This window comes from Chiloscyllium plagiosum, unplaced genomic scaffold, assembly GCF_037043375.1.
Source record: "Chiloscyllium plagiosum isolate Xiang-an unplaced genomic scaffold, Cpla_swu_hap1 HiC_scaffold_6, whole genome shotgun sequence".
Classification (NCBI taxonomy): Eukaryota; Metazoa; Chordata; class Chondrichthyes; order Orectolobiformes; family Hemiscylliidae; genus Chiloscyllium; species Chiloscyllium plagiosum.
Window position 1 is genome coordinate 65,324,572 of NW_028270144.1, and position 144,179 is coordinate 65,468,750.

The 144,179-nt window shown below is 40.3% G+C and overlaps 2 protein-coding genes and 1 long non-coding RNA gene across 4 annotated transcripts; 2 read left to right on the forward strand and 1 right to left on the reverse strand.

Annotated features, from left to right (window-relative positions):
* Positions 1–10,266: 10,266 nt before the first annotated feature.
* ddias (DNA damage-induced apoptosis suppressor) lies at positions 10,267–61,814 on the reverse strand. Its single transcript, XM_087988068.1, has 8 exons — positions 61,768–61,814; positions 55,121–55,222; positions 53,505–53,614; positions 48,336–48,735; positions 34,263–34,383; positions 26,166–26,327; positions 14,939–15,056; positions 10,267–13,362 (listed from the first exon to the last, which is right to left on the reverse strand). Exons 4-8 carry the CDS (start codon positions 48,349–48,351, stop codon positions 10,813–10,815), a joined length of 2,967 nt encoding a protein of 988 aa, XP_087844194.1. The 5' UTR covers positions 48,352–48,735; positions 53,505–53,614; positions 55,121–55,222; positions 61,768–61,814; the 3' UTR covers positions 10,267–10,812.
* On the forward strand, positions 48,618–52,206 carry LOC148149772 (uncharacterized). The gene is made up of 3 exons (XR_015757424.1): positions 48,618–48,665; positions 49,875–49,947; positions 50,732–52,206. It is a non-coding gene; the product is annotated as an uncharacterized LOC148149772 (long non-coding RNA).
* prcp (prolylcarboxypeptidase (angiotensinase C)) lies at positions 61,717–114,537 on the forward strand. 2 transcript variants are annotated; one of them, XM_043691650.2, is made up of 9 exons: positions 61,717–61,935; positions 71,487–71,627; positions 93,303–93,404; positions 97,179–97,360; positions 99,008–99,165; positions 106,163–106,332; positions 110,729–110,893; positions 112,261–112,448; positions 113,683–114,537. In XM_043691650.2, exons 1-9 carry the CDS (start codon positions 61,786–61,788, stop codon positions 113,879–113,881), a joined length of 1,455 nt encoding a protein of 484 aa, XP_043547585.1. In that variant the 5' UTR covers positions 61,717–61,785; the 3' UTR covers positions 113,882–114,537. The 2 variants fall into 2 exon arrangements, with proteins under 2 accessions (XP_043547585.1, XP_087844195.1); XM_087988069.1 differs by having other exon boundaries at positions 106,166–106,332.
* Positions 114,538–144,179: the final 29,642 nt, after the last annotated feature.

A 144,179-nucleotide genomic window follows, 5' to 3' on the forward strand; every position in this document is an offset into this window, starting at 1 on the left:
GAAGGTTACAGACATAGTGGATGTGAAAGGGATTTTGAAACAAGAATAAGTTCTATAGAACTGAGATATTTTCAGACCTGGAGTCAATTTATCAGCAAGCACAGAGTAATGTTCTACATCCAAACAGGGATCAGGCTTGTTAGCTCTGGAAATGTGTAAAAAGGAGGGTTTAATAAGTGATTATAGAGTAAAACCAAATCTTCCAGTGAAATTACTAAATTAAGGGGCAAAACAAAGATGTAATAAATAAATCTAACAATTATCAATAGAAAAAAAGTTCTAAAGAGACCAATAAGACTGAAAATTGGGTCCCTGGACCTTGAGGGACACGGATAGGGTAAATAGACCAGGTATTTTACCTGGGGTGGGGGAGCCCAGAACTAGAAGGCATAGATTTAGAGTGAGAAGAGAAAATAAAATAAAAGGGACCTAACGGACAACCTCTTTTTTTTTCATGTGTGTGTAAGGGTGGTGTGTAAGGAATGAATTGCCAGAATAAGTGGTGGAGGCTGGCACAATTATGATATTTAAAAGGTATCCTGATGGGTATACGAATAGGAAGGACTTAGAGGGATGTGGGCTAAGTGCTGGCAAATGGGACTAGATTAGGTTAGCATAGACGAGTTGGACGAAAAGATCTGTTTCCATGCTGTACGTCTCTATAACTCTATAATGGGATGCATCCTAGGTTATTGAAGGAAGTAGCTGCAACGATAGTCGTTGCACTGATAGTAATCTTCCAGGAATCCTGGAATTAGATTGAAAAACTGCCAAAGTAACATGTTTATTTTGAAAATTGAGTCATAAAATAGGTAGCAAGGAGTACTTCATGTCTTTTATTGGGAAATTAAATGTTAGTCTGTTTAAAAAGGATGTAATAGCAGAGTCAATATGGCTGAATGAGGGGGAAATCTTGTATGACAAATTTATTGGGATTCTTTAAGGTGGTAACAAGCAGGAGAGATAAAGGGGAAGCAGAGGATTTAATATATTTAGAACACGTTTGATATACTACAAGACTACTTCAGTTAAAAGTTTGAAGCCAGTATCACAGCACAGAATCAGATAAGTTAATTGTTTTAAGTCTGTCCAAGAGAAAGGCCGCAGTAGTGGGTACAGTGGATTCTTTCTTGATGATATGTTCTTGGATTCTGGATCAATGGTGCTGGAAGAGCACAGCAATTCAGGCAGCATCCGACGAGCTGTGCTCTTCCAGCACCACTGATCCAGAATCTGGTTTCCAGCATCTGCAATCATTGTTTTTAACCTATATGTTTTTGGAGATAAGTCTCTTGATTAAACTAAAATTAATAGCTATGGCTTATATTTTAACCTGGGGCAGTGTTTGTAGAGGAATAAGACAGTGTTATTTTCTGGGTCTGTAGATTATGAAGGAGCAAAAATGGTCTTTGCAGTGATATGTACTACTTGTCAGATATGGGAGTTTAAAGAGAGTTTAATGGTTACTGCGGATTATATCTGCCATAAATGCTGTTGGATGCAAATCTTATCAGATTAAGTGGATCTGTTGGAGAGACAAATAGAAGCGATGAGGAATTTGCAACAGTATGTGATGGATGGCAGTTATAGAAAGGGGAGAAAGTCTCAGTCACATAGATGGGTTAACTCCAGGAAAGATAAGAGAGGTAGGCAGCTAGTGCAGGAGTCTTTTGTGGATATACCCATTTCAAACAGGTATGCTGTTTTGGAAAATATAGGGGGTGATGGATTCTCAGGGGAACATAGCACGAACAGCCAAGTTTCTGGTATTGAGGAGTACGTCGGCTTCCAAGAGATCAATTGTGTTAGGGGATTCTGTAGTCCGAGGTACAGACAGACGTTTCTGTGGCCAGCAGAGAAAAAGCAGAATGGCGTGTTGTTTCCCTGGTGCCAAGATCAAGGATGGCTTGGAGAGGGTGCAGAATGTTCTCACGGGGGAGAGGGGCCAGCAGGAGGTCATGTTCCACATTGGAACCAACGACATTGGAAGGGAAAAGATTGAGACTCTGAAGGGAGATTAGAGAGTTAGGTAGAATTTTAAAAAGGAGGTCCTCAAGGGTAGTAATATCTGGATTACTCCCAGTGCTACGAGCTAGTGAGGGCAGGAATAGGAGGATAGAGCAGATGAATGTATGGCTGAGGACCTGGTGTAAGGGAGAAGGATTCACATTTTTGGATCATTGGAATCTCTTTTGGGGTAGAAATGACCTGTACAAGAAGGATGGATTGCACCTAAATTGGAAGGGGACTAATATACTAGTAGGGAAATTTGCTAGAACTGCTTGGGAGGATTTAAACTAGTAAGGTGGGGGTGGGTGGGACCGAGGGAGATAGTGAGGAAAGAGATCAATCTGAGACGGGTACAGCTGAGAACAGAGGTGAGTCAAACAGTTAGGGCAGGCAGGGACAAGGTAGGACTAATAAATTAAACTGCATTTATTTCAATGCAAGGGGCCTAACAGGGAAGGCAGATGAACTCAGGGCATGGTTAGGAACATGGGACTGGGATATCATAGCAATTACGGAAACATGGCTCAGGAATGGGCAGGACTGACAGCTGAATGTTCCAGGATACAAATGCTACAGGAAGGATAGAAAGGGAGGCAAAAGAGGAGGGGGAGTGGCATTTTTGATAAGGGATAGCATTATAGCTGTGCTAAGGGAGGATATTCCTGGAAATACATCCAGGGAAGTTATTTGGGTGGAACTGAGAAATAAGAAAGGGATGATCACCTTATTGGGATTGTATTATAGACGTCCCAATAGTCAGAGGGAAATTGAGAAACTATTTACCTGGGTGGCAACTTTCAAAGATTTGTGTACATGGACACCAAGATCCCTCTGCTCATCCACACTACCAAGTATCCGACCGTTAGCCCAGTACCCCATCTTTTTATTACTCTTACCAAAGTGAATCACCTCACACTTAGCTACATTGAACTCCATTTGCCACCTTTCTGCCCAGTTCTGCAACTTATCTATATCCCGCTGTAACCTGCCACATCCTTCCTCACTGTCTACAACTCCTCTGACTTTCGTATCATCCGCAAACTTACTCACCCAACCTTCTAACCCCTCCTCCAGGTCATTTATAAAAATGACAAACAGCAATGGTCCCAAAACAGATCCTTGCGGAACACCGCTAGTGACGGCACTCCAAGATGAACCTTTACCCTCTATCTTCTTCCAGCCAGCCAACTCCTAATCCAAACCTCCAACTCACCCTCAATGCCATACCTCCATATGTTTTGCAGTAGTCTACCATGGGGAACCTTATCAAACGCCTTACTAAAATCCATATACACCACATCTACTGCTTTCCCCTCGTCCACCTCCTTTAGTCACCTTCTCAAAGAATTCAATAAGGTTTGTGAGGCACGACCTGCCCTTCACAAAACCATGCTGACTATCCTTGATCACATTATTCCTATCCAGATGTTCATAAATCCTATCCCTTACAATTCTCTCTTGGGAAATAAGGCAGGGCAGGTGACTGAGGTGTCAGTGGGGGAGCACTTTGAGGCCAGTGACCATAATTCTATTCGTTTTAAAACAGTGATAGAAAAGGATAGACCAGATCTAAAAGTTGAAGTTCCAAATTGGAGAAAGGCCAATTTTGACGGAATTAGGCAAGAACTTTCAAAAGCTGATTGGAGGCAGATGTTCGCAAGTAAAGGGACGGCTGGAAAATGGGAAGCCTTCAGAAATGAGATAACAAGAATCCAGAGAAAGTATATTTGCGTCAGGGTGAAAGGGAAGGCTGGTAGGTATAGGGAATGCTGGATGACTAAAGAAATTGAGGGTTTGGTTAAGAAAAAGGAAGCATACGTCAGCTACAGACAGAATAGATCGAGTGAATCCGTAGAGTATAAAGAAAGTAGAAGTATACTTAAAAGGGAAATCAGGAGGGCAAAACGGGGACATGAGATAGCTTTGGCAAATAGAATTAAGGAGAATCCAAAGGGGTTTTACAAATATATTAAGGACAAAAGGGTAACTAGGGAGGCGGCCTTTGTTTGGAGCCCCAGGAAATGGGGGAGATACTAAATGAATATTTTGCATGAGTATGTACTGTGGAAAAGCATATGGAAGATCTAGACTGTAGGGAAATAGATGATGACATCTTGCAAAATGTCCAAATTATAGAGGAGGAATTGCTGGATGTCTTGAAACGGTTAAAGGTGAATAAATCCCCAGGACCTGATCAGGTGTACCTGAGAACTCTGTGGGAAGCTAGAGAAGTGATTGCTGGGCTTCTTGCTGAGATATTTGTTCATCAAAAGTCCCAGGTGAGATGCTGGAAGACTGGAGGTTGGCAAACGTGGTGCCACTACTTAAAGGTGGTAAGGACAAGCCAGGGAGCTATAGACCAGTGAGCCTGACCTTGGTGGTGGGCATGTTGTTGGAGGAAATCCTGAGGGACAGGATGTACATGTATTTGGAAAGATTAGATTACTTACAATGTGGAAACAGGCCCTTCGGCCAAACAAGTCCACACCGCCCCGCCGAAGCGCAACCCACCCATACCCCTAAATTTACCCCTTACCTAACACTACGGGCAATTTAGCATAGCCAATTCACCTGACCTGCACATCTTTTAGACTGTGGGATGAAACCGGAGCATCCAGAGGAAACCCACGCAGACACGGGGAGAATGTGTGGAGTTTGCACAGTCAGTTGCCTGAGGCGGGAATTGAACCCAGGTCTCTGGCGCTGTGAGGCAGCAGTGCTAGCCACCGTGCCGCCCACCAGACAAGGACTGATTTGGGATAGTCAACATGGCTTTGTGCATGGGAAATTATGTCTCACAAACGTGATTGAGTTTTTTGATGAAGTAACAAAGATTGATGAGGGCAGAGCAGTAGATGTGATCTATATGGACTTCAGTAAGGCGTTCGACAAGGTTGTCCGAGGGTGACTGATTAGCAAGGTTAGATCTCATGGAATACAGGGAGAACTAGCCCTTTGGATACAGAACTGGCTCAAAGGTAGAAGACATAGGGTGGTGGTGGAGGGTTGTTTCTCTGACTGGAGGCCTGTGACCACTGGAGTGCCACAAGGATCGGGGCCGGGCCCTCTACCTTTTGTCGTTTACATAAATGATTTGGATGCGAGCATAAGAGGTACAGTTAGTAAGTTTGCAGATGACACGAAAATTGGAGGTGTAGTGGACAGTGAAGAGGGTTACCTCAGATTACAACAGGATCTTGACCAGATGGGCCAATAGGCTGAGTTTAATTCAGATAAATGTGAGGTGCTGCATTTTGGGAAAGCAAATCTTAGCAGTACTTATACACTTAATGGTAAGGTCCTAAGAAGTGTTGCTGAACAAAGAGACCTTGGAGTGCATGTTCATAGCTCCTTGAACGTGGAGCCGCAGGTAGATAGGATAGTGAAGAAGGCGTTTGGTATGCTTTCCTTTATTGGTCAGAGTATTGAGTACAGGAGTTGGGAGGTCATGTTGCGGCTGTACAGGTCATTGGTTAGGCCACTGTTGGAATATTGCATGCAATTCTGGTCTCCTTCCTATCGGAAAGACGTTGTGAAACTTTGAAAGGGTTCAGAAAAGATTTACAAGGATGTTGCCAGGGTTGGAGGATCTGAGCTACAGGGAGAGGCTGAACAAGCTGGTGCGTCGGAGGCTGAGGGGTGACGTGATAGAGGTTTACAAAATTATGAGGGGCATGGATAGGATAAATAGGCAAAGTCTTTTCCCTGGGGTTGGGGAGTCCAGAACTAGAGGGCATAGGTTTAGGGTGAGAGGGGAAAGATATAAAAGAGACCTAAGGGGCAACCTTTTCACGCAGAGGGTGGTACGTGTATTGAATGAGCTGCCAGATGATGTGATGGAGGCTGCTATAATTGCAACATTTAAGAGGCATTTGGGTGGGTATATGAATGGGAAGGGTTTGGAGGTATATGGGCCAGGTGCTGGCAGGTGGGACTAGATTGGGTTGGGATATGTGGTCGGCCTGGACGGGTTAGTCCGAAGGGTCTGTTTCCATGCTGTACATCTCTATGCCTCTATTAGCATGAATAGAGGATTGTCTAATTTATTGAAAACAGTTGGCATAGAATCACAGAATCCCTACATCGTGGAACTGGTCTTTCGGCTCATCAAGTCCCTTCCACCCTTCTGAAGGGTGACCCATTCAGATCCACCCACCCAATCCTATGCCTGTCACCCTACATTTCACATAGGTATTCTGCCAAATGTACATATGCCTGGACCCTATGGGCAATTTAGCATAGCCAATCCACCCAACCTGTATATCTTTGGACTGGGAGAAAGTGACGATTGCACATACTGGAGATCAGAGTCAAAACGTGTGGTACTGGAAAAGCACAAGATTATAGCATCCAAGGAGCAGGTGAATCGACATTTTGAGCATAAGCTCTTTGTCAGGAATGTATGTTTGGACTGTGGGAGAAAACTGAAGCACCCGGAGGAAAGCCATGCAGATGTAGAGAGAATGTGTAGACTCCACACCAATGGTCACCTGAGGCTAGAATCAAGTCTGAGTCTCTGGCACTGTGAGGCAACAGTGCTAACCACTGTGCTGCCTGTAAATAAGGGATAAGTGGGGCATTTTCAGGATGGCATCCTGTAACTTGTTGAGTGTTATGGGGATCAAGGCAGGGTCACAATTATTTACAATAAATCGTGACTTGAGGAAATTGAAAGTACTATAATTAAGTTTGCATGAATCTCAAAAAGTCGGCATCTAAGTTCAGCAGGTAATAGGAAAGGTAAATGGAATGTCGTATAAGGTACGAGTCAGACTACAGATGGAATATTGCGAACCATATCAAAGAATAGAATTTTCCAAGGAAGATTCACTAGGCTGATACGAAGTATGGACAGAACACTTTATGAAGGGAGGTTAAGTGAGTTGGGCCAGTATTTACTGGAATTTACAAAAGTGGCAGACAATCTTGTTGACACGCACCAGATTCTGAAGGGATTGACAGGCTAGAAGCCGAGATTGTTTCTCCCAGTGGCAATACCTAGGACGAGAGAGCATGATTTCAAAATTAGTAGTGACACATAAGATAGTAGTGAGGAGGAACTTATTCCTGAAGATAGTGAATTTGTGAAATTCTGTAGAGGACTGCTAAGGCTGGGTCATTAAATATACTCAAGGTTGAAACAGCCAAGTTTTTAATCAGTATAAGAATCAAGGGTTATTAGGTAAAGGTTAGCAGGAGAGTGAAGTTGAGGGTTATCAGGTTAATCATGATCTCACTGAATTGCAGAGCAGACTTGATAGGTTGAATGGCCTGCTTCTGATCCTTTGTTTTATGGTCTAAGATTACAGCATGGGTGATGGCCATTGAGCCTGTATTGTCCATACAGGAGTTTCGCAGCACTGTGGCTTAGTTGGTTAAGGCACCTGTCTTGGAAACAGGAGGTCCCGGGTGGTCTCTCATTTTTTCCCTTCATTATAACACGATAGTTCTGTTCTTGTGTGATCTTGCATTATAAGAAAATTGTGCAACAGCCACACCATTCACCAAATGGGGCCGGAATCACGTTACAACCAATACCAGGAAGGAAAGTTCATATTCTACAGATAATGGTCTAAATTCTTCAATCACACTAAAGCCAATTTGTGTTGAAGAAACATGTGTTTCAGCAAAACCAACTGTATTTTAAAGATCCATGTTGGAGTTCTGTAAAAGTAATCCATTCCTTGCAGTCCTACAATTCTTTTCCTGTTCTATCCAAAATATGAAGATGTGTATTAGCTGCAAGAGCTATAATTTGAACTGAAGATCATCTTTGCAAGGTCGGTACTTGACTATTAAGCTTTGAGTGTTGTAAAGTTGATACCAGATTGTTCTGCCTTTAATTCCTTTTTTGTGATATAAAACTACCAATTAAGTGGCAATTATGTGACTCACATACCAGATCTCGTATCTTTGTATTCTTTAAACTGAATGATAGGTTTCTGCTACTACCTTATTGGAAATATTTAAACATAATTTGAAGAACACTAATTCTACAACACTGTGCATCATGATACATGTGACAACAATAAATTACACTCAAACTCAAGTTAGTTTCAGTATTACTGATAGAACTTTGAGTTTTTTTGATTAGATTAGATTCTCTACAGTGTGGAAACAGGCCCTTCGGCCCAACAAGTCCACACCGCCCCTCCGAAGAGATACCCACCAAATCCCATTCCCCTACCTTATATTTACTCCTGACTAACACACCTAACACTGGGCAATTTAGCATGGCCAATTCACCTGACCTGCACATCTTTGGATTGTGGGAGGAAACCCCACACAGACACAGGGAGAATGTACAAACTCCACACAGACGGGCAGGAATCGAACCCAGGCCCCTGGTGCTGTGGAGCAGCAGTGCTAACCACTGAGCCACTGTGCCGCCCTAGAAACCGGAGCACCCGGAAGAAACCTATGCAGACACTGGGAGAATGCGCAAACTCTACACAGACCCAGAGGCCAGAATCGAACTCAAGTCCCTGGCGCTGTGAGGCAGCAGTGCTAACTGCTGAGCCACCGTGCCACCCTAGAGTTCTGTACATCATGTCATCATCCTAATTTTCAAGTGGAAAAAAATTTGTAACATGGAAATAATTGGCTAAGACTGGTATTTATTACCACTTCTTTTGACCGTGAGAAGCTCGGCCCATTTACTGCACCTCTGTAGTCCCAGTTCTGTTAGTTAGGCAGGGTTTTCAGGATTTTGATGTAGTGATCATGAAGAACTAATAACATGCATCAAAGTCATACTGGTGGATGATTTGCAAATGTTGATTTTCTAAGCATTCACCGCTCTTGTCCTTCTAAATGGTGGAGGCTACTGTTTTGGAACAAACTAAAGAGGCCAGGAATTAATTAGAATCACTTGGTCCACTGCCTGATGCAAATATTACATGGTGAGTTTCGAAAAGACTTGTAGTTTGGGTTAAGGTTCTGGATGTAAGTTTGCGAGCTGAGCTGGAAGGTTTGTTTTCAGACATTTCGTCACCATTCTAGGTTAACATCATCAATGAGCCTCTGGATGAAGCACTGGTGGTACGGCCCACTTTTTATTTATTGTTTAGGTTTTCTTGGGCTAGTAATGCCATTTCCTGCAGTGCCGTCATTTCCTGTTCTTTTTCTCAGAGGGTGGTAAATGGGATCCAAGTCAATGTGTTTGTTGATAGAGTTCGAATTGGAATGCCATGGTTCTAGGAATTCTTGCATGTGTCTCTGTTTGGCTTGTACTAGGACGGATGTATTGTCCCAGTCAAAGTGGTGTCCTTCCTCATCTGTACGTAAAGATACTAGTGAGAGTGGATCATTGCAAGAACTGTAACAAAGACTACATTGGACAAATAGGCAGAAAATGAGCCACCAGGATACATGAACATCAACTAGCCACAGAAAGACATGACCCACTCTCACTTCAACTGGGACAACACATCCATCCTAGTACAAACCAAAACAGAGACATGTGCAAGAATTCAGAGAAGCATGGCATTCCAACTGGAACTCTATCAACAAACACATTGACTTGGATCTCATTTACCACTCCTTGAGAAAAAGAATAGGAATTGGCATCACCAATCCAAGGAAACCTAAACACAAACAAAAAGTGGGCCAGACCACCAGTGCTTCACTGGAGGCTCACTGATGATGTTGCCTAGTATGGTGATGAATTGTCTGAAGATGATTCTTCCAGCTCAGCGAGCAAACTTACATCCGTAAATATTACTTGTCACTTAACAGCTCTCAAAAGACTCAATTCTTTATCTATCTGGCTGACTAAGATGTTCTAAATTGGAAATTAATTTATGAAGCTCTTATGTACCATTTGAATTTCATCTTGGTAGTTGGATGTTCTAGAGGACAGTCTGCCTAAAAAAAACCCAACACCCATTAGCTAAACCATATGTACAGAATTCCATGGCAGTGGTGTTAATAGATTGCCGCACAAAAATGTCATGCTCTGTTTTTTGCATGTTTTTTTGTTAAATGTGCCCACATGCATACTACTGCACTCTTCCAGATTAAGTTTTAATGCTTTGATAAAATTCTCATCCCTGTTTACAAATCCCTTCATGGTCTCATCCTTCCCTATCCTGTAGTCTCCTCAGCAAATGCTCTTTCCAAAAAGGACCTTGTGTATTAGCCTTTTAAATTTGTCACCATTAATGACCACACCTACAGATACCAAGTGTCTGAGCTCTGGCTTTCATTCCCCTCTCTTCCTTTACAGTCCACCTTAAAATTAACTTTGACAAAGCTTTTGTGCATTTGCCCTAACATCTTGTTATGTGGCTCAGGGTCAAACTGAGTTTAACAATGCTGTTCGGGAATATTGAAACAATAAAGGCACAATATAAATGCAAGTTATCATTCACAGTTCCAAGCCTCAGATATCAAGATCTGACAAAAAAAAAATCACCCTATTTCAAACCAACGAATTCCAAACAATTTGGAAGGGAATCAAGAAACACTACTAAAAGAGACAGACAGCTTTTTTTAAAAAAAGCTTGTGAAAAATTCCTTTTCAAGTATTCGCTTTTAATATAAAGAATTCACAGACTGATCTGAAATCACAGCCCTGCTTGGTTGGTTATCAGACACTTTACTACTCTTCTGCCACAGTTATGTGGGGGGGTGGGGATGATCGAAGAACATAGAGAAATTCCCATCCTTCATTTGTATTACAAAAGGTACAAAATAATTCATTGTGCCTTACTAAAAGAAAAACATTGTAGTTCTTTGTTTTACCCTGACAAGAAATTTTTGTCAAGCGACTTGCCTATCTTCAAAAATATCTGTATTTGTTTAAAATAGTTCTGGTGAGCAACAACTTGGTGCCTCACTCTTCATATAAAATGAATGAAAAGCAGCTGGGGAGCAGTCATTCACTTTTAAACCTTTATGAATCTGAGGTTCACTAGAAATAAGTGGCCCAAACATTTCTGCTTTGTTTGGAAGAACCTTTGTTGAGTTGAATACTTTATTCTGTAACGATGGTGCGGTATGCTTTCCAGCAGGCGGCCTTTTCATGTATAGGTTGCCCCTGCAGTGGTTGTCACTTTCATTCTCTTTGTTGCCCATTATTGCAGCTTTCAAATCAGCAGTTTCTATAGCAGCATTGGCATATGACATGTGTCTAAATAGTTTAACACCTTGCGATTTGTTTATTTTAGAAACACAGGATAAATGAGACGTCAATACTCGAGTTTTAGCTGTTGAAGGTGGAATCCATTCATCAGAGTCACTGTCATAAGACGTGCTAATTGGACTGTTGCTTAACAAAGAGGAATTTAATGAAACCGAGGCAGGATTGCTCCCAAATTGCCACTGAGACACTTTTTGCATTTGAGACAATTGGTGTTTAAGATGACCATTTTGCCTTTGTCTGAAACCAGTTGACCTTGGACTTGGCCCAACACAGGGTGACATTTTGAGAGGTATAATTTCTCTTCCTCTGAAGGATTTTAAACTTCGCAATCTTGAAACTGGTGTAGACTGAGAAAATGGAACAAAGTCCTGTGAATCTGAAAAGTCATGTTCAGACACGTTTGGTACATCACTCTCTGGAGGATCATTATTATTTTGGATTTTCACAGCTGCATCTGAACTACACAGCAAAATACTACACTGCTGCTCATTGAGCTTATCATTAATCTTATAGAATGATTTCGATAAAATGGATAGGTTTGTTCTGAGACAAGTTGATGGTTCATCTTTATCGCTTCCTGTATCATTGAAGAGATCACCAGAAACATTGTATTCTTGCTCAGTACAGTGAGTTGACATATTCTGGAAAGAGGTGTTTTTATAGAAGGTAGAACCAGATGACAATTGAGATATGCTTACAGGTTTAATATCACATTTACCCATGTAGTGTCCTTTAATGCACATTGAATCTTGAAACTCATGGTCAATGCTTTTCTTCATTTTTAGTATTTGTTTTCCAGAAGGCAAATGAGTTTGTAAACCAATATTATTCAGTAAATCAGATTCATTTGCAATGTAAAAGGAATCTGCCAGCTTGTTAACTTCTGTAGCTTTACGCTCAGACAGAAACTTTGAGTATTCGTCCAGTGGCTCCTTCTCAAGGTTGTGCAGCTTTGGTTCACATGTTCGAACACATTTGGTGCTACAATTGCCTACGTTTACTGGGTTCATAAATGTACTGTAAATCTGCAGAACTGCATTCTGAGTGGGAGGGCACGTATCATTGGGAATAGAGCCATCAACTGGTAGCACTGGTGGTGCAGTTGTTAGAGAGTTCTCCTTGCGTGTGATATCATTTTTGAAGACATCTACAACTCTATTTAGAAGACCCTTTGGATTCTTTGAGTCAACACAAGGGCTTTCTTCGGTTCCAAATTCCCTAGGTCTTTTTAAATTACAGTTAGTAGAATTTGTACACACTTCCTTGCATCTTGGACTTTGCCCTCGAGTTCTATTCAGAAGGTTATCAGTTTTCAATTTTTTCAAACTGCAGGAATATATGGAATTGTCAACAGTAACTTCTTCATCGCATCTCTGCTGATTAGCTTCTACCTTTGCTATAAATTCATCGAGACTTTCAGAAAACAGCAAGTCATCCCACAACATGGGATCAATGTGATCCATGCTGTCCTCTGATAAATTATAAGATTTATCAATAGACTGGTTCTCATCACAATCTTTGCCATTTGACAAAGAGTCTCCAGAGTTTTGCAGACAATACCTTTGCTTATTAAAGCTCGAGTTGACGCAGTCTTTCTGTAACTCAAAGATTGTATGACAATATTGATGCATACAATCATCATTAGGCAATGGGAGACTCACCATTGCAGGTGGGCTATATCGATTGATATCACTACTTTGAAAATCTGAAGTAGGAAAATGCAACAAAGTACTTGTATTACATTTTCTATTCTGGCATTTTTCTGCTGCATGGTAGGAGGGGCTGTACTTTGAAAGAACCCTTCTAGTGTCTGCTGTTGAAAGATCTTCAACTGCAACACAGTCACCAGAGGATAAAACAAGGGCAAAATCCTGTTGCCAAGGATTCGATAATCGGTTAGCATCATTTAACTCGGTGAAGGACTGAGCGTTACCTGACAACAAGCTTGTGGAGCTCTTGATCATGGCACTGGATTGATCAACAGTATTGAAAGGACTATCAGATAGCATTGAGCTGGGAGAACAATCTTGGAGATTGTCTAAATCTAAGAGCTTCTTATAATAATTGATAACAGTACATCCATAGATTGCAGTGTTTGGCACTGCAATCTGGCAGGCCACTAGGTGTGTTTCATATTTTTTCATGCTGATGGGAGCTTGTAAGGGACTCAAAGATGGTGACCATGTGCTCGGCAGAAATTCAGATGCCTGTGAATAAAACAAAAATAATTTCAAACGGTGCCCGAAAATGGGATTACAATGTTAAAATGTGATTAAATAAATATTGCAATTATACCTATTAAATGTAATATTAGATTACACATGAAGTTTAATGACTATTCTAAAATTTAAATTTATATTTACCAAGTTTTTTGTTGAAAATTTGATTGAATTCAAATATTATTTGTGACTATACAATTATATTCCAGCTCAAAAATTATTTTAGGGCAGTCACTTCTCTTATTCAAATTCCTTTCAAATTCCTCGCTGTAAAACTAACTAGCCTACAAAGAAAAGCTGCATCTGTAAATTTCATGTAGGAACAAACTACTGCAGATGCTGGAATCTGTACGGAAAACAATAAATGCTGGAGATCACAGTAGGTCAGACTGCACCCATTGAGAGAGAGCATCTCAAAACGTTAGCTTGCGCTCTCTCCATGGATGCTGTCAAATGGCACTGTGATGTCCAGCATTTGTTATTTTCTGTAAATTTCACCTATGGTATAGCTAATTTAGCTCATCAAGTCATTGTCAGCAGTCTCCTGGACTGGTTTCAATCTCCTGGAGAGAATGGAGAGAAATTTTCCAAAGCTAAATAATGGGGGGAAAATATCTGGGTTTTTGATTTTTTTTTGGTCTCCCTGAGTAGACTACATGATATCTACGGAGTCGATGTAATGCATAAAACATTGTTGCTATAGATTAGATGAAGAATCAAGACTTTTTCTATCGTATGTCCTTTGTATGTATGCATGGGCATTTATGTAGCCTCAAATGGATTCATTTTATACTAAGCATGCATCATAATCTTGATGATCATAACAAAAAATAGAGTGAAGTTGACACTTTCAAATACTGGTTGATGCTAAATTTATAACTTATTTTGACACTTTAGTATCATTATGTACAACTGGGAAAAATGCTGATCTGTACCCCCACGATCAGAGAAGCTCATTGATGTCTTTGGAACATAGCCAAACTGTGTAGAGCTGCATGGGACTAATAATGACTGAAGGCAGGCAAAATAATTGAATTGGGAACCTCCTTCCAAAATAAGTTTTAACATTTTAATTAGTTGGGGGTTTTCACCAATAGCTAAGTAAAGGCAGTAAATTATAAAATAATGAATGGCAAGTCAACACAATGTTAATATAAAAGCTGTTGCTCAATATTATAAAAGCCTTTTCTTTCAAAGTTAAATGCAGGAGAACATGCAACTTTGGTCTCCATTCATCAAAGAGTTTCCTAAAAATTGTATTTCATATTATTCTATGGACAGTTTAGTTCAATGGGAGTTTTTTTTACCATTTTGTGGCACTTGAATGACTAACATTTACTTACAAAAATAATTAAACTCATCATAAGTGTAAAACAAATGAACAGATTTTAAGAATGAATGCTCATTTAAGCTGTAACAATTGATCTACGTTGAAACAGACATTGGCTTAATCACAACTATTAATCACCATCTAGTTATTTGATGGAAAGAATTAGTTTGTAACATGATGTAGGAAAGATTTTTAAACTTTTCATTTTTCATTTCAGAAGAAAGCATAAAATACCTTCACTCCAAAGATAAAGCTCCTTCCAATAAAACAGTGTTTCACAGCTTGGACAAGCAAATCCTGATTTTTTTTTTCTTTCTGCTCTTGTAATTTCTTCTTCAAACCTTCACAGTATCTATTTGGAATAAAATATGCTACTTGATTAGGTGGAAGGAGAGTAGGTAATGAGTATAACCTGACTACTGGCATCTGATCTATGTGTGGAAAGACATGTTGGAGGAATTAGGCCTTTTACTAGAGTGTCACTACTATCAAAGCCACATATTCATATCTACCTAACTTGAAGTTAGATGTTTCCCAGGGCACACTACATACAATCAGTGAGATTACAAATCACAAACTTCAGAGGACACTGTAATCTGTAAGGATGAGGGTCACAATTACTAAGACAAAACTATATCTGTTAGAAAGGATGTTTACTGATAATCACACAAAGTTTACCACTACTTGTTACTCCTCAGATATGGAAGCAGTCTATGTCCATATGGAGCATGACAACATTCAGGCTTGAGCTGACAAGCAGCAAGTAACATGTGAGTCACTCAACTGCCAGGCAATCCTCAACACGAGAAAATTTAATCATTGCTCCCTGACATTCAGTGGCATTTTCATGGCTGAATATTTCCATTATCAATATCCTGGGGGTTACCATTATCCAGAAACTGAAGAGGATAAACCAACTGGAGGTCTTAGAAAAGATAAAGGTGGTTAAGTCTCCAGGACCAAATCATGTGTATCCCAGGATGTTGTGGGAGGTTAGGGAAGAAATTGTGGGGCCCCAGCAGAAACGTGTGCATCATCGATTAACCACAGGTGAGGTCCCAGAGGATGGCTAATGTTGTGCCTTTAGATAAGAAAGGTTCTAAGAGAAGACCGGGAACTATAGACCTGAAAGCCTGACATTGGTGGTGGTACGTTGTTGGAAATTACTCTGGAAAGATAGGATTGCCATAAATTTGAGTGGCAAGGACTGATTAGGGATAGTCAGTATGGTTTTGCGTGAGGAAATTATGTCTCTCAAACTTGATTGAGTTTTTTAGGAAGTAAACAAAAAGATTGATGAGAGCAGTGTGGTAGACATTGTTTACATGGACTTTAGTAAAGCCTTTGACAAGGTTCTGCATGGTCGGCCGATTAATAAATTTAAATCACATGGGTTTCGGGGTGAACTTGTCAATTGAGTACAAAATTGGCTTGATAATTGGAGACAAAGGATGGTGGTGGGGTGTTGTTTTTTGGACTGGAAACCTGTGATAGGTGGATTGCTACTAGGTCCACTTTTGTTTGTCATTTATATAAACGATTTGGATGAGAATATAGGAGGCATGGTTAGTAAGTTTACAGATGACACCAAAATTGGTGGAATAATTGTCACTAAAGAAGATTATCTAAAGATTACAAAGAGATCTTGATCAATTGAGTCAATGGGCTGAGGAATGGCAGATGAAGTTTAATTTGGAAAAATGCGAGGTATTGAATGTTAGTAAAACAAACAAGGGCATGACTTATACAATAAATGGTAGGGCCCTAGGTAGCGTTATAGAACAGGGAGACCTAGGGGTTCAAGTACATAATTCTTTGAAATTTGCATCACAGGTAGACAGAATGGTTAAGGCGGCGTTTAGCATGCTTGCCTTTATTACTCAGAACTTTGAGCATAGGAATTGAAATGTCATGTTGGGGTGTACAGGACATTGGTGAGACCTCTTCTGGAGTACAATGTGTAGTTCTGGTTGCCCTTCTAAGGATACTATTAAAGTGAAGAGTGTTCAGAAAAGATTTACCAGGATGTTGCTGGGAATGGACAGTTTAAGTTGTAGAAGTCAGCTGGAAAGGCTGGGACCTTTTACGCTGGAACATAGGAGGTGGAGGGTGACCTTATGGACCGTTTTATAAAATCATGAGGACTATAGATAAGGTGAATGGCAAGTTTCTTTTCGTAGGCTGGGGATTTTCAAGATTAGGGGGCATATTTTTAAGGTGAGAGGAGAAAGTTTTAAAAAGGACTAAAGGGGAATTTTTTTTTAAACAGAGTGGTTCATGCATGAAACGAACTGCCAGAGGACGTGAGGAATACAAGTACAGCCACAACATTTAAAAAGACATTTGGGATAAGTATATGCACAGGAAAGGTTTGGAGGGTTATGGGCCTAATGTAGGCAAGTGGGATAAGGTTGGTGCGGGAAAATTGTTTGTCATAGACTATTTGGATTGAAAGGTCTGTTTCTATGCTATATGACTCTATGTAAATGTTGTGTTTACAAGAGCAGGTCAAGGCTGGGAATTTTTCAGAGTAATTCAAAGCCTGTCCACCAACAACAAAGTGCAAGGCAGGAGTGTGATGGTATACTCTTCAACTGCCTGGATCAGTCCAGCTCCAACAACATCATCCATGACAAGGCAGCCTGCTGGTTTGGAATCCCATTGAATACCAACAACCTTTATTCCCTGCAAAAAAGCAGTGTGAAACATGTACAAGATGTATTGCAGCAACTCTGCAGCTTGGACAGCACTTTCCATCCCAAGGTCTCTACCAGATAAAAGGACAGGATAGCAAATACATGTGACCATAGGAAACTGCAAGTTCTTCTTCAAATCATACAACTCACCCTGACTTAGAACCAATGACCTCTAGTTCTAGATTCTTACATAAGAGGAAACATGTACTCCATATCTAACATCGGTCAATACCCCTCAGGATTTTATACCTTTCAATTAAGTCACCTCTTACTTATCTGAAATCCACTGGATACAAGTCTAGTCTGTCTAACCTTTCTACATCATAGAGTCACAGAGATGTACAGCATGGAAACATAACTTTCGGTCCAACCCGTCCATGCCGATCAGATATCCCAACCCAATCTAGTCCCACCTGCCAATACCCAGCCCATATCCCTCCAAACCCTTCCTATTCATATACCCATCCAATTGCTTCTTAAATCTTGAAATTGTACCAGCCTCCACATTAGACAACCTTCCCTGCACTGCTCCATTGTATTTATATCTTTCATTAAATAAGGTAATTCAGTTGAGATTCCATCAATGTTTGCATAAGTAAAGCATACTTTTGCATTCTAATCCCCTCACAATAAACAATAACACGGGGAAATAAAGTGGTATTATTGCTGGACTAGTACAACCAGGTAATGCTCTGGCAACATGGGTTCGAATCTCACTATGGCAGATGATGGATTCCGAATATTTTTAAAACTGGAATTAAAAAGATTTACATTAAAAAAATCATGAAACCATTGTGATTGTCATAAAACATATCATTTATACAGAAATTACATAAAGTAAGTGGTCATCTGGTGAAAATAGTGAGATCTACAGAACCAGGCCCAAATGGTCACTCGACAGAGAAGGACATAATGAATAGTGGTGAAAACATATTAAATGAAAATTAATCTTAAAAAGGAAAGCTATAGATTTGAAGAACTAATGGAGAAGTCAAGATAAGTGACAGCTGGAACAGGGACCATAATTTAACACAGGAGTATGGCATGCTCAATTGTAGAAGGAGCTTGCTATAGAACTCTCAACGAATGGATCCAATCAAAGTTTTGTGGTCCTCCCACAAGCAGTTATCTTTAAGTTTGGGAAGTCCAGCACAAATGCAAAACACATCTGAAGCATTTGCATCCATCTTTTTGCATCCATCTCCACTCAAGTATTGTATCAACTTCTTTCCAAGATTCCCATCACAGAATTAATTTAACTAACCAGTTTAATTCTCAACATATGGCTGATTGTACTAGATATGTCAACAGTGATGGGCCCTGACAACATCTTGGCTCTAGTCCTGAAAATGCCTGCTTCAGAACCACTTGTGAGACTAGCTAAACTATTCTAATGTAACAACAACACACCATTCACACAAATTGGAAAATTGCTCAGGTGTGCCATGTCCACAAAAGCAGGACAAACCAATGCTACCAACTATTGCCCTTTCATCTACCCTCAATCATCAGAAAAGTATTGATAGCACTGCCAATGACACTCTCCAAGTGGTACTTACCAACAACCCACAAAGGCAAAGTTTGAATTCAGCTAGGGCCAGTTGGTCCAGGCTTCAGAAACTATCACTCCTTAATCCAAACATTAACATCAAGGTAGCATCTGAGCAAATGTTGCATCAAGGAGGCCTGGCAAAACTGAAGTCAATGCAAACTGGTGAAAACAGCACGAGATGGAGTTCTACTTAGCACAACAAAGTGGTAGCTGGCTGTTGGAGGTCATTCATCCTAGCTCCAAGATATCACTGCAGGAATTCTCAGTTGTTTCCTAAGCTCAATTATCATCAGCTGATTCAGGATAAACTTATAGCAACATATGGACACTGTTCAGGACAACTGACATTTGCATCACACATAGTGGGCAATGACCATTTCCAACAAAATAAAATCTAAATACTTTCCCTTGATTGACTATTGAATCTTAGCATTTACCAATCGCCTCATTGGAACAATAATCTCCAAAAAGGGAGAATCTAACCATCACCCCTTCATAATCACTAACTGCTAAATCTACTGCTAACATTAGATCCTGAAGGTCACCATTGATCGGAAACTGAACTGGACCAGCTACATAATCATTATGGCTACAATGTGCAATTTACTTCCTAACTGCTCAAAGCTTCTCTACCACTCACAAGGTACAGGTCAGGAGTGTGATGGAACAGTTTCCACCTGCCTGAAACAGCACAGATTCACATTAAGCTTGACATCATTCAGCTCAAAGCACCCACTTGACTCGCACCCAATTCATCATTCATTCCCTCCAATATCAATACACCAGTATGTACTATCCAAATGGTGAAGCAACTCACCAAGGCTTCTCAGACATCACCTATGAAACCCATGACCCCTACAATCTAGAATGGGGCCAACAATCTATGGTTCCAGAGCAGAATGCTGCTCTTTAACATTTCATTTGTAGCTCCCACTTAACGGTATTCATTTCACCAATTCATAATTTCGCAATAATATTTAATGATCCAGGTTTCTACTCGGATTGGTTATTGAATGGTTATATTCTGCAATTGCACTTTAATATGGAAAAAGTGAGCAGTATTTTGTAGGACTGATTTTCATAAGTGGGCATGGAATTCAAATTGACCCCAGCAGCTAAAGGAATACTTTCGAATGGCATACGCCATCAATGTACTAATTATTTCAAGATCTGGGTGAACTGAAATCTAGACATTTAGCACATTTTCCTCTAATCATATAAACCTGATTATTTTTAAAATTTAACATAGTCAAATAATAGTGCAGATAAACGCACTGCAGTGTTAACGAAGTTCTAGACCTTAGACAAAAAATATCCACCTAGAAGTGACAGATATCATGAGGTTTTAATTTTACAGAAATAAAGACAAAAACAAACTTAAGTGCATAATGTTCCTTAGATTCTCGATAAACAATGTTTTCCCTCTTACTCATGCCTTTACTCATTCTACAATCTTGCTTTATCGCATGGCTCTCAAGTTTTAGAAAATATTTTAATAAAAAGCTAAGTTAAAAAAGGGACAAGGGCAGGAAGTGCAGTTAAATACCATCATCTGCACATTCATCTTCAATTTACAGACAATCCTAACATTGAAATAATCACCATTCATTCATTTTTGCTGCAGTCAAAATCCTGGAACTCCTTAACAATTGTAAGTGAATGCCTTTACCACATAACTGCAACAGCATTTGACAGCTGCTCACATTCACTTGCTGAAGGGCAATAAGGAATGAACAATATAAGCAACTCCTGCTAGGGATATCTGCATTTGGTGAATGAACAACAAAAAAAAAGGGTCGCTGTGCAATGTGTACTGACTGCATGAATAGAGCCCCAAGCTGATCTCAATTATTGAATCACCTAATTCCTGTATTCAATATGAATTTCCAACCGGAAAGGAACATTATTTAAAGGGATTTTGGTCACCTAAATTTATGGTTCCTCAAAGAGAAGAAATATTAACTAAAGGAGATAGCTAAATTCAACAGTCATTGAAGTAATGCAGGGAGAAATCCTAGAGAAAAAGATTGTCTCACTTAGAGGGATGCATCAAATTGCAAGAGTACAATTTCTACATTGCTTTACATACTGTTGTGCTGACCATGCCATCCATTGATTGTAGCAAGTGGCAAGCACTAACTACTATGCCAGCAAAAAGATCCTTAATGCTACATGTTCACACATTCACTTAAGTTCTTTGGTTGTATTTGAGCAGTCATCTCTCAAACTCCTTTTCCTGACATGCATTCCTCTTCTAGTTCCTCACAGAACAAGGCTACAGATCAAAGAAAGAAGCATGTCAATAGGCCTTGAGGAGTGTACCATCAGGCTCTGGGCATAGAGGCATGAAGTAACATGAAGTCAAAGACCTCTTCAAGCTCATGATTCATGTTACAAGAATATACAAATTAAGAGCAGGAGTAGGTCACTCAGCTCCTTGAGCCTGCTCTGTCATTTATTAAGATCATGGCTGATCTGATTACTTTTCTGCGTACTCCAGGAAGCTTTCACACCCTTGCTCATCTGTAGTTTATCCACCTCTGCCTTAAATACATTCAAAGACTCTGCTTCAATCACCTTTTGAGAAAGAGAGTTCCAAAGAATCATGAGCCTGTGTCGAAAAAAAACTCATCCATTTTAAATAGGCAATGGCTGACTTTGAAATAGTTACCACTAATTTGAGAGGCTCCACAAGAGGAACAACCCTTTTCTTGATATATCCTTTCAAAATCCCTCAGAATCAGATACCTTTCAGTTAAATCACCTCTTACTTTAAATTCCAAAAGGTATAAGCCTATTGTCCAAACTTTTCTCAAGAGACAACCCAGTCATTCCAGGGATTAGTTTAGTAAATATTCTCTGAACGGTATCCAGTGCATATACATCCTTCCTTAAATAAGGAGAACAAAACTCTACACAGTATTCTACATGTAATTGTATGAGCACCCTGCATAACTAAATCACAACAACCAACCCCCCCCCTACCTCCACCACCTGTGCATTCAATTCCCCTTGCAATAAATGATAACATTCAGTGTATTAAATTTCCTAATTACTTCCTGTCCCCACGATTCATGCACTAGGGCACTATCTGCATGTCACAGCATTGCTAGCACTCAGTATTTAAATTCTAAAACAATGATTCCTTCTGGCAAAATGGACAATGGGATACTGATCCACAATATACTCGATTTGCCATACCTTTGCTCATGCAGTGAGTCAATTTACCTGAGTTAAGGCATATGCAAGTTTCCATCCCTCAGAAGAGTTATTTATATAATTTGCAAGAATTCATGACCCCAGCAATGATTCCTGTGGCATTTCACTCATTACATTATGCCAACCATAAAAGTATACATTTATGGCTATTCTGTTTCGTACTAGCCAGCTAATACCTAATCAAATGTCTCACAGAAATTGAGTATGGTGCATCCACCACACGTTACACCTCAAAGCATCCCAATAAATCGGTTAAATAATTTCCCTTTCATAAAACCATGTTGACTGCCTGATTGTCTTTAACTTATCTATATGTCCTGCTATAATACCTTTAATAATAGCTTCTAACACTTCCCCAATTACAGATGTTAGGTTAATTGGCCTTCTGCATTTCATTGATCTTTTTCCCAACTGGACAGGTTGAAACATTACTATCTTTCATGGATGGTTGATTACAAACATCAAAACATCATTTTACCACTTCATGGGCCAAAAATGAGGAAAAGGAAAGCTGAATAAAACTGAGTGTTATCACTGCACACGTGGCAGCTCTTGCAATGTCTACACATGATAATGTATACTGGATTAAAGTACATTGATATGTACAGTTCACGTGTGCAAAAATGATATGAAGTTCTGTTGCCGAAGAACTATTCACTGACATTGATGTATTATACTGCAGGTATAAAGAGTTAATGATAATACACTAGTTTTGATATCTTGATGATAGTAAGGGACTTTGTTAGTCATTACATTTTGAGTTGCCATTTGGATTACTGAGGTTTTACATATTAATTCCATTGAACTTGTATACACATAATCATTGACTTTGTGCAAAACTAATAAAGATGGTTCAGAGCATTATTTAAACCTGCATTAGATGGGTACTACATGGGTACTCAAAGAAATTCTGAACGATCAAGGCCATTGTTGTTTTTGAAAACAAGGAATACAGTTTCACTTTGGGTGAAATAGTTGGAAATTGTGCTTCTTTTGAAAGGTTTTTTTTTCATCATAGGTCACTGCTCAAACTCATTCACAATTGTAAATGCAAAATCTGGCATGAACCACAATTTTTAAAAGCTACTTAAACAAAACTTCTTGATACATTTAAGGGCGGTAAGCTGGTAAAGTGAGCATATTAGCATTTTGAAACCACAGCATCAAATGACCAATGCACAAACGTTTTCACTGAACCATGTGTTGACATCGTCAGTGGTCAGTATAGCAGCAGTTAGTTGCTACTTATTCCAAATATAAGTTACAAGTTAACTCTAAAGTGTTGGTGAGCTTAGGTAAAATAATTGCAGATTGATAAAGGCAACATATCATTACAAAAAACACATTTTGGGGAGCTAGAATCAATCATTTTCAAAGGATTTTTTTCTATTTTACAATGTGCTGAAATCCCACAGTTTACTTGCCAAATATTATTGTGTTGCCTTCACATGTTTAAATAAATTTTCACTTGATTAATATGGCTAAGTACAATATGAAATAAATACTATTTTAAAATGTTCCTGATCAAGGAGGTTTAAATGACTAACTTCATAGTTTTCAATATGAAAGCTAAAACTTAATCTTTATGACTCCAGCTTCAACTATGGTTAATATTAAGGCATTTGTATTGTTATTTAGGAAGACAAATGGTATGTTTAACTTCATTGCAAGGGGGTTTCTGCTTAATATTAATGAGGTCATGCTCTAGCTGTATAAAGCCTGGTGAGACTTCAACTGGAGTACTGAGAACAATTTTGAACCAGTTATTTAAAGAGGAATAAATTGCCATTGAACGAGACTGACAAAAGGTTCACCAGATTAATCCCCGGGGTGGTGGGATAGTCTAATGAGGAGACTGGCCCTGCATTCCCTAGAGTTATGAAGAATGAAGAGTGATTAAACTGAAACTTATTAAGTTTGTACAGAGTGTGACAGAGTGAAAGTAGTTTGGATAGTTCCCCTGGCTAATGATTCTGGAATCAGAAGATATACCCTCAGGAAAAGTGACAGGGCATTGAAAGCTGAGATGAGGAGGAATTTCTTCAGAGGTGAATCATTGGAAATCTCTACTACATGGGGCTGCGGAAGTGCAATCATTGAGAATGCTCAAGACAGAAATGACGACATTTATGGATATTGCTGGCATTAAGGGATATGCAGATAGCACAGGAAAGAGGCATTGAAGGAGATGACTAACTATGATCTAACTTAGTAGCTCAGCAGGTTCAATGAGCTTAATGATCTACTCCCACATAAGCTTTCTGTTTCTGTAAATGGAATAGAAAGATAACCACTAATTATTCCGTGTATCAGGATTCATCTAGTTTCTTGGTTATGAATCTAACACATATTTCAAAAAATGATGTTGTAATTTCCCCTCTACCAGGTCCCAGGGAAGGGGTAGAAGATACAGTTATATTTTAGATTTCAGCATTCATAATAGAGTCAAAGAGATGTACAGCACGGAAGCAGACCCTTCGGTTCAACTCGTCCATGCTGACCAGATATCCCAACCCAATCTAGTCCCACCTGCCAGCACCTGGACCATGTCCCTCCAAACCCTTCCCATTCATACACACATCCAGATGCCTTTTAAATGTTGCAATTGTACCAGCCTCCACCACTTCTTCTGGCAGCTCATTCCATATATGTGCCACTTTCTGCATGAAATAGTTGCCTTTAGGTCTCTTTTATATCTTTCCTCTCTCACCCTAAACCTACACCCTCTAGTACTGGACTCCCCCACCCCAGGGAAAAGACTTTGTCTATTTATCCCTCATGATTTTGTAAACCTCTATAAGGTCACCCCTCAGCCGCCGACGCACCAGGAAAAACAGCCTGTTTTTCAATGTCTCCCTATAGCTCAAATCCTCCAACCCTGGCAACATCCTTGTAAATCTTTTCTGAACCCTTTCAAGTTTCACAACATCTTTCCGATAGGAAAATCGGGATTGCATGCAATATTCCAACAGTGGCCTAACCAATGTCCTGTACAGCCGCAACATGACCTCCTAACTCCTATACTCAATACTCTGACCAATAAAGGAAAGCATACCAAACGCCTTCTTCACTATCCTATCTACCTGCGACTCCACTTTCAAGGAGCTATGAACCTGCACTCCAAGGTCTCTTTGTTCAGCAACACTCCCTAGGACCTTACCATTAAGTGTATAAGTCCTGCTAAGATTTGCTTTTCCAAAATGCAGCACCTCACATTTATCTAAATTAAACTCCATCTACCACTTCTCAGCCCATTGGCCCATCTGGTCAAGATCCCGTTGTAATCTGAGGTAACCCTCTTCGCTGTCCACTACACCTCCAATTTTCGTGTCATCTGCAAACTTATTAACTATACCTCTTATGCTCCCATCCAAATCATTTATATAAATAATGAAAAGTAGTGGACCTAGCACTGATCCTTGTGGTACTCCACTAGTCACAGGCCTCTAGTCTGAAAACAGCCCTCCACCACCATCCTCTGTCTTCTACCTTTGAGACAGTTCTGTATCCAAATGGCTAGTTCTCCCTGTATTCCACGAGATCTAACCTTGCTAACCAGTCTCCCATGGGGAACCTTGTTGAATGCCTTTCTTAAGTCCATATAGATCACGTCCACCGCTCTGCCCTCATCAAATCTCTTCAAAAAACTCAATCAAGTTTGTGAGACATGATTTCCCACGCACAAAGCCATGTTGACTATCCCTAATCAGTCCTTACCTTTCTAAATACATGTACATCCTGTCCCTCGGGATTCCCACCAACAATTTGCCCACTACCAATGTAAGGCTCACTGGTCTATAGTTCCCTGGTTTGTCCTTGCCACCTTTCTTAAACAGTGGCATCACGTACTTTCGGCTGTGTTTTTATTTAAAGAAAAAAACTGCAGAATATCATCACTATACTTCAATAATAGTGTATTCTTTAATGAATTGTTAAACCTTATTAGCAGGGCTGATGGGGTTACCAAGCCATCTAAAATTTTATAAATTTTTACCTCTGTAGGCATCCTGCTGTTTCTCCAAAATAGGGTTCAAGGCAGCTCCCAAAGACAGTAATATTAAATAGGTCATTTTTTCTGGCAACTTTGACAGAAAGCCTGTATCTGTAATGCATATCCTGTGCTGTGGACACGTAACCATGTTTTAGGCAATGGTACCTAGAGAAAGAAAATTGTTGAGAGACGATCATGACAGGTATAACTCAGATTCCAAAAGAGACACCTTTTTGTGCCTCAAGCAGCAAATGTGTACACATTCACCTATGATTAAGACCATAAAAGAACATCTAAATCAGTGAGTAAATCTGCTATCTTACAAATTAACAAAAGTAAGCTATTGTCAAAGTGCTTGTTGACAATTCACTTGGAAGTTTCTTCGGCAAAGAATTAAAATGAAAACAATTCAGCCCATCTTTGATATGGGAAATATAAATTCAAACTGAGAACTTTACAGAAAGTTACACTGAAATATTCTTTTTTAAAAAGTTGTTCTTGGAATATATGTATTGCAATTTATTGGTCTTCAAAGAAAGTGGTGAACCATTTTCTTGAACTGCTGTAGTCAAAGAAGTGTAGCTACATACACTGCTGCTAGGAAGTGAGCTCCAGGATTTTGTCCTGGTGACAGAGGAGGAATAGTACGTACCTAGGAGGGGAACTTGGAGGTGGTGTTCCAAACCACCTTCTGTCTCCTCCTTCTGGATACAAAGCAGCTTCAGGATATTGAGGCTGAGTATGAGTGGGCAAGAGCATGGCCAATAGAGTATAATGTGGACGAGTGACAACAAAGCCGCATTGGATTGAGTGTGGAATTAGGAGCCCTACCAAAACTGGAATCAATGAGAATCAGGGGTGGGGAGGTCTGCAGTGGGGGAGACTCCTTCTGGTGGCATGGTGGTTCACTGGTTAGCACTGCTGCCTTATAGTACCAGGGGACCTGGGTTTGATTCCACCTTGAGCGATTGGCTGTATGGTGTTTGCACATTCTCCCCATGTCTGCTTGGGTTTCCTCTGGGTGTTCCAGTTTCCTCGCTTAATCCAAAGATGTGCAGGTTAGGTGAATTGGCCATGCTAAATTGCCTATAGTGTCCAGAGATGAGCTGGTTAGGTGGATTAGACATGGGAAATGCTTGGTTACAGGGACGGCACACAGAGGCTGGGCCTGCGTCTGGGTAGGATGGTGGGTTAGTGGGGATTTGATGAGCAGATGGCCTGCTTCCACTCTGTTGGGATTCTATGATTCTTTTCAGCTATTTCAACATTGATTATCACTCCATCATAAAGTTAGAAGTGGGGATGTTCACTGATAATTACACAATGTTCAGCACCATTCACAACGCCTCATTTCCTGAAGATGTAGCTAATAGAGTTAAAGGTAGACAAGTCTCCTGGCTCTGATGAAATGCATTCCAGAGATGGTGATAGAAATAGCTAATGCACTTGTGGTAATTTTCCAAAATTCACTGGACTCCAGCAGATTGGAAAATAGCAAGTGACACCATGAGGTGAAAATGAGGTAAACAGAAGGTGAGGATTATAGACCGGTTAGCTTAACCTCTGTAGTGGGGAAAATGCTTGAAGAAATAGCAACATGTCTAGATAGAAATTGTCCTGTTGGGCACATGCAGCATGGGTTCCTGAAAGGCAGGTCATGCTTAACTAATCTTTTGCAATTCCATGAAGACGTTACGAGCACGGTAGATTTCTAAAAGGCATTCGACAAGGTACCACACAAAAGGCTGCTGCATAAGATGAAGATGCAAGGCATTACAGGTAATATATTAGCATGGATAGAGGATTGGTTAACTAATAGGAAGCAAAGAGTGGGGATAAATGAGTGCTTTTCTGGTTGTCGATCAGTGACGAGTTGTGTGCCTCAGGGATCAATGTTGGGATTGCAATTATTCACAATTTACATAGATGATTTGAAGTTGGGGACCACGTGTAGTGTGTCAAAGTTTGCAGATGACACTAAGATGAGCGGTAGAGCAAAGTGTGCAGATGACTGTGAAACTTTGCAGAAGGACATTTAAGTGAGTGGGCAAAGGTCTGGCAGATGTTAACAAATGTGAAATCATCCATTTTGGTAGGAATACCAATAAAAAGGACTATTATTCGAATAGTAAAACATTGCAGCATGCTGCTGTGCACAGGGACCTGTGCATTATTCACAGAAGGTTGGTCTGTAGGTGCAACAGGTAATTAAAAAGGTAAATGGAATTTTGTCCTTCATTGTTAAAGGGATTGAATTTAAAAGCAAGGAGGTTATGTTGCAGCTGTATAGGGTGCTGGTGAAACCACACCTTAAGTACTACATACAGTTTTGGTCCCCTTACTTGAGAAAGGATATTGGCACTATAGGGGGTGCAGAAAAGATTCATTAAGTTGATTCCGTAGTTGAGGGGGTGGGCTTATGAGGAGAGACTGAATAGACTGGGATTACATTCATTGAAATTTAGAAGAATGAGGGGGGATCTTATAGAAACATATAAAATTATGAAGGGAATAGATAAGATAGAAGTAGAGAGGATGTATCCTCTGGTAGGTGAAACGAGGACAAGATGGCATAGTCCCAAAATTAGGGGGAGCAGATTTAGGACCAAATGGAGAAAAAACTTCTTCACCGAGAGGGTTATGAACCTGTGGAATTCCATGCCCAGCGAAGTAGTTGAGGCTTCCTCATTGAATGTTTTTAAAGCTAACTTTTTGAACAGTAAAGGAATTAAAGGTTATGCTGAGAGGATGGATAAGTGGAGCTGAGGCCATGATAAAGATCAGCCATGATTTTACTGAATGGCACAGTAGGCTTGAAGGGCCAGATGGTGTACTCCTACTCCTATTTCTTATGTTCTTATGTTCTAACTGCGTGTAGCTTCCCGATTTGTCTCCCTCCCTTTGTTCCTGTGAATGTTACTTGCTACTGATCATGTTGAATGTTCAAGTCTTGTTCTATACAGGTATGAACTGTTTCAGTATCTCAAGGGTTGCAAATGGAACTGAACACTAATCGTTAGTGAACATAACAGTTTTGATCATATGTAAGAGGAAGGTTACTAATGAAGCAGCTGAAGATTTTTTGGATTTAGGGCATTACCCTGAGGAACTTCTGCAATGAAGTCCTCAAGCTGGCTTTTAACAACCAAAACCACCTTCCCTTCTCTTATGTATGACTCCACCACTGGATACTCTCTCTCCTCGAATCAAATTGCTTTCTAGTTTGCTTTGGTCATTGATGCCAGACTTGGTCAAATGCAGCTTTATTGAAACAATCTCTCTCACCTCACCATTGCAGTTCAGCTCTTTTGTTCAGATTTGGAACAAATAAGGAGGTCAGGAGCTGAGAGACCTTTGAGGAAAAACCCTGCAGGCACCCTGCCTCTATTCCTGATGAAGAGCTTTTGCCCGAAATGTCGATTTTTCTGCTCCTTGGATGCTGCCTGACCTGCTGTGCTTTTCCAGCACCACTCTAATCTAGCTCTTTGGGGAACCCAAACTAAGTGTCAATGAGCAGGCTGTTGCCAAATTAATGCACAGCACTACCAATCACGCTTCCCTGATGGTTGACTAAGTAGACTAATAGTGCATACAGTAATTGTTCAGCTTTTTAGCAATCCAAAACTATGTTAATATTTGAAATACACTGCAACATATTCTAATTACTAGTAATATTTTGATAAAATGCTCAAACTGCAGAAATTCCAAGGTCCTACACACAGCAAAAGATGAATCAGCGGAAGCACAGGAGAATATAAAACCATACTTGGAGAATACTTATTATATATGGTATTCTATATCTAATCAAATAACTTACAACAGTCATGTCTCTGCTATCATTAATGAGTCATCCTATATTTTATTTAAAGCTTTTGGTATACTCATTCTTTAGAACAGCTCCATTGACTTCACTGGATGCCAGTACTACGGCCTAGTATGGAGGTGGATATGGAATGACTGAATAAAGAAAAGTACTTTCCATTGATTGAGACCCATAGATTAGAAATATTATAGAAAAATAATTACTTCAACGGCAAAAGTGGGTACTGTAGATGCTGGAGATCAGAGTCAAGATTAGAGTGGTGCTGGAAAAGCACAGCAGGTCAGGCAGCCTCCGAGGAGCAGGAAAACCAAGATTTCAGGCAAAAGCCCTTCATCAGGAATGAGCCCTCATAAAATGCTCAAACCGTCGGTTTTCCTGCTTCTCGGATGCAACAATTACTTCAAACAGATGACTGGCTGAGTACTTAATTCAGATATAATTCTCTTGTTGTTCATTCACAATTTTGTCATGTTATTAAGTGAGATGTAGTTGAGAAGCCTATGGATACAATGTTTGATTTAGCAATTTTGCTAAGTTCTGACAAGTTTTACATCTTGCAGGTGCATATTATGTTTGATTAAAGATCGTGGTCATATACAGACCTCTATTTTGCAAAGCAAGTGAATCAAAGAGGTGAAACATTGATGAACTTGGTGTTGATGAGGCATTGTGACAATTAACAATATTGTAGTAAATGTGCACATTGAAAACAGGTCTGTGAAAAGTAACTTAAGTACTTAGTAAGGAAGCACAAATATAATTAACTGTAACCACTAAATGCAAGGCAAAATGTTAAAGACTGACAGGATACAACATGTGAATACTTCACCTTATCACATCCATTGGATATCCTATTGTGCTAACCATTTTCTGTATCTCATCTAACCATGTGGATAAACACAAGATCTCCCAAAAAGCAAGTCAGATTTAACTGAAAGCTAAACCGTGTAGGTGGTTTGTTAATCTGCTAACCTCCTATCTGATCCTGAGTTGGACATTCAACATTATATCTTCTCCATCACTTCCATAGTATTGCCTGTCTTTGTGCCAGCCTCAAACCATCTGCACCTGCAATATCTATTCATGCCTTTTCTGATTTCAAATTCAACTATTCCAATGGTCTCTCAGTCAGATGTTTTCCCTCACACTCTATAAACTGAACCTCATTTGAAACTTTGTTCAAATCCTTCCTTGGTCTTCTATATCTTGGTAACCTCCTTAAGCTCTCTGCAAATTTTGACTTCTTCCAATTGTAGCCTTTTGGAACACAGAAATATATAGAAAAAAATAACAGTATAGAAAGGGGATATTTAGGCCATCATATCTGTGCCAGCTGAACAAACTAGCCACCATTCTAATCACAATTACCAGCACATGGGTCTGTTTAGCTCAGTTGACAGGATAGTTGGTTTGCAAAGCAGTGTAATGCCAAAAGCATGGATTCAATTCCCGCACTGCTCAAGGTTACTACAAAGGGGTCTCCTCCTTAAACTCATCCATCAGTTGAGGTATGGTGGCCCTCAGGTAAAATAACCACCAGTCGTTTCTCTCTAATGAGAGAGCAGCCCTATGGTCTGGTAAGACCATGGCAACACATTACCAATACTTACCAGCACATATGTGGCCTTGCAAGTTACAGGGCTTCAGGTGAAACCCAAATTCTTTTCAAATGAGTTGAGGATCTCTGCGTCGACCACAAACTGTACAGTAAATTACAACCGCTCCCTTTTCTTCAAACCCCTACTAACTCTTCTACTAATCGCATTAAAACTTACAGCCTGCTAATTGAGCTTTCTGCTAGAGGAAACCGGTTTCTTTCTATTTATTCACAGGATGAGTGTCACTGACAGGGCCAGCATTTATTGACCATATCTAGTTTCTCTTGAGAAGATAGTGGTGAGCTTCCTTCTTGACCTGCTGCAGTCCACATGCTGTATAGTGCCGTCAGGCAGGGTATGCCAGGACTTTGACCAGGCAACACTGATATTTCAAAGTCAGATGGTGACTGGATTGGAGTGGAACTTGCAGTGATGATGTTCCTACGTATCTGTTGCCCTTGTCCACTATCCATGCACTTCGTTCTTCTGTACATCTCTCTTATGTCACCTCTTAGACTCCACTGTTCTAAGAACTATCCAATCTTTACGTATATTATAAATTTCCAGGTCTTGGAACATTCTTGTAAATCTCCTCTGGACTATCTCTGAAGCAATCATATCCTTCTTGCAATGTGCTGACATAAAATGCTAGCTGTGGCCTAACTGATGTCCTTTATTGTTCCAGTGTTGCTTGCTCTTGTATTCAGTATCTCATCCAATGAAGAAAAGTAACTTATATGCCTATTACCTATCCTGCCAACTTCAGGGACCCTGTGAACATGCACTGCAAGATGTGAACTCTTTCCCTTCTCAGTATCCTCCCCATTTATTGTTTACTCCTTTTCTTTGCTTGTTCACCCCAAATGCATAAAGTTACACTTCTCCAGATTGTATTCCATTTGTCTCTTTTCCAACTACTCAACCAAACTAAAAGGTATAATCCTGTCATTAACAATCTAACTATACCATGAACAACTGGCTAATCTGCATATTTTTCAATCATACCCTTCCCCACCCCCACTTAAGACTAAAAGGGACAGAAAAGCAAACTCCAGTGAAACACTATTGGAAAGCACTTTCCAACTGCAAAATATCCGAACAGTCAATCCTTACAGCATCCTTGGCTTCCTTTAATATCCTGCTCTTGCGATTTATCCACTTTCAAGGAAGTCAGTCCTTCTAGTACTTCCTGTCGAATTGTGCTTATTTTATCTGATATTTCGCACTCATCTTTACTGGGAATGTCTGCATCATCCTGGTACTTTGTCAAGACTGAGAAAAAAGTACTCATTTTGAATCCAATTTACATTTTGCACATCCACCCACAAGTCACCATGTATATCTCCGAAAAGTTTACCTCTTTGCTTGGTCATCTTCTTGCTCTTAATATACTGACAAAACATCCTTTGATTTTCCTGAAATTTACTAATGTTTTATCATATCCTCCATGTACTTACCTAATTTCCCTTTTCACTTCACCCCTGGATTTTCTATATTTCTGTAAGGTTCCTGAGTTTTGATTGTTTGAAGTTTTTTTTCCCTTTATCTTACATGGTACGCTTCTGGTTAGTTAGGGGACTCCAGATTTGGTAGTACCACACGGTTTATTTGAGGGGACATGTCAACATTTTATCTGTAGGATCTTACTTTTGAATGTCTCCCACTGATTTACCACTATCTTTCAAGTAGCTGTAACAGTCCACTTGAGCCAGATCTTCTCTCAATTTTATAAAGTTTGCTTTATCCCAATTTAGAACTTACTCCTGCTCTATATTTATTCCTTTCCATAAAGTTTAATCTAACTATATTAAGTTATTGTTTTTAAATGGCGTTGTTTCAGAATAGATGGTTCTGACACTTGTTCTTTTTTGGAATAATGCTTTTGGATATTTGCAGCATTTATACTGGAACGTCTCAACTTGAAGATAAAAAGCATTTGATCAGTAACACCTATAGTGTGTGCTGGTTATTGATGTTAGTTTGAACTCATACAATATGATTAACTTTCTACATTGATTCTAGTGACTTTTTGGGACAGCTTTTGAGACAGAAGATAAATTTGCAAGTCATTATGGATTCTCCATGATACCACACAATACTGTATACAAAGGAATAATTATGCAATGAGTTGATTGTCAACTTGCTTTTTTCATAACTGATAAACATGGGTTTAATCCTAGGACTGCCTCATATAGGAATTGAGGAGAAAGTGAGGTCTGCAGATGCTGGAGATCAGTGCTGGAAATGTGTTGCTGGAAAAGCGCAGCAGGTCAGGCAGCATCCAGGGAACAGGAGAATCGACGTTTCGGGCATAAGCCCTTCTTCCTGAAGAAGGGCTTATGCCCGAAACGTCGATTCTCCTGTTCCCTGGATGCTGCCTGACCTGCTGCGCTTTTCTAGCAACACATTTCCAGCTCATATAGGAATTGCTCAAACTCAATTTGATTACCAAGGTCACAAATTTCTTACAGGAAAAAACATCCCCACAGTTATCCTGTCAATGTTTTCAAGTCAAATTAACCAGATCATAAAACATTCTCATAACCTCCAAATGCTATGAGGCTTCAGTAAAATCTATAGAGTGAAAAGATAATTTATTTTAAACAGAGGTATACGTAGAAGAAAAATAGACAAGTATTTACTTTGATCTGAACATATACTGTCATTTCAACTTCATACCTCCCAAGATTTAAAAGCAGCCGGGATCCACATTCATAACAAGCTGGATACAGAAAACAAGTATCACGAAGACATAATATTGAAGCAACAATGAATGATCTCTTCATATTCATGTGGTTTCCTAAGAAAAAACATACAATACAAAAAACATATAGTTAATCTTTCTTTTTTATTAAGTTCAAATTTTGAAATTCTTCAGTTAAAACTTTCTAATAGGGAACAATAACAATGTTTGTCATGGTCAAATGATGATAGACTGATATTGATTTGGATTTGACTTCAGAACAAAACTGTTAGGCTGTAAAGCCTTTCACAATTACAAACCTCAAAAGGCAAATGTTGTTTTCCTGTAAAATTGAATGTAAGCTGCAGAATGAACTACAGAAAGACCATTGGACGTGCAGTCCATTTGAAACTAAACCTTTTTCCCTAAATGATGAATTTTGTAAATAAGTCCTATGAAATGCAATTATGACATAATGGAACAAAGTACAAGTAAAACTGCAGTTCAATTATAAGTAATGTCTCAAAAGCAAAGAGGTTCTTCTGCAGCTGTACAGGGCCCTGGTGAGACCACACCTGGAGTACTGTGTGCAGTTCCGGTCTCCAAATTTGAGGAAAGACATTCTGGCTATTGAAGGAGTGCAGCATAGGTTCACGAGGTCAATTCCTGGAATGGCGGAACTACCTTACGCTGAAAGACTGGAGCGACTGGGCTTGTATACCCTTGAGTTTAGAAGACTGAGAGGGGATCTGATTGAGACATATAAGATTATTAAAGGATTGGACACTCTGGAGGCAGGAAACATGTTTTCGCTGATGGGTGAGTGCTGAACCAGAGGACATAGCTTAAAAATACTGGGTAGACCATTTAGGACAGAGATGAGGAGAAACTTCTTCACCCAGAGAGTGGTGGCTGTGTGGAATGCTCTTCCCCAGAAGGCAGTGGAGGCCCAGTCTCTGGATTCATTTAAGAAAGAGTTGGATAGAGCTCTCAAAGATATTGGAATCAAGGGTTATGGAGATAAGGCAGGAACAGGATACTGATCAGGAATGATCAGCCATGATCATGTTGAATGGTGGTGCAGGCTTGAAAGGCAGAATGGCCTACTCCTGCACCTATTGTCTACAAAGCATTTCACAATTGGCAAAGAATCGATAGTCACAGGTGAGCTGCTGGAAAACTGGAGGTTGGCTAGCGTGGTGCCACTGTTTAAGAAAGGTGGTAAGGACAAGCCAGGGAATTATAGATCAGTGAGCCTGATGTCGGTGGTGGGCACGTTGTTGGAGGGAATCCTGAGGGACAGGGTGTACATGGATTTGGAAAGACAAGGACTGATTAGGGATAGTCAACATGGCTTTGTGAATGGGAAATCATGTCTCACAAACTTGATTGAGTTTTTTGAAGAAGTAACAAAGAGGATTGATGAGGGCAGAGCGGTGGACGTGATCTATATGGACTTAAGAAAGGCGTTCAACAAGGTTCTCCATGGGAGACTGATTAGCAAGGTTAGATCTCATGGAATACAGGGAGAACTAGCCATTTGGATACAGAGCTGACTCAAAGGTAGAAGACAGAGGGTGGTGGTGAAGGGCTGTTTTTCAGACTGGAGGCCTGTGACCAGTGGAGCGCCACAAGGATCTGTGCTGGATCCACTACTTTTCATCATTTGTATAAATGATTTGGATGTGAGCATAAGAGGTACAGTTAGTAAATTGCAAATGACACCAAAATTGGAGGTGTATTGGACAGTGAAGAAGGTTACCTCAGATCAGATGGGCCAATGGGCTGAGAAGTGGCAGATGGAGTTTAATTTAGATAAATGTGAGGTGCTGCATTTTGGGAAAGCAAAACTTAGCAGGACTCATACATTTAATGGTAAGGTCCTCGGGAGTGTTGCTGAACAAAGAGCCCTCGGAGTACAGGTTCACAGCTCTTTGAAAGTGGAGTTGCAGGTAGATAGGATAGTGAAGAAGATGCTTGGTATGTTTTCCTTTATTGGTCAGAGTATTGAGTACAGGAAATTGGTTAAGCCACTTTTCGAATATTACATGCAATTCTAGTCTCCTTCCTATCGGAAGGATGCTGTGAAACTTGAAAGGGTTCAGAAAAGATTTACAAGGATGTTGCCAGGGTTGGAGGATTTGAGCTATAGGGAGAGGTTGAATCGGCTAGGGCTGTTTTCCCTGGAGCATCGGAGGCTGAGGGGTGACCTTACCGAGGTTTATAATATCATGAAGGGCATGGATAGGATAAATAGACAAAGTCTTTTCCCTGTGGTGTGGGAGTCCAGAACTAAAGGATTTAGGGTGAGAGGCGAAAGATATAAAACAGAGCTAAGAGGCAACTTTTTCACGCAGATGGTGGTACATGTATGGAATGAGCTGCCAGAGGAAATGGTGGAGGCTAGTATAATTGCAACATTTAAAAGGCATCTGGATGGGTATATGAATAGGAAGGGTTTGGAGGGATATGGGCCAGGTGTTAGCAGGTAGGACTAGATTGGGTTGGGATATCTGGTCGGTATGTATGACTTGGACCAAAGAATCTGTTTCTGTACATCTCTGTGACTCTACGTGTTTCAGGAGTGCAGTCACACTGTCTTATAAGCAAATATTGTTGCCAATTTTCAATCTACAAAGTCTCACAAACAGTAATGAAATAAATGAATTAATTAACATTCAACTCAGTTACTGACAGCATCTTCTGGGACTTTTTTGCAGCAGAAAGCAGCAGGAGCTGGCGGAAGTGCAAGAGACCCCAGGGGAAGTACCTGTCAGGAACAGGTTGAATCTCTTGGAAACTGTAGAGACAAACGTCACTGCCAGTCCGAGAGGCGGTCAGGTCTGCCAATCAGAAATTGGCGTGGAGGCAGAGCCGAGGAGTCAGACATCACACAGAGCCATGGTAATAGGGGACTTCATAGTGAGAGGGACTGAAAGGGGTTTCTGCAACAAGTGGGATTTGAGGATGGTGTGTTTTCTGGTGCCAGGATAAAGGACATCGCAGACAGAGTGCAGGAAATCCTCAAGGGCGAAAATGAAGAGCCAGACGTGGTGGTGCATGTCAGCACAAGTGACATTGGGAAGAAGAGGAGGGACATTCTACATTCGGAGAACTCGGAAGAAGGCCGAAAAGCAGGACATCCAGGGTGGTTATCTCCAGTTTGCTTCCAGTTCCTCGGAGAGGATAGGAACAGGGAGATAATGGACTTGAATGTGTGGGTGGGGAACTGGTGTAGGAAGCGAGGATTTAAATTCTTGGATCACTGAGGTATGTTTAGCGGTAAGGATAAATTATACAAGAGGGACGGGTTGTACCTTAATAGGTGGGGGACCAGCATTCTGGCAGGTAGGTTTTCCACTGCAACACAACTGTGTTTAAACTAAATAGTGGGGGGAGAGGACAAACTGGCAGTTTAAGAAGGAAGTTAAAGAGAAAGTTAGAACAAGAGAAGTCAAGACAGACAACGGAATCAATGGAGCTGAAAACTCAAAAAAGGATCATGCCGTAAGGTCAAGTGAAATAGGGATTGATAGGAAGGGTGAGGGAAGTAACAAATTAAAAATATTATATACGAATGCATGAAGCATTAGAAATAAGGTGGATAAGCTTGAGGCTCATTTGGAAATTGGCAGTTACAATGTTGTGGGAATAACTGAGATGTGGCTTCAAGTGGACAGGGCCTGGGAAATGAATATTCAAGACTATTCGTGCTATCGTAACGACAGACAGACTGGCAGAGGGAGTGGGGTGGCCTTGTTGATAAGGAATGATATTCAGTCCCTTGCACAGGGGGACCTAGAATCAGGGGACGTAGAGTCAGTATGGATAGAGCTGAGAAATTCTAAGGGTAGAAAGACCCTAATGGGAGTTATCTACAGGCCCCCAAACAGTAGTCTGGATGCAGTGTGTAAGTTGAATAAGGAGCTGAAACTGGCCTATCGTAAAGATATTACTACAGTTGTTATGGGGGATTTCAACATGCAGGTAGACTGGGAGAATCAGGATTGTACTAGACCCCAAGAAAGGGAGTTTGTGGAGTGCCTCCGAGACGGGTTCTTAGAACAGCTTGTGCTGGAGCCTACCAGAGAGAAAGCAATTCTGGATCTGGTGTTATGCAACGAACTGGATTTGATCAGGGACCTCGAAGTAAAGGAGCCATTAGGAAATAGTGACCACAATACAATAAGCTTTAATCTGCTGTTTGAAAGGGAGAGGGTAGAATCGGAAGTGACAATATTTCAGTTGAATAAGAGGAACTATGGAGCTATGAGGGAGGAGCTGGCCAAAGTTCAATGGTGCAATATCCTAGCAGGGATGGCAGTGGAACAACAATGGCAGGTATTTCTGGGTATAATGCAGAAGATGCAGGATCAGTTCATTCCAAAAAGGAAGAAAGATCCTAAGGGGAGGCAGGGGTGGCCGTGGCTGATGAGGGACGTTAAGGACCATATAAAAGACAAAAGGAAAAAAGTATAACATAGCAAAGATGAGTGGGAAATTGGAGGACTGGGAAGCTTTTAAAGAACAACAGAGGATAACTAAAAAGGAAATATGCAAAGAAAAAATAAGGTACGAAGGCAAACTGGCCAAAAATATAAAGGAGGATAGTAAAGGCTTTTTTAGGTATGTGAAAGGAAAAAAAATGGTTAAGACTAAAATTGGGTCCTTGAAAACAGAAACGGGTGAATTTATTATGGGGAACAAAGAAATGGCAGAAGACTTGAATTGGTACTTTAGATCTATCTTCACTGGGGAAGGCACGAGCAATCTCCCAGATGTAATAGTGGCTGAAGGACCTGAACTGAAGGGAATTTATATTTGGCAGGAATTGGTGTTGGAGAGACTGTTAGGTCTGAAGGCTGATAAGTCCCCGGGGCCTGATGGTCTACATCCCAGGGTACTGAAGGAGGTGGCTCGAGAAATCGTGGATGCATTGGTGATCATTTTCCAATGTTCTATAGATTCAGGATCAGTTCCTGCGGATTGGAGGGTGGCTAATGTTGTCCCACTTTTTAAAGAAAAGAGGGAGAGAGAAAACAGAGAATTATAGACCAGTTAATCTTACCTCAGTGATGGGAAAAATGCTGGAGTCAATTATAAAGGACGAAATTACAACACATCTGGATAGCAGTAACAGGTTAGGTCAGAGTCAGCATGGATTTATGAAGGGGAAATCAAGCTTGACTAATCTTCTGGAATTTTTTGAGGATGTAACTCTGAAGATGGACGAGTGAGATCCAGTGGATGTAGTATACCTGGACTTTCAGAAAGCCTTTGATAAAGTCCCACATAGGAGGTTAGTGAGCAAAATTAGGGCACATGGTATTAGGGGCAAAATACTGACTTGGATTGAAAAGTGGTTGGCTGACAGGAAACAAAGAGTAGTGATAAACGGCTCCCTTTTGGAATGGCAGGCGGTGACCAGTGGTGTGCCCCAGGGATCAGTGCTGGGACCGCAGCTTTTTACAATGTACATTAATGATATAGATGAAGGTATTAAATGTAATATTAGCAAATTTGCTGATGACACAAAGCTGGGTGGCAGGGTGAAATGTGAGGAGGATGTTAGGAGAATATAGTGTGACCTGTACAGGCTAAGTGAGTGGACGATGCATGGCAGATGCAGTTCAGTGTGGATAAATGTGTGGTTATCCACTTTGGTGGCAAGAGCAGGAAGGCAGATTACTACTTAAATGGAGTCAAGTTAGGTAAATGGGCAGTACAATGAGACCTAGGTGTTCTTGTACGTCAGTCAATGAAAGCATGTATGCAGGTACAGCAGGCAGTGAAGAAAGCTAATAGCATGCTGGCCTTCATAACAAGAGGGATTGAGTATAGAAACAAAGAGGTTCTTCTGCAGCTGTACAGGGCCCTGGTGAGACCGCATCTGGAATATTGTGCGCAGTTTTGGTCTCCAAATTTGAGGAAAGATATTATGGCTATTGAGGGAGTGCAGCGTAGGTTCACGAGGTCAATTCCCGGAACTGCAGGACTATCTTAACGCTGAAAGATTGGAGCGACTGGGCTTGTATATGCTTGAGTTTAGAAGGCTGAGAGGGGATCTGATTGAGATGTATAAGATTATTAAAGGATTGGACACTCTGGAGGCAGGAAGCATGTTTCCGCTGACGGGCGAGTCCCGAACCAGAGGACACAGTTTAAAAATAAGGAGTTGGCCACTTACAACAGAGTCGAGGAGAAACTTCTTCACCCAGAGAGTGGTGGGTGTATGGAATGCTCTGCCCCAGAAGGCTGTGAAGGCCAAGTCTCTGGATACTTTCAAGAAAGAGTTGGATAGAGCTCTTAAGGATAGTGGAATCAAGGGTTATGGGGATAAGGCAGGAACAGGATACTGATTGAGGATGATCAGCCATGATCATAATGAATGGTGGTTCTGGCTCAAAGGGAAGATTGGCCTACTCCTGCACCTATTGTCTACGCGCGCACACGTACACAGACAGAACTGGAAACTCAGAAGTTGCTATCATTGATTCTGCACTTCTCCATGGGCTGCTCTTGGCTGAAGTTCTCCAAGCTGCAATTAATTAATTCTCCCAAACATTAATTATAAATCACTGACTGTAAGGACTAATTCATTTTACAAAAGCCATTGTTTTTGGTCTCTGCACCAAACTCTGTTCCCTAGTGACTGACTCCTCCTCTTACCCTGAGAACAGTGAGAGTAAGTCAGATTGTTCACAACCTTGATGTAATGTTTATTTTCAAGTTGAACTTCCAACCTCATTTGTGCCAGCACTCAGACTGCCTATCCCTACCTCTAATGTCATCGGACTTTGCCAAACGTGGGTTGCCTGGTGTTGAAATCATCATCTATCCATATTGACAAGAGAAATGTACTTCTGAATGGTGTCTCACAATCTGCACTCTGTAAAAGTAAGGTCATCCAAATCTGATGCTGGTGTCTTAACTTGCAGCAAGTCCCATTCCCCCCTCATTCCTGTACTCCCTGACTGACATTGGCTTCCAGTCAAATAATATCCTGACTTTAAAAGTCTCATTCAAGATTTCAAATCCTCATATGGCCTCATCCCTCCCTGAATCTTGTAGTCTACTCTAGACCCACAATTGAGACCTCTATGCCTCTCTAACTTGCTTACCTCCTTCATACATTCCTTAAAAGTTCTTTCATTGACTATCTTTGGTTATCTGACACAATAGGTGTGTTAGATGGTGACTACCTTGCAACACCCACCACCAAGGTAATTCACCCAATTATGCATTAATCTGTTTAAGAGATGACAATTTCTTTACCTATAGACTTTGACAATGGCTTTCTGGGTCACCCGGCTAATTTGAGGCTGGCAGCTTCTGGATCCAAAAGGCAGCCAGTTTAGACCTACTCCTCAGTGATACAGCAACAATCCTTTTATTTCTTCTTTTAGTGGGGCAAGGGAAATGGTTTTCAGTGGCCATCCTCCTGACCGCCATCTACACTTCTGATTATCTCATGATTGGGGCAACTGGAGACCCTATCAAATCCAGCAGGAAGGTCACCTTGGTTTCCTAACTGAGAAACCAGACACCTTTCTCATCTGTTAGAAAGACAGGTAATTGGGCAGGTGGCAAGTTGAGAGCTTTAAGGGGCTATTAATTAACAGTTATTGGCTGGTTGAGAAGGACCTTCTAATCAAGAAGGTTGGTGAGGTGGCAAGGAGGGTTTGATTATTTCACCAGGAGCTACCCATCTAATTAGTTTCTTTCTTTCCAGGCAGGAGAAAATTCAGCTGATCTGATAATCCTCAATTCCAATTTCATGTCTTTTCCCAATAACCCTTGATTCCCTTACTTATTAGCCTTAAATGTCAGCCTTAAATATAGCTAATGACCCAGTCACAACAACCTTGGCAATAAACAATTCCATTAATTCACTGTCTTTTGACAGCACAAATTCTTCTTCATCTTGGTTTTAAATCTCTCATTCTCAGATGGTGCCTTCTGGTGCTAGACTCTCCCAGTTCTCAATCCGTGTCACAGAATTGTTATAGCACAGAAGGAAGCCATTCATGCCTTTGTGCCTACAGCAACTCTTCAAACGAGCATATGAGCATCATTATCTAATATCAATCTCCTGCTTTTTGCCCCACACCCTTACATGTTATTTCTAACCAAAACAAATCATCCAAAGTTCTCCTGAGTGTCTCAACTAAACCTGCCTCCGTTACATTTCAGGGCATGCATCCCACACTACCCCTGCTTCTTTTGCACGTTAATTTAAATTTATGCCCTCTTGTTCTTGTATTTTTATAATTGGGAACAGTCCCCCCCTACTCCATGCAGCCCGCTCATGATTTTGAAAACCTCTATTAAATCTTCTCTCAGCCTTCTTCTTGCCAAGGAGAACAGTTCCAACTTTCTCAAATTACCTCATAATTGAAGTTTCTATTTCATGGAGCCCTTCTTGTAAACCATTTCTGCCCACTAATGCATTCATATATTTCCTATAATGTGGTGCAAAACCGTTACAAAATACTCCAGCTGAGGTCTAATAAGTGTCCTATATAAGCTCAATATCACTTCCTTGCTCTTGTTATTCTATGCCCTATTAATAAACATTGTTGCATTATTAACTGCTCTCTCCACCTATCATAGTCATACAGCATGGAAACCCCCTTCTGTTCGAATAGTCCATGGCAACCAAGTCCCCAAATTAAACTAGTCCCACCAGCCTGTGTTTGGCCCATATTACTCCAAACCTTTCCTATTCATGTACTTATCCAAATGTCTTTTAAACATTGTAAATATAGCTGCATCCACCATTTCGTCCAGCAATCCATTCTGCACATGAACCACTCTCTGTGTAAAAAGTGTCCCTCATGCCATTCTTAAATCTTTCTCCTCTCACCTTAAAAATATGCCTCCTAGTTTTAAACTCTCCCACTTTAGGGAAAAGACCTTTGCTATTCACCTTATCTATGTCCCTCATGACTTTATCAAAACCCATCAACCTCCCACGGTCCAATGAAAGACCTTCCAGCCTATTTTTAGAACTCTCATGCTCCAATCCCAGCAACATTCTGATAAATCTTTTCTGAACCCTCTACAGTTCAATAATTTCCTTCCTAAAACGGGCAACCAGAACTGCACACAGTACTCCAGAAGAGGCCTCACCAATATCCTGAACAACCTCAAATTTTGGTCCCATCTCAAGGTCTGAGTAATGAAGGCAAGCATGCTAAATGCCTTCTTAACCACCCTGTCTACCTATGACACAAATTTCAAAGAATTATGTACCTAATCCCTTAGGTCTCTGCTCTACAACACTACCCAGGACCCTACCGCTAATTATTTAAGTTCTACCCTTATCTGTTTTTACCAAAATACAATACCTCACATTTATTTAAATTAAACTCCACCTGCCACTCTTCAGCCATTGATCCAATATAATCAAAGATCTCTTTGTAATCTTAGAAAACCCTCTTCACTGTATCCCCAATTTTGGTGTCAATTGTAAACTTCTTAATTATACCTCCTATATTCTCATCCAAATCATTTATATAAATTACAAACAAAATTGGGCCTAGTACTGATCTTTGCTTCCTGATCATAGGCCTCCAGTCCAAAAACAATCCATCCATCACCACCCTCTGTCTTCTACTGTAAAGCCAATTCTGTATCCAATTGGCAAGTTCACCCTGAATCCCATGTGATTAATATTACTCATCAGTATACCATGTAGAACCTTATCAAAGGCTTTAGTAAAGTCCAGGTAAACAACATCTACCGCTCTGCCTTCATCAATCTGTTTGGTTACTTTGTCAAAAAACACGATTTCCCTTGCACAAAACCATGCTATCTCAAACCATTCCTTCACCCACCAAATGAATGCAAATCCTATCTTCCAGAATCACTTCTAACAGCTAAGCTATAACCGATGTCAGACTCTCACGTCTACAGTTCCCAGGCTTCTTTCTAACTTAAAGGCACAACATTAGCCACCCTCCAGTCCTCTGGTACCTCACCTGTGGTTATAGATACAAATATTTTTACTAGAAACCTGTAATTTCTTCCCTAATTTCCCACTTGATCACATCCTGGAGATTTATCCACCTCTGCATTTTCGAAGTCCTCCAACACTTCCACTTCTGTAACGTGAACTGTTTTCAAAATATATATATTTATTTCTCCGTCTTCACCAACATCTATTTCTTTCTCCACAGTAAAAACTGGGCCGAAAATATTCATTTAATATCTCTCTCAGTTTCTGCTGTTCAACACAAAGTCGACTTTGTTGATCTTTAACGGGCCCTACTCCATCTCTAGTTGCTCTTTTGCACTTCATGTACTTGTACAATCTCTTTGGATTATCCTTTATCTTATCAGCCAAGGCTATCTCATATCTCCTTTTTGCCTTCTTAATTTCCCTCTTACAAATGCCCCTACTGTTGAAAAGATTCATTTGATCCCAATTGTCTCTATCTCATACATGATTATTTTTTATTCCTGACTGGAATCTCAATATCTATATTCATCCATCATTCCTTAATCTTATTAGCCTTACCTTTCACTCTAACAGGAATATAATGCTTCTAAAATCTCATGATCACACTTTTGAAAGACTCTTACTTGTCAGCCATCCTTTTACCTGCGAAAGGTCTACTCCAATCAATCAATCTTTGAAAGCTCCTGACTCATACTATTAAAATTTGCCTTACTATAATTAAGAACTTTAACTTTTACAGAAGGCTTATCCTTTTTCATAATTATTTTAAAACTAATAGAATTAGGATCACTTGTCCCCTACTAACACGTCAGCCACTTGATCTGTCTTATTTCCCAAAAGAAGAAGGTCAAGTTTTGTTCCTTCTCTAGTTGGAACATATATACATTGATAAAGAAAATTTTCTTGAATACATTTAACAAATCCTTCACCATCCAAAGCTTTAACATTATGATTGGGGCCACTAATGCTCGGAAAATCAAAATCCTCTACTCTTACAACCCTGCTGTATTAGAGGTCCAGCTGTTCACAATATATATCAATAATTTGAAGGTGGTGACCAAATGTAATATCTACAAATTTGTAGATGACACAAAGAAAAGTAGGAACATACATTCTGAGGGAGATGTAAAGCAGCTTCAAGAAGATTTGGACAGGAAAAGTATGTGGGCAAAATAATGGTAGATGGAATATAATGTGAAAAATGTGAGGTTATCCAATTTGTTAGGAGAAACAGACATGGAATATTCCTTACATGGTGAGAGGTTGCAAGTGCAGATGCAAAAAGGGATTTAGGCGTCCTCACCAATAAGTCACTGACGTAAACATGCAACAAGCTATTAGGAACAGTAATTGAATGTTAGCCTTTATTACAAGAGGATTAAAGTGCAATTTGCTTCAATTGTATGGAAGCTTGGTTTGACGGTGCCTGGAGTAGTGTTTGCAATTTTGTTCTTTTTAGTTTAGGAAGAATATTATTACCTTAGAGGGAGTATATGCAAGGCTCATCAGATGAGTTTACAGGTTGAAGGGAGCATCTTACAATAGGGGCTTTAGGCGAACTAGGCCTGTATTTCCTGGAACTTTAAAGGATAAAAGGCAATCTCACTGAAACCTACAACATACTTAAAAGGGATAGACATGGTAGGTGCAGGTAAGTTGTTTCCCCTGGTTGGGAAGTCTAGAACTTGGGGACACAATTTCAAATAAAGAACTGTCACTTAGGACTAAGATGAAAATTTATTTACTCAGAGTTGTGAACCTTTGGAATTCTCTACCCCAGAGGGCTCTGGAAGCTCAGTCTTTGAGTGTGTATAAGGTAGAAATTGACAGGTTTCCAATTACCAAAGAGGTAAAGGGTTATGGGGATAGTGTGGCTAAAAGGTATTGAAATATTCAATCATTTATGATTGTATTAAATGGTGGAGCAGGCTCGATTGGCTGAATGGCTACTCCTGATCCAATGATTTGAGGGCTATTTCTAAGTACACACGATCAGTGAAATATTGCAGTTTTGAACTGGAAAGGCATAAATGAAACATAGTTGAGTGGGTATTGCTCAGTAAGCCTAATTTAATCATGAAATTGACGACATATTGTGCAAGGCCTTTAGGATCCTTGAGTAACCTTGTAATGTCACAGAGCTACTCCACACTGGGGGTGTCATGAGCACAATGTAGGTAGAGTTAGTTAGGATGTGTGAGAGAGAGCTTGTGGGAAGTACATGTAGAGAACAATCTTTCAATAATATAGCACAAAGTTTAATGTCTGGTATTAATCTGAGTGCTTCAGTAGCATATATGCTGAGGCAAAGGTGAACTTGAACAACATGTCACAGATTAATGGAGATGGCACAAATATATAGCGACAACACACAAAATAGGAGCAATAGTAGGTCATTCAGCCCCTTAATCCTGTAACATCAATCAACAAGATCATGACCAATTTTGACTTTTAAAAATGCCTCTACTAGTTCTGGGCTCATGCAGTAAAGGAAGCATCCTTTCCACATTCACCTTGTTAAGACAACTTAGAATCTTAATCAAGTCATCCTGCTGTCTTCTAAACTCTGCAAACAAGTCCAGTAAGTCAAACTTATCCCTGTAAATAAACTCACTTATTTCAGATATTAACCATGTAAATAAAACAAAGAAATCCAGGTTCTGGAAATCTGAAATAAAACTGAAAATTGCTGGAGGAACCATGCAGTTCTGGCACCATCTGTGGAGAGAAAAGAGTTAATGTTTTGAGTCTAGTGACCCTTCTTCAGAACTGATACCATCTGGGAAAATGTGTTTTTGAGAGAGAGAGAGAGTTAGAGATAGAGATAGAAATAGAGATAGACAGACAGATAGAGACAGAGAGAGAACAGCAAGGAAGGTTACTTCACTGTACAGCGGGATCTTGATCAGATGGCCAATGAGCTGAGTGGCAGATGCAGTTTAATTTAGCTCAATGTGAGGTGCTGCATTTAGAAACGCAAATCATGGCATGACTTATACACTTAATGGTAAGGTCCTGGGGAGTGTTGCTGAACAAAGAGATCTTGGAGTGCAGATTTATTGTTACTTGAAAGTGGAGTCTCAGGAAGATAGAATAGTGAAGAAGGCGTTTAGTATGCTTTCCTTTATGACCCGAGCATTCAGTATAGGAGTTGGGAGATCATGTTGCAGCTGTAGAGGATATTGGTTAGGCCATTTTTTGGAATATTGTGTGCAATTCTGGTATCCCTCCTATAGGAAGTATGTTGTGAAACTTGAATGGGTTCAGAAACGTTTTACAAGGATATCACCAGGATTGGAGGGTTTGAGCCATAGGAAGAGGCTGAATAGACTGGGGCTATTTTCCCTGGAGTGTCAGAGGCTGAAGGTGACCTTATTGGGGTTTATAAAATCATGAGGGACATGGATAGGGTATATAGACAAAGCCTTTTCCTGGGTTGGGGGTGTCCAGATTAGAGGGCATAGGTTTAGGGTGAGAGGAGAAAGATTTAAAAGGGCCCTAAGTAGCAACTTTTTCATGCAAAGGGTGGAGCATGTATGGAATGAGGTGCTTGAGGAACTGGGAGGCTGAGACAATTACAACATTTAAAAGGCATCTGGATGGATATATCAATTGGAAGGATTTAGAGGGATATTGGTCAAGTGCTGGCAAATGGGACTAGATTAATTTAGGATATCTGGTTGGTATGGATGAGTTGAACTGAAGGGTCTGTCTCCGTGCTGTACCTCTATGACTAAGTCAGCTCCAATGTACTTAATTTATTCCTTAAATGAGGAGACGAAACTTAAGCTCATTTGGGGTGAAATGTAATACCACGACTGTCAATAGTCTGGTTTGACTCCAGTTTCCAAAGAAAGGAACGGAGTTAGCAGCAAAGCCAAAATAAAATGTCTTTCGTCTTTCCGGTATTTATTTGGAGGATTTCTGCTCATCCCGTATGCAATGTCAAATAAGTAATTAGATAATTTAGAGAATGAAGGGATCAACTAGAACTGTAGAACTAAAAACTCTCCATTGTGCGATGGTATTCACCCAAAACAGACCATGGAACATTTAAGAACACAATGACAGATTAACGGACGCTCAACGATTCCTGTAGAATTACCTGGTTTAAGATACATGTTACATTATCGGATGTGATGGTACGTCCAACATAAAGAGTTTGTGTATATCAATACCGACTGGCACTCTCAGTGGCTGACTCTTAAACATTACTGCGATCACTGGGTTTTAGATTTTTTTTCTCTCTGAAATTCCCGCCGGAAGTATCCAACCAATGAGATTTTCTTCTGTCCGTCACTTTTCAGGTTCCGGGTGGCTCGGCTCCGGCGCCATCGGTCCGGACAGATTCCGTTCCGGGTCTCGGTCTTTGATTGGTCAGGGGTTCCGAAATGGAGTCACAAACTGAGTCATGAAGAAATATTTATGGCAACTGGTGGGTCAGTGTGAATCAGACATGGGTTGGTACCATAATGATGATAAAATAAAACAAAGAACTGCGGATGCTGGAAATTTAAAACAAACACAGTTAATGTCGGATAAACTCAGAATTAGTGTTTTGAGTCCAGTAATACTTAAGAACCATATCAAATGCTACCAGGTATAAGGTATAGGGTTAAAATTGTGCAGAATAAGGGAACAGATGTTGCTTCTGCAAAAGCTTACATTATGAAATTAGGCTGCGCCTGCCAATACTAAACAGTGATAAGTGAAAACAGGTAGAATTACCTATGACTAATAGGGCAGAGCAACTGTGTGGCGGGATGTATCAGTAACAGGAGAATAGTGTGCCAGTCGCAGGAGGGATGTGGCCAACGGATGGAATTTAGTTTGGCAGGATGATCGCACGAAGACAGCAAACTATGCCAGGATAGTCACATATAAGGAATGACATAAATAAGAGTAAGAGGCGACAGGCTTAGAGTAATGGGAGAAGTAAACAGAGGCGGAGAGAAGCTAGACAAAGGTGGAGTGAAGCTAGAGCTTGTGATGGGCTATGCACTACAGCAAAAGTAACCGATGAGGTGAAAGGGGAGGACCGAGAGATGCAGCTGAACAGCATAAATCAGAATGTAACCCTCAGATCGGGGTGCTTACTCGTTAGGCACCCGTTCTTGCAAGTATTTATCAATAAAATTCGCTGCTTCAGAATTTGACTCGGACTGAAATTTATTAATATGATAGTTTTGTTTCTCACACCAGGCAGACTGAGTTTCTCTCACATTTTATATTTTCCTACTTACATCATCTGCTGTTTATCTATTTCACTCTTTAGTTCTCCTCAATAATTGGCTATTAAGCTGCAAGAGTACGAATATAGAGACAAAAAAACTGCAGATGCTTGAAGGTAGACTAGTAGGAGGCTGGAAGAAATTTCAGCCTCCTGCTAGAGTACGAATATGGCTCAGATAATATAAATTACTGGAAAATCTCAGCAAGTCTGGTCGCATCTTGGAGAGAACTCACAGTTAACATTTCAAGTCTGATGACTCTTCTTAAGAAGAACTGTTCTGTTCTGAAGGTCACTGGACCTGAAACACTAACTCTGTTCTCGCTCCAAGATGCTGCTATTGAGATTTTCCAGCAATTTCTGTTTTTATTTCAAATTTCCAACATCCACTGTTCTTTTGTTTTTTTTTTACAGCTTATTCAATCTCACCATATCATGGAAGGAATTTCAATGATGATGCAGCTGGATTAAATACCCTGCCATTTAGGTAGTAATTGGAAATTATATCTTTTAATTGTAACAGGTCATGTTTATCTGTTGAAAATTCACATGTTGCCTTCAAATAGACTATGGCAGAAAATGTGTTTTTAGGATTTGGAACTGCTTGCTTCTAGTGTATAAATGTGCATGAAAAAGAGTGTAAAGATTGGCTTTAGTTGTATCCTTTTTAAAATTCATTTTTGAGATGTGGGCTTCACTAAAATTCATTGCCTATCCATAATTACCCTTCTTGAACCACTACAGCTCAAAATTGTGTACCTATCCAGTGTACTTTAGAAAGGGAGTTTTGTATTTTGATCATGTGACAATGAAAGTTCTGATGGTATTCCCATGCAGCTGTTGCCTTAATCAGTGATAGAGATTGTGGGATTGGAAGGGGCCTCCAAAGAGCTTTGCAGAGCTGTTGCAGTGCATCTAGTGGATGATACACATAGCTGCCATTACTTGGTGGTGGAGGGAATAAATGCTGAGGGTGTTCAATGAGGTGCAAATCAAGCAAGATGCTTTTTCTTGGAGTATCAAGCTTGAGTGTTGTTGGAGCAGCATCCATCCAGGCAAAGTGGTGAGGACTCCTAATTGCTGACTTTGAGGAGGCAGGATGTGAGTTATTTGCTGCAGAATTCCTAGCTTCTGACCTGTTTTTTGTAGCTTGTCTAATTCAGTTTCTAGCCAACGGTGATCTCAGAATGGTCATAGTGGGAGTTTCAGTGATGTCCTTGGAATAATATGATTGAATTTCAACAACCAAATCCATTTTCTCTTTCTGCTAGGTACGACTTCAACCAGCTGAGAACTTTCTCCTGATTCTCATTGACTTCAACATTGTTAGTGCTCCTTGATGAAGGGCTTTTGCCCGAAACATCAATTTTCCTGCTCCTTGGATGCTGCCTGACCTGCTGTGCTTTTCCAGCACCACTCTAATCTAGACTAGTACTCCTTGATGCCAAACCCAGTCAAATGCTGCTCTGGAATTCAGCTTTTATTTTTCCATGTTTGGATCCAAACTATAATGAGGTCAGCTGAATAGTTTCGGTTCTGCCAGGACCAATCATCAATGAGCAGGCTTTTCCTTGACAAGTGTTACTTGATAATGTTGTTAACCATCCCTTCAATCACCTTGCTGATAATCTAAAATAGTTTGAAGGAGTGTTCATTTACAGAGTAGGATTTTTCTTTCTTTTAGTGGTGAGGATATAATTGGGCAATTTTCCACTTTGTCAGGTAGATTCCAGAGTTATAACTGTGTCAAACTAGCTTGGCTGGTTCTGGAGCTCAAGTCCTCAGGACCAGTACCAGAATGTTGTCCACACCCTAGTGTTTGCAGTACCCAGTGCCTTCAGCAGTTTCTTAATATAAAATTGAGTTAATCAAATTAATTGAGCTGACACCTGCTATATTGGAGACCTCATGACCCTGTATGAACCCAGCTCCACCTCAAGCTGCCATCCAAGCTGCCATCTGAAGCTGACAGAACACTGGAGATCTAAGGCAATTGATTCTAGTTTCTCTTGCTCTGATCTCTCAATAGTGAAAGTGTTCCAGATAGGATGAAGCATCTGCAGTCCTCACTTTCTCCTCCAGGATGAAGATTCGCCCAGACGTACATCAGTATCTAAACAGGATCGTCTCCACTATTGCTATGCAGGATACCAGAGTGGTCCTTCAGCTTGAGGATACAATTGAAATCCCTCTCCTGCACCCTATACCAATCCAAGAGTATGATCTACATGTGAGCATCAATAGATAGTTAAGGTGAGTAGATTACTTCAAACAAATGTGCTTTTGGCCTACTAGTTTTGGAGGGAAATGTTCACTGGGTGAAGCACCACATCATTCTACTGGATGGGGATGAAGCAGCCTAGCACAGCCTCATCAATAACCAAGATCTTCAGCTTAAAATCTGGGGCCAACAAGATATTCATCACTCCATCTGAAGAAGAGGTAAAGCAGCTTATGTCAATCCCTCTTTAGCACTTCAGGGGCCACAGGGTAGATGGTTGGATACTGGAACTATCACTAGACCAGTAATCTAAATCCTCCACCTAATTTTCTGAGAACGTGCATTCAGTTCCCACATTGAAAGATGGTGAAATGTAAATACAATATAAAAAATTGAATAAAAAGATAATCTTATAGTGATCATGTATCCATTGTCATTGACTGTAGTTGACTCATACCCTTCAGGGAAAGAAATCTGCTGTCCTTACCTAGTCTGGCCTACATGTGACTCCAACAATATGGTCCACTTTTAACTTCTTAATTGTATCTACCAGAATTTTAAACACCTCCTGCTGGAGGAACTTATTCTATTGTTTCTGGGCCACCTGGAGATGGGAGGGAGGCTTCCCCTCCTTAAAGCTATGGTGTGATTTGGGCAAAGGTTATGTCTACATCTCTGCCGAGGTATGTGAAGGGATCAAAAAGGGGTACAATGCCACAGGAGGTACTCATCTTAACTTGAAGGTCCCTTGTGGTCAGGCAACTGGACACCTGGCTGTGTGTAGAACATACAAAGAAGGGTGCATTTATGAACTTGCAAGTTGGTGGTCTCATAATCTGTTTGTGGTAGCAGATCTGATTTTTCAGCATGTGGATGATAGCTCCCCCTTCTATTCACTGAGAAATAAAGGGTCTGTAAGTAGTTGTTGAGTCTGCTGGCTTATGATGGATCCCTGACCTCAGATGTGGATGGAATCAGTACCCAGGTGCAAGCCTAAAATGATGCTCTATTCTTCTGCAGTGATACTGGACAGGGTTTTGGGAGATCTGGCAGGGCTCACATGTGCCCTCAATCTCAAGGGCAACTGCCCAGCGCTGGATGAACTGGCCACTGAATTTCACATAGGCTTCTGCAGTTTGCATGGGTGCTGAGGGAGTGTCTGGCAGTCGGAGACATAGACCTGGGCTGTGTCAGGGCTATCACAGTTTCAGTATTTTCAGAGTTTCAGTATTCACCTGCTTAATGATTGATACTTGGTCTTCATCCTCAGCATCGGGTACAAGACCTTTGCCAGGACTATTTCTGTTCATCTTGGAACAATCCACTCTGATCAGTGTAAATGATTGAGTTTTGGGCACGTTTCAGTACTCAAATCTTACTTTTGTATGCCACCAGGCAGTGTCCCCTTAAGACAAATGAATGTTCCTTCATTTTGTAAGGTAAGTGCAACAGGTTGTCCTGTGTCTTCTACTTGTAGGCCATCTTCATGAAGCCATTTTTGTACCTCCTGTGGAAGAGGTTGACAGGACTCTGTGTGAGTCAGCCATAGAAGGTAACCTTTCAGCTTTCGGCAATGACATGCTATTATAAACATATGTCCCATAGACAAACAAGGAATGTGTGAATGTCAGCAGGTCTATTTCAAAGTGATGCTTGCCAGGATTGGCTAAGTGAAAAGTTTTGCAGTGCTGGTGGGTCAATGGTGGCTAGTTTTGATGCTGAAGGAAGTCAGGCCTTTTGCCTTGAGCACCATCTCCTCTACCTGAAGCCTATCTTATCCCTATCAAGGAGTATTGGCCATCAGAACCAAGATTAGCACTTACCGAAGACATTGAACACTGAGTAAAGTGTTGGAGCATGAACCAACTGGTGGCCACCGTACTGTCATACTAGTTACTCATTTTGATCATTCCCACGAGTTTGTTGACAAATTCTGATAAGTATAAGCAGACATAAATTATAAAATTCACCATATCCTCCAGTGTGCCAGACTCAGGAAAAGAGTATTCGGGGACCAGGATCCTAAGCTCAAAATTAAGGTCATGGTGTACTAGACAGTTGAGATTCCCCTGCTCCTACATCTTTTGGAGACTTGAACAACCTATAGTATTTACCTCAAAACAATGCCAAGAAAGGTGATACAACAACAGTGTTCCCTCCCAACCTTTCATGTCCAGTGTTGACTAATTGCTCAAAACCATCTTTGCTGGGCATGTTGTTTGTATGCCAGAAAACAAATTGTCAAAGCAACTGCTCCACTGTGAACTTGCACACAGTAGGAGACTCCCAGGATAGTGAAATGCTTTAAGCATGTTCTTAAAACGTGCTTGAAGATGGTAAACATTACATGGAACATAGAACATTACAGCACAGTACAGGCCCTTCGGCTCTCGATGTTGTGCTGATCTGTGGAACCAATCTGAAGCCCACCTATCTTACACTATTCCATTTTCATCCATATGTCTATCCTATGACCATTTAAATGCCTTAAAGTTTGCGAGTCTACCACTGTTGCAGGCAGTGAGTTCCACACCCCTACTACTCTCTGAGTAAGGAAACTACCTATGACATCTGTCCTACATCTATTACTCTTCAATTTAAAACTATATCCTCTTGTGCTAGCTATCACCATTCAAGGAAAAAGGCTGTCACTGTCCACCCTATCTAACTCTCTGATTACCTTGTATGTCTCAAGTCACCTCTCAACTGTTGTTCTCTCTAACAGCAACAGCCTCAAGTCTCTCAGCCTTTCCTCATAAGCCCTTCCCTCCATACCAGGCAACATCCTAGTAAACCTCCTCTGAAGCCTCTCCAAAGTTTCCAAATCCTTCCTATAATGTGGTGACCAGAACTAGATGCAATACTCCAAGTGCAGCCACACCAGAGTTTTGTACAGCTGCAGAATGACCTCGTAGCTCCAAGACTCAGTCCCTCTACCAATAAAAGCTAACACAACTTATGAGTTCTTAACAACCCTATCAACCTGGGTGGCACCTTTCAGGGATCTATGTACATAGACACTGAGATCTCTCTTCTCATCTACACTACCAAGAATCTTACCATTAGCCCAGTACTCTTTATTCCTGTTGCACCTTCCAAAGTGAATCACCTCACATTTTTCTGCATTAAACTCCATTTGCCATATCTCAGCCCAGCTTCGTAGCTTATCTATATCCCTCTGTAACTTGCAATATCCTTCAGCACCATCCACAACTTCACCGACCTTAATGTCATCTGCAAATTTACTAAACCAAAACATATTTACTGCTAACTGATGGTAAGCCTTTACTTCTAACTGACCAAATGGAGAAGGTTTATTCCGAAGGCAGCTTACAGATTGAGAAACTTCCTTGGGATCATGGAGAGATGAAATTGAGAGACCTTCAAGAGAAACAATTTCCAAACAACTCATAAATCTGACCATTTGAGTTCTACCTACTTGGCATAGCTGAGTCTCCACACTATGAAGTTATCAGCTATCTCAGGAACCATCAAAGTTGAGCGAAAACAAGTGAAAACATCCTGAATCTTGAGGCACCGCCTGAAATGGAAGAATGAACCTTGGTGTAATCTCTGTTAATAATAGCAATGCTAAACCAGATTTTAAATTCATATGAAAGTGTATAAAAATATCAATAATAGTTTTCGGTTGTGGCATCTGAAAATCAATTTGCTGGAAACAATGCAATAACTTGAGATTCTAGAGTTTTTCTCTATTGGTACTGCCCAATATTTGAACCAAGAAGATACTTGCATCTGATACAAATTTATAACATGGCACTTCATGTAAATGTATAGTTACTTATTCTTCAATTTTGTTTTAGATGATCAACACTTCAAAATAGATATCGCTTGTGAGCTCATTCCAGCCTTGGTCCAAATATGGATTAATGAGCTGAACTTCAGAGGTGAAGTGGCAATAACTACCCAAGACAGTTTTTGATTGATTTCTGGTAGAGTCCTATCAAAACTAAAGTTAGTGGAATTTGAGGGAACACCATCTTTGTAAGTTCTGTTCCAAGTCACATTCAAACATGGAACTAAATCTCTGTTGTGGTTCTGTTCGCCGAGCTGGACGTTTTTGTTGCAAACGTTTCGTCCCCTGGCTAGGCGACATCATCATTGCTTGGGAGCTTCCTGCGAAGCGCTTCTTTGATGTTTCCTCCGGTGTTTATAGTGATCTGTCCCTGCCGCTTCCGGTTGTCAGTTTCAGCTATCCGCTGTAGTGGTTGGTATATTGGGTCCAGGTCGATGTGTTTGTTGATGGAGTTTGTGGATGAATGCCATGCCTCTAGGAATTCCCTGGCTGTTCTCTGTCTGGCTTGCCCTATGATAGTAGTGTTGTCCCAGTCGAATTCATGTTGCTTGTTGTCTGCGTGTGTGGCTACTAAGGAATGCTGGTCGTGTCGTTTCGTGGCTAGTTGATGTTCATGTATGCGGATTGTTAGCTGTCTTCCTGTTTGTCCTATATAGTGTTTAGTGCAGTCCTTGCATGATATTTTGTACACTACATTCGTCTTGCTCATGTTGAGTATCGGGTCCTTCGTTCTGGTGAGTTGCTGTCTGAGCGTGGCTGTTGGTTTGTGTGCTGTTATGAGTCCTAGGGGTCGCAGTAGTCTGGCTGTCAGTTCTGAGATGCTCCTGATGTATGGTAGTGTGGCTAGTCCTTTTGGTTGTGGTATGTCCTCGTTCCGTGGTCTTTCTCTTAGGCATCTGTTGATGAAGTTGCGCGGGTATCCGTTTTTGGCGAATACCTTGTATAGGTGTTCCTCTTCTTCTTTTTGCAGTTCTGGTGTACTGCAGTGTGTTGTGGCCCCTTTGAATAGTGTCCTGATGCAGCTTTGTTTGTGTGTGTTGGGGTCGTTACTTTCATAGTTTAGGGCTTGGTCTGTGTGTGTGGCTTTCCTGTATACCTTTGTGGTGAATTCTCCGTTCGGTGTTCTCTGTCCCATCACGTCTAGGAATGGGAGTTAGCTATCCTTTTCTTCTTCTCTCGTGAATCGGATTCCTGTGAGTTTGGCGTTGATGATCCGGTGTGTTTTTTCTATTTCTGTGTTTTTAATGATTACAAAGGTGTCATCGACATATCTGACCCAGAGTTTGGGTTGAATTTGTGGTAAGACTGTTTGTTCTAACCTTTGCATAACTGCCTCTGCTATGAGTCCCGAGATTGGTGATGCCATGGGTGTTCCGTTGATTTGTTCGTATATCTGGTTGTTGAATGTGAAGTGTGTTGTGAGGCACAAGTCCAGTAGTTTAAGTATGCCATCTTTGTTGATAGGTTCAGCGTCCTGTTTTCTGTTCTGTATGTCCAGTAGGTTGGCTATTGTTTCTCTGGCTAGGATTTTGTCAATCGAAGTGAACAGTGCCGTCACGTCGAATGATATCATGGTTTCTTCTTTGTCTATGTGTATATTTCTGATGATGTCCAAGAATTCCTGTGTTGATTGTATAGAGTGTTTGCAAATCTTCGCACAAACTTTGAACTAAATCTCTGTTCTTTGAGTCAAAATCCTGGAATCCCTTCTTAACAGTGCTGTGGGCGTACCTAATCACCCCTTGCAAAAGAAACCAAAAGAGCAGTGGTTCAGGAAGTGACTCATCACCTTTTCTCAACAACTGTTAAGGATGGCCAATTAATACTTACCTGGCCAGTGATTCCCACTTCCCATGAACAAACATTTTTAAAAAAACACTCATTCCCGATTCCTCTGGTTTATTTATTTAATTTTTGTATTGAAAGAAAACAGCTAACAGAGATGATTTTGAGGTATATTTTGAAGATAGAAAAACTAATGGAAAGAATTGACTGTTTAGGTGAATTTGTACAGTTTCTTCACGTATCTTTTGGAATAGTGTGTGCAATTCTGGTCTTCCTCCTAAAAGAAGGATGTGTGAAACTTGAAAGGGTTCAGAAAAGAATTACAAGAATTTTGCCAAGGTTAGAGGGTTTGAGCTATAGGGAGAAGCTGAAGATATTGGGGCTGTTTTCCCTGGAGTGTTGGAGGTTGAGAGGTGACCTTGTAGAGGTTTATAAAATCATGAAGGGCATAGATAGGGTAAATAGACATGGTCTTTTCCCTGGGTTGGGGAGTCCAGAACCAGAGGGCATAGGTTTAGGGTGAGAGGGGTAAGATTTAAAAGGGACCGAAGGGACATCTTTTTCACGCAGAGGTTGGTGTGTGCATGGAATGAGCTGCCAGGGGAGGTCATGGAGGCTGATACAATTACAACATTTAATAGGCATCTGGATGAGCACGTGAATAGGAAGGGTTTAAAGGGATATGGGCCAAGTGCTGTCAAATGGGACTAGATTAGGTTAGGATAACTGGTCGGCATGGACGAGTTGATCCGAATGGTCTGTTTCTGTGCTGTACATCTCTATGACTCTATCTCAATACATAGACTTCTCTGATTGCCCCAGTCACCATCTCAAATATTTGATTCCCTGGTAGTGATGAAATAAAAAATCTGATAAATGCATAAAGGAAGTACTTGTATTTACATCACACTTTTCATAACTTCAGATATCCCAAAACACTTTCTCGTGAGTAAAATAATTCTTAATTGTAGTCAGTGCTGTGATGTTCATAAACGCAGCGAAAATGTATGCACAACAGATAACCATAGATAGATATATGACCAGATATCCTGTTTCTCATTACATTATATTGGTTGAGGGATAATGCTGGCCAGGATATCCAGAATACAGCTCTTTTTTAAATAGCTCTTCTATGTCCTTTATTTGTTCATGGGATGTGACTGTAGTGGGCTGGGCTAGCATTTATTGCCCTTGAACTGAGTGGTTTGTTAGACCATTTTAGAGGGCCCTTAAAAGTCAACCACACTGCAGTAGTTCTAGAATTGCTGCAGGTAAGGACAACAGATTTCTTTCCCGGAAGAACATTGGTGAGCTGACTGGGTATTTATGACAATGGTCACCACTAAACTAGCTTTATAAATTTCATTTGAGTACAATTTCACCATCTACTAAGATTCAAATCCATGTTCCTAAAATATTAATCTGAGACTGTGGATTACTAATTGAGTGATATTACTACTTTGCCATTGCCTCCCCCTGCACAAATTAGTTATGACTTTAAAAAATAATTATAATCCCCATTCTGGTCGACCTCCTTCCTATTGCATTTGTTTTCCTGCTGATAATAAACAAACAAAACCAATTTATTTTGTTAACTTAATTCCACCTCTCAGTTATCATCCTTCTCCCTTACCTCCACTAAATTGTAATTTTATTCCTGTGTCAATTGTACACTTTTTCTCATGCCAATCACGTTTTTTGTTATTTATCAGTTGAAAGTCCCTAATATTAATATAAACAAAAATAGAAATTGCTGGAAAAACTCAGCAGTTTCGGGCAGCATCTGTTTAGAGAAAGCAGAATTATCATTTTTGAACCAGTGACCCTTCTTCAGAACTGGATATTAACAAGACATTTTCATCTTCTTTGACTACAAATCCATCTTCTGTCACTTACACTCTACCTCCATCTGAAAATTACATTTCAAGTAATTACGCTTGCCTCATCAGTCACCAGTTGAATACCTCCTCAGCTTGACTCCATACCCGTTCAGGCTCCTATTCTGTTCTTCAGGCTCTGCCCCTCACACCCCATCCTTCCCATTTGTTTGTTAGGCTTTTCTACTTGTTTGCCATGTCTTCTGCTACCACCATTCAGTATTTCTCTCCCCACCTGTCAGATTCCTTTCCTGCCCCTCCATCTTCTTCATGAAATGCCTACAGTGTGGAAGTAAGCCATTTGGCCCATCAAGACCCTCCAACGAGCATTTCACCCCATCCCTGTAACCCTGCATTCTCCATGGTGAATCCACTTAATCTGCACATCTTTAGAGTGTGAGAGAAAAACAGAGCACCCAGAGGGAATCCACACAGACACGGACAGAATGCGCAAACTCCACACAGTCACCCAAGGGTGGAATTGAACCCAGGTCTCTGGGGTAGTGAGGCAGCAATGCTAACCACTGAGCCACCATTTCATCTCAGACTTTTTAAGATTAGATTAGATTACTTACAGTGAGGAAACAGGCCTTTCGGCCCAACAAGTCCACACTCACCCGCCGAAGTGAAACCCACCCATACCCCTACATTGACCCCTTCACCTAACAGCTACGGGCAATTTAGCATGGCCAATTCACCTGACCTGCACATCTTTGGACTGTGGGAGGAAACCAGAGCACCCGGAGGAAACCCACGCAGACACGGGGAGAACGAGCAAACTCCACACGCCTGTGTGACTTCTTTCTCCCCTTCAACTGTTGGGGTCCTCCTCTTTTCCCCCCATCCCATCTCTCTGGCTTTTTCCCTGTGCTTCCACCCCTAACTTTTGTACCATGTCTCAGGCCACACAACCTTTCTCATGTCCTGCTTCCTGAGATCCAGCCCCCTGCATCAGCCTCTTCCCCTTTTCGACTACTCCTCCCAGATCGGTCCTGCCCCTCAATCAGAACCCTCCCTACCTCGCAGACTGCTCCTCCTCCCTCAGATTTTCTCAAGCCCAGACCATTCCCTCACCCTCTCATTCTTAGATCCCCACTGTGACAGCAGACCCAACCAACTCAATGATTCAGACTCCTCCCCTCCCTTTACCCATACCAAGACTCCACCCCAACCCGAGGCTCGATTACCTCATGGTCCTATTCCTTCCTTCATCACCTCCTCACCCAGACTCGTACGGTGCTGCCACTCTCTCAGGCCACACCAACTCTCTCAGAACACTCCCACCTTCTAAGTCTCTTCCCCAGCTCAGGCTCCTTCCCCTCACACAGGCCTCTCCTATCATACTGGATCCAACCTTCAGGTCCCAACCTATCAAAGGCCACTTCACTCCACTCCATACCCCAACTGCTCAAATGACCCTACAGGGTTACAGACAAAAAAACCCTGCAGATGCTGGAATCCAAGGCAGACAAGCAGGAGGCTGGAAGAACACAGCAAGCCTGGCAGTATCTGGAGGTAGAGAAGTGAATGTTTCGGTTGTCACACCCACCCCCAGTCCTGAAGAAGGGTAAGGGGAGCTGTAGATAAAAGGAATAGGAAGGCAGGGTGGTGAGGTGGGGATAGGTGAACACCAGTAGATGGTATGATTTGGTTGGTTGATGGGAGGAATAAATTCCATTGGTTGCTGGAAGGGTCGATGAGAGGAATGAAAGGGACGGACTGGGAAGGGAGTCTGGTGATGGGAAGGGAGGTTATTTGAAATTGGAGAACTCAACGTTGAGTCCTCCGGTCTGTCGGCTGCCCAGGTCGAAGACGTTTTCTTCCTCCAATTTGTGGTTTGATTCGCTGTGGCAACGGAGGAGGCCGAGGATGGTCATGTCAGAAAGGGAATGGGGAGGGGAATTAAAATGGGTGGTGACTGGTAGGTCACATTGGCCCCTGCGGGCCTGGCTGAGATGCTCTGCCAAACATTCTCTTAGTTTAAGGCCAGTCTGATGACTCTTCCCAACTCAGGCCCCACCCCAGTACGGAGGAGAAACTGAGCACTGCAGATGCTGGAGAGTCAGAGTCGAAAAGTATGGCGCTGGAAAAGCACAGCATGTCAGACAGCATCAGAGGAGCAGGAGAGTCGACGTTTTGAGCATGAGCTCTTCATCAGCTCATAGAGTCATAGAATCCTTCGGTCCAACCCGTCCATGCCGACCAGATATCCCAACCCAATCTAGTTGCACCTGCCAGCACCCGGCCCATATCCCTCCGAACCCTTCCCATTCATATGCTGATAAGTGCACTCTCCTGATGCTGCCTGACCAGCTGTGCTTTGCCAGCACTACACTGTTAGACCCCACACAGAGCCCCCAGCCCACATTTGGGCCCCACCCCTTTTCAGGCCCACCCCTTTCAGGCCCCGCCTCTCACCCTCATGCCCCTCCCCTTATTCCGGTCTGTCCCGCCCACAAACTGGCCTACCCTTTTCAGGCTCCGCCTCTCACCCTCATGCCCCTCCCCCTTATTCCGGTCTGTCCCGCCCACAAACTGGCCTACCCCTTTCAGGCCCCGCCCCTCACCCTCGTGCCCCTCTCCCTCACTCCGTTCTGTCTCATTTACCTCGATAACTCGGTGCAGATGGCGGTGGGTCTGAAGTTGTCGTTTACTGTGGTCACCATAGCGACTGCAGCCTTGGTGTCCAGCCCTCAGCCGGCAGCTCTGGCCGTGCCGTCGGACTCTGGGCCCCTGGAGCGATTTGATTATGAGACTCGGTATTTCCGGCAGAAGGTGAGTTCGGATTTAACCCAAATGTCCCCAAACTTGCTGAGCCTGAGAAGGTGGATGTGCAGCAGCCCCCGACCTGAGATGAACTGGCAATCCCGGTACTGAGCTGGTGTCGGGTAACAAGTGGAACGTGAACTTCTTCATTCCTCACTCCCTAGTTTCACAGGATAAGTTGCATATCTGATTATTACCACAGAAACTAGTGCAATCCCGCTATGGCTTTTCAGATTAATAGTCAGTGACAGAGTCTGCTTCTTTGTGTTTCGATGGTATCCTCCCTCCAGTTTATATTTAATCTGCAAATGAGCATTGTTCAAAAAAGTTTCATTCAAGCTATTTGTAAAGGCTGCATGCAGTAATCAAATTATAATTTATCATAACTTCCAGCCTTTAAGAAAACTGAACTAAAACAAAAGGGACGTAAAAGGGTGTGAAAGTTGTAATCATAAGGAAACAACACGAGATTGATGATTGCTTCTTCCTCTTGTCTCCGAAGAGGGTTTTTGCTTCTTCCTTCCTCTTTATAATAGCCAATCTTAGATTTGCGACTTCGAGAGAGATCAAACCTGGTTCTTTATGACCTGTGCCAAGATGTGTAGCATTACATATAAATGCTGCAGTGTGCCAGGTTGTAAATTAAGTTTATTAATGAATATAGAGTTTCAACACCACATTAGATTTTGAGAGTCATTGCAAATAGCATGATGTGGTTTCATCCTGTAAATTCTCCATCTAATAACTTCCAGATTTAAGATGTATTGACTTCAGTTTTCAATTTGTGGTTTAGAATTTTTTTAAAAATCATGCCACTGCAGCATTTTCTCACAAAAACATGCAGCAGCATAGAAGATAGAACAGGAGTAGGCCTTATAACTCGTTGAGTCTGCTCTGCCATTTCATGGCTGATCACTGAGCTCAATACCATAATTTCCTCCCCTCCTTGCCAAAATCCCTTGATCCCTTTTTTGACAAAGAGTTATATACTGTAGTTCTCCTTGAAAATACATAATATTTTGGCCTTTCTAGTGTTAGTGAGTTCCATAGACTTACCATTCTCTGGGTGGAGAAATTCCTCCTCACATCAGTCCGAAAGGTTGACTTAAACTATGGTCCCTCCTTCTGGGCTACCTCACCACTAGGAACATCCTTCCTACATCTAACCTGTCTTTGCCAATGTAGAATTTTATGGATTTCAATGAGACCCCTTCCCATTCTTCTAAACTCCAGCGACTATAATTTGCCTTCCTATTTTTGCTATCAAAGTGGATAACGTCACATTTATCCACAAAATACTGCATCTACCATGCATTTGCCCAGTACTGCCTGTCCAATTCACACTGCAACATCTCCTCATTCTCCTCATGGCTTGTCCTTCTACCCACTTTTGTGTCATCGGCAAATTTTGCAATATTATATTTAGTTCCCTCATCTAAGTCATTATTACATATTATGAACAGTTGGGGTCCTAGTATCAATCCCTGCGGTACCCCTTAAGCTGCTGCTTGCCATTCAGAAGAAGAGATGGAAATGTGTTGCTGGAGAAGCGCAGCAGGTCAGGCAGCATCTAGGGAACAGGAGAATCGACGTTTCGGGCATTAGCCCTTCTTCAGGAATGAGGAAAGTTTGGCCAGCAGGCTAAGATAAAAGATAGGGAGGAGGGACTTGGAGGAGGGGCGTCGGAAATGTGATAGGTGGAAAAAGGTCAAGGTGAGGGTGATAGGACAGATTGGGGTGGGGGCGGAGAGGTCGGGAAGAAGATTGCAGGTTAGGGAGGCGGTGCTGAATTTGATGGATTTGACTGAGACAGGCTGGGGGGAGGGGAAATGAGGAAACTGGTGAAATCCGAGTTCATCCCTTGTGGTTAGAGGGTTCCTAGCCGGAAGATGAGGCGTTCTTCCTCCAACCGTCGTTTCACTGTGGTCTGACGATGGAGGAGTCCAAAGACCTGCATATCCTTGGTGGAGTGGGAGGGGGAATTGAAATGTTGAGCTACAGGGTGGTTGGGTTGGTTGGTCCGGGTGTCCCAGAGGTGTTCTCTGAAACGCTCCGCAAGTAGGCGGCCTGTCTCCCCGATATAGAGGAGGCCACATCGGGTACAGAGGATGCAATAGATGATATGTGTGGAGGTACAGGTGAATCTGTGGCGGATATGGAAGTTTCCTTTGGGGCCTTGGAGGGAGGTGAGAGGGGAGGTGTGGGCGCAAGTCTTGCACCTCCTGCGGTTGCAGGGGAAGGTGCCGGGAGTGGAGGTTGGGTTGGTGGGGGGTGTGGATCTGACGAGGGAGTCACGGAGGGAGTGGTCTTTACGGAATGCTGATAGGGGAGGGGAGGGAAATATATCCTTGGTGGTGGGGTCCGTTTGGAGGTGGCGGAAATGACGGCGGATGATGCGCTGTACATGGAGGTTAGTGGGGTGGTAGGTGAGGACCAGTGGGGTTCTGTCCTGGTGGCGGTTGGAGGGGCGGGGTTCAAGGGCGGAGGATCGGGAAGTGGAAGAGATGCGGTGGAAGGCATCGTCGATCACGTCGGGGGGGAAATTGCGGTCCTTGATCCAGCAGGCTAAGATAAAAGATAGGGAGGAGGGACTTGGAGGACCTTCAAGGACCGCAATTTCCCCCCCGACGTGATCGACGATGCCTTCCACCGCATCTCTTCCACTTCCCGATCCTCCGCCCTTGAACCCCGCCCCTCCAACCGCCACCAGGACAGAACCCCACTGGTCCTCACCTACCACCCCACTAACCTCCATGTACAGCGCATCATCCGCCGTCATTTCCGCCACCTCCAAACGGACCCCACCACCAAGGATATATTTCCCTCCCCTCCCCTATCAGCATTCCGTAAAGACCACTCCCTCCGTGACTCCCTCGTCAGATCCACACCCCCCACCAACCCAACCTCCACTCCCGGCACCTTCCCCTGCAACCGCAGGAGGTGCAAGACTTGCGCCCACACCTCCCCTCTCACCTCCCTCCAAGGCCCCAAAGGAAACTTCCATATCCGCCACAGATTCACCTGTACCTCCACACATATCATCTATTGCATCCTCTGTACCCGATGTGGCCTCCTCTATATCGGGGAGACAGGCCGCCTACTTGCGGAGCGTTTCAGAGAACACCTCTGGGACACCCGGACCAACCAACCCAACCACCCTGTAGCTCAACATTTCAATTCCCCCTCCCACTCCACCAAGGATATGCAGGTCTTTGGACTCCTCCATCGTCAGACCACAGTGAAACGACGGTTGGAGGAAGAACGCCTCATCTTCCGGCTAGGAACCCTCTAACCACAAGGGATGAACTCGGATTTCACCAGTTTCCTCATTTCCCCTCCCCCCAGCCTGTCTCAGTCAAATCCATCAAATTCAGCACCGCCTCCCTAACCTGCAATCTTCTTCCCGACCTCTCCGCCCCCACCCCAATCTGTCCTATCACCCTCACCTTGACCTTTTTCCACCTATCACATTTCCGACGCCCCTCCTCCAAGTCCCTCCTCCCTATCTTTTATCTTAGCCTGCTGGCCAAACTTTCCTCATTCCTGAAGAAGGGCTAATGCCCGAAACGTCGATTCTCCTGTTCCCTAGATGCTGCCTGACCTGCTGCGCTTCTCCAGCAACACATTTCCATCTCTGATCTCCAGCATCTGCAGACCTCATTTTCTATTCAGAAGAAGACCCAATTATTCCGACTCTGTTTTCTGTCTACTAACCAATTTTCTATCCATCTCAATACACTGTCTCCAATCACATGTGCTTTAATTTCATATAGAGTCATGCAGCTGTACAGCATGGAAACAGACCCTTCAGTCCAACTCACCCATGCCAACCAGAAATTCTAAATTGATCTAGTTCCATTTGCCAGCACTTGGCCCATATCCCTCTAAACCTTTCCTATTCATATACCCAACCAGATGTCTTTTAAATTTTGTAATTGTACCAGACTTCACCACCTCCTCTGGCAACTCATTTCATAAATGACAACTGTTTATGTGAAGAGTTGCTCCTTAAGTCCCTTTTAAATCTTTCCCCTCTCACCTTAAACTTGTGCCCTCTACCTCTGGACTTGCCCACCCTAGGGAAAAGACTTTTGCTATTCACCCTACCCATGCCATTCATTATTTTATAAACCTCTATAAGGTCATCCGACACTCCAGGAATGTGTCCCAGCTCAAACCTAGCCCCAGCACAAACCCTCCAATCCTGGCAACATGCTTGTAAATCTTTTCTGAACCTTTTCAAGTCTCGCAACATACTTCCTATAGCAGGGAGACCAGAACTGAATTCCAAAAGTGGCCCAACCAATGTTCTGTACAGTTGTAACATGACCTCCCAACTCCTATACTCAATGCTCTGACTGATAAAGGGAAGCATACAAAACACCTTCTTCACTATCGTGTCTACATGCAACTTTATTTTCAATGAACTATGAACCTGCATTCCAAGGTCTCTTTGTTCAGCAACTCTCCCCATGATCTTACCAGTAAGTATTTAAGTCCTGTCCTGATTTGCATTTCCAAAATGCAGCACCTGATATTTATCTAACTCCATCTGCTAATCTTCAGCCCATCTGAAGATCCCTTTGTACTCTGATAAAAATCACACAACACCAGGTTATAGTCCAACAGGTTTAATTGGAAGCACACTAGCTTCCACTTGTGTGATTTTTAACTTTGTACACCCCAGTCCAACACTGGCATCTCCGAATCATTTGTACTCTGAGGTAATCTTCTTTGCAGTCCACTACACCTCCAATTTTGGTGTCATTTGAAACTTACTAACCATACCTCCTATGTTCACATCCAAATCCTTTATATAAATGATGAAAAGCAGTGGACCTAGCACCAATCCTTGTGGCACACTGCTGGTCACAAGCCCTCCAGTCTTAAAAGCAACCCTCCATCTCCTATCTTCAAGAAACTTCTAGAATAAAATAGAATCCCTACAGTGTGGAAACAGGCCATTTGGCCCAACATGCCGCTAGTGACACTCCAAAGATCAGCCCACCCAGACCCATCCCTCTGCACTTTCTCTGTAACCCTGTATTTCCCATGACAAAGTTTGGGTTGGATGGTTGGCAGAGCTGTGGCAAAAGCCCGTGGACCTATGCCTTACCACGCACTTCACCTTCAACAACAAAACCTACAGACAAACCATTGGAACACCCATGGGATCTCCGATATCAGAGTTCTTAGCTGAGGCAGTAATGCAGAGATACAAACAAACAGCTCTGCCAGCCATCCCACCCAAACTTTGGGTCTGCTATGTGGATGACACCTTTGTCATCACTACACAAAACAAATTAGAGGAAACCTTCAAGACCATCAATAATACTGTTACTGGCATAAAATTCACTAAAGAGGTGGAAAACAGCAATAAACTGCCGTTCCTAGATGTCGCAGTAGAGCAAACAGCCAATGGGGAACGTCAAAACAGCATCTACGGGAAAACAACACATACGGACCAAATACTGAACTACAGAAGCAATCATCCCGACATTCACAAATGAAGCTGCATTAGAACATTACTTCAATGAGCTACCACACACTGCAGCACAGAGGAACTACAAAGAGCAGAGGAAAATCACCTATACAGTGTATTCAAAAAGAATGGGTACCCAATGAACCCATTTTTTTAGATTTGATTACCTACAGTGTGGAAACAGGCCCTTCGGCCCAACAAGTCCACACCAACCCTCCGAAGAGTAACCCACCCAGACCCATTCCCCTACTTATCCCTGACTGATGCACCTAACACTATGGGCAATTTATCATGGCCAATTCACCTGACCTGCACATCTTTGGATTGTGGGAGGAAACCCACGCAGACAAAGGGAGAATGTACAAACTCCACATAGTCAGTCGCCCGAGGCAGGAATTGAACCCAGGTCCCTGGCACTGTGAGGCATCAGTGCTAACCACTGAGCCACCGTGCACCCAAACCACCCAAGCAAGCAGAAAGAAAACATGTCCAGAAACTCTTGCCTCTCTCCCCTACATCAAAGACATCTCGGAAATGACTGCCAGACTACTCAGACCTCTTGGCATCATGGTAGCCGACAAACCCACTAACACACTAGCTAATGAACTTGAAAGACTCTATGCAGCCAATAAACAAAATTAATGTTATTTACAAAATACCTTGTAAGAACTGTAACAAACACTACATTAGACAGGCAGAAAACTAGCCACCAGGATACATGAACATCAACTAGCCACAAAAAAGTCATGACCTACCCTCACTGGTATCTTTACATACAGATGAGAAAACACACCACTTTGACTGGGACAACATATCCATCCAAGGACAAGCCAAACAGAGACACGTGCGAGCATTCCTAGAAGCATGGCATTCCAACTAGAAAGCTATCAACAAACGCATTGACTTGGATCCCATTTACCAACCCCTGAGAAAAAGAACAGGAAGTTATGTCACCAACCAAGGAAACCTAAACACATAAATAAAAAAGTGGGCTATACCACCAGTATTTCATTTGGAGGCTCACTGATGTTACCTAGTATGGAAACGAAACCTCTGAAAATGAACCTTCCAGCTCAGCGAGCAAACCTATATCCAGGACATCAACCTAAGCTACAAGTCTTCTCAAAACTTGCTTACTATTTCCCTCTTATGAGATCCTTTTTTGGGTTTAATTAAAATTATGCCTCCTGAAAAAAAAACTGAGAAATTTGACAAATTTAATATAGGTGTGAATTGAAGAATCTAAATCTGTTGGTGATTTTGTTAATTACTGTTCCTTGTCACCTTATTAGTTGTCACCTCAGGCTAAATTATATATCTTGAAGGATAATGACTGCCACTAACTTTCATACATTACTCAATGAACATGGATAAGTAATGAAAACTGTCAAGAGTTTGATCACAATAAATTGTGATAAATCTAGAACAACTGGCATATATATCACAATACAATCAAAGAGTTGATTCTGACAAGTTTTGGCATAAGTTTTGCTTTTGAGTTGCCGCAAACAACATGACATATCGACATGAAACAAAAGATTTAACTTAAGTGGGTCAGAAGATCTGGCTTTAGCTTGTAGTTTTTAAAAAAGGATTATTTACTTAAAGTTGAAAGCTATAAAATTAGAGGATGGAAGGACAGTCTTATTAAGACTTGTAACCATCCTGAAGGTTTTCTCTATGGGATGGTACCAAACCTCTGGTCCAATATATCTACACTTTGTCTTCAGGGTAGGGTTTTTATGTGCTTTCTACAGAACAATGCTTTTTCAGAGCAATTTTGCACAATTTTTATAAAGTCAGCTGCCCAGTTGTAGGTGATGTCATGTCTTTGCAGGCCAGAGTCTCATGATTTCTCAAAGTCATTGATGTTTCAGTGCTACTGCCTACCCAAAGCAAAAAGCTTTAATATCCAGCTATCTTATCTAGGATTCAAGGCATCATTGTTTCCTCTGACCTCCAATTAGGTTTCTGGAATGTTATCATAATGTTACCTTTTATCAAGCTGCATGATGCTTGAATTTATGCTGAGTTTTTTTTACCATTTAGGGTCAAGAAGATCAGGCTAAATTAAAAAGAAGGAATACCTCCAAGAAATTAATCAATCCTTTTCTAAACTACTGGTCATAAATCAGGCAGTCCTACAACATCAACCTATCAATCAAATTAGTAAGATAACTTTCTCACTTTGTGCACATTTTCCCTCACAGTAGTTGTGATATACTCAGCCTGAAGTAGCATTTATGGCATAAAAGACAAACAGATTATACAATTGTGAAAGCAAAGCTTTTAATACTGTATCACTGTAAAATAGTTGGAGTGTTTGCAGGAACTTTTGCTAACAAGGCCTAGTTTCTGTCTGAGGCCTAAGCTTTACTTGCAATTTAATCCAGGAATTTCCAGCTCTGTTCACCAAGTAGTGTATGTGGGTGGGTGTGAGAGAGGAAGAATTGCGGTAATTTTGATGTTGGGTGACTGTTATCAGTAATCTGATTTTAAAGTAATGGAATTGAGTGAGGTGTATGATGGTAGTCGAGTTGTTGCGAAATTTAAACTTTAAAAAATTCACTCATGGAATATATGCATCACTGGCTAGAGCAGCATTTATTGCCTGTACCTGTTTGCCCTTGAGAAGATGGCAGTCTATATGCTGTAGGTAGACCCATAATATCATTAAAGAGGGAATTCCATTCTTTGACTTAACTACATTGAAGGAATGACAATATATTTCTGAGTCAGAATGGTTTGGAGGGTAGGTTGTAGGTGATTCTGCCTGCCCTTGTCTTTTGAGATGAATGTGGGTGTGGGTCTGGAAGGTGCTATAATATAATGAGGTTTGGTGAATTTTTGCCTTGCATTTTGCTACTGAGCACCATTGACGAAGTGAGTAGATGTTTGTGGATATGGTGCCAATCAATCAGGATATTTTGTCCTGGATGGTTTCAAACCTTTTGAGTGTTATTGGAACCGCACATATCCAGGCAACTGGGGAGTATTCCATCATACTCCTGACTTCTGCTTTGTAGATAGTGGAGCGGATGTGTGTCAAGAGATAAGTTACTTGCTGCAAATTTCCTAGTTTCAAACTGATTTTGCACACGCTGTATTTGTATAGTGAATTCAGTTCAGTTTCTGGTCAATGGCAATTTCCAGGATGTTAGTGTAGGATTCAGTGATGGTAATGCAATTGAACTTCAAGGTTAGATTGTCTAATGTTGGAGTTGGTCATTGCCTGATGTTTGTGTGGAGCAAATGTTGCTTGCCACTTTTCAGCCCCAGTCTAGATATTACTTTAAAATCTGAGGATTACAAATGGTGGTCAATATTGTGCAATCATTGGCGAACATTCCCAATTCTGTCCTTATGATGGTGGGAAGGTTGTCGATGAAGCAGCTGAAGATGATTGGGCCTACCCTGAGGAACCCCTGCAGAGGTGTCCTCGAGCTAAAATGACCAAACTCGAACAACCACAGCCATCTTCCTTTGTGTCAGGTTTGACTCCCTCCAACCAACAGAGAATTTGTACCCTAAATCCCACTGTTTCCAATTTTGCTAGGACTCCTTGATGCCACACTTGATCAAATGGGGTCTTGATGTCAAGCACTGTCACTCTATCCTCATGGTAATGATTAAATGGATGATTAAGTTAAAGTTATACTTAAGAGGGAGGGAAAATGCAATATGGGAGTTGTAGTTTGGTGAGAATGTAATGAAAATTTATAATATGCAGCATTATAACTTATGATCAGTGACTTTCCTTCGTTCTTGTGACAATCTTATGGTTTTTGTTATAGTTTTCATTGTGCTCATGTAGACTCATATGTAATATATGGTTTTTATAATTTTGTGACAGCCATATGAGATTTCTTTAGTAAATTTGCTGTTTGCAATGATATGTCAGTTACTGTTGCATTTAGGCCTCAAAGAAATCAAAGGAACCAAATCAAAGAAACTGCACTCTAAGTTTTGAAAACGATGGGGAAATGTGCAAACAAATGTTTGATACTGTTTGTATACTGGATTAGAGTCAGACAAACAAATTCATTCCCATTAAATATGAAAATTATGTTTTTCACAGATTGATCACTTTGGATTTGCTGACAATGCTACATTCAACCAAAGATACTTGATAGCATACAAATATTGGAATCACAATGGTGGTCCCATTCTTTTCTACACAGGAAATGAGGGAGACATCACATGGTTCTGTAACAATACGGTAAGAATAATTTATTTTGTAAATTTTCTTATATTTTATTGTTCCTCTCTTGAAAAAATTGACTTCCGTTCCAGAATTACAAATGTTTTTCCCAATATCATTTCGCTCCCCCATATGGCCATTCTTCATTTGTGAGTTTCGTAAGTATTATCTTGGAGGTTGGGATGGAGGGGGTCGTATACTTTTGTTCTTTCCTGAAATTTACATGCATACTGCCCAGAAGATTTTATTTGTTATTCAAAAATATACCTAATATTCATTATATCTTATACTATGTTATAAAATTGGAACTACTAAAGTGGTAAAGCATTGTGTGTGGGAAGTGTTAGAGTTAAAATTTAACTTTTTCGGTATTTACAGTGCACAATCTTATGCAACCTTTCGTTAGCCAGAAGGCCTCCATTTGTACTAATTGCATGGATATAGTAAAAATTGAAAAATTGTATGGGTTCTTTGAAAGATGTGTACCAGCTTGCTCATTCATTGAGCTTAGGGAATCCAGACCCAGGACAGCCACTCCTAGAAATATTTTCTGATCTGAATGACAATACCGTAAATTATTTTTACCATTTTATAACTCGGCTTAAAAGAAAACAGGTTGTGCAATGTTAATTATTTGAATGTAACAAAGTATTTTCTGCAGCTTTTAAGATATGTTAAGTTTAGATCTTTACTTTATAGTGAGTGATTTGCTATCAAACCTGGCCAAACTCTTCTCTTAATAAGGTGAAACTGTGTGGAACAAATTTATGCAGTAACTACTAAATCTGCTGTGAGAAATCATCTGAGAATTTAGTAACGTTTAAAGACATATTCATTAATATGTGGGATGGGTATTTGTTTTAAATTGTTAGACTTATAGCTGGTGCTTTCTCATTAGAGAAGGGTGACTTATAGTCACCGAGCCTCAGGCAAAGGGAGAGGTTAAGAACTTCACAGTAACCTCAGCCGGTGCAGGAGTTGGACCTGCACCATAGGCATTACTTTGCATCGCAAACCAGCTGTCCAGCTAGACTATGCTAACCTACCCAATGTGTTACTAACCAGCCAGCTGAAAGGGCCCTCAGCTTAATGGTTGTCCTGCTGCAGGAAACTGGAAAGGATGCATAAAAGATTCACAAGAATATCACCGAGACTGGAAAATTTGAGCTACACTGAGAGGCTGGATAAACTGGGACTATTTTCCCTGGAGCTTAGGAGACGGAAGGTGACCTTTACAGAGTAAAATCATGAGGGGCATAGATAAGCTGAATAGGCAAGGTCTTTTCCTTAGGGTAGGGGAATCAAAAACATAAGTTTAAGATAAGAGGGGAAAGATTTAAAAGGGACCTGAGGGACCACTTTATCACACAGAGGAGTGTGTATGTGGAATGAGCTACCAGAGGAAGTAGTAGCAACAGCTACAATGACAACATTTAAAGCACATTTGGACAGGTACATGGATAGGAAAAGTTTAGAGACCAAACGCAGGCAAGTGGGACTAGTTCAGTTGAGGAAACCTGGTCAGCATGGATGAGTTGGCCTTCTTCTGTCCTGCCTCCCCATATGACTCGTGTTGTGATTTCTCTTTTCATGCTTTGTGTTTTTTATAAGTTTCCTGCGATTGTTCTCTTCTGTGTCCTCATCTGGATTATGATCTTTCTTAACAATGTTAGTCATCTGGTTTTATGATTAATCTGTTTTGTAATTTCATTGTTGCTTTTCTTCTGTTTTGTTAGTTTTTATTTTTCTTGCTAATTTTTCAGTGATCAGAAAGTTTGCAACTACATAATGGTATGCATGGAAGACTGTGCACCGTTAAGGCTGAGCAGAAAAAAGATTAAGTTTCTCTCTAAAGCTACAAATACTTCCCCTCGTCCCTGTAGTCAAACTATTCCAGCAACAGCAGCAACATTCTGTGTGAAATTTCTAAATTACATTTGTTCAAGATTACCTAGAAAACTCAGAAATTTAAATGGTGGAAGTATGAACTGAATTGTTGCAACAAAATTTTAACAAAAAAAATCTGAACTATTTCAGCTTAAATCAAAGCCTTTAACAGTGAAGATAATGTTGTTTTATTTATTAGCAAACTAATATAGACGTAATATATAATAATATTGAAGTATAAGTGGAGTAATCTATTTAATCTCCCCACCTGATTTTTATCAGAACTCTTCTGAAATCATGGGGCTTTGGAGGGGAGAAAGATTATGAATAGGCTGACTGGTAGGGGTTGAAAGCCGAGGCATGAGAATTGTATGGGTGGGTTAGGTGGACAGAATGGTTATTGCTCTTCACTGCTCATGGGTGATTGCCTGGTTTTTGGAACTTTTCACACAATGGTTCCAAAACACCACAAAACCACAAATAAAGATTCTCAAATAACGGAGAATTGACTTTGTAAAGTATAAAATAAATGCAGTTAATTTGTGGACATGCGATCTCTTACCATGTGACAAATATTATATTGTCAAATGTTGTGATCAGAATTGCAAGAGATTGAACCTTTAGGAATGCCACCGACCAGAGAATCACAGAAGTGTTACAGGACTAAAGGAGGCCATTCAAGCCTGTCAAACCTGCATTGGCTTTTTCAATGCATATTACGACTAAATGCCATTCTCCTGCCTTTTCTCCGTACCTTGCACGTATTGTCTTGAATAGAAACAAGCTAATGTCCTCCTGAATTGAACCTGCCTCTGCCACAGTTCAGGCAGTGCAATCCAGTCCTTAACTTGTTGTGTGAAAAAGTTGTATTGCCCATAATATTTGCTACATTTGCAAATCACTTGAAATCTGTACCCTCTTTTTCTTTTATGAGCTGGAACAGCTTCTCTCAGCTACTCTATGCAAACTTTCATGATTTCAAAACCTATATTAAATTTCCTGTTAGCTTTCTTCTCTCTGAAGAGAACAATCACATCCTTTTCACTCTATCTTCATAATTGAAGTTTCTCATCCCTGGAACCATTTTTGTAAAATTTCTTCTGTACTGTGCCTAATGCATTCACATTCTTCTGAAACTATGGCACCCAGAACTGTACTGGATCCTCCAGCTGAGGTTTAACAAGTATCTTGTATAATTTCAGCATCCTTTCCTTACCCTTGTATTCTATGTTCCTATTGATAAAGCCCAGACCATTGTATGCTGTATTTGCTGCTCTCTCCACCTATTCATTCACCTTCCATGAGCAATCCATTTAGATACGAGGCGTCTCCTACACTCCTTTTAGAATCATACCCTTTCTTTTAAATTGTCTGTCCATATTCTTTCTTCCAAAATGCATTGCTTCATATTTCTCTGCATAGAACTTCATCTGCTACCCTATAACTAGTACTAATGAGTGGCTATTGGCTTTCTTTGCCACCCCAACGTTTCAATCATTAACAATGCAGCACATGGGGATCTTGGGCGAGGTCTGCAGGATTTTAACCCCTCCGACCCTCACAGGTATCCTTGCCATACAGCAGCCATGTCTCCTGGGTAGGTTGCCAGTGTGGTAGAACGCAGTATGAGAATGTATTTTCCTCAATTGAAAAGAACCCTGGTTTGGCAATGAACAAGAAACCTGATGACACAAAAATCATATCTTATTGGTTCGACTCTTGATTCAGACACAATCTCAGGTGAGAGGAAAATGGAGGAAATACTGTAAGAAATACATTAACTTCTAGGATATTTGGCTTATCTGGTTTTCAACGACAATTTAAAAATAAAAACTCTTGCAAGTAAAGAAGTTATTCGGTGTCCCAAATTTGCAGTTTCCACTAGATTTCATTCTGGCTGGAATGTAAATTGTCTTCATGTCTTTATCATCTGATAAGGTAACTGTCTGATTATTCCCATGCATCCTTTCACAGGATATCAATAATTTAACCCAAATATAGTGTTTCCAAATGAAGCCATAAATCTTGATACAGATGTTTTAATAATTTCTTTCTTAAAGTGCCTTAAACTCTGCATGATCATGTAGTGCTAATTTCTTTTTCAGAATTCTAATTACCAAATTTGAACCATGTTAGAGTAAGTTCTCACAATACGCAGATACCCGTAATTACTTATGTGATCGTTAAGCTGTTTTGTTTCTTATTTAATTTCATACTGTAGTTTTAGTCTTCTGAATTATGGCTTGTTTGGCCAATTGTATTAATGATTCTAAAATGGCTCTCCTCCCTGTCCAATTATTAATCTGTAAAAATAATTTGATTTGGAAAAGTAATGGTGATGTCATTTCAATGAAGGAAGTTTCTACAAAGCCGCCAATTCTTAATTTAATACTGTATATTGTGTTCTAGTATAGGAATCAGAACAATACAGTAGTCTGTTATGTAGAATAGTGTCAAATAGTTTTCTAGAATCCTGTAAAGCTATATTCACTATTTCATTACTACTAATTTAGTGGGCGGCACAGTGGCACAGTGGTTAGCACTGCTGCCTCACAGCGCCTGAGACCCGGGTTCAATTCCCGCCTCAGGCGACTGACTGTGTGGAGTTTGCACGTTCTCCCCGTGTCTGCGTGGGTTTCCTCCGAGTGCTTCGGTTTCCTCCCACAGTCCAAAGATGTGCAGGTCAGGTGAATTGGCCATGCTAAATTGCCCGTAGTGTTAGGTAAGGGGTAAATGTAGGGGAATGGGTGGCTTCAGCGGGTCGGTGTGGACTTGTTGGGCCGAAGGGCCTGTTTCCACACTGTAATGTAATGTAATCTAATCTAATCTAATTAGGTCATTACATCAAATAAATCTAATAAATTAAAAAAGATCTATCATTCCAAAAGCCTATTGTTCACTCCAGTAACTCAAAGTGATTGCTTGTACTTGTTTGCATTATGGTTTTTGAACAATTTTCCCACAAAGTAAAGGTTATAGATCTGTAGCTTATTGCTTGTTTTTAGCCTATATTTAAAAAGAGGTGATTCCCTCGATTATGCCCTGACCTTAGGTTGAAGGGCCAAACAGCCTACTCCTGCTCCTAAGCCCTATATCCTTGTGTTCAGAGAGATCTGAAAAATATTGCTGAGAGAATTAAAATGTCCAGTGTTAAATCTGTTAGAACCCTGGAGATGAATTTATCAAACCCTGGATTTTATCAACTTGCAACCTCTCCAGCATCTTGTCCCTTACAAATTTAAAGATTTCACGTGAAAACCTGCCCTCAAGCTGTTTTCTTATTTTGACTATGTTTCTCCTGTTTCATTTGAGAATCTTGTTGAAAGCAATAGTTTAATATTTAACAACATCATTGTACTAAAACAGCACATCCCACTTTTTTTCTAATAACCAAGGTTTCTCCACAGTTTGCTCATGTCTGCCATATTTGAAAACTGCTTCACCATTCAACTGTTATAGTTTGCTTATGTTCTTCCTTCCTTTCTTGTGATTTCTCAGTTTGTCTTTATAGACATCCTAGCTTTAATTTTTTTTCATATTTTATATGTATTTGCCATTCTCGGTGCATTCCATAACTTACTTGAGTATTCTTGTTGGTATTATGCTTGAATTTTTATTTCATTAATTCCTGAATAGATTTAGCAATTTAAAAATAACTCTTTAAAGTGTTTCCAATTTCCTTCCACTGTCTTATTTCCTGTTTTCTCCCATTTTTGTCTCCTTTCATGTTTTTTCTACACCACAGAAATAATAATATAGTCAACATAATATAGTCACTTTTCCTACTACTTGGCTCATCAGCTCTTTTATCAGAAACTGAACATAGTATTGCACTCTAATGTATACTGTCATTAAAAATTGCAAAGTTTAGTTTTTTCACCTTCACTCACAATTCTGTACCATAGCTTTATCAACAGAAGATGTCAGCCAGCAGAAACAGAGCCTGAAGAAGCCATTTTACCCATAAGCTTTTAAATCTGGTTGACTGTAGTCCCAAGAACTGTGCACCAATAATAAAGATATGCAAAATAAGATGGTATGAATCTTTTTGATGCTTTTGCTTACTCTCTGCAGAAAAGACAGCATTTTAAGTTGTAGATTTTAAGAAACAATCAGCCTGTTTCAAAAGATCACAGACTTGGATCATGTAAGCAGGAAAGTGTTACAAGCAATCTTATTCATTATTGCTGATGAAAATAGTACTGTCCTTGCCCCTTTTTCAGGCAATGTGGAACTGTCACCTGTGATTCCACATTGGCAAAAGTTGTTGTGGAGTTTTGAAGGGGCTGTGGTAGATTTTGCCATCACAGATGATGAAGGGAAAAAGGTATTGAATGCTGAAATATTTTCAAGTCAGGATGTTGAGTGGGTTGGAGGGAATATTGAAGATGGTGGTGTTCTCATATATTGTATTTCTAGATGGAAGTGATTGCAGCTTTGGATGATACTGTGTAATGATCTTTGGTGAATTTCTGAAGTGCATCTTGTAGATAGTACATGCTGTTGCGACTGAGCATCACTGGAGGGGATTGAATGCTTGTGGATAATATCCCTACCTCTGAACCAGGAGGCCAGGTTTCAAGTCCCATCTGCTGCTATTCCTTCACTGTTGCTGAGTCAAAATTCTGAAATTCTCTCCCTAACAGCATTGTGGGCCTACCTACAGCACATGGATGACAGTGGTTCAAGAAGGTAGTTCACCATTACCTTCTTAAAGGCAACAGTGGCAAGCAATACATGCTGGCCAGCAGCGATGCCCATGCCCCAGGAGTGAATTTAAAAAAATGCTTCTCCACTTTGGCAGTAAAAAAATTAGAAGAATTTTTTAAACCTTTTACACCTTATCAAAATCACCACAATTCAACAACAAAGGCACAAACACTTGGTTTATGTGCAAGAGAAGTATAATATGTGAAACAATTATCTTTACACCTACAAAAAAAATACAAACCCAATGACTAGTATTTTGTGTATTGCTTGAGGCACCTAGCAACCATGTGTGACTCTAGTGAAATTGACCATGTCATAAGGAACCAAGCATAAATAATTCAAAATTGTTACTCTGGCCGAGTACACCAAATGGCACTTGTGGAAAAAAAGACTGCTGTCAGAGTTACTGAGTAGCAAGATCACCATTATTTTCAGAGGATAGAGCTGCTGAACTTGAAGCTGCCAAAGAAAACTACCACACCTCAAGTTCGACACTTGAAGAATGTGACACATGTATTAGTTTTCATTTGGCAACAGATTTACAGATTTGCACAAGAAGTCAACAAGAAACTCGAGCAAGAGTCAGAAGAATCTGCATTGATATGTGGTCAACAAACTACCGCATGCATTGAGAAAGGTGTTTGTCACTGACAATTGATGGTATAGAGAGTGTACTTGATGTTAAACACTTTGCTAAACTTAACCTCAATTCACGATGCCATCAAATCAGACTTGCAGAAGCATTGAGGTATCTCCCAATATTTTGTACCCATGTTGAAGGCTTACAATACAAGAAACTTAACATTGCACAGTGGAGATATTTCAGCACATGATTCAGCCTGCACTTGGACAACTTGAATGCGGACTGAACATCAGTCATGACATTCTCATCAGTAGTTACCCAGAAAGGGAACTCAATCCAAGCCTAAATGCTTGCTTACAACATCTTGAAATTAAAGGAGTTAAAAAGATTGGAGTTTCATGCTGAACTCTGGGTGAGACATGGTGGCCTCCCTATCACATTGCTTCCTGGAGGTACAAAGAGGGGTGGCCTGTCAAGCAAGCACTGAAGGCTCTGCCAGTCTCAGTGACTCACAGCCAACTTGGTTAGTTGTAATGTTTTGGATACTGTTGGGGGGGAGGACCTACCAGGCGAAAGCTACAGTGGCCAGGTGTTTGGCACTGAGCTGGTTCTGTGGCTCAGAAGGGAAGGGGGGAGAGTAGGAGAACAATAGTGATAGGAGATTCTGTGTCGCAAGTGAGACTCTCGGATGGTGTGTGCCTTCAGGGTGCCAGGATCAGTGATATCTCAGATCGGGCCTACAGGATTCTTGCGGGGGAGGGAGAGCAGCCAGAAGTCATGGTGCATATCGGTACCAATGACATAGGTAGGGAAAAGGAGGAGGACCTGAAAAAAGAATATTGTGAGTCAGGTTGGAAGCTAGAAGGTAGGATAAGCAAAGTAATAATCTCAGGATTGCTACTGGTGCCACATGCCAATGAGGCTAGGAATAGAGAGTGAGTGCTGATGAATACCTGGCTGTAGGGTGGTGTAGGAGGGAAGGCTTCAGATATGTGGATCATTGGGATACCTTCTGAGGAAGGTGAAACCTACACAAGAAGGACAGGTTACACCTGAACTGTGGGGCACCAATATTCTGGGTGGGAGGTTTGCTAATGCTCTTCGGGAAGGTTTAAATCAGATTGGCAATGGTGTGGGAACCTGAGGCTACAGATCAGATGATGGAGTAGGTAATGAACAACCAGATACAGAGAGTCTGTAAGGAGGGATAGGGCAAAGATGCAGTCAGTGCGATGGGTTGAAGTTTTTAATGCAAGAAGTATCAGAAATAAGGGTGATGAATGAGAGCATGGATCAGTACTTGTAACTATGATATTGTGGCCATTATGGAGACGTGAATATCACAGGGGCAGGAATAGTTTCAAAAGGGATAGAGTGGGAGGTAAAAGAAGTGGAAGAGTGGCATTGCTAATCAAGGATATTATTGCAACTGCAGAAAGGCAGATTGTCCAGGAGGGTTGTCTTAGAGTCAGTATGGGTGTAAGTCAAAAACAAGGAAGGAGCAGTCCCTTCATTGGGAATTTTCCACAGGCCCCTCAGTAGCAACAGAGACATAGAGGACCAGATTGGGGAGCAGATTTTGGAAAGGTGCAGAAGTAACAGGGTTGTTGTCATGGGTGACTTTAACTTCCCTAATAATGATTGGAACCTACTTAGTTCAAATAGTTTGGATGGAACAGTTTTTGTCAGGTGTGTCCAGGAAGGGTTCTTGATGCAATATGTAGATAGGATGACTAGAGGGGAGGCCACATTGGATTTGGTACTTTGCAGTGAACCGTGCCAGGTGCCAGATCCCACAATGGGCGAGCATTTCAGTGATAGTGGTTACAACTCCATGACCTTTACTATACTCATGGAGAAGGATGGGAACAGACAGTATGGGAAAGTATTTAATTGGGGGAGGCGCAATTACAATGCTATTAGGCAGGAACTGGGCCATCTAAATTGGGAACAGATGTTCTCAGGGAAATAGGCAAAAGTGAGGAATGCAGATGCTGGAAACCAGAGTCTGTATTAGAGTGGTGCTGGAAAAGCACAGCAGGTCAGGCAGCATCCGAGGAGCAGGAAAAAATCGACGTTTCGGGCAAAAGCCCTTCATCAGGAACGATTTTCCTACTCCTCAAATGCTGCCTGACCTGCTGTGCTTTTCCAGCACCGCTCTAATCCAGTTCTCAAGGAAATGCACAATAGAATTGTGGAGGTTATTTAGGAAGTACCTGCTGATAGTGCTCGACAAGTTTGTCCCACTGAGGTTGAAAGAACTTTGGGTGACAAGTGATGTGGAACATCTAGTCAAGAGGAAGAAGGAAGTTTATTTAAGGGCTCTAAGGGTTACAAGATAGCAAGGAAGGGACTAAAGAATGGACTTAGGAGAGCTAGAAGGGGGCATGATGAAGCTTTAGGATTAAGGAAAACCCTAAGATGTTCTACACTTATGTGAGGAACAAGAGGATAGCCAGTGTGAGAGTAAGACTGATCAGGGATAGTGAAGGGAACTTGCGCCTGGAGTCAGAGGAAGTAGGGGAGGTTCTTAATGAATACTTTGCTTCAGTATTCACTACTGAGAGGGATCTTGACGTTTCTGAGGACAGCGTGAAACAGACAGATATGCTACAACAGGTTGATGTTAGGAAGGAGGATGTGCTGAAAATCTTGAAAAACAGAAGGATAGATAAATCCCCTTAGCCAGAGGGAATATACATTAGGTTACTACAGGAAGTGAGGGAAGAGATTGCCTGCCTTTGGTGATGATCTTTGCATCCTCACTGTCCACTGGAGTAGTATTAGATGATTGGAGGGTGGCAAATACTATTTCCTTGTTCAAGAAAGTGAATAGGGATAATTCTGGGAACTACAGACCAGTCAGTCTTATGTCAGTGATGGGCAAAGTATTGGAGAGGATTCTGAGAGACAGGACTTATGATTACTTGGAAAACCATAGTTTGATTAGAGATAGTCAACATGGCTTTGTGAGGGGCAGGTCATGCCTCACAAACCTTATTGAATTGTTGAGGATGTGACAAAACACATTGATGAAGGTAGAGCAGTGAATGTGGTGTACATGGATTTTAGCAAGGCGTTTGATAAGGTTCCCATGGTAGGCTCATTCAAAAAGTAGGAAGGCATGGGATACAGGGAAATCTGGCTGTCTGTATACAGAATTGGGTGGCCCATAGAAGACAGAGGGTGGTGGTAGATGCAAAGTATTCAGCCTGAAGCTCGGTGACCAGTGGTGTTCCGCAGGGATCGGTTCTGTGACTCTTTGTGATTTTTATATTGGCTGAGGAAGTGGAAGGGTGACACACAGGTTGGTGGAGTTGTGGATAGTGTGGAGGGCTGTTGTACATTGCAACGAGATATTGACAGGATGCAGAACTGGGCTGGTAAATGGCAGATGGAGTTTAACCTGGAAAAGGTGAAGTGATTCACTTTGGAAGCTCAAATTTGAATGCAGAATATAGGGTTAGAGGCATGACTCTTGGCAGTATGAACGGACAGAGGGTCTTGGGGTTCATGTCCATAGATCTCTTAAAGTTGCCACCCAGGTTGATAGGGTTGTTTAGAAGGTGTGTTAGCTTTCATTAATGGGGTTTGCGTTTAAGAGCCATTAGGTTATGCTGTAGCTCAATTTAGTCCTGTTTAGCCCACACTTGGAATATTGTGTTGGGTTCTGATTGCCTCATTATAGGAAAGATGTGGAAGCTTTAGAGAGGGTGCAAAGGAGATTTACCAGGATGCTGCCTGGGCTGGAGGGCATGTCTTAAGAAAGGTTGAGGGAGCTAGAGCTTTTCTCACTTGAGCAAAGGAGGATGAGAGGTGACTTGACAAAGATATACAAGATGTTGAGAGGCCTAGGTAGAGTGGATAGCCAGAGACCTTCTCTCATGGTGGAAATGTCTATCATGAGGAGGCATAATTTTAAGGTAATTGGAGGAAGGTTTAGGGGAGATGTCAGAGGTAGGTTCTTTACTCGGAGAGTGGTGGGTGCGTGGAATGCACTGCCAGCAGTGGTCGTAGAGTCAGATACATTAGGGACACTTAAGCACCTCTTGGTTAGGCATGTGGAAGTTAGCACAATGAAGGGTATGTAGGATAATCTAATTTTAGAGTAGGAAAAAAGGTTGGCACAACATCGAGGTCTGAAGGGCCTATACTGTGCTGTATTCTTCTGTGTTCTAACATGCTTTCACCTTGAGTAAAGACAAGTATTTGTTCAATGAGATTAGAATCAAATTCTTCAGCGATGTGTTCAGCAATGATGGGGCATTATTTGATCCATGGAAAGCTGAAGCCATTGCAAGTGGTGTAGCCGCAACAATATTACTGGAAGTTTGGAGTTTTCTAGGAGCCATCAGTCCTGGCCTCACTATACAATGTAACAAATGAGACCACCAAGTGGACTATATCATCCAAACAGGCTGGAAACCAGGTCAAACAGCAGTTGTCATCAAGTTGTACAAATACCTAAATTGACTGAGAAAACTACCCACCGTGTTTTCAATGCAAGCCTTTTGGCTAAATACAGTTTTCCAGCAAAATTACAAAGTAGGAACCCATCAACTGTTGCAATGGTAAGCCATTTTAAAAATATCTGTGGAGCAATGTTATTTGCAAAAGATGTGCTGTCTTGAATGGGATGTCTTTCATTTTCATTTCTATTTGTGCAGAGCTGAGTTTGAAGTGATGTCCAATCATAGACCACTAGTAAGTTTGTTCAGCAATCCACAAAGCACACTTGAGTACAGCATTGGGATACTGAAGTTACCAAAGTCCAAGTTGCTTGTTGAGTACCAGCCAGGCAAGCTCAACCAGTATGCTATCTCTCACAACAGACCATTGCCAACAGTCATACTATTTGTGAGGAAAATGTTGGCAAATGACAACTTAACAACTTAGATCTAAATCTGGTGACAAAGCTGCTCAAACTAGCTGACATCAAACCAGCAACAAAACAAGATGAAACATTGGGCGTGATACCTATGGAATCATGAAAGTGGAATGATGTGGTCAGAAGAGTACTTATAAACAAAATTCCACAATGTTGGAATGAGGTCACCATTATAAGCCATGATTTTGCGTTCTGTGTCAATAGCATTGTCATTCCACAATCATTAGGGAATATGTTATTGATCAGGAATTTGTGAATATTAAACGACTTGGAGGAAAGATTTGGTTCTCAGGAATTGACTACATATTTGAATACAAAATCAGTCTGTGCTTACCATGGCAAGAAGCAACCACAATGCCAAATCTTCTCAATCCACATGGACATGGATATGGATTATATTAGTGTTGATTTTGCAGACTTGACCACTAGTGAAAAATTGCGAGTTGTTACTGATGATTGCAGCAGATATCCAGTCGTGGAAATAATTACATTTGTTTCAACAAGTATCATGACTTAATCGGAAGAATGCACTGGTAATCATACACCACTGTCTTTTAAGCTATAATAAAATGTATAAAATTCCAATATGACTACCCTTTGCTTAACTGACTGCTGAAAGCATTTCACTCTAGGTAGCAGAAAATTAACTATTCATTGTAAACCCAATTTTAACAAGAGCAGTGAAAAGAAAGGATTTCTAATCTTCTACTATGCAACTGAAAATATACCCCTTTAAAACCTGAAAATATGCATTTACTCAATCAGACTTAAGATGGATAAAACACAAATATTTTAAATATTTAATACTATGGGTGGAGAAAGAATGCCCAGATCACATTGGAATGTTATTTCTCGCAATCCCATTTATTTTTTCCCAATGAAGATACACTGTTGCTTGCAGGATGATGGTCATTCTTTGTTTGATCAGGTTGACTTAAGTATTTTATTGCAAGCATTCTTTTAAGCTTTCTTGATTTTTCTGTCTTTGCTGTTCACACAGAGAGTTGGATGCTTTCTGTTTGCACACTGTGATCAGGACTTGGAGACACAGTCTTGTTCAGCATCTGCATCTCCCTCTTGACCATATAAACTGAGTTCACAGGAACAACAGAAGTGCCTGTGTGCAAAATCCAGAGTTGCAGCATTTACTGAAAAGGTGCTTGCTTAAACAGATCACCAGCTACCTATTGGACTCTAATCCAATAGCTTTGACTTTTCTAAGTCATTTTACCCATAGCTTAGACCTGATGGACACCAGGACATGTCCAGGTGCCAGTGGCTTTCTATGGTATGTGTTTGGGGGCTGAGATTCCCCTGCAGTTTAACCCAGGGCTATCAGATTCCTAGTTGCTATCTGTCTGTGAGTTGGCAATTCACGGATATTGGTGATGCTGCAGCATTGTGCTGGCAGGAGAAACTTGGTTCTCTTTTTACAGTAAGCTAGCTCACAGCAATTGATCATGATGCATAACAGCACCCTGTGACAAAACCACTGCCATCCTCACTATGAATCAGATGAATATTAGACGGATTGAAGTCCTCATGATCACAATTGACGACACACTGTTGATCTCTTGGATTTCCAAAGCAATCTTACAGCTGTCATCTTTTACTGTTTGTATCATATCATGTTCATTTCACTTTTCTGTTGGCTACTTCTCAGTAATCTCAGGCTCAGTAAAATTTTCAGCATTCAATTTTTAGTTACATGCAACATCTTCCTGACAGGTATTATCTTCCTTTCTCCTTCTCCTCCACAAAGCACAAACAAGCTTCAGAGGTTTGTTCTCCAATTCTCATACTTCATTAGCCAACTTGCTGGTTACTTTTTATGAAGCTTATTTTCAATTGACTTTTCAGCACTTCTAATTCACTCATTTTACTCCTTGCACTTATATATAAGTTCAGTCAAACTTATGTAATCTTTACTGTTCTTAATTTACTTTAGCTGACCACTCTGTGTACTTCTTTCCCACCTCACTATTGAGAGTTGTCTGTCTGATATCTGCCTCAATTAATTCAACCTTCATGTACTGTTGAGGTTGTTACTATCTTAATCGGGATCAGTAACTTTTTTTAGTGTGTATGTTGTACTTATTGTTGAAACTAAGGGTGGCAAGAGGGAGGAGAAATAACTGACACTTCTATCATGGGTTCAGTAATCTACTAATTGCGAAGTTGAAACTTGCTGTTTTAAAAGATGGATTTCTTAGTAACCGTATAAAAATGATTGTTTTGAAAGTTGTATGTGGTAACTAGGTAGATTGATTTCAAAAGTTACATTTATGAATTATAAGCATTCTTCTCAGCTTTCAGTATTAACCCATTCAAATGTTTTTAGTGGTGTGGAGGTAGTAGGGGAAGGTTACCTTTATCTTGTGTTTCCATTCTCCCCATAGCATTGTCCCTCTTTCTTGCTTTATTCAGCCCCATAATAAACCCGCACACTCTCATTCCCTTGCATCAATTTCTCCATTTCTCTGGCTCGAGCATTGTGCATTCGACCCATTACCACATCCCACTAATTGATAGTTATATTTTCAGTCACTTTGATGCCACTTTCATTCACCTTGACTCTGGAGTTCTTTTCCATGCATTCAGTTTTCTGTTACTTAAAATCTCCTCCATTATTTGGCTAACCTCCTCAGCTTTGGCTGATGTCTGCTTTCCTTACACCTCGGTGAACTGCTGTGGGATATTTTTCTGTGTTAACCGTTCTTTATAATGCTTGTTGTTCTTCCATTAAATGGAGTATCACTTTGTAGATGTGTTGGAGCTTTATCCTATTTGTACAGAGCTAATGGTATTCATCAAATCAGACAGCTATGGGAACAAGGTCTTGGCAAGCCCATCACCATGTATACGTCATGGAAATTGGTTACTAGAATGTGTTGCTTTATGTTTTCCTTCTCATGAGTGGGAATATCAACAAAAATAGACATAAGGATGCATAATGCTGGAAATATGCAGCCTCTGTAAAGAATAAGTAACTAAAGTTAAATGTTTTGAGAGAAAGCCCTGTATCAGAACTGAACAGAAAATATTTGTTATAATTAGTAAGATTAAAACCAAAAGGGGGGAAGAAAGAAAGGAGTAGAAACAACTAATGCTCCTGGCATGGGTTGATTGCTAATAATTTAATATAAAGCTATTGAGTGATGTAAACGTTTGGTAAGACCAAGACTATTAAAGTAATGAGTATTAAGGAGTCAAAAGTATGTTGGAATGCTTAAAAGGATCACAAACGGGACTCGGCAAGATGGCGGCGATTCTGTAGAATTCTCTGGATAGCTCTGCCTAACAGCCAAGCATACTGGTATTTTTTGCCATCGCTGGCCAGCTTATGTGGTGGAATTATTAGTTTAAAACCTTACAGAACACATATTTGTTAATCTTTTAGAGTGGGAAGAATGTCAAAGGGAAAAGGAGCAAGCAAACAGCAGCAGGAAAGACACTCCCCTACAGCACCTACCACACCAGAGACTGCAGCAGGAGCAGCCTCTCATGAACCCCCCGGGGACTTGACAGACTCACAGGAATTGGCTGCGGCGATGGAGAGACTTACCTTGAAAGCTGGGGCTGCGATTGAGGAAATCTGTGGAGAGATTCGTGCCCAGGTCCAACCTATCGCATCCATGCTGCAGAAGCATGAATAGGAGATCCAGGGCCTCGGGGAGAGGCTAGAGGAGGTGGAGGGTCGAACTAAGGCCTTGGAAGCTGCGATGTAGTCCTCATCCAGTCGAATCCAGGTGCGGGCCTTGCGAGACCATGTCGAAGACCGAATTGTCGGGCTCCCTGAAGGTGAGCAGCTAGTCAGCTTCTTTGAAAGCTGGCTGTCGAAGTTTTTGGGCCTTTACATCGAGTCCAGCAGGCTTCAGATTAAAAGGGCATATCAGGTTACAGTGCACAGGTCAGGGCCGGTGCAGCCCCCCCCCCCCGCTCAGTCGAGTGCACTTCCACTCATATAAGGACAAGCAAAATGTCATAGAAGCTTCCAGATCCCTGCGAAAAGATCCGCAGGCACTGCTGTACAAGGGGTCAAAAATCAAGTTTTTCCAGGATTTCTCTGCAGCTGTAATTCGAAAGAGGAAGTCCTTCGATGAAGTTAAAAAGGGGCTGAGGAACCTGGGCATCCAGTACTGCACGAGATACCCCGCAGTGCTTCCTTTCAGCCACGAGGACTCAGTTTATACATTTGACTCAGCGGATAAAACTAACAACTTTGTGGACACTTTAAAATAGACGGAATGGCCTGAAGAATATGGTTAATGTTTGTTCTCTTTTCTATCTTTACCCATGTTTTCCCTTTTTTTTTATTCCTTTCTTTCTCCCTAGTAATTTCTTTTTTGGAAAGGGGGGAAAATACCTTGGAATAAGTTGTTCCTATTTCTTTTAATAACTGGATTTTCTGATGGGAATTTTTGTGGATGTTCTTTGTTGTCTCTCCCCCTTTTTTTTTTGTTTCTTCTGTTTCTCTTTTAGTCACAAGTAGGGATGACATGAAGGCAGCAATGGGTGGAGTGCTCATCCTGACTTTGTCTTTTTTCTGTTGATTTAAGGATCATGTGTTTTTTCTGGTCTAAGGCTGGCGCACAGTCCGGGTTTGAAGGAGCTGTGAAGGAAGGGATGGGTAGGGTGAGTGCCCCTTATGGGCAGGGGGAAGAGTCTTCCGTTCAAGGTTTTAAAGTTGGTTTTCTTTGTAGTTTTTTTGATAGTAATAGTTGTTTATAGTTATGATAGAGTAGATTTTGTACATATAGCTTTTTGACTGTATGAGTCTTTATTTACTTATGCTCGGCGCTTTGTAAGCAGGGTTCTCCCTCCGAGGGGTTCAAAGGTCTCTGAAAGGAGATATGGCTAAGTGTCTTATTAAATGGTGCACCTGGAACATTAAGGGAAGTCATTGGCCTGTTAAAAGGAAAAAAGTGCTTTCTAGCTTTAAAAGGGAAATGTTTGATATCACTGTTGCAGGAAACCCATCTTGATGATGGGGAACACCTGAAATTACAACAGGAGTGTTATGACCGGATATTCTTTTCATCTTTTACTACTAAAAGTAGGGGAGTGGCAGTACTTATCCAGAAAAATCTTCCGTTCACATTATTAAAGCAGGTGTAAGATGAGTAGGGACAGTTTGTGATACTTAAAGCCCTGATACATGGGGAGGAATATGGCATTTTAAATGTCTACTGTCCTCCGGTGCAACCCCTCAAAGTTTTGATTAGTGCTTTGTCTAAGTTGAGTGCTTTTGGAACATGGCATTCTATTATAGGGGGGGATTTTGATTGCCTTTTAGATCTGACAGTGGACAGGATGCCTTATAGGCCCCCAACTATTTCTTCACAGGCCAAGCAGATGATTGACTTATGCGAGGAATTGGGGCTGGTGGATGTTTGGAGATGTCTTCACCCTACCGGCAGTGACTTCACCTTTTTTTCAAACCCACATAAATGTCACACGAGGATTGACCTCTTTCTGGCTCTCTCGGTCCTTCTGGATTCGATTATGGGTGGTAAAATTGGGAATATAGCTATCTCTGATCACGCGGTAGTATATTTGGAGGCTAAGGCCAAAGTGAAGGGCTAGGTTTGCAACACTGGCGTTTGGACCCTTTTCTCCTTAAGGATTCCAAATTTGTGGAATACGTTTTGAGAGAGTTTCAGGAATTCTTAACTATCAACTCAAACATGGCTAGTAGTCCGTCTATGCTATGGGAAACTGCTAAGGCCTTTGCTAGGAGATTAGCTATTTCCTATTCGGCTAGCCTGAAATGACAGAAGGAGGAACAGCAGTGTCTACTTGAGACACGGTTGAAAGCCGCTGAGGTGGCACATTTTGTGCGGCCTTTGGTGACTAAGCTACAGCAGATCACTGCCCTCAGGGCTGCCTTGAATTCAATACTGACACACAACGCAAAGAAAGAACTTGTTTTTGCTAGACAAAGGCTGTTCGAATAGGGGGTAGGCCAGGGAAGTATTTAGCGTACCTGATTGGAAAAAGCATGCTCCCCAATCCATTACTGCAATCAGAGACAGCGCTGGGGTCCTTATATCTGATGCTAAAAAGATTAATGAGGCATTTCAGAGCTTTTACTCTGAATTGTATCGGTCTGAAGGTTGCGAGGACAGGAGTGCTAAAATGGAGATCTTTTTAAAGAACCTGGACCTCCCAGGGGTAACCTTGGAACAGGCCTCTCTCCTTTATGCCTCCTTGACAGTTCAGGAAATACAGGAGGCAGCTGGGCAACTTCAGTGTGGTAAAGTGTCTGGCCCAGATGGTCTCCTGGGTGAGTTTAATAAGGAGTTTATTGGAATTCTGTCAGGGCCGATGTTGGAGATGTACAATCACTCCTATATGCATGAATGCCTACCACCATCTTTGAGAGAAACTAATATTTCCTTAATTCTTAAGAAGGGGAAAGTTCCTGAGGATTGTGCCTCACACAGGCCCTTTTCTCTATTAAATTCAGATTTCAAGATTCTGTCCAAATTCCTGGTGCTGAGATTGGAAAGGGTATTGCCCCATTTTATTAAAGAGGACCATACAGGCTTTATAAGGGGTCGTAAGTCCTCTAATAATATTAGAAGGTTGCTGAATATGTTCAAAGTTTGTCAGCAACAATCGATTCAGGGGTTGGTGATTTCCTTAGATGCAGAGAAAGCATTTGACCGGGTGGAATAGCTGTATCTTTTTTATGTCTTAGAACAGTTTGGGTTGGGTGGAGTCTTTGCCAGGTGGGTGGAGGATTTATATCGCCACCTTCTGGCCGCGGTCATCACCAATGGGGTGAAGTCTGGGAATTTAAGGGGGTAGTCGGCAAGGCTGCCCCCTCTCACTGTTGTTGTTTATGTTAGTGATAGAGCCGCTGGCAGAGGCCATTCGTCAGAACGTCCACATAATCGCTCTGGAAGTGGGATCGAGGGTACACAAGATTACACTGTACGCGGATGATGTCCTTCTGTTTTTATCGAACCCGATGACCTCTGTACCCCATTTGATACAATGTATCAATTCATTTAGGGCTATTTCAGGATATAAAATTAACTTTGCAAAATCGGAGGCTATGCCTTTGGGGAACCTTAAGGATGTGCCAGAAGTTGAAGGTGGCCCTAAGTTCCATGTTAAGTGGTCACGGGCAGGGTCCCGGTACCTAGGCATTTTTATTACCCCCAAGTTTGATCTGTTATTTCGGACTAACTTTGCTCACTTGCTCGACAATATTAGGCGAGATTTCCAGAGATGGGAGGCTCTTCCAATTTCATGACTGGGCCGAATATCTCCCATTAAGTTGAATGTTCTTCCTCGCTTGCTTTATCCCATGCGTATGCTCCCTATAATGTTTCCCAGGTCAACGCTTTGGTTCGTCTGGCATTGTAGGCGGCCCCTCATCAAACTTACTAAATTGCAGTTGCCTCAAGGAGGGGGAGGAGTTGATTTCCCAGACATCAGGAGGTATCAATTGAGTTCCCTGCTGTCCTTTGTCTGCGATTGGGTAGGTAACGATCCAAACTCAATATGGCTGGATAGCGAGGCCTCCCAAGCAAAGTTCCCTCTTATTAACCTGTTGTTCATGGATAAGATGAGGACAGTTATGGACCATTGCCAGAACCTCATTGTCATTAGTACAGTCAAGGCATGGAGGGCGATGCATCAGAGTGAGGGTTGTTTATCCAAGACTTCGGCACTTACACCTATAGTTGGCATGCCAGGGTTCCGACCAGGGATGATGGACTCGGGGTTCAAACTATGGGCAGCGAGAGGAGTTTCTAGTTTGGGAGATTTGTTTGAGGGGGAGGGTGTGAGGTCTTTTGAGCAACTGAGCTGCAAATACGGGTTACGCAGCAGAGACCTTTTCCGTTTTTTTTCAGGTTAGGGATTTCATCCAGAAGAAGACTACATTTCTCACTAAGCCCTATAAGTCCGATACAGAGAGGTTGTTGCTACGTTCCACAAAGACCCTTCGGTTAGTGCCCTCTATCGCCTACTGGGTGGCAGGGCCTGGCAGGATATTAACCGGGTATGTGAGGTCTGGGAGCAAGGAGTGGAGCTAGGAAAGCTGGGAGTAGAGATCGCTTCTGAAACATGGGAGAACATATGGGAGAATACTTGAAAGATCTCAATCTGTAATAGGATATGCGCTACACTGTTAAAAGTTCTGCACAGGGCTCATCTGGCACCAGACCGTCTGGCGAAGTTTAAAAAAGGAGCATCTTCACTGTGCCCCAAATGTAAAATAAGTGTAGGTACTCTTACCCATTGCTTCTGGACATGCCACAGGCTCCGTGCTTATTGGAGCACTGTGGCGGGAGAGATAGGGAGGGTATTGAGGACTGAAGTCAAAGTAGACCCAATATCTCTCCTCTTAGGTCTACCGAATTTACCATCTTTAGACAGACATGGGAAGAAACTATTTAATATTCTTGCATACTGTGAATTGGGTGTCTGAGGACCCGTCGGGCTTGCTGGGATGGCAGAAGTTAATTATGGAGCACATTCCCTTGGACGTTTTTACAAACATGGTGCACCACACAACAGACCATTTTTATAAGACGTGGCAGCTCTACTTGAGTTATTTGGATATAGATTTGTCAGTTATCTTAACTAGGGTGTTTGTTTAACCAGGATGGTTGGATTTGTTAAGCCCTGGGCCCTGGAGGGGGCCTCCTGAGTTAATACGGGTGTATATACAATGCTCCCATTCCTTTGTTTGGGAGCTTTACACCGAGCATAGCTGTTTTGTATTTTGTGGGGTTTTTTTTGGTTTCTTTTTTTGGTGTTGCTTTGCACAGTGTTTGGATTTGTTTTGTATTATAGGGTAGTTTAGTAGTTAGTAGACAGTAATCATATTGTAATTTGTGTTTTTTTTCTTTTTATTATACTGATATTTGTTATTGATTGTATTTTCAATAATTTTATATGTTTGTAAAGTTAAAAAAAATGCTAATAAATATATTTACAAAAAAAATCTCAAACAGGTTAATTAATCATTGATCACCTTGCCGTTGGAGAATTTTGCTTTGGTAAATTAATTTCTGCATTTACCTATTTCAAACAATGATATGTTTTCAAGCTTAATTTGTATTTGAAGCGCTTAAGGAAACTTTCTTTCCTTCACTCCCTTTTTTGTTCATGTTTTATTTTTATTCTTTTCTCTTTATTTCTTTTTCTTCTTTTGTTCACTCCTGCCTTCTGTCTTTTATTTAAAGCATTTTCTTAGTGCTGGCATCAGTTTCTTTCTCTGTTCTTCTGGCTTGTTAGTTAAGTGTGTTTGTTCTGTCTTTGCTGCTCGCCATGGCTAAAGATTTCACCAAGAAAAAGGACATTACCTGGGCAAGTTCAAGCACATAGCATTCTTCAAAGCATCAGGGTTTTGGATGGTGACGTTTATGTTCTTCTCCTCTCAAAATTTACCTCCTCTCAAAAGTAAGTGAATGATGGTAAATCTCAATCCTATATGTAAATTGAAATACTGAGGGCCATTATTAAGGTAGATGGTTAAATTTGATGTTTTTTCTTCAAGAGTTATCCTTCTTAGCTTTATCTGGCTTGGTTTCAACCTTTGTACATTTTGCTTTATTTGTTTATAATCAATGTTGAAATCATAGCTTTTGTGCATTTTTTCTAGGGTTTTATGTGGGAAGTTTCAAAGGAACTGGAAGCCTTGTTGGTGTTTGCCGAACATCGGTATTATGGAGAGTCTTTGCCTTTTGGGAACAAATCGTTCAGCGTAAGTTTGGAAAAATATATGTTACAAACTTAACATTTTTTCAGATTTATTTCAGAGGAAAATGTTTTGGTCTCTATTAGTGTGTTACCATTGTCTTCAGTTTCTTCTGCAATTAAATGAATGATGATAAATCTTTGTCTTATATGGACATTGAAATTCCATTGAAGACCATTTCTAAGGTCCTGGCTTCTGAAGTCTGCAATCACAATTGTTGCAATCCACATAGAGATTGTTATCGTCTAAAGATAAATTTGAAATCCCAGTTATTTACTAGACTGAAGTCACAAGGTTTTATAGTTTAAAGAAAAGAATTTTAGTCGTCAAGAATCAAGCAAAATTCTAAGGTAACTGTTTACAATTTACATCAAAAAACATAAATAAACATGATCATGTATGCTTCAGACTAAAACTCTCAACAGAAATTTCCATTTTTCTTGTGACATCCCCCAGAAAGTCTTTAGCTATTTATCATGTTCATTAAAGCTATCCACTTTCTTCAGACTAACTCCAGTTTTTTTTTACCTCTGCTCCCTCGAACAGTCCAGGATTTTTCAGCTTTGAAGTCTGAACTTCATTCTCAATTTCTGCTTGGTGAATTTAACAGAAATCTAGAAATATTCTGGTTTAACTCTTCTTCTGTTCACAGTTCTTAGTAAATAATTTTCCTTTGCCTTTTGAACTCGGGGCTAACACACAAACTTGGTTGCTTTCAGATCCAAGTCCAAAGTCTTTTGGTTTCTCCATGATGAACTGCTTGTGTCTGTGAACAAAACACAAATAAACCTACAGCAAAGAGCAGTTCCATGCAATAAAATGTGGCATACTTGGGATATTCCAATCAGAAGTTTGCAGTAATTAACCCTTCGCTCCAAAACCAAATCTTTTAAATCCAACGTGTGGATATATAGTTTATATGTGTAATGAAGTCAGCAAACCTCTCTTCCAGATTTTCTGTTTCCACATAGAAGCTTCCATATTTACAAACAGCTTTTAGATCTTCATTTGGGATCTAGAGTATATAAATGAAATATTTTATTGGTGTAGACCTCCTGGCTATACCACACGCTCAATGTTGGGTCATCAATTGTTTTTCCTTTCTCATTCTGAGTTTAGGATAACCAAATACCTTGAACCCTAGTACTTTTGTGGTGTTCTGGCAATTTCTAAAGTTCACCATTTTAATTACCTTGTCATCACAACATTTGAAATTACTTGTAAAATAGTATACAAAACATGATAGCAGATTTTAATGACATAATTGTGTATTTATAATTCAGTTGGCTCTTTACAGGGTACATAAAGTCCAAGTTACTTCTTACATCAGCATCTGTGTTTTTGTTTTTTTTTCAAATTAACAAAATAGATGAACTAGAGAATAAGAAGATATTTACAATTAGGCAGGGAATGGTTGAGTAGTTAGAATTGATGCCTGGCCATTTAAAATGAAAAAGTATGTGGAAGTTAGAAAAATGCTTATTCAGTTTCTAAATGTGAATACACTGTAAAATTTAGCTGTGATCTGTGCCTCTTGCACCTGGCTCTGTAATGGTCTTTGTGCTCTGAAAGGAAGGATGCAGCAATTCCAAAATAGTTTGTCAGGAATAATTGAAAGCCAATTTAGGTGGATGAAAAGGAACAAAGAAGGCATTTCTATGGTGGGTAATGGCCTGTTTATGGTGACAAATGGGAGTTGAATGTACAGAAACTACAGTTCCTACGACTGCTATAAACCTGAATTGATGATGTTTGGATTGATTTGGTAAAACCGCCAGAGGTGGGATGTAGAGCAAAGCAGGTTTCACTGCCAAATTCCCACAGCCTTAAAAAGATTTTCTGATTTCTCCTTCTACTCTCAAGGCAATAAATTTTAAATACCACAGAAGTGAATTAATTGGGAGGGAATGTGAAAGAGAGTAGGTTTGTATGGGAAAAGGGAATCTATGCAGCCATGCAATTGAACAAATATTTGATCTTTTTGATTTTGAAACTTCATATTGATTGGAAATGTAGACAAAATGAGAGAAGAACACTATGCAAGAAAAGACTGGATATGGGGAGCCATGAGTATTCCTTGTACTTTTTAAACTTATTTTGAAGTGTGAATGGGACAGTGTTTGAAACAATAGGCAGTAAATACTAATTTGGGTTGTAGCTCTTCGTCCTCAGATGAGTGACGTATACAGCTAGTAAAGTGAATTCCTAAATCACAACTTGGCAAAATAGTTTGGAAGGAGAAAGCATTTTCTTGTCAATTCTTGAGTATTTAGTAGCTATATTGTTAAAATGCTATATATAACACAGTTATCCTGTACTGTTTATAATATTCATGCATTATTGTTATGCTCTATCTTGGCTAGTGATGCATGTACTGTTGTAGCCCTGAGACCAATGCCATTGGTATGTCATAAAGAAGACAAAAGTCACCGTGAATTTCAAATCACTTGCAATAAATGGCACTGAACTCTTTATGCTGAATTTGAGCTTTTTTCCCAAAATATCTGAAGTTTTATGTAATACATATGTCAAAGCATAATTGTGAGCTAATTTTGTGTTAATTCACTGATTTTTTACTTCATACTGTTTAACTATTTAAAAACTAACTTTATATGTAGGTGTATTTTGAAATATTTAGAAGTTATGAGGGAATGTGTAGGGATCAGTGCTGGGGCCACTGTTGTTTGTGATATACATAAATGATCTGGAAAAGGGCACTGGTGATATAATCAGCATGTTTGCAGATGACACGAAGATTGGTGGAGCAGCAGATAGCATAGGGGACTGTCAAAGAATACAGGAGAATATAGATAGACTGGAGAGTTGGGCGGAGAAGTGGCAGATGGATTTCAATCCAGGCAAATGTGAGGTGATGTATTTTTCAAAGTCTAATTCTAGAGCAAATATACGTAAACAGAAGAGTCTTGGGAAAAGTTGATGAGCAGAGAGGTCTGGGGGTTCAGATCCATTGTACCCTGAAGGTTGCTGCACAGGTGGATAGAGTGGTCAAGAAAGCATATGGTATGCTTGCCTGCTTTGGATGGGTGTTGAGTATAAGAGCTTGCAGGTCATATTAAAATTGTACATGCGTTGGTTCGGCCACATTTAGAATACTATGTACAGTTCTGGTCGCCACATTACCAAAATGATGTGAACGTTTTGGAGAGGGTGTAGAGAAGGTTTACGAGGATGTTGCCTGGTATGGAAGGTGCTAGCTATGAAGAGAGGTTGAGTAGGTTAGGATTGTTTTCATTAGAAAAAAGGAGATTGAGGGGGACCTGATTGAGGTCTACAAAATCGTGAAGGATTCAATAACAAGAGATCACGCTTTCAAGGTGAGAGGTGAAAAGTTTAAGGGGGATACATGCAGGCAAGTACTTTACACAGAGGGTGGTAGGTGCCTGGAATGTGTTACCAGCAGAGGTGGTAGAGGCAGGCACGGTAGATTCATTTAAGGTGCGTCTGGACAGATGCATGAGTAGGTGGGGAGCAGAGGGATACAGGTGCTTAGGGATTGGGTGACAGGTTTAGACAGTGGATTTGGATCGGCTCAGGCTTGGTGGGCCGAAGGGCCTGTTCCTGGGCTGTAAATTTTCTTTGTTCTTTGTTCAATGTCTTCAAAATAGAAAGGGCTGGTGAAACTCAGCAGGTCTGGCATCATGTGTAGAGAGAAAAACAGAATTAACATTTCTAGTCCAATGACTCTTCTTTGGAACTAAGCTGCCATGTTCCTTTTCAGTTGTTATATGGAATTACATTTTATGAATGCTTCTCTTCTAGAATCTCAAGAACTTGAATTACTTCACTTCTGAGCAAGCTTTAGCCGATTTTGCAGTTCTCATTCGGAATCTGAAACAGACCATCCCTGGAGCTCTGTCTAGTCCTGTTATTGCTATAGGTGGCTCCTATGGAGGAATGTTAGCAGCCTGGTTTAGGATGAAGTATCCAAATATTGTTGTTGGGTGAGTAATGATTTGGGAGGGTAAGGGAAAATATCTGCAGGAAGCAAATCTGTCTTTGTTTAATTTAATATACCACAGAAACTTGAACTGTTTTTGAATGTGCAATATTTGAAGAAAAACACATGACTTCTAGTTTGCATTCAGTTTGATCTTTAAGTTTTCTATTGTTTAGAAGTTTTGTTTTTGAAGTAATGAATCTATGTAATATAGTATGATTCAATGGCAGATAATAGAAGTTAAAATATTATAAATTGTCTATATATAGACACGAGTATCTCAGCTCTGTCAAAATAAAAGCGTTTACTTAAATAAAATTTGCGTTTAGATTCTAATCAATATTGCCTGAATGCTCCCATCTGGATTAAAATAAAAGTGATAGAAGTTAACAAAAAATTTACAGGAAGAGATTTACAATAATATATAAGAGTAAATGGTAAAAACATTAATTTTGAGCTCTGAAGCAGTTTAGATATATTAGGACAGTTCGGAAGGAAAGTGGTGAGGATGACACAGAGACTGCAGAGCAATATAGGCAAGTTAAGTGAATGGACAAAAAATTGGCAAATGGAATATAATGCAGGAAAATGTGAGGTTATGCACTATGGCTGGAAAATGGAGGAACTAAATATTACTCAAAGGAAGAAAGACAGCAGAATGTTATGGAACAGAGGGATTTGTGAGTCCCTGTCCACAAATCACAAAAAGCTTGTATCCAAGTTCAGTGGGTATTAGGGAAGGCAAATAGAATGATGGCCTTTAATTCAAAAGAAATGGAGTATAAAAGTTGGGAGGTTTTGTTAAAATGATACAAGGCACTAGACAGACCACAGTTGGAACAGTTTTGGGATCCTTATCTAAGTAAAGGTACACCAGCATTGGAGGCATTCCAGCGAAGGTTCACTAGACTTGTGGGGAAAAAACAGGAGGAGTGGAATTGAGGATTATCACATCAACCGTGATGTCATTGAATGCTGGAGCAGACTTGATTGGCCGAATGGTCTATTTCTGCTCCTACAGCAGTTACACTTCCTTTTATCATAATCTTCCTTTTAAAAATAAACTCTTCTTCATCAAATATTTCTTTAGTTTGTTTTAAATGTTGTAATTAACTTATATCTGTTCATAATTTCTTGTGGTTACTTGTATAAATACAACTTTGTATCAGAATGATTAAACACTGCACAATACTTATGTAAATAATCAAACCCAAATTACAATAAAAGTGTGATGTTGTATCCACCTAGGTACTTGCATATGTAATCCGAATTAAAAATATGAAATCTTATCAGTACTATTGAAATCTAATCCATCTGGATGTTTTCCATCATATTTTAAGTATTAGTGCATATGCATGTAAGGACATGTATTGTAATTCTGTTTAATATTTTTGCTGTGAAATCTAGGAAGGAACAATTGATTATTTGTGTTACTAGTTTATCCTTAAGATTTTGTTGTATGAACTTTTCTCTCTATTAGTAAACATGATCACTTGGAATTTATTTCCTATCGTTTTAATGCCAATATTAAATAGACAGCTGACTATTTTTGTTAAACAAGTTGGCAATACGCACCTTAATCATTATTGAGTATTATGATCCACTAATAAGTGCAGAACAGAATTCTAAGCCATTTGTGTTTGTGTTGTAGAGCTCTTGCTGCTTCTGCTCCAATATGGTTGTTTGAGAATTTGTCACCATGTGAAGGCTTTTATAATATTGTGACCAATGACTTCTTGAAGAGTGGGAAAGGCTGCTCTGAAAGCATCAAGAATTCTTGGGATGCAATTAATAAACTGTCGTCCACAGGTAATCAAGCCCTGACTGGGTTTTGATTGTTATTGTAGTTTTCATTGTTCGTTGAGAGATTTCCCATCTGGTTAAAATCTTAAATAGTTCTTCTTCATTTTGAACATTCTTTTTTCTAGTTCTAAGAAAGAGGAGCATAATAATTTTTGCATTACATTGGCCTTCGCAACGTCACTACATATCCATATGGCACACATTATAAAATACTGTGCAACAGAAGAATTCCCTGTGCTGCACAATGCATGCCACTGGTGTTAGAGAAAACTCTTCTGTCCATATGCTTACCCTGCAAAAATACTCTATTAACAGTTGTAAATTTAATGTGAAAGCATTATTCATTGGCATTTTAGTACCTTGTTGAGTTTTTTCAAAGGATCTGGATCAGTCTAATTACTGACCAATGGCTGTACTGCTTTCAATATATTTATTTATTTCCTTAAGCAAGTGCACTTTATAACTGAAGCATAACCTTCATGCTTATGTATTCCTTTTTTTTCTTCATTAAGGTGATGAGGGCATCACTGGGTAGGTCACCGTTTATTGTCCATCTATGGGGGGCAATTAAGAGTCAACTACATTGCTATGGGTCTAGAGTCATGTGTAGTCCAGACCAGGTAACAATTGCAGTTTCCTTCTCTAAAGGACATTAGTGAAACAGATGGGGTTGTCAAACAATCAATAATGGATTCATAGTCAGTGTGAGACTTTAAATTCCAGATTTTCTTTAATTGAATTCAAATTTCACCATCTGGGCGGCACGGTGGCTAGCACTGCTGCCTCACAGCACCAGAGACCCGGGTTCAATTCCCGTCTTAGGCAACTGTCTGTGTGGAGTTTGCACATTCTCCCCGTGTCTGCGTGGGTTTCCTCCAGGTGCTCCGGTTTCCTCCCACAGTCCAAAAATGTGCAGGTTAGGTGAATTGGCCATGCTAAATTCCCGTAGTGTTAGGTGAAAGGGTAAATGTAGGGGAATGGGTCTGGGTGGGTTGCTCTTCGGAGGGTCGGTGTGGACTTGTTGGGCCGCCGGGCCTGTTTCCACACTGTAAGTAATCTAATCTAATCTAATCTGCCGTAGTTGAATTCAAATATGTGTTGTCTCAGACTGCTACAGCACTAAGACCTTAAATTTAAAATCTCCCGCTGTTATTGCACCGTCAAAGCAGTCAGGTGACCTTTGGCAGCTTTATATTCTAGCGTGACCTTCTTGTGCAAAATGTAAGTTCACTAGGGTATATTTTCTTCCAAAAAGCTCCGTTTCATCACTGTTGAAACCTGTTTTACTAAGTAACCAAATAGACATAGAATTCATCAGCCACTTCTGTTTCACATGAATTGCCTCACTAAATATTCTAGTCTTGTGCAGATAGGCACACTTCTTGAAATGGTTAAACTCTCCGTGATTAGCATTGAGGTTTTATAAATTCACCTTGCACATTACGTAAGGACTCCAAAGCCTTTTGGCTTTGTCTTGGATGGCTATCAAATTTTAAGAGGCAACTGTACTGATTTTGATCATCAAGCAAAAAGCCATATGTTTTTCCATATTCTTTGCTTCTGCAGGCCCAATTTGCCTTGTCAGCACTTAAGTTACAGTGCTTTGCACACTTTGTATGAACTTTGTCAGCAAATACAACAAATTTTTCTCACTGTTGTAGAGCATTTCTCCAGCAATATTGACTTTAAATGTTTTCAAATATCCAAGTTCACTCCCTTGCTAAAGCAGGCTCACTTCTGCCTCTGCTGGGCATTTGCATTTTCAAAAGGGATTATGGCACAATTTTGGAGAAAGGGACTTAGAAAATGATTCCTCTACCTTGTTTTCTCATTGACCTTATAATGGCTTTTTTGCCTTGCCAGTTTTAATAGCTTTAAGAAGACGTTTGTGCCTCATCTGCAGACAGGTACAATGCTGTGCAGTACAGTATTTTTCTCTCAAACCAGCAGTGAGACAAGCAAAGCAATATTTTAGAAGAAACAGCTCATAATCAAAATCTGCTTCAGTGATGAAAGATGAGACAAGGAGCACATTTCTTGTTTCAGAGAGTGCTTTTTTGTAAAAAAAGCAAAGTTTAGGGTACTGTGCAGGTACAATAACAAACTCTTTTAAAAACATAATTCTGGTTCTTTTGCTGCTGGCCAGAAACTCCTGTTTTCTTTAAAAAAAGACAAAAATTTAAAATAGTTCCTCAACTGTAGAAACAGCCAAGAATTTCATTCCTGAACTATAACTGTAAATATAGAAGAAAACAATTACAAAAAAACACGTTTAGTTCAGTACCTCTACATATAGCAAAAATCTGTTTGAAAATGTAAATTCTTTGACACAGGATGCAGAGACATTGGCACCAAATCAATCATGATGTTTGATATTGCCAAAGCAGTCATGAGGCCTGCCAGATATTACTGTTGTGTGCGATGACTTTCATTGTGTGTAATCAGGTAGTGAAAGATTGAACCGAATGTTAAAACTTGGAACAGAACTTTAACCAGAACAATTAAAAATAATGACAAAACCATGTTTAACGAGGCAACTTTAAACAAGAAATTACTGTATTGAAAAGAATTTGGATAAAGTTCAGCTGCTGATTGCTGGGATAAAAGATATGAAAGCTGAGCATATTTGTGTTTAGAAGAATGTGAGGTGTTCATATTAAAATATATAAGATTCTGAGGGCTCAATGGGGTAGATATTTCCCCTCATGGAGACATCTAAATTTAGAGGTCAGATTCGAAAGAATGAGTATTGTATTTGTATGGAGATGAGAAGGAATTCCTTCTCTCAAAGGACCTTTGGAGTTCACTTCCCCAGAGAACAGTACAGGCTGGTTATTAAATATATTCAAGGGTCAGTTAGATAGATTTGATTGACAAGGGAGTCAAGGATTATGGGGTAAACAGAAAAGTGGAGTTAAGGCCACAGTCTTAAACCATCACAATCCTGCTGTATTGTGGAACAGGCTATGGTACCAAATGATCACTCTGGTTTCTATTTCTTTTGCACACAGAAATCGCAGAACAGACTTTGAATCTGTTTAATTTGTTGCACAGGACTTCCTCATCTAACACTCTTCACGGCAAGTTCCTGATAGATAAATAGCACTCCCAAGTTAAAACCTTTTCCACTGGAGTCTCCTGTCTCCTTTGATGACAGGATGGATCACCATGGTCTTTAAGGGTAGCCAACACAAGTGGCGGATATGCAAGAGCAGGAAAGCTTTTCACACAGCATGGAATGACAGATGGAATTTCTAAGAGATTTTCAAGTTATGGGGTTCAGGCTACTGAGGGAGGTTTTGGGATCTGGCACCGTTGAGAAATTCCATTCGAGTCATTGGCAGATTAGGCAGGAGAATTTTGTACTTTACATTGAGGGCTGACTTAAGATTCTTAATGACGCCAGCCATGAGCTGGATGTCACCCAAAATAGGTATGTCATGACAGCTTGTCCAGTGACAATCAGCTTGCTCCACCACCATCTAGTATATCCTGACTTTGTGCACCTCCACAGTGACTGGCTTCTCCTCTAGCAGCCACTTGAACCTACACTAAATATCTGAGTGGTGGTTTCTAGAGTTAAGCTGCCATTCTTGGCTGGAGAGTGCTACTGCTGGAGGGCAGAGCTTAGTTGGTTCATGGTAAAAGACACAGCAATGAGGCAGAGAAACCTACAGATGGACTGTAACAGTTCAGGGAAACAACTCACCATCACCTCATCAGAGCAATTAGCCTTGCCAGTGACAGTCACATCTGATGAAAGAATAAAACATTTTATGTCATAATGGACGCCATATAGCTATTGGAAAAAATGAGTTGGCAGAGCATACCATCTAGAAGGACATTTTGAAAATGGAAAATCTAGCTGAGTGAAAAGGTACACCTACAAGACCACCCTCCCAAAGGGGATCACCTTGCACCACCGTAGGGACGCACTGTATTCTTCTGTCCCAGAAGTCAACAGATTTCAGTGGTATTTTGGTGACAAGTTCAGGAGGAAGAATCAAATGTAGTTAAAATAATTGGCACTATGACATAGTGGCCACTACAGCAATTTAAAACCAGCAGTCAAAATCCCTTGACTTTAGTTTCTATCTCTTGCCAGTTTGCTGACCAGGCCTCCTCACCACCAAGATGGGACTCCAGGTTGAGCACCTTGTATTTTAACTGCTTGACCTCCTTATGTATTCTGAGCCTTGCTAACATCCCACAGTGGCCTCCAGGAGAGGAAACATTAATGGTTTTTTCTCCAATTGGCTCATAATTAATGGAACAAGTCCCAGAATTGGTTGTACTCCAGCACAATAGATTGGTGGTTGGAGTACAATCCAGCTCAGCCATGTCATCAGCTAGAATGGGGCAACTAGAATATAGGATATATATATATCCAAGAAATGTAAAAACAGTTGATTCTGGAGTCTTATCCTTGAAATCTCAGATTAGGGAAAGCTGGAGTCAGGGTGGACACTTTTACAGACGTGCAACAAGTCTGAGGACCCAACCAGGGCATCAGATTCTCTACCATCATTTGGCAGTGTGGGGTACTGCAGTGACCCCTCACCTCAAAGCTGCAGGTGATATCCTTGCCTTCCTTCCCAGGATTATGTACTCATCAATGGAACCAATACTCATCAGCTTCAGCATCAATGGAGCCAAGCTGTTCAAGCCCTTTAAATAAATGTGTTTGCTGCATGCCTGTCTGGGATTGTACACACTTATGATGAATTGATGCTGGGATGACTCAGGTGGGCCCTTTTTACAATTCTTGAACTGCAACAAGCCCTATCTATGAACCTGGGGATGCTCTGTATACCTTGATGTTCCAATTTCCCTCTTTAGCATTATAGCCATAGAATTCAACAGCGGTTTCTGGTTCAGTGCAACTTCTCTTTAAGAAGGAAATACAGCTTTAAGAAAATCAGGCTAACTGCACCACGTGCTGTCAGTACACACTGCTCGATTAGTTGCTAACTATTTAAGTAAAAAGATCTAGTAAATGAGGATGTGGAAACCAAATTTGCAAGCCTACCTACCTCGCAACATTGATATGACAGTGTGAGCATGATGACTAAAGAAATTACTTAAGAACCAATTTCTATTCGCCGAGCTGGAAGTTTTTGTTGCAAACGTTTCGTCCCCTGGCTAGGCGACATCATCAGTGCTTGGGAGCCTCCTGCAAAGCGCTTCTTTGATGTTTCCTCCGGTGTTTTATAGTGGTCTGTCCCTGCCGCTTCCGGTTGTCAGTTTCAGCTGTCCGCTGTAGTGGTTGGTATATTGGGTCCAGGTCGACGTGCTTGTTGATGGAGTTTGTGGATGAATGCCATGCCTCTAGGAATTCCCTGGCTGTTCTCTGTCTGGCTTGCCCTATGATAGTAGTGTTGTCCCAGTCGAATTCATGTTGCTTGTTGTCTGCGTGTGTGGCTACTAAGGATAGCTGGTCGTGTCGTTTCGTGGCTAGTTGATGTTCATGTATGCGGATTGTTAGCTGTCTTCCTGTTTGTCCTATGTAGTGTTTTGTGCAGTCCTTGCATGGTATTTGCTCGCTGAACTGGTAGATTTGTTCTCAGACATTTTGTTACCATGCTAGATAACATTATCAGTGAGCCTCCGGTGAAGCGCCGGTGTTCTGCCCCGCTTGCTATTTATATGTCTTGGTCTGTTGTGGTGGGTGATATCATTTCCAGCTCTGTTTCTGAGAGGTTGGTAAATGGGATCCAAATTGCTATGTTTGTTAATGGATTTCCGGTTTGAATGCCAGGCATCTAGGAATTCCTGTGTGTGTCTTTGGTTAGCCAGTCCCAGGATGGATGTATTGTCCCAGTTGAACTGGTGCCCCTCTTTGTCTGTGTGTATGGATACGAGTGATAGTTGGTCATGACTTTTGGTGGCTAGTTTTCTGCCCATCAGTCCAATGTAATGCTTGTTGCAGTACTTGTAGAGTATTTTGTACATGATGCTCGTTCTGCTGGCTGTTGGTACGAGGTCCTTTTAAATTCATTCATGTTTCAGTGTAGTGGTAGGTTTGTGGGCTACTATGATGGCAATGGTAGCACATTTGAGCACATTACTTGCCCAGTTAAGTGACAGACTGAAAATGTAATAAATATAATTGAAAGCACATAAGTGTGTCCATTTAAAGTTAACTTACAAACTCACTGAATTTGATACCACAGTTTTAACAGTTGTCTGTAAGAATGGAGGTCTCTGTGTTGCTTAGATCAGATGTGTAAAGCTCAGAACCGGACATAACTCAGGTACAATAGTTCAGGCCACACTTCCTGAAATACTATTAACTGACTATTGTTAGCACTTGTTTTTAATTTTCCCAAACATCAAAATTAATTTTCCCTTCCCTCATAAATGTGGATGAATTGTGTAACCTACATTTCAGGTAAGGTATTCAGCATATTTTATTGGTCTTATGCTCTGGCTGTAGCCATTTTTAACTATTAACCTCATCATGGTACAGGTTCCATGCAAATGTGAAGGAACTGTTACAGGCAAATGACATGGTTGAATGAAGTTGTACATTTGCTGGACAGTTATTTGATTTGGAAACCTGTGTTGTATCAAAAGTTGGCTTTATCTGTAACACCTAAGGAAACAAAAGTAAATGGTAGAGGTGAGAACTAGTATAACATTTAACAAGAATTTAGATGAAAACTTGAAACACCATAGCAAACAAGACTATGGACCAAGTGCTAGGAAATAGGTTTGGGTAGGTAGGTACTTGATGACTAACGTGGATGCAATTGGAGAAAGGGTTTCTTTCTGTGCTGCAATATTCATTCCTCTATAATTACCTGATTGTTGAGCTTTTACTCCAGTTGAAACTTGCTCTGCAGTTGCCCACTTTCACTCATTGCATGAAATACTAAACTTTTATCTTGTTGGCTTTAAACCTGTCTGTTTAGGTTAGTTTATAATTTCTAAGCTGTAGCTATTGATATCCCTGCATTAACACAACATTTTTTGACTTTTTAAAATTGTTTTCCATTTTCAGCAGAAGGTTTAAATTTTCTTTCCCATACCTTCCATCTCTGTTCACCATTACAAGCTACGGATGTGACATTCTTCAAATCATGGCTCAGCAATACTTGGGTTAATCTGGCTATGGTGGACTACCCATACGAGGCCAATTTTTTACAGCCTCTTCCTGCTTGGCCTATTAAGGTAATTAATGTGTAATTTGTCAATGAGTACAAAAGGGGGATTTGAAAAGGGAGAAAGATTATTCATGGAAAGAAAGTTTAAACTCTGAAATCCAAGCTTTCTACTTGTGTTCTGCTCTGGTAAAGTTCTATCACAGTGTTTTGACCAAAATGATTTCATTAATATATGCACATCTGAGGACAGATAAGATTACAACTATCAAGGTGTTCTACTCTAGCTATCTGGGATAATTTCTATAATATTTACCATGAAAAGTAACTCTGTGTGTTTTGGAATTTATTTTGCATTAAAGAGTGGAGCAAATCAATTTTATGCACTTTAATTTTCACATTAATTTTATTCACAACTAACAAGCAATGCTGTTCTTTATATTTTATTAAAATTAATTGCAATAATACTAGGCATCAGACATACAAATTACATGCAGGAGTTATTAGAATATGATGGGTATTTTTGACAAGTAGCTATTAAAATAGAGAGACAATCAAAACATTGAGAAAGAATTGACAAGAATTTAATAGTGAAGGAAAATGTTAAGATGGTTGGTAAGGAGCAGAGAAATGGAATTAGCAATAAATCAAACTTATGGTGCAGTGAACTCAATGGTCATGTTCTGAGCTGAAATTTATTTGCTAGAGCTGCTTGGGAGGATTTAAACTCGTAAGGTGTGGGGGTGACCCAGGGAGATAGTGAGGAAACATTTCAGTCTGAGACTGGTACAGTTGAGACTAAGGTGAGTCAAACAGTCAGAGTAGGCAGGGACAAAGCAGAGAACAAGGTAGGATTGATAAATTAAACTGCATTTATTCAGTGCAAGAGGCCTAACAGGGAAGGCAGATGAACTCAGGGCATGGTTAGGAACATGGGACTGGGATATCATAACAATTACAGAAACATGGCTCAGGGATGGACAGGACTGGCAGCTTAATGTTCTAGAATACAAATGCTACAGGAAGTATAGAAAGAGAGGCAAGAGAGGAGGGGGATTGGTGTTTTTGATAAGGGATAGCAATACAGCTGTGCTGAGGGAGGATATTCCCGGAAATACATCCAGGGAAGTTATTTGGGTGGAACTGAGAAATAAGAAAGGGATGATCTCCTAATTAGGATTGTATTACAGACCCCCTAATAGTCAGAGGGAAATTGAGAAACAAACTTGTAAGGAGATCTCAGCTATCTGTAAGAATAATAGGGTGGTTATGGTAAGGGCTTTTAACTTTCCAGACATAGACTGGGACTGCCATAGTGTTAAGGGTTTAAATGGAGAGGAATTTGTGAAGTGTGTACAAGACAATTTTCTGATTCAGTATGTGTATATACCTACTAGAGAAGGTGCAAAACCTGACCTACTTTTGGGAAATAAGGCAGGACAGGTGATTAAGGTGTCAGTTGCTTAGCACTTTGGGGCCAGCGACCATAATTCTGTTAGTTTTAAAATAGTGATGGAAAAGGATAGACCAGATCTAAAAGTTGAAGTTCTAAATTGGAGGAAGGCCAAGTTTGATGGTATTAGGCAAGAACTTTCAAAAGCTGATTGGGCGCAGATGTTCACAGGTAAAGGGACGGCTGGAAAATGGGAAGCCTTCAGAAATGAGATAACGAGAGTCCACAGGAAGTATATTCCTGTTAGGATAAAAGGAAAGGCTGGGAGGTATAGGGAATGCTGGATGACTAAAGAAATTGAGGGTTTGGTTAAGAAAAAGAAGGAAGCATATGTTAGATATATGTTAGGATAGATCGAGTGAATCCTTAGAGTATAAAGATAGTAGGAGTATACTTAAGGGAGAAATCAGGAGGGCAAAAAGGAGACATGAGATAGTTTTGGCATATAGAGTTAAGGAGAATCCGTAGGGATTTTACAAATACATTAAGGACAAAAGGGTAACTAGTGAGAGAATAGGGCCCCTCAAAGATCAGCAAGGCGACCTTTGTGTGGAGCTGCAGGAGATGGGGCAGATACTAAATGAGTGTTTTGCATGAGAAAAGGATATGGAAGATGTAGAATGTACGGAACTAGATGGTGACATCTTTAAAAATGTCCAGATTATAGAGGAGGAAGTGCTGGATGTCTTGAAACGCATAAAAATGGATAATTCTCCAGGTCCTGATCAGGTGTACCTGAGAACTCTGTGGGAAGCTAGGGAAGTGATTGCTGGACCTCTTACTGAGATAATTGTATCATCGATAGTCACAGGTGAGGTTCTGGAAGACTGAAGGTTGGTTAATGTGGTGCCACTGTTTAAGAAGGGTGGTAAGGACAAGCCAGGGAACTATAGACCAGTGAGCCTGACATCGGTGGTGAGCAAGTTGCTGGAGGGAATCCGGAGGGACAGGATGTACATGTATTTGGAAAGGCAAGGACTGATTAGGGATAGTCAAAATGGCTTTGTGCGTGGAAAATCATGTCTCACAAACTTGATTGAGTTTTCTGAAGAAGTAACAAAGGGGATTGATGAGGGCGGAGTGGTAGATGTGATCTCTCTGGACTTCAGTAAGGAGTTCGACAAGGTTCCCCATGGGAGACTGGTGAGCAAGGTTAGATCTCACGGAATTCAGGGAGAATTAGCCATTTGGTTACAGAACTGGCTCGAAGTTAGAAGACAGAGGGTGGTGGAGGGTTGTTTTTCAGACTGGAGGCCTGTGACCAGTGGAGTGCCACAAGGATTGGTGGTGGGTCCACTACTTTTATATAAATGATTTGGATGTGAGCATAAGGTATAGTTGGCAAGTTTGCTGATGACACCAAAATTGGAGGTGTAGTGGACAGTGAAGAAGGTCACCTTAGATTACAACAGGATCTTGATCAGATGGACCAATGGGTTGAGAAGTGGCAGATGGAGTTTAATCTAGATAAATGTGAGGTGCTGCATTTTGGGAAAGCAAATCTTAGCAGGACTTATACACTTAATGGTAAGGTCCTAGGGAGTGTTGCTGAACAAAGAGACCTTGGAGTGCAGGTTCATAGCTCCTTGAAAGTTGAGTCACAGGCAGATAGGATAGTGAAGAAGGCATTTGGTATGTTTTCCTTTCTTGGTCAGAGTATTGAGCGCAGGAGTTGGGAGGTCATGTTGCAGCTGTACAGGACATTGGCTAGGCCACTTTTGGAATGTTATGTGCAATTCTGGTCTCCTTCCTATTGGAAAGATGTTGTGAAACTTGAAAGGGTTCAGAAAAGATTTATGAGGATGTTGCCAGAGTTGGAGGATTTGAGCTATAGGGAAAGGTTGAATAGTCTAGGGCTGTTTTCCCAGGAGCATCGGAGACTGAGGGATGATCTTATAGAGGTTTATAAAATCATGAGAGGCATGGATAGGATAAATAGACAAAGACTTTTCCCTGGGGTCAGGGAGTCCAGAACTTGAGGGGAAAGATATAAAAGAGACTTACGGGGCAACTTTTTCACTCAGAGGATGATACTTGTATGGAATGAGTTACCAGTGGAAGTGGTGGAGGCAAGTACAATCGCAACATTTAAAAGGCATCTGGATGGGTATATGAATAGGAAGGGTTTGGAGGGATATGGGCCAGGTTCTGGCAGGTAGGACAAGATTGGGTTGGGATATCTGGTTGGCATGGACGGGCTGGGCAGAGAAGTCTGTTTCCATGCTGTACATTTCTATGACTCTATTTGATATTTTTAAGGAACTGACTTAATATTCCACGTTTTTGACTTTGAGTTTATATAAACTTACAAAATATCATATCTTGAAGATTAAAGTTGCACTTGTTGAGGATGTGCTGCAAATCAGTTTTTTACATTAATCATTTGTATAACAATAGTAGAGACAGTGGAGTGCAGTTGATAATTTTGCATTTATTGTCGGATTTTAAAATTAATATGTTTGGTTTCGTGCATAAAAAAATATGAAAATTGACATTTATTATCAGGTGAATTGGCCACACTAAATTGCCTGTAGTGTTAGGTAAGGGGTAAATGTAGGGGTATGGGTGGGTTTCGCTTCGGCGGGTCAGTGTGGACTTGTTGGGCCAAAGGGCCTGTTTCCACACTGTAATGTAATCTAATCTAATCTAAAATTGTACGTACACATATAGGGCGAGCAGTGAATAAAAGGTGTATTTTATATATGTATTCATTAAAAGAAGGACCTCTGTTGTGATCCCAAATAATGCAAAAAGTCATATGGTCTTGAGTTTCTGTTACTTATGAACATCTTTTAAAGCTTCAAGAGCAAACTACAGAGCACTACATAAGATTTTATGTATTGGAGAACTCACATAATATACCATCTTGCACTTCAGCAGGGTGTAAAACAGACGTATATTTTAAAAGTTATCTGAGCATGTGCCAGTATTTCATGAATTGTATATATGTTGAATCTGGTGAAGCTTTCTTCAAGTCATGTTAATCTGTTTTTAAAAAATTATTTCTTTGCAGGTTATTTGTACCTTTCTTCAGAACCCCTCACTACCAGCAGAATCCCTGCTGCAAAACATCTTTAAGGCTGTAAATATATATTATAACTACACTGGCAATGTAGCATGCTTGAATATATCACAGACTGCAACTTCCAGTCTTGATGATCAAGGCTGGGATTACCAGGTGAATACCCTTACATATCGAGCATGTGTGACGGTGGTGTTGCATGAGCATGCCAAGTGCATTCAAATAAAGGACATTTTGCTTGCAATGAGAGCATATAATGTAAGGTATTTCATCTAATATTTATTTTGGTGCATCTTTGCAGTGACCTGACCCTTCTGTTGACTATTAAGTTTTGACCAAAGCCTGTGTCCACTGGTGTACTGCATGATTTAGTCAGGGTACCTTGCTGTTTGTTGTTTGTTTGAGATCTAGACATTATGTAGGAAGTATGATCAGTAAGGTCACAGATTATACAAAAATTAGTGGTGTGCGAAAAATTGAGGAAGATAGAGATGGGCTGGTCAGTTGAGCTGAACAGTGGCAAATGGAATTTAGTCCTGAAGAGTGAGGTGGTGCATTAACAAGGTGAGGGAATTCATGAATGGTAGGGCCATATGAAGTACAGAGCATCAGAGAGACCTTGGTGAACAGGTTCATAGATCATGCTAGGCATCATGAGAGATAGATAAGGTGGGCTAATAGGATATTTTGCTTTATTAGTCAAAATATTGAATACAAGACCAACGAGGCTCTGATAGAGCATATATAACCTCCAAAGACTATATACCTAATTTGCTCTGCCTCCCCTTATAGGATAATTCTTTCAAGAATCAATGTAGTGAACCTTTGGTATGCTGCTGCATTGGATGTATATACTTCTTCAAGTATGGAGATCAAAATTGATCACAGTATTTCAGGTGTGGTCTCACCAAAACCACATACATTTGGAGTAAGATTTCTTTATTCAGCTACTCTAATTATTGCAATAAAGACCAACATGACATTTACTTTCCTGACTGCTTGCTATACCTGCTGTAACCCCACCCCATCCAAATCACCTCTGAATGTTTCAACTTGTCTTAGTACTAGGTGGCAATTTGTGAATTTATCCCTGTTCCATTTATTTCTGCTTTAAACATGGTGTTGTGCTTTTTCCCTTTTTTTTTCCATTAGTCCATGCTTAGAATTAAATTTAAATATGCAACTAATTTTTCTTATTCTGGGTCTAAGCCGTACAGGTCAGGATGGGCCATATTCAAATTCCTATCTACCTCGTAATAGCCATTGTTTATTAAAGAGCTACAATTGGTTTTAGTTTTATAAGTGAGAGAAAGGTAAAGTCAGCCAGCTTTTCTGGTGTTGGTTCGTTTTGAGTGAGTGGTTGTTTAAACATTTCTTAAATAGTGTCCCATGAATAATCTATACAATTTTACAATACGCATAACTTGAACATCTTTATCTCACTTTCTAATGTGCAATTTAAACAAAGATATCTTTTAAAAAAATGTTTACTGATTTATATTTTTGCCTTTTTTTGCTATTAGACTTGTACAGAAATGGTGATGCCTTCGTGTTCAGATGGCATAAATGACATGTTTGAACCAATGCCGTGGGACCTCCAATCATTCTCTGATAACTGCAAGAAAGACTGGGGATTACGTCCTAGACCTCAATGGATAACTACAGTCTATGGTGGGAAAAATATCAGCTCACACAGCAATATTGTCTTCAGGTGCGTTTTTAAAACTAGCAAAATATTCAAGCATCATTTGAAAACCAAAGTTTATTTTGGATATAAAAATAAAATGGCTACTTTAGAAGAAAGAAATCTTATTACAGCTGTGATGGTGCTGATGTGTGAAGGCAACTTCTGGTGTAAAAACAAGTGTTCAATGGTTATGTTGGAGATTTGTGGCAATAACCTATTCAAATAGGTACTAGAAAAGTTGAATGAATAGGGAATGTAAAAATCTTAATGCATAGGTCTGTTTTTTTTCCTATTACCAATCAGCAGTATGTTGTGATCATTTAGATCCTTTTAATGTCATAGTCACAACTGAAATAAAAAGCAGATGTCCAGCCAAGCAAGTTATTAGGTGGTATTCGTGTTGGAAACTGTAAGAACGCATACCTTTCTTGTCACTGTTCCAGTGTTAGGCAACTATAAATGAACAATTGATTTCCAAATATGGAATCCCAGTTTGTGGATTTGATTATCTTGGAGATTAGTTTTCTTGTAGACAGCTTGTGTTTTGTGAAACTATGAAGCTATTGGGATTTTTATCCCTGCCTCCTGAGGTGGTATTCAAAAATGAATTGAATGTAAAATAGCATCAACTTATACCCTAAGACACAAGGGTTTTACCTGACAAAGAACAGCCTTGGACAAATAAAGTGAGAAGATACAGCATAAAACTAAAAGATAAAGAAGGCAAAGTACAAAAACTAGCACAGGTTCACTCCAGACACAAAGAATATCAAAACGTGATGAAACAAATAGTGAGATTTAAATTAAAGTTTAATTTAAAGAAAAGGAAGATGTGGACATGTTGAATAATTCATAAATACATGTGGAGACAAAGAGAATTAACATTTTTGTCATGTATCAGAAGGTTGTGAATGAGTGATGCCATGAACTGGGATGGTTAGCAGAGCAGAAAACATGATGATAAGCTGAGGCCTGGGAGGGAGGCAGTGAATAGGAGGGTCATTGGAGTGAGAGAGGCAGCAAATTGGGAAAGTTGTGAAGAGAGGCAGAAAGCAGCTGTTTACTTTTCAGAAAACATTGGTAACCTTGCTAAAACAAATGTGAAATCAGTGCTACTGCTGAATGTTCCTAAACCAGCAATCACACTGAAGTTAAAACATGCTATTTGAAAGGCCTTTAAACAAGGGTTTTCTGAACTTATTCTGTAAAATTATATTTGAGCTTTATATTAACTATAAGTTTTATTTGCTTCTCACAGCAATGGTGGTTTGGATCCCTGGGCAAGTGGAGGTGTGACTAAATCTATCTCTGATACGTTGATTGCCATACTTATTCCTGAGGGAGCTCATCATTTAGATCTGCGCTCTAGCAACAAAGGGGACCCTGTGTCTGTTCAGAAAGCACGAGCTCTGGAAGTTAAATACTTTAAAAAGTGGATTGAACAGGCAAAAATCTAAACCACTGCTATCGTAAAATGAAAGATGCTCGACTCTTACTCATTGAGCTATGTTCTATATGGGATGTAGCTCCTGAATGTTACTGATTTTTGACTTGATTTAGCTGTACGGTCCTTTCACAATACAGTATGTTCAATTGATGCCTTCATATTGCCTAGAAAATAAATTTTACATTTTGTGTATGACAAAGTTTATACTTGCTGATGCGAGTTGAATAGAATTTTTTTTACCAAATGAATCTTGTTTTGTAATCCAAATCATGCCCTGTTAATCTGTTATGCACACAAATTAGAATGTTTCATGACTTTGATTATTAACTCATATTGTACTGTGTTCAATTACATCCTTAAATTGTGGTTTGCAGGTCAGACCTTTCTGGTTCAAATAAAAGTTGTGGTTCAGTGGAATTGTGAATAATTCCATAACTTTGTAACAAGAGGAAATGGTACAAGTTTCATAACTCCATGTTTCCCAAATGAAGAACAATTGAAGAGCTTGTAATTGAAACTATGTACTTTGTTTTTCATTATTATGTTCCTTTAACATTATTCATGTATATCTTTTTGATGTTACATTTATTCAATGTTTGAAAGGTCTTAAGGTTTATATTGTTATCGTGCTTTCTTCAAATAAATCACGTGCACAAGATGGGAAAATCAGTTTGTCTTGTGTATTCTATTTATATCTTTCACTTAAACCTTTGGAAAATTTTGAAGTTATCGCTGCACCATGTGCACCACAACAGCATTTTAGTGCCTTTTTTTTGAAGTCATAGAGTCATAGAGATGGAAACTCATCCATGCCAACCAGATATCCTAACCTAATATAGTCTCATTTGCCAGTACTTGGTCCATATCCCTCTAAACCCTTCCTATTCATACACCCATCCAGATGCCTTTTAAATGATGTAATTGTACCAACCTCCACCATTTCCTCTGGCAGCTCATTCCATACATGCACCACCCTCTGCATGAAAAAGTTGCCCCTTAGGTCTCTTTTATATCTTTCCCCTCTCACCCTAAACCTTTGTCCTCTAGTTATGGGCTCCCCCAAACCAGGGAAAAAACCTTGTCTATTTACCCTATCCATGCCCCTTATAATCTTCTAAACCTTATAAGGTCACCCCTCAGCCTCTGATGCTTCAAGGAAAACAGCCTCAGCCTATTCAGCCTCGCCTGTAGCTCAAATCCTCCAACCCTGACAAGATTCTTGTAAATCTTTTCTGAAACCTTTCAAGTTTCACAACATCCTTTTAATAGGAGGGAGACCAAAATTGCACACAATATTCCAAAAGTGGCCTAACCAATGTCCCTGATAGCTGCAACATGACCTCCCAACTCCTCTCCTCGATGCTTATTCCATTAAGAAAAGCATACCAAACGCCTTCTTCACTATCCTATCTACCTGTGACTCTACTATTAAGGAGCTGTGAACCTGTATGCCAAGATCTCTTTGTTCAGTAACACTCCCCATGACCTTATTGTTAAGTGTATAAGCCGTGCTCTGATTTGCCTTTAAATGCAGCACCTCACATTTATCTAAATTAAACTCCATCTGCCACTTCTCAGCCCACTGGCCCATCAAGATCCTGTCATACTCTGAGGTAATCTTCTTCGCTTTTCTGATGTTGCTAAGTCATGCTAGAATATAGTTTCATGTGTGTAAAACATTCTCTGATTTCTTACTCAAGTGACCATTCTTCATTTTTGTCTTGGATGGTGAATGCTGGCAGTATATTCAAGTATGGCAATCCATTCTCGCATTTTAAAATTATGTCCAAAGTAACTTTGCTTCTGTATCACCACATTTCAACTTCCTTTGTCATGGTTGAAATTGCCTTTTTAGAAAATCTTTGTTTTGGTCATATTCCATGTCTCCTAAGATATTATGATTGATAATGGCTTGATCCCTGGCTGAAACCAATTTTTTGGCATGCTTACAGTATCGTACCTCCCTAATCTGATTAGTTGTCTGACTTGTAATCATTGCAGTCCCAAACCACTTATGCAATCTCAGCGGATGTATTCCAGATCTTTACAGAAGCATATGAGAACATGGATCTCGCCATGAACATCCGCAAGAGGCAGGTCCTCCACCAACCTGGCCCAGCATTGTAGGGGAGCGAATCTCCGATCATCAAGGACCACGAGGAGGCCTTGGAGAGCGTTAACCACTTCCACAACCCAGGGAGTGTCCTGTATCCCAAAGCAGCTATTGATGAACAGATCCAGCATTGCCTCCATTGTGCTAACACAGCCTTCAGCCGCCTGAGGAAAAGGGTGTTCGAGGTCGACAATATCAGATTCAACACCAAAATCATGGTTCACAGAGCTGTGGTGCTTCCTGCCCCCCTATATGGCTCTGAGATGTGCACTGTCTACTGCAGACACCTCAAGGTGTTGGAGCAGTACTATCAACGCTGCCTGTGCAAGATCCTGCAGATCTGTTGGTAGAAGGACACTGGTGTTCGTACGTCTTCGATCAGGCCAACGTGCTAGCATGGAGTCACTGAGCACCCATGATTGGCTACGATGAGCTGGCTATGTTGTCTGCATGATCAACATGAGAGTCCCCAAGCAGGTGCTCTACTCCCAGCTTCAAAACAGGAGGTGAGCACCAAGTGGAAGCGCTCACTGGTGAAATGCAGCATTCCCACAGGCACCTGGGAATGACTACTCCAAGACCGTCCACAGTAGAAGAGCAATATTTGGGATGACATCGAGTATCTTGAGTCTTGCTGGTGGAAAAAAGCAGAAGCCAGGTGCAAATAATGAAAGGAGTGTGCTGCCACACCGCTGCCACACCAATGCCCCACCTACCCCTTCCTGCGACCACCTTCTGCCCCAAGTGTGACAGAGCCTGTGGTATTTGCATTGATCTGTACAGCCACACATAGACTCACCCCGAAAGTGGATGAGAGTCGTCCTTGTCTGTGAGGGACCGCCATTAATGATGAATGACACATCAGGTGGAGGTGGATACTGCAGATGCTGGAGATTAGAGTCAAGATCAGAGTGGTGCTGGAAAAGCACAGCAGATCAGGCAGCATCCGAGGAGCAGGAAAATCAATGTTTCGGGCAAAAGTCCTTCATCAGACACTTGATAAAGGGCTTTTTCCTCAAAATGTCAATTTTCCTGCTCTTCGGATGCTGCCTGACCTGCTGTGCTTTTCCAGCATCACTCTAATCTCACATCAGTACCCTTTCCCTATTTAGTTTGCTTATCCTCCTATCGTTGCAATGGTATGGTTCTCCTTAGCTCCTTTTCCCCACTTAGCTTGCTTTAATTCTTAGCTCATTCCAAATGCTGCAAGATTTGCCTTCCTTCTGCTATTATTATAAATGTTCTGCCATAGTTCTACTCACACTACTGGCAGGGGCATTGGTCCTGGTACGATTTAGGTAAATTCCACTATTCCTAAAGCTTTCTGTGGCTCTGAAACTCACCCGTGTCATAAACATGTCAAATCCTGTTCCCTAACCCAGTTATTAGCTGATTTTAATGTGGTTGGCTCAGGTTGATGTGGCCACGAAAGCTGGCAACCTTAAGGAAATCAAGTCCTGAATTGACGTAGGGAATGATGCAGATGGTCTCCAAGTACCTTAGGGACAGTTAATTGTAGTAATTTTCCTCTCGTCTCTCCACCAAAGGGGGGGAGCAGATGGGACTTGCGTGTGGGGGGATCCCAAAGTGAGCGTCACCGAGTAGGTTATTGCTGACCAGGTGCTGCTTGATAGCACTGCTGATGACATGATCATCAGTAAAGTGATGGACAGACAGTAGACCGATGGAGTGTTAATTGGCTGAGTTGGATTTCTCTTACTTTTTATGTACAGGACATATCTGGGCAATCTTCCGCATTGTCGAGTCAATGCCCATGTTGTAAATGTACTGGAAAAGGTTGGTGAGGGGAGTGGCAATTTCTGGAGCACAAGTCTTCAGTACAATTGCTGGAATGTTGTCAAAGCCCATAGCCTTTGCAGTATTCAGTTCCTCCAACTGTTTCTTGATATCATGTGAAGTGAATCAAATTGGCTGAAGACTGGTATTTGTGTTGCTGGGGACAACTGGAGGAGGAGCTTTAAGACTGAGTAGTTAATAAACTCTATCCACAACCAGAGGCATCTTGGTTTCTGTTTTGCTGACTGGCGTGAACCCAGTTATGATATTGGTAGAGGAGGATGGTCTCATAAAGGTGAAGATTGCATGTTAAAAAGTTTGTTTCAGACAGAAGATTGTGATTGAGTTACTGGAGTATATGAAAAGAATGGCTGAGACCAAAAGCAAAGTATTGGGACATGGATTCGTGTGTGTTTTGTGAAGCTGAACCTACAATGAATGAAAAATTAAAGAGGATACATGGTTGGAGGTTATGTCTTTATCAAGAAAAAAAAGCATGTCCCTAGCACTGTTGATTTAACAAGCATGTCTGAGTAGCATGGATCTTGCTGTTGCTCCTGGCTTTGCAAGCTTAGTTAAAAATTCATTGTAATTTTATTACAGTTATATTTAACTAATATAAGATTTTTATTCATGTTTAATTTGCATGCAAAACAGCCCCCAAAAAATTGTTTTTATCAAACAGACTTTTTTTAAAAAATGGGCTTTTCAGAGTCTGTAGCGAATGGCTGAAGTTTTTAGAATTCTAAATTTAGAAGCTTAGAAAAAACTATACACATTAAGGGGATTTTTTTCCACATTGTAGGAGTTGATTGTAATTTTTCTCAATGTTTTTGAAAATGACTTTGTTTTTAACAAGAGCCTTTCAGAGGCCTTCAGCGAATGGCTAATTTTTTTTAAATTGTGTTTTTAAGGGATTCTTTTCACATTGCAGAAGTTTATTTTTTTGAGAAGCTGATCAGTTGGTTTTAAAATAATAAGTTGTGTTTTCGTTTCAGGGAGTCCCACAGGTGGTCGGCTCTGGAGATGTTTTTCCTCAAAGGAATTTATTGAAGAGGAGTCTTTTTTTATTCAGCTAAGTGGTTGATTCTATTTAAGATTTATAGGTTATCATTTAAACATTATTTTCTGAAGATAATTATAGTTTATTTTATGTATTAGGTGTTATTGAAAGGTCCTTTTTTTTAAGGCTTAATTTTATTAAAGGCATAAATTTGGAACAGAGTGAGATGGCTAGTAGACTTAGAAATGTTATTACACAGCAGGATCAATCAGATAGGTAGGTGACTGTCAGGAAAGGTAAGAAGATAGTTCAAAAGTCTCCAGTGGGTACTCTTCTATCAAATAGATATTCCGTTTTGGAACTGTTGAACGGTATTGTCTCTCTGAGGAAAATGGAAGGGACAATCAGTTATTGGACACTTGCAAATGATTCTTAGGCAGTATTTGACAAAATTTAATATAATTATTGCTATAGGGGTCTCTCCTGTCAGGGGGATAGGAGCTTCTGAGGCAGTAGGCATAAACTTAGGATGGTTTGTTGCTTTCCTGGCAATAGTATTAAGGATGTTGCGAAACATTTCAAGCATATTGTTGAACGTGATATTGAGAAGCCAGTACGATTTTTGGTCATTGGTAAGAGTGACATTTTTAGGGAAAAGATTAAAGTAGTCTGGAGTGAATTTAAGGGATTTATGGAAGATATAAAATCAATGGCTGGAAAGAGCTGGTGTATTGTTCAGGTATTCGGGTTTTTAGATGGTTGGAATGTCCTCTAGGTTAGAAAAGACCTATTCAAAAAGGTTGGGTCTTACCTAAACTGTGACAGACCAATATCTTAGGAGGGAGATTTGTTCATTCAATTAAGGGAGAGTTTATACTGCTAGAGAGGGGGAATGGAGGAATTCAAAGTAGCAGTATGACTAGAAAGATTGGGGAAGGTTCTGAATATGAGGAGTGCACATCAATTAGAAAAGAAAGACAAGAGAAAGTCAGAGTATGTAGTAACTCTGAAGAACTGAATTGCATTTACTTCATTGCAAAGACTCTTACAGGTAAGACTGATCAACTCAGGGCAAGTTTAAGAACATGGCATTGGGAGTCATAGCGAATTCAAAAACTTGGCTGAGAGATGGATAAGACTGGGAGCTCAATATTCCAGGTTTTAGATACTATAGGGATGACAGGGAGGCAAGAATGAAGGGGGAGTTTTTGATTAAGGAAAACATTACTGCTGAAACTAGAGAAGATATTTCTAAAAAATTGTCCAGTGAAGAAAGGAAATATCACATTAATGGGATTGTACTACAGTAATAAGAGAGAAATTGAGAAACAAATATGCAGGGAGATCTCAGATATATGTTAGCATAATAATGTTGACATATTGGTGGATTTTAAATTTCCAAACATTCACTGGGGTTACCATAGTGTTAAAGATTTGGATTGTGAAGAATTTACCAAATGTGTTCAATAAAATTTCCTTTATCAATATGTGGATGCTCCTAATAGAGAAGGAGCAAAACTAGACCATATTTTGGGTAATAAGCAGGGCAGGTGACTGAAGTAAAAGTGGGGGAACACTTTGGGTCTAGCAATCATAATTCTATTAGTTTTAAAATGATTATGGAAAAGGGTAAGCCTTCCATAAAAGTTAAAGTTTTAATTGGATTAAGGAAAATTTTAATAGTACAGGGCAAGAACTTTCAAAAGTTGTTTGAAATAGACTGCTCATGGCTAAAAGGACATCTGACAAGTGGGAAGCTTTCAAGAGTGTGATGACGAGAGTTCCTGTTAGAGTGAAGGGTAAGGCTGGTAAGATTAAGGAACAATGGATGAATAAAGATTTTGAGGATCTAGTCAAGAATAAAAGAGAATTTTATTTTATATAGAGATAACTTGGTTCAATTGAAACTCTTAATCAATATAAAGAGTGCAGGACATTCTTAAGAAAGAAATCAGGAAGGCAAAGAGGGGATATGAGATAGCATTGGCAAATAAGATTAATGATAATCCAAAGAGATTCTACAAATACCTTTAAGAGTAAGAGGGTAACTAAAGAGAACGAAGTCATCTTTGTGTTGAACCCCAGGAGATGGGAGCGATACTAAATGAATAATTTTGCATCAGTTTTTACTGTGGAGAAAGAAATAGAGTCGAGAGAATGCAGAGAAGTAAATTTTGATGTTTTAAAAACTGTACAGAAGAGGGAGTTCAGGAGGTCTTAGAGAATGCAAAGGTGGATAAGTCTCTGAGACATGATCTATCGCAAAATGTAGTGGGAAGTTATTAGATTAGATTAGATTAAATTACATTAGATTACATTACAGTGTAGAAACAGGCCCTTCGGCCCAACAAGTCCACACCGACCCGCCGAAGCGAAACCCACCCATACCCCTACATTTACCCCTTACCTAACACTACGGGCAATTTAGCATGGCCAATTCACCTGACCCTGCACATCTTTTGGACTGTGGGAGGAAACCGGAGCACCCAGAGGAAACCCACGCAGACACGGGGAGAACGTGCAAACTCCACACAGTCAGTCGCCTGAGGCGGGAATTGAACCCGGGTCTCAGGCGCTGTGAGGCAGCAGTGCTAACCACTGTGCCACCGTGCCGCCCACAAAGTAAGGGAGGAAATTGTGAGACCCGTTGCAGAAATATATTCATCATCTATAACTACAGGTGAGATTCCTGATGACTAGAATGTAGCTAATGTTGTACCTTTTTTTAAGAAAAGTTGTGAGAAGAAATTGGGGAATTATAGCCCTGTGACCCCGACTTTGATTGTGGGTAAATTGTTGGAATTGATTATAAAAGATACGATTTATGGACATTTAGAGCCAGATGTTGATTAGGGATAGTCAGCATGGTTTTGTGCAAGGAAAATCCTGTCTTGCAATCTTGAGCTTTTTGAGGAAATTATCAAAAAGGTTGATGAGGCCAGAGAAATAGATGTTGTTTACTGGAATTTTAGTAAAGGCTTCAACAAGGTTCTGCATGGTAGACTAATTAGTAAAGTTAGGTCACATAGGATTCAGGGTGAGCTTGCCAATTAGCTTAATAGCAGGACACAGAGTGGTGATAGAGGGTTGATTTTCAGACTGGAGGCCCATCACCAGTGGTGTTCCACAGGGATCGGTTCTGTGACCTCTTTTATTTGTCATTTATATAAATGATTTGGATGAGAATGTTGAAGGCATGGTTAGTAAATTTTGCAGATGACAACAAAATTGGAGGCATTGTAGAGAGTGAAGAAGGTTTTCTAAGATTACAAAGGGATCTTGATCAAATGGGTCAGTGGGTAGAAGAATGGCAGATGAGTTCAATCTGGATAAATGCGAGTTACTGCATTTTAGTACAGCAAACTAGGATAGGGCTTATACAACTAATGGTAGGGCCTTGGGTAGTGTTGTAGAACAGAGGGACATGGGGGTGCAGGTACATAATTCTTTGACATTTGCATCACACATAGATAGGGTGGTTAAAAAGGCATTTGGCACACTTACGTTCGTTGCTCAGTCCTTTGAGTGTAGGAGTTGGGAAGTCATGTTGAGGTTGTACAGGGTGTTGGTGAAGTCTCTTCATGAATACTGTGTCCAGTTCTGGTTGCCTAGTGATAGGAAGGATATTATTAAACTGGAGAGGGTTTAGAAAGATTTAGCAGGATGCTGCCGGGTATGGAAGGTTTGAGTTATAAGGAAAGGCTGGAACTTCTTTACACCAGAGAGTAGGAGGTTGAAAGATGAGCTTACAGAAGTTTATAAAATAACGAGAGGTATAGATAGAGTTAATGGTAGTTGTCTTTTCCCTAGGATGGGAGATATTGAGTCGGGGGCACATTTTTAAGTTGAGAGGAGAGAGATTTTAAATAGACAAAAGGGGCAATTTTTTTACACCAAGAGTGGTTTACATATGGAATGAACTTCCTGAGGAAGTGGTGGATGTGGTTTTCAATTAAAGTTTAGAAGACATTTGGAGATATGAATAGGAAATGTTTGGAGGAGGCAGGTGGGACTAGATTAGTTTGGGATTATGTTCGGCATGTACTGGTTGGACCAAAGTTTTAGTTTCCGTGCTATATGACTCTATGACCAAGAAATAAGATTGAGTGTGAAGTGTTCTCTGAGGTAGAGGCTCAACAATTGAAAACTGGGAAAGGTTTAGAAACTGCTAATATTTACGGGTTAAACATTTTAAGAAAGATATCCTATTGCATGCATGGTAAGACTTTGATAAATTTAGAAAACAGGATGGATATTTCAAAGTACATGTCGTGAGGTTTAACAGACTATATACAGGTTTGTAATAATCCTACTTGGGAGATTCCAATTCAGCATGTGCCCTTAAAATGGTGGGCCATTCAAAGTTGTTGAATGTAGATAGATTCTATATTGGAGTTAGCATCAGTAGAAAAGGAGAAGTATTAGAGTGAGAAAAGAGGTAATTGGCCATTATAATGGATAACAGGAATTAGGGAACTACAACAGAAGAATGAACCCCAGGAATTCTCGGAGTATGATTAACAAGTGTTCTGGTGTGACATGAAATGCCATTATACAATGAATTGCCCTAATAACATGCATGACTTGGAAGGTTTGCAAGAAAACGATGTTGATCAACCAGAGGGAATTATACTTGTCACAAGAAGCTTTGGACCAGTAATGAATATTTTAGTTATGATTCATTCAATTGCACTGTGTGGAATCGTGGGTCCACATCCACAGCGTGAAGAATGGATTGGTTAAAATGTTAGCTAGATTCTTAATAATAAGTAAGGTTAAAGAATTTGAAAGGTCTCCCTGCTTCAGTCTTGTTGATGACATATTGAAATATACCAGAATGAACTGTGGTTACTGGGGTAAACCACTTTATCAACATAGATAAAGTTTCATGTGAAATACTCTTGCTCTGACACATAAGAGAATAGCACCATTGCACCCATAGTGAGTCAACCATTAATTAGCAAGATACCTCAACAAAGTAGTAATAATGGATTGAAAGATATGGGACTGGGAAAAAAAATCATATGTCAGTCCCTAGACATGGCAACTAGATTTAGTTAGTTCACAATAAAACAAAGTAAAGAGAAAGAAAAGTGGACAATGTACTAGAGAAATTATTAGGGACAAGACTGAGGGTACTAGCTAAATTCCTAACTGGCAATGAGTGGGAACTGCCAGAGATGAATTTAGGGATGTATGTGAAAATATGAGCATTACGGCAATGAACATGGAACCAGTGTTGCCTGTTTCTGAGAGACAGCACTTAATACATATATGAAGATACATTGGAGATACTTGGAGCTCTATAAAACCACAATTCATTTATTAAGTAGTTAAATGAATAATACACACTTTTAACTGCTAGAGATGTCTCAACCACTCTTTCACTACCCTGCTTTATGTAACCAAACCCAATCATTATTAACCAGGAGAGTTTGCAGCTGGCCAGGCTGAAACTGCTTGACATCTCCTGATGCAGGCTACCTTCTTACAACGTTAGTCTTTGAAGTGTTGTTGGACAAAGGGATTTCTTAAGGCTTTTTATATACAAGTCTCTGTGCCAAGTACGTGTCTTACTTGGAATTATGAGTGTGCATGACCAATCCTGAACATTTTGTCCAAATGTATGCCTTTGTGCACGTGAGCAAGCCCAAATATTTTGTCCAAATGTATACCTTATCTGATAGAGCCAGCAGTCCCCTGCAGTTTTAACTCTTAGCAGATCTGACTGATTCAGCGTAATTCCATTCACATAGCAGCCCTTAGTAAAGCCTCTTATCAGTTCCTTTACCTCCAGAAGTAATGAAAGACTTGAAAGAAATCACACAGTAATAGATGAGATGTTTCAAAAGTCCTGGCAGTTCAAGCAAGTTGAAAATTAATAACTGTTCTTGCATGGAAGAACTCGCTGCAAATGATTGGGGCTACGATTCATAGGTTGGTATTTGTGAGAAATCTGGAAATTCCTTGGATAATGAGTGATCAGTCAGGGACTTGAATAAGGCCTCCAAATTGCTCCATTTTATATGAGGACTTCAAAATCCTGTACTCAGGAAGAAGAGCTTTGCTGAAGGCTGAGTTTCTAGAGAAAATTTGGTAAGCTTAAGTGTGTCAAGAGATGGTACTCCCCACAGAATTCTTGGCATCCGACTTGCACTTCCTAGCTGTCTTTTTAATGTGGTTCATCAATGGTAACCCCAGGATGTTGTTGATGAGAGGGGTTTCAGTGATGATAAATGCCATTAAGTGTCAAGAAATTAAGATGTACTGTCTTGTTGAACGTGATTACTTTTGTGGAATGACTATTATCTGGCAGCTATCAGCACAAGTCTGAATGTTTCCAGTCTTGCTATCACCTAGGTCAGTTGGCTGGATGGCTGGTGTAATACAGACTAATAACAAAAGTGTGGGTTTAATTCCTGCATCGGCTGAAGTTACCATGAAGGGCCCTCCTTCTCGACCTGTCCTCCCACCTGAGGCATGGTGATCCTCAAATTAAACTACCCCCAGTCATCTGCCTTTAATGAGAGGATAGCTCTATGGTGTGGCAGGACGATGGTGACTTCACTTCAACCAGAAGAATTGCTTCATTAATTCTGATGCTATTGATGTGCTTTGGAGAGGATAGAATAGGTATTGATCTGGTTACTAACAATACCAATGTTACTTGAGCATAACAGAATCTGTTGCCAGTCTGTAGTTTCAGAATGATTTCCGGTGGAAGTTGGAAGTCCACCTTGTCATGTGGTATTTTGATTCTCAGTAATTCCACTAGGTGGCATACTATACCTCAGTGTGAGCAAGGCATATGTAAGAGTGAGTGATTGAAGTGAAAGTGGGGTAAGATGGTTGTGTTTAATTTTGAAGATCTGAGTTACCACATTGAAAAAATTGAAATAAATCTGATAATTTGAAAGTGAAATTATAATTTTAAACTGCGAGTCAGTAGCAAATTAATGAGTCATCACTTTTTTCTAGATGGCTTTGTCTTATTGCTATACCTTCTGCACCTTACAGCAAGTAGCTTATCTTTTACATTTGTTTTCAGATTTTCTTAAATGAGAGTACTTGAGGATAGAATTTGTCAAGTCAGTACGCTGCATTTCTGTCATGATAGAGGAGACATTGAAACATAGCTAAAGTAAACTAATGTCTACAAAACATATATTGCTTCTAATGTTCTAAAATATTGTTCTTTTAAAATTGCAATTTTATGGTTTTTGTGTTTCTTAATCTGAAGTAATCTTAAAAACATTATGTTATTGTTTTGGAGACCTCAAATGGTATTTCATTAGCTGAAATTTTGCACTTTACTGAAGAAAATATAAGAGAATTAATTGGAACAAATTATTGACATTGAACACTTAGTCAAAGAATTATATCGGGCAGAAGAGGCCCTTCGGTCCATTGAGTGTGTACCACCAGAACTATGCCAAATCTACACAGATACCACTTCCAGCACATGGCTCATTTACTGCTGATTCCAAAAAAATGGTTCAAAGTAATCATTAATGACATTAAAAATTTATAAATGGTTATGAAAGCCCAGTTTAAGCAAAGTACTGTGGCTGAGAAAGATTTGAAATTAACAGAGAAAATGTTGAAGAAACTCAGCAGATCTGATTGCATCTGTGGAGAGAGAAATCAAGTTGATGTTTCATGGCCAATGGGAAGTGACAGGTTTTATGTTATACAATAAGGGGGAAGAGGTCTATGTGGAACAGATGAAAAATACACCCCAGAGCAAAAGAACAAAGAGTGTGCTAACACTAGTAGTATTATTAATGGTGGCTCCTCCATTTTTTTCAGCTTTTTCACAACGACAGGCATATCAATCAAATAATTTGCACACCACTTGACACAATTCCCTGTCTTGCAGGACAGATTGACATATATTTAGAGACAGGAGGAACTATCCAGAAAGTGACTGACATCCTTGCATGTCCTGACCCCATATAGGAAGCGATAATGCAGACCATTATTGGGATATCTTTTGCTGAGCCCATGGCTCATGGGCTGAAATCACCAAAGGTGACAATATTCTGATAATGAATCTTGTACCTCATATGACACCCTCAAGATTTACAAGACTGAAGTTGTAGGATTACATGTTTTCCCTTCGCATCGTCTTCCCTCCTGATGTCTTTGCCTTACTCTTTCTTTTTTCAGATACCTAGGAAATAAAACTTAGCCAGGCAACAGAGGAATAGCAAGAAAACTATAATGATAAAAAGCAATGATTTTACACTTTCAGCCAATTGCTCAGATAACTTAAAGGCTATTGGTGGGACCGGCAACTGTCCGGAACTTTGAGAAGTCCGGTAACAATTTGGCACAAGGCTCTTCATAGACTTGGAGCCTATCCCTTCTAGTGTGGAAATGATGACCAATTCCACTCACAGTTGTGAGCCCAACCATGATGCAGTGTTAAATAACTTATGTCTCAGTTTCCACTGAAACAAATGCACAGGCTGTAAAATATCTGGATGTTCCAGCGAAAGCTCAGGCAGCTGTCATCATGTGTGTGGATTTCACTGTATGAAGTGGTTTGGAGACTGTCCAGTTGCTTTTCCTTTTACTAGTATTTAACTTCCTTTTACAAGCGTCCACTCTATCCACTACCAACACCCAGCAGCAGTGTGTATTATCTACAAGATGTTCTGCAGAAATTCACCAAAGATCCTCAGATAGCACCTTCCAAACCCACAACCACTTGCACCCAGAAAGTCTGGGGAAGTAGATAAATGGGAGCACCACCACTTTCAAGTTCCCATCCAAGCCATCCTGATTTGGAAATATATTGCCATTCCTTCACTGTCGCTGGGTCAAAATCCTGGAATTCCCTCCCTAATGGCATTGTGGGTCGACCCACAGCATGTGGACTGCAGCAGTTCAAGATGACAGCTCACCAACACCTTCTCAAGGGCAATTAGGGAAGGGCAACAAATACTGGCCAGCCAGCAATGACCACATTCCACAAATGAATAAATAGAACAAAGGAATGCTGAAAATATACCCTAGGAGAGTGGAGAGGTCAAATTAAGGGAGAATCAGTTGTTGTCTCTTCAGAAGACAGCATTTGTCCTCCCACACCCATCACTTCTCCATGGTCCATGTTTCTCAGACAATTGCTGCTTATGCTGTGATGATGCAGTGCACACTGGGCCTTTGAGGACCACAGCTGCTTGAGGTCATCCTGCAGGCTAGCCTTTTCTTGACAAAAGCCATGTTTCATTATCCATGTTGCAGCCACTGGAGCACCATCACCTAGGATCCTTCGATTGGCAGAGGAACAAAGAAAACAGGTATTAAGGTAAAGCACAGGGTGATTGGTTTATATTTATATGCAGGATGATATGATTTAATTTCTATATTTAGTTTGAAATGTTTATTTTGTGGGACTTTATATTGTTGTCTTGTGGTGAGATTTGGGATTGTTGTTGAATAGGGAATTTTGTTTGCAGACTCAGGTCTTACACTTAGATATGTTCTTTACAGACAGCCAGGACAGAAAGGACTGCCTAGTTTCCCTACCTTCCTCATCATGGCTCTGATCATCAACTGCTCAGTAGCCTTTAGTGAGGATTGTTCCCTCAAGTTGGCCAGACGGAAAGTATGCACCAAATGTTGTTGCCACTGTACTGAGTACTGCAGGTGCCTCCCAAGTAATCCAGTCAGTGGAGGTATTGGTTTAACATGGCAGTGGTTGGTTTTGTCAAGTTTTGTGTTGTGGCTTGGCTTTTATTTCTGAGTATGTTGATAATTTGGGCATAGGTTACACACTAGAGTCATTAAGCATGTGGTCAGCAAATAGCCACTTGGGTAAGTAGCCATTCTTTGGTGTGTATTCCTAGCAGAAAAGCAGTGGTATAATGACTGCCATAGATTTAGAGAATTATGATTGTGTTGAGGATAATGTTTGCTTCACTGTGTTTGGTCATTCTCCAGTTGGACAGTGAATGACTGGAATGCTTTTTCTTTCTGACAAATGGCAGAATTGATGTGTACTCTATGGTATCGTCCACCATGGGGATGCCATTATGCCTGGGAAGCCATGTGCTCACGCTACAGCATCCTGTACTCACTCACACTAAATAGAATCTCCTCAATGACCTGTCTTATGCAGCAATGGATGGCAAACTATGAGATGTTGCAAATTTCTCCAGTTTCAGCTTGGAAGGAACCACAGTCACCTTTACAGCCATTGACAATGCAGTTGCCTTGAGACTGTAGTTGTGATTTGCAGGCGGTTGCCATGCTGGAGAATCAACACTTCTCAGATTGTTCCTCACTGAGGTTAACATTGGGGAGTTGCCTCCTGAATACCTTGGGCAGATCTTGCTTCCTGTTGAGTGATCTTCTCCCTGCCCCCTGTCTCCTTGTTCCAGTAGGAGAAAATGAGAACAGCAAATGCTGGCGATCAGAGTCAAAAAGTGTGGTGTTGGAAAAGCACAGCCGGTCAGACAACATCCAAGGAACAGGATAATCAATGTTAAAAGCATAAGCTCTTCATTGGGATTATGTGTGTGTGTGTGTTGGTGGGGGGTGGGGGGGGGGGGTGGTGGTGTGGAGGAGAAGAGGTGGGTGCATGGTTGGCTACTTTGGAGTCCTGAGAAGTAGAGAAAAACAATTCCAATTTTACAGTGGTGGTTTTTCCACTTGTTCTTATCAGATATTGCAATTAAGATGTTATTATTTGAAAATATAAAAGTTGGACTAATTCACCAGCGGTATTTATTTTTAAAGCAACATTCCATATGCATTTTAAATTAACTTGGAGCCTTATTTATTTCCATAACTGAAAATAAAATATCCATTTTGTTTAAGCATGAATCCTCAATACCAATTTTGACATGGTCAGAAATCAATTTGTTTTTGATTGAGGAAATACCCCTGGAGCCAAATACAATTAATTGCATGGCTTTTAATTACTTTCAGTTAAAATATTTTTAAAAATGTGATGGATGACATTGTATTTTTGAATGTATTTTACAATTATAAGAAATCCATAGGTTTATGTCCATTGAAAATGCTGCTTCCCAAATTATTTTTAATCAATCTGTTTAAGCATGTTTGGTATTCATCTGGGTCAAATGAGACTTGAACTCAGACCTTTCAGCACTACCTCTGCAACACAAGATCCTCTGCATTTCCTTAAAACCTGAGTGACATTAGCAATGTTCTTGAACTTCTGAATAGTTCAATGATTATGGTTAAATGTGAAAAAAAAGACTCTTTGGTAATCAGTAAATCAGTGCACATTTCTGCTTCCTTATTATATGTGTACAGTATTTTTTGGTATGCCTTGATGATATGGTGTGCATTTATAATAAACATGTTTTGGTGAAAAAAAACATTGTAATTATTTTGTTAAAGATTGGAGTAAAATATGAGTGACTTTCCATTAAAGCTTACTCATGAAGTCAGCGAGGCCTCTCCCTCATGAAATGTTTGTTCCACTAACTTGCTGTTTTCCCTTCACACTGTACAAAACCAGAAATGATCTGTTATAATTATTCACAAGCACAAAAAAAAACAAGAAGCTGCTTATGGTCATTTGAGAATATATAATTCAATCATGTTGTGTGACAAATGTTAGTAATGTCAGCAATGAAAATATTTCATCTAAGTTGTTGCACTTTGCAAAATTTCAATTTATCACAGCAGCAGTGAAAGTCACAGTTCATAAGATTCAGATATTTGTCTTTTTTAATACATGTCACCTCTATGGGTGGTTTTAGCAGTTTAAACAGTGGCTAAAAGAGAAGCTTCTTTAATGACAAAACTAATGTGATTATCTTAGTGACTGTGAGAGGGCTATTGAGGGCTTAGAGAAGAGAAATCTGTTGGCAGAACTGAATGTATCTGCTTAATCCCTCTCTAATGTGGGTGGAAGATGCTCCAAGGAGCAATTGCTGTTTTATGGTGTAAATCACCAGTCTCTGGAGGCAGGGGCTATTTGCAGCTTTAGTCACCTATTGGCCTTTTTCTTCTAAACAGTACAAAAGCACTGGAGAGAGTCTTTGAGGCCTAGAATTTTCCCAATAAAATGCTTCTTGGTATATTGCCAAGACCTGGCAGTTCTTTTGATTGTTTAGTGCACAAACAGAATATTTAATTTTATTATGCAAGACTCTGTCTTTGCTATTGAAACCAGCCAGAAAATTCAGTAAGATTCATTTACTGTAAATTAACAAACAGCAAATGAATATTTATGTTCATTTAAAACAAAAATGAAAAATCATTAATATTTTAAAAATTCTCCAGCATTAGTTCACGTTAACGGGTTTATTTAGAACGACTGAGTGAAACTGTTTGTAATTGAGATTTTTCAGTGAAATACTCAGCCTTGCAAGTTCAGAAGCCAATCTGAATTACAGAAATGACCGTGTCAAAGCCAATTAAACAGGTGAAAATCATTCAGCTGAAACGTTTTTGTTCCTGTAGGTCCGGATGTCCTGCCTGTCGGAGAAATTATTAAAATGTAAAATCTATCACAATTGCATTTTTGAAAATTGTAATTTTGGGATATGTGCATTAATTGCCCTCGAGAAGGTGGGGGTAGTAAGCTACCTTCATGAACTGCTGCAGTCTATGTAAGGTAAATACATCCATAATATCATTAGAAAGGGAATTCAGGGATTTTGACTCAGTGACAGTGAAAAAATATATTTCCAAGTCAGGGTAAATGCAGAAATATGTTTCCCCTTGTGGGAGACCCTAGGATCAGAGACCATGATCTCAGAGTAAGGGATCACCAATGTAAGACACAGATGAGGTTGAATTTTCTCTGAGATAGTGAATATATGGAATTCTTTGCCTCTGAGAGCTGTTGAGGCAAGTTCATTCAGTATGTTTAATCCTGAGATGGACAGATTTTTTAATCAGTGAGGGTAACAAGCATTATGGGAATAAGGCAGGCAAGTAGTGTTGAGAAATATCTGACCCAGTGACAATGAAGGAATGGCGATATAGATCTGAAATTCCAAATACTTGCTACATGTCAATTGTGGGAGCTTTCTGGAGGGTTTCTATGAGCCTTGGAAAGCAAGCCAAGAGCCCTAAGGTGCATCATGTGCAGATGCACGAGATGGGTATGTGTTCCTCCTCACATAATCATCTGCTGTTTGCCTCATTAACACTGTGCCTGGCATCCACAATGCCCTTCTAGTGCAATCATTCATTGACAGAGGGGCAATTCACTGACATACACAGTACAGGTGCCATATTTAAAATCATTTCAAATGCTGCAAGCTAGGAACAAGCATTCCAAGTAGACTGCAACTCTAAAGAGGTTGGCTGATAAAGGATCTTTGGTGTCATGGTTAGTGTTCAGGGACCTTGGAGTCATGTTGGATAGGGTGGTGGAGAGGGAATCATTGACTTTCCTCAGTATTGTAAGTGGAGACCAAATACTTTGAGCCTGTTAGAGATAGCCACCCAAGTCATGAGAAATGTGAAATGAAGCAATAAGAAAGTCAGTTACATTCTGCACTCTATATGGCTAAGCACCATCACCTTCACTCTGTTATATCACATTCAATTAACTGTGTTATTGAAGACATTTCTCCCCAAGGCTCATTGCCTATCTATCACACTATTGCATTCAGCATCTTCCTTCAATGGCTCTCACCCACTCCATCCATCTCAAATTACTAAACTTTTTGGCCATCTGCACTTCCTACTCCTGCATTATGGATGTCTCAACATCTTTCCTGCTTCACCACTAACAGCTCTCCTTTTTACTTTCATCATACTCAATCCTTTTCTTTTTCCTGTAGCAGGAGGAACTGGCTCCAAACCCCTGGACTGATGTCTCCAAAGCACCTTTAATGATGTACCTGTAATCCCTGGATTGGTTGGACTTGGCCTGCAGAACAGATTGTGTCCAATCCTCTGGACTGAGATTAGATGATGGTTTTCACTGAGCATGGCAGCACCCCCGACTAGCCAAAATCCCCATTGACTCAAGGACCTCTCACCTGGCCATTTGGTTGAAACGCATGCAGTTTGTTTGTGAGAAGCTATTGGCACAGACTATATCATGGGACATTGATACAGTAACATGTCCAGCTCATTAGGTGTTCATTGGACATCTTGGCAGGCTACCTGGCTTTCTGCTTAAACTGAAAGGTAAGGAAAGGCAGAGGTGCTGTGAGCAAAGTGAATGAGTGCTAAGAAAGCAAGCCAAGAACCTGAAGGTACATCATGTGCAGATGTGTGAGATGGGTGAATGTTCCTTTGTGCATAATGACCAAGCAGGAACATTGCAATTGAGATGTCAGTTTACTCCAAAAGGCAGTGATATTGAGTATGTTATTGAGTTAGTCCAACATGGGCCATGACAATGTGGTGAAGCTGGTGTTTTGTTGACATTATCTTCAGTGGATGAAGGTGGAGAAGGTCAATACCTGTAAAATGTGCAAAAAGGTGTTGGTGAATGAGAGCCAACATGGAAGCTCTAAGAAACCACAAAGGAACTGCATCCACCAGGCAATCATTCAGATTTTCAACTCAGAAAATGGTGCCAAATATTTTGTCATCACTACCTGTGTGAATTGTAAACTGCATATAAATGGGGTAGGATTAGCTAAGATTGAGAAACAAATGCATTGAAATGCATCACTGCTTTTTAACAGTGTTCCCACCTAACTGTTGAAATCTTAAGGTGAAACTCTGACTTCTTTCCATGATAATGAGAATCAAATATTTTTCAGTCTCACATTTCTCATCATTGCTCATGTCAGATGCTGGGAAAACTTTGCTGAAAATTTCATGTCAGGATATTAAATGACTTGTGTATCTGCTGCCCTTGTTCTTTTCAATGATAAAACTCACAGGTTTGGAATGTGCTGTCAAAGGAGCTGGGCGAGTTGCTGCAATGCGTCTTGTATATTTTATGTACAACTACCACTGTGTAATAATGGTGAAGCTGGTGAATGTTTACAGTGTTTCAAGAGCCGATGAATTGAATTGCTTTTCCTGGATGATATCAACCTTCTTGAATATTGATGGATATGCACTCATTCAGGCAACTGAAGAGCATTCAATCATACTCCTGATCTGTGCCTTTGTAGATAATGGTTCAGACTTTAATGAGTTATGAGATGTTTTATTTGCCCAAGAGTTCCAACTTCTGACCTGCTGTAATAACCACAGTATGTGTATGGTCCAGTTCTGTTTCTAATCAATGGAAACACTCAGAATGCTGATTCGGCAATGGTAATACTATTGAATATAAAGCACTGATGGTTAGATTCTCTTGTGGTGAAGATGATCTTTGCTTGGCATGTGTGTAACATGAATATAACTTGCCTCTTATGAGCTCAAAAATAAACACTGCTCAAATCTTACTGTGAACAAAAGGACTGCTTCAGAATCTGAGGAGTGGTAGCAATTTGGGGATGGCATGGTGACTCAGTGTTAGCATTGATGACTTACAGCACCAGGGATCTGGGTTTGATTCCAGCATCGAGCAACTGTATGGAATTTGTACGTTCTCCCTGAGTCTGCATGGGTTTCTGCCGGATGCACTGTTATCCTCCCACAGTCCAAAGATGTGCAGGTTAGATGGATTGGCCATGCTAAATTGCCCATGGTGTCCAGGGATGTGCAGGTTAGGTAGGTTAGCCATAGGAAATGGAGGTTTAAAGGGATATGGTAGGGGGATGTGGTGGTTGGTCTGCTGTTTGGAAGGGTTGGATGTGATGGGCCGAATGGTCTGTTTTTACGGCAAAGATTCTAAGATTCTATGATCACCATGCAATTACCAGTGAACATTCCTACTTCTGACCTTATGACAGTGGAAACGTCATTAGTGAAGTAACTGAATGTGGTATACTATCCTGAGTAACTCCTGTAGTGATGTCTTGGGACTGAGGTGACACCTTCAACGACCATAATTGTCTTAATTTGTTCCAGGTAAAATTCCAAACAGTAGAGAGTTTCCTGTTGACTTAAATTCTGTTAGGCTTTTTGATGTGACTCAAGACCAAATACTGCCGGTGCCAAGTGTAGTTTCTCTGACCTCACCTGTATTGTTCATGTTTAAGCCAGGACTGCAACAAACAGCGTGAGTGCTATCGACTATGTTACCTGCCTGGTGCCAGGGTTCAGGACAACTGCTTAGGTGTGGCAAGAAACCTGTAGGGGTGGGGAAGGATCCAGTCATCGTGATTCATGTGGGCACCAACTAGCATGGGCAGGACAATGATCACACAGCCTGTATGAGGAGCTAGGCACCAAATTACGAAGCCCAAATTCAGAGGTCATAATCTCTGTATTATTAACCACATGGCCATAAGAAAATTGGTTTATAACAAATCAGATCAGAGAGATCAAAGACTGGTACGAAAGAAATAGGTTCCGGTTTATAGGGCACTGACACCAGTACTGGAGAAAGTGAGATCTCTAACAATGGCACATCCTCCTCTTGAACCATGCTGAGTCAGAGTTTTTAACCAACCACATAACTTCCAAGATGGCAGCAGACTGGGACTTCTCAGCTGAAGTTTGTCTGCTCAGTCCATTTCTTTACCTGTTTTTTTCCCTCTTTTTTTCTCTTTTGTTTTTTTTTCCCTTCTTTCTTCTTGTCAATGTCCTGAACTCCCAGGCTCAATGTGGATTCGGACTCCTGGCCTTACATCCTCAGAGCAGACCCAGCATGGCGATCTCTCAGCCTGGTGTGCCAGTTCCTCGGCAGCGCAGTGTGGCCTCAGAGTGGATTTCTGGCTTTGAGATGATTCCGTGAGGTCTGTGATAATCCTGGAAACTAGAGCCTGATAATCAGTAGTGAGGCCATGATGGTGGAGATGGGGGAAGTGTCTGAGGGTTGGTGTTTAGCCTCTGCCTGGTGGAGGTCCTTATTTGCAGGTTCACTAATAAGGTCAGGGTTGAATCTGAGAACACAGTGTGCAGCAAGTTCAGAGCGAGACAGGTTGGAGTGGGTGATGGAAGTGGAGAAGTTAAGGCAGCCGATGTCACATCAGCAAATCTCGAAGTCATCAACTGCAGCCAAAAGGCCTGGGGACAGTCTAGGTGGAGGATTAATATTGGAGATGATTGAAAGGGTCTGTCTGAGGGAGCAGGGAACTCCTGTCCAAAGAAGTGGGCATGGAGGGAAAAATGACAGAAGAATTCATAGTGCACCCAAACTTCTGTGAGATCGGAATGTAAAGAGGTAAAGCTAAGTCCTTTTCTAAGCACAGATTGTTCAGCATCAGAGAAAGAAACGTCAGAAGTTATGGTGAATACACAACAAGAAGTGGTATTAGATGAAAGGATGAAGTTGAAGGAAAGGGGAGGACGAAGAGAATCCAAGAGGAACATCAGTACCCACCAGTGTTTGGTGTTTGCTTTATTGTCTGTGGTGCTGTCTTTTGCATAAGATATTAAACTGAGGCCTAACTTCCTAATTTAATTGGGCATAAACTATTTGAAGACACTGTTTGAAAAGAAGCCATCCTTGTCAACATTTATTCATTACTCAACAACACTCCGGCAGTTTCACTTATCTCTTAGTGTTAGTGCGACCTATCTGTGAACAAATTGACTGCACTGCTTGCCTATAAAAGAACTGTGTCTATGCATCATAAGATATTAATGATTGTAAAATACTGGTGACATTAATATGATTATATAACATTAAAACAATTATTTTTGTAACATTTAATTGCATCAATCACTGGTTTGATAATTATACCAACTTAACCATGGTCTTTGCAAATCTGCTGCTTTCTTCCCTTAAAGCCATGCCCCTCATTTATTTTTATCAACATAATTCAAGATGTGCTTATTTTTCAGGATGTGCTGACATAAATGGAAAATAAAAGAAGTTCCAATTCAAATCCTTGGAGCACAAACTGCTACATCCTGCTAATGTGAGAAATATATTATTTATCACTATCTTGCTTTCTCTGTGACTTCTAAAGATTCCAAGCCAATTCATTGTTAATTATTCAATATATACCATGAGAACCTGACTACACATTAGTGAAAAGGATGACAGTAAATTTCTTGCCCTAGTTTGTTGCATCATGTCAGCATAGATTGGGAATTGATTTATGTTAAGAGTATTGTCATGCAATTACTGTACTTTTGTTCTGCTATCATTTTCAAGACTGTGTAGAGTACAATTATAGATAAACTGTCAAACATTTTCGAAATGAACATTATTTTTTATGTTAAAAATAGACATCATGTACCAAGTTATTAGTCAATTAAAGAAACACAGAAGCCTATTGATCTAATTTTTAAAAATAATCTACTCATATGGCTAAGATTTAATTCTAAAATCAGTGTAAGTTGAGGTAAATGTCTTAATTGAAATACTATTCTTGACTTCTCAATAATTGTCAACTTTAGATATGTTAAAAAGAATAGATAAATATTTAAGTACCACCGAGATATATATTATATTTTTGGGCAAAATCTACTATCACTGTTTATATTACGGTATGGCCAAACCATCTGGGATGCCTTAGATAGATTCTCTATCACTAACCCTTCTTATTGGCTAGATTCTCTATCATTGATCCTTCTTATTGGATAGATTCTCTATCACTAATTCTTGTTATTTGTCTAATCTATCGATGCCAATTTTTGCAGAGAAAGATAGGCTTGCTCTTGATGAACGTTATTTTATTACATTGTACTTAATAGCTAGTCGCATTACATCTCAGAATGTGATTGTCTCCCATGAGATATTTCATAATTAAGAGCTACGTTAGATGTAGAACAATTGTTACAACGTAACATGCTGAACACCGGTTAATTCTTCCCATTATATCCTGGTGGGTCGTGTTTATCTTGTAAGGTCAGTTAACCCTTTGTGGTGTAAAATTATGTCCCAATACATGTGTGAATCATAATGTAACACATGTATTGGGCCAAGCAGTGGAATGTGGTGAAACGGTTAAAAATTATGTCCCAATACATGTGTGAATCTAACCGGAATGGAGGTGTTGCTTAATCTTATTACACACCTCCCCGTGTGAATCTTCTTATCTGTATGTAACCAGAATGGAATGTGTTTTTTAGCCTTGCTCTGCTGTTCACATGAATGTTTATATCTGGAAAAGAGTATATCAGCTGGAAAAGTCTCCAGTTCGGTGAGTCTGCTCCGGGGTTACGTTTAACCGCCGAGCGTGGGTTGTTGGCAACCGCTCTACGAGAACTGACGGCTCCCAGTTCCGGTAACATGTAGAGTGAGTATAAGCCAGACCCGTTGTAAGTATGAGACCTGGTTGTGGCGACGCTGTGGGGAATAAAATGCTCATATTCTAGCAGACTCGCCTCTTGGTCGTTTGTTCTGTGTCAGACTACTCTCCTACGAACCTGACCTTGAGAATTTTTTAAAACACCCTTTCAAGTCCTAACTGTCAATTCAACAACTTATAGCTGATTTAGACATTGATAACATTATTGGTGACATAAATGCATAATTGCTATGTTCTGGAATGATACTTTTCTCCTTTATAACTGACATTGTCCTTGATGGATACTGGATGAACAATCCAGTCAATCCAGTCTTGGTCATTCCTTCCAGAGATGTTTTGTGTCATTCCTTTCAAAGATTTTTAATTCATAACACTGAAAAAATTTGAGAATTGGTAAAGGGAAATGAAGTATGAATAAAGGAGATTTCATTTTGCTGCTGCCAAAAGAAACATTAATACTCCTCCTGATCATGAAAAAAACTTTCACAAACTTCTCTTGAAATTTTTCCTTCAGCAACCGTACACACCCCTTTTATTGTTGGTTAAACCATTCAACAATGCCTACCAGTTGGTGTGCATAATGGAGGCTGCAATACTTGATACTTTAGAATTACAACCACATTCAAGCCAGTGGATACCTGAACATCGAGAATGCTGGAGAAACTCCAGGTCTGGCAGCATCTGTGAAGAGAAAAACAGAGTTAACATTTCAAGTCTATATATTCTTCAAAACTACATTTCAGCACTGGGAGTATTTTGCCTTTACTCGCGACTCAGATATTTGTTGATGGGAACAGGGTGGTTCATATTGTGCTGCCATTTCAATTTTACTCATTTTAATTCTGACTCATTAGAAGAACCCAATCAATTGAATAAAACCTAATAAAATAGAGCCTAATAAAATGGATGACAGCAAATGATTTTTCAATAAAATCATGGCATTTATATACTTGTGAATTTGTTTCCCTTGTGTTCTTTAGTGAGTATCTGTTCTTCTGTTAAATTGCAAACAAATTGGAAAGGTGCCTGAGTCTTGATGGTCTCCGTAAAATGCTTCAGCCACATCTGCACAACTGTTCTTCATATGCTGCCAACTACAGGGATTACAAGAGTTTTTTTGGTGGAAAGCATGTGAACTCAAATGGCAACTGTTTCTTAAGGTGGCTTTTCAAAATAATCTTGAAAATTAGAAAAAAAAATTTTTTGCTTTATTCAACACCAATACATGACCTCATGTAACATTATATACAAGCAAGCAGTCAGGTTGTAATCTTTCTTATCAAGCATCCAGTGTCAGCATCAAGAATTTCCAGATTAGGTTTATTAGACATATTTTAAAGTTCTACTCAGTCCCAATTTCAGGGAAAAAAACCCCTTATTTCTCCAGTAGTATCTTCCCCTTCCTGTACCAACAATCCTTGTGTTTCTGTGTGACTTTCTCAAATTATTACCAAAGCAGTATAATCTTAGTGATGTAAACATATTACCTGTTTAAAGTTGTAGTTGGGTGGTTTATTTTGTTTAATTCTGGAACCAGAAAGGGAGTATTTTCGTCTCATCAATTCATAACATATTCAAACCAAATCGTGGAAGGAAAACCAATGTCCCTCCAATATGTAGGAATGCAACTCAAGAGTCAAAATTCCACATTTCTAATGCTATACCAGTCTTAACAGAGTCTAACCAAGACTGGTTCTGTCAGCGCCACACTGACCCTGTCAAGATTGACTGAAACTGGTCCTTGCAGTGTCTGCTCCAGGTTGGCTCAGACTGTTCCTACAAATTGTGTATTCCAGGTGCAGAGTCAACATTCAAAAATGGCTCACAAGCACCAAACCTGATTCATTTGTTCAATCTAACATAGTTCTGTTTCTCCATGATTGCCAAACATTTGCCAATATGATAAAGATTCTTAACATTTAAGCTGCCAAGGATAAATGACAGAGATCAGAACACAGCATATTCATCAAATTTCTATCATTTTGAAATTCTGAAAATCATCCAATAGCTTGATTTTTTATCTCTAGATGATGATGCAAAGTATTTAAAATTGTAAATGGATATGTAAGTGTTAACACTCTGATGAAAACAACACAATTATTCTTCTTTCTTCTAAAAAGAAGTATTGATAGACAACTCTCCAGGGCAAGAAATTATGTAGTTGAATAACAATGGGTAAGAGCAAGGAAGTAAAAGGTCTAAAAACTCAACAGTAATGTTTGTGAGATGAAAATGGAAGGCGTCAGCTTGATTTTTTTCTACTTAGATTTTGCAGTATTTGGCTGAATGCCTTTAGCATTCAATTCAGTCTGGTTTTCGCTTTTCTCTTGCCCAGTGGGTTGCCAACAAAAGATCACAAGCTCCATAGGCAGATCTACATTATTAAAGCTGGTGTGAAAAATCTCACTCCATTCAGCTCAATAGAATTACCAACATTTGAATTATTAATAATCAGAGAGAAACATGAGAAACCTTTTTTTTAACCATGAATTACATTCAATTTTTATAAAAATCCTGTCCTGGAGGTCACCATAAAATGCATGGCTTCTTATAGAAGGTTTTTCTGAATTACAGGTTCTCTAATATGGAATATAGAAAAACTGCTGAAGGTACTCAGCAGTTCAGGTAGCATCTGTGGTTCCAGAGTTAACATTTCAGGTCAAGTTGACCTTTTATCAGAACTGAAGTAAGTTAAGATTATAGTAGATTTTGAGCTGATGAAATTGGAATGGATAAGAAGAACAACCTGTGGTGGGCAGAAAACATTAAATAAAATATTTTGTGGTGCAAAGAGTCATAACGGGTCACTCAGAAGAGCCCATTACTAATAACATATCACAATACATGCCAGAAAAGGCATGCAATGCTAAGTGTTATTTATCAAAATGTAACATGAAGGCATAAGGAGAGAAATTAGAGAAGATTAACCCACTTTAAAAAAAGAGAATATTATAGAGGCAGAGATTAAGATCTTAAATTGATGAGGTGCTGTTCGCTGAACTCGCATTGAGCTTGCTTCACTGGAATATGTAGCAGACCCTGGAAAGAAAGCTCAATGAGAGAGCAATGTGGACATGACAAGTGACAGGAAGCTTGGCGTTGTGCTTGTGACTTTCAGTCTATATCTTTGTGATTTTTTAAAAATCAGTTTCTCGCATTATATTTTGCTTTATAATACAGATTTGTCTCATTGAGTAACAGGGGTTTCATTCACGAAACAGCATGAAAGGTAAATGATCAAGTTTGTGATACTTTGGATGCTATTATGATTCCAAAGGGTGCCTTAAAGTCTTAGTGATCACCCATCTGTAGTGGAAATTTGAGGCCTAAAAAAATCATTAGTTTAAAAACAAAGTGAATGTTACAGTTACAATGTCAGCTAATACTATCGAGTTTATGCTGATTCCATGCATACTGATTCATTATATGCCAATTTAGACAGCACACACTTGCAGTTATCTTGGCAGTTTTTCAGTACTGGGATGACTGCCATCAATATGTTGCCAAAAAGTAAACTTTTTAAAAGTACACTCTGATCTCTTGTAAATATTGCATATTAAATATTCACTCTGTTGTGTTATTAGTAACATATAATCATGAAAAGATGATATTACTATTTTTGATTTCTGACATGCTTGACCTTGGTTAAGCTGCTTTAAGAAAAGAATGTTACCCACCTTTGTTGGAACATTGGTCTGGCTGTGTGAACAGCTCTTCTTAAAGGAAAAAGAAAAAGGTCTTTTAGATTTTTGTCAATGACTACAAGATCTGGAGCATGTGGTTCATTTGGAAACTTGCAGCTATGACTTCCTTCAATTTTAGTTTTATGAAGTCATTCAAATCCAGTATATGGAAGAAGAGCTTGGGCCTGGAGGCAGGAAGGGAATTTAATTTGATGAGAAATTTGGTTACCAGAATGATCCCACATTCCCATTTCTACCTGGATTAATTTCTACTTGGGAATACTCAAGACCTACATTTCCACCTGAGCTGGGACCTCCTCATTCTTGATTCCAATGCAACCAAAAGTCACCTGGCTACCAATCAGATGCCTGCTTTCCAGCAAAATCTGGTGGGTTTTCACAACTTGACAGACCATGGATTTCTCTCTTACAATTTGTCTTGCTTTTAGACTTAGTCTGAAAACACGGAGATACCAGGACTCATATCTGTAATTGAAACAGACGTTTTGTAAAACAGTCTGAGAAATATAGGTCAAGCTTCCTCAGATTAATCTATTCAACTGTCATCTGGATTTGGCTGATCTAATTAATAATCCTCTATTCCTCTTAATTCTACACTCGTCGATATGTAAACTGAATAATTTAGTTTCATGAGCAGAAGTTTGTGTTATATACGAGACAGGATTGCTCTTTTTGTTCCACCTCTCAATCAACTATTATCAGATGTGCTTAAAAAAAGTGCTCCAATCCTTTGAGGGAGGATGTGTTCAAATTAAAAAGAAAACATTCATTTACTCAAAACCTAAGGGGTAAGTGCAACAGCATTCCTTCACTTATTATAATAACATCCACACACAAAAATAGATGTGGCATGCACTTAGATTAGTGAGAAAAGTCCAAAATGTCAATGGAAACATTGCTATCTCCGGATTTCACCCTCTTATGATAAAGTGGTTTTCTTCATGCCCATTTTTACGAAATTTCAATTTTCAGACATCAAGTATGGCCAGGCGCCACTGTTTAAGAAGGGTAGTAAGGACAAGCCAGGGATCTACAGACCGGTGAGCCTGACGTCGGTGGTGGGCAAGTTGTTGGAGGGAATCCTGAGGACAGGATGTACATATATTTGGAAAGGCAAGGACTGATTGGTTAGGCCACTGTTGGAATATTGCATGCAATTCTGGTCTCCTTCCTATCGGAAAGATGTTGTGAAACTTGAACAGGTTCAGAAAAGATTTACAAGGATGTTGCCAGGGTCGGAGGATTTGAGCTATAAGGAGAGGCTGAACAGGCTGTGGCTGTTTTCCTTGGAGTGTCAGAGGCTGAGGGGTGACCTATAGAGGTTTACAAAATTATGAGGGGCATGGATAGGATAAATAAACAAAGTCTTTTCCCTGGGGTTGGGGAGTCCAGAACTAGAGGGCATAGATTTAGGGAGAGAGGGGATAAATATAAAAGAGACCTAAGGGGCAACTTTTTCACTCAGAGGGTGGTACGTGTATGGAATCAGCTGCCAGAGGATGTGGTGGAGGCTGGTACAATTGCAACATTTAAGAGGCATTTGGATGGGTTTATGAATAGGAGGGGTTTGGAGGGATATGAGCCGGATGCTGGCAGGTAGGACTAGGTTGAGTTGGGATATCTGGTCGGCATGGACGGGTTGGACCGAAGGGTCTGTTTCCATGTTGTACATCTCTATGACTATGACTCTATGACTATAACTATTATATGTCAGTTTGTGCAACAATTAGACAAGGGGAACTGTTAAGTCCACAAGTTGCTTTCTAATATCTTTTCAAAAAAATGCCCCCAAAGGTCATATATACTTTAATAACTTCCCAGAGGCCTGTTCACATATGAGTCAGTCCCCGGCTGTACAGAAATCACTGAAGGTTGCCTGACACCAGCCACATCACTCTCCAATCCAGTGTTCATATTGTCAAAAGTAAATTGCCACATTTTATGCTGATTGTCCAAAAAAAAAGTATAATGTCCGGCTTCTTCATAAGCTCACACTCATGGGCAGAATACTTGATTGGCCAAATATGAAACTTGTGAACTTGACAAAGGAGGAATATTCTCAGAGATAAAAGAACTTATGGCAGCCAGTAAAACATTGTTAATAGGTAGCTTACTCAAATCAAAGCAATTTAGCACTGATTGTAAAAATATTATTTTATTGTGTGGATTTTTCTATTGTTAGCTGCCTGTGAAGACTAAGGTATCACATCACCATCGATTGTTCATGGCCAGAATTAACACTACTACATGGACAAGGATCATTTAGTAGTGAATGTGATTTAAGGAATCAAACTGGACAATGTGACTCCCAGTGTAACCATTCCAACATTCATTTCTTGTAATGCGTTGGATGTGGCAGACAATTTTGGCTGCCAGCAAGTTTACTCCTTTGAATGCAATACGTTATGAAGGTTATGATACAAATATCTCACTTAAAACAATATTAAAAAGGAAAAATATGAAAAGATGCAAGG

Bases quoted from the DNA above. Each gene is read 5' to 3' on its own strand.
- ddias (XM_087988068.1), bottom strand. The intron at 15,057-26,165 runs GTAAAAATTTAT...TATTCCAAATAG, and splicing joins ACAGCAGGATGCCTACAGAG to ATACTGTGAAGGTTTGAAGA. The intron at 13,363-14,938 runs GTATTTTATGCT...TTTTATTCACAG, and splicing joins GCTTTATCTTTGGAGTGAAG to GCATCTGAATTTCTGCCGAG.
- prcp (XM_043691650.2), top strand. From the start codon at position 61,786: ATGGCGGTGGGTCTGAAGTTGTCGTTTACTGTGGTCACCATAGCGACT. The intron at 61,936-71,486 runs GTGAGTTCGGAT...TGTTTTTCACAG, and splicing joins CTCGGTATTTCCGGCAGAAG to ATTGATCACTTTGGATTTGC. The intron at 97,361-99,007 runs GTGAGTAATGAT...TTTGTGTTGTAG, and splicing joins TATCCAAATATTGTTGTTGG to AGCTCTTGCTGCTTCTGCTC.